The 136,784-nt window shown below is 50.3% G+C and overlaps 9 protein-coding genes across 17 annotated transcripts; 2 read left to right on the top strand and 7 right to left on the bottom strand.

Annotated features, from left to right (window-relative positions):
* Positions 1-40,751: 40,751 nt before the first annotated feature.
* On the bottom strand, positions 40,752-44,441 carry PTS (6-pyruvoyltetrahydropterin synthase). Of its 3 annotated transcripts, none has more exons than XM_051638505.1 (7): positions 43,886-44,441; positions 43,696-43,855; positions 43,102-43,181; positions 42,890-42,912; positions 41,867-41,923; positions 41,624-41,694; positions 40,752-41,244 (listed from the first exon to the last, which is right to left on the bottom strand). In XM_051638505.1, exons 2-7 carry the CDS (start codon positions 43,767-43,769, stop codon positions 41,103-41,105), a joined length of 447 nt encoding a protein of 148 aa, XP_051494465.1. In that variant the 5' UTR covers positions 43,770-43,855; positions 43,886-44,441; the 3' UTR covers positions 40,752-41,102. The 3 variants fall into 3 exon arrangements, with proteins under 3 accessions (XP_051494465.1, XP_051494464.1, XP_051494466.1); XM_051638504.1 differs by having other exon boundaries at positions 43,696-43,795; positions 43,939-44,160; XM_051638506.1 differs by having other exon boundaries at positions 43,696-43,826; positions 43,939-44,025.
* A 1,426-nt stretch (positions 44,442-45,867) lies between these two features.
* On the bottom strand, positions 45,868-62,017 carry BCO2 (beta-carotene oxygenase 2). Of its 3 annotated transcripts, XM_051638500.1 has the most exons (12): positions 61,874-62,017; positions 57,501-57,705; positions 56,081-56,292; positions 54,022-54,137; positions 52,132-52,234; positions 50,833-50,961; positions 50,577-50,737; positions 49,875-50,042; positions 47,859-47,996; positions 47,013-47,195; positions 46,449-46,559; positions 45,868-46,092 (listed from the first exon to the last, which is right to left on the bottom strand). In XM_051638500.1, exons 1-12 carry the CDS (start codon positions 61,959-61,961, stop codon positions 45,979-45,981), a joined length of 1,728 nt encoding a protein of 575 aa, XP_051494460.1. In that variant the 5' UTR covers positions 61,962-62,017; the 3' UTR covers positions 45,868-45,978. The 3 variants fall into 3 exon arrangements, with proteins under 3 accessions (XP_051494460.1, XP_051494458.1, XP_051494459.1); XM_051638498.1 differs by lacking the exon at positions 46,449-46,559 and having other exon boundaries at positions 61,874-62,008; XM_051638499.1 differs by lacking the exon at positions 61,874-62,017 and having other exon boundaries at positions 57,511-57,521.
* A 4,377-nt stretch (positions 62,018-66,394) lies between these two features.
* Positions 66,395-68,103, bottom strand: TEX12 (testis expressed 12). The gene is made up of 5 exons (XM_051638313.1): positions 67,990-68,103; positions 67,550-67,669; positions 66,961-67,072; positions 66,800-66,851; positions 66,395-66,539 (listed from the first exon to the last, which is right to left on the bottom strand). Exons 1-5 carry the CDS (start codon positions 68,101-68,103, stop codon positions 66,395-66,397), a joined length of 543 nt encoding a protein of 180 aa, XP_051494273.1.
* Positions 68,104-71,413: 3,310 nt separating this feature from the next.
* IL18 (interleukin 18) lies at positions 71,414-75,109 on the top strand. The gene is made up of 5 exons (XM_051638503.1): positions 71,414-71,653; positions 71,880-72,010; positions 73,458-73,595; positions 74,567-74,712; positions 74,837-75,109. The coding sequence occupies exons 2-5, from the start codon at positions 71,887-71,889 to the stop codon at positions 75,050-75,052; spliced, it is 624 nt and encodes a 207-aa protein (XP_051494463.1). The 5' UTR covers positions 71,414-71,653; positions 71,880-71,886; the 3' UTR covers positions 75,053-75,109.
* Positions 75,110-77,420: 2,311 nt separating this feature from the next.
* SDHD (succinate dehydrogenase complex subunit D) lies at positions 77,421-81,946 on the bottom strand. Its single transcript, XM_051638509.1, has 4 exons — positions 81,837-81,946; positions 81,654-81,743; positions 80,024-80,168; positions 77,421-78,106 (listed from the first exon to the last, which is right to left on the bottom strand). Exons 1-4 carry the CDS (start codon positions 81,889-81,891, stop codon positions 77,941-77,943), a joined length of 456 nt encoding a protein of 151 aa, XP_051494469.1. The 5' UTR covers positions 81,892-81,946; the 3' UTR covers positions 77,421-77,940.
* Positions 81,947-83,740: 1,794 nt separating this feature from the next.
* On the bottom strand, positions 83,741-87,619 carry NKAPD1 (NKAP domain containing 1). The gene is made up of 5 exons (XM_051638502.1): positions 87,525-87,619; positions 86,495-86,595; positions 85,819-85,974; positions 85,232-85,285; positions 83,741-84,364 (listed from the first exon to the last, which is right to left on the bottom strand). Exons 1-5 carry the CDS (start codon positions 87,591-87,593, stop codon positions 83,842-83,844), a joined length of 903 nt encoding a protein of 300 aa, XP_051494462.1. The 5' UTR covers positions 87,594-87,619; the 3' UTR covers positions 83,741-83,841.
* Positions 87,620-88,054: 435 nt separating this feature from the next.
* PIH1D2 (PIH1 domain containing 2) lies at positions 88,055-90,221 on the top strand. Its single transcript, XM_051638501.1, has 5 exons — positions 88,055-88,225; positions 88,314-88,437; positions 88,838-89,083; positions 89,465-89,730; positions 89,845-90,221. Exons 1-5 carry the CDS (start codon positions 88,064-88,066, stop codon positions 89,989-89,991), a joined length of 945 nt encoding a protein of 314 aa, XP_051494461.1. The 5' UTR covers positions 88,055-88,063; the 3' UTR covers positions 89,992-90,221.
* A 681-nt stretch (positions 90,222-90,902) lies between these two features.
* Positions 90,903-99,470, bottom strand: DLAT (dihydrolipoamide S-acetyltransferase). The gene is made up of 14 exons (XM_051638496.1): positions 99,191-99,470; positions 98,849-98,950; positions 98,494-98,618; positions 98,258-98,414; positions 97,199-97,325; positions 96,681-96,865; positions 96,002-96,164; positions 95,749-95,816; positions 94,605-94,697; positions 94,404-94,511; positions 93,827-93,942; positions 93,400-93,562; positions 93,127-93,263; positions 90,903-92,369 (listed from the first exon to the last, which is right to left on the bottom strand). The coding sequence occupies exons 1-14, from the start codon at positions 99,419-99,421 to the stop codon at positions 92,240-92,242; spliced, it is 1,905 nt and encodes a 634-aa protein (XP_051494456.1). The 5' UTR covers positions 99,422-99,470; the 3' UTR covers positions 90,903-92,239.
* Positions 99,471-100,966: 1,496 nt separating this feature from the next.
* Positions 100,967-134,441, bottom strand: DIXDC1 (DIX domain containing 1). Of its 5 annotated transcripts, XM_051638490.1 has the most exons (20): positions 134,267-134,441; positions 122,666-122,795; positions 122,262-122,387; positions 121,798-122,047; positions 119,503-119,610; positions 114,845-114,957; positions 114,008-114,156; positions 111,531-111,620; positions 111,386-111,439; positions 110,490-110,540; positions 109,453-109,557; positions 108,898-108,951; positions 108,248-108,340; positions 108,088-108,159; positions 107,346-107,432; positions 106,753-106,914; positions 106,564-106,630; positions 105,439-105,547; positions 104,630-104,738; positions 100,967-103,778 (listed from the first exon to the last, which is right to left on the bottom strand). In XM_051638490.1, exons 1-20 carry the CDS (start codon positions 134,324-134,326, stop codon positions 103,698-103,700), a joined length of 2,070 nt encoding a protein of 689 aa, XP_051494450.1. In that variant the 5' UTR covers positions 134,327-134,441; the 3' UTR covers positions 100,967-103,697. The 5 variants fall into 5 exon arrangements, with proteins under 5 accessions (XP_051494450.1, XP_051494451.1, XP_051494455.1 ...); XM_051638491.1 differs by lacking the exon at positions 108,898-108,951; XM_051638494.1 differs by lacking the exons at positions 100,967-103,778; positions 104,630-104,738 and having other exon boundaries at positions 106,766-106,914.
* Between the last annotated feature and the right edge of the window lie 2,343 nt (positions 134,442-136,784).

Genomic DNA, 136,784 nt, shown 5'->3' with positions numbered 1-136,784 from the left:
TATCACAGATGGATTTATTGCCAGTGAACTGCTGGCATGAGGGAGTTCAGTTCAGTGAGTGAGGCTGTGGGTGGCTGGTCTGGAACTTTGTGGAAGAATGATCACCTGGGAGATATTTTCCTCTCAAAGTTAATTAAAAAAAAAATATGATTGTAATGAAAATTAATGACTAAATATCATCTGCCATAAAAACTGGCAGAAGTAGTGGTGAAAAACTCTGGTTTTGGGGAAGGAAACTCAAAACTCCCAAACACCACAGCAGCACTTCAAAGGAAAGACAACATTTCTGACAGGTATCAGCAGGAGACTGAGCTCCTGAACCTGAGCAGCCCCAAGCACTGTGTCTTTCCAGGCCTTGTTCCTCCACCTGAAGACTCAGGGTAGAAATGCCAACAAAACAAAGCACCTGGTGAAACTTACGGCCTGACTGGGGTGGAAATACCCACATCCTGCAGGACCTACCCAGCAGCACAGGTTCTCCTCACACGTGGGACACAGGGCATGAACTTCACCACTTCTGCTGAAAAAAAAGAGAGTGGGAGCCTGTCCTCTGCTTGGCCTGGAGAGCAGATATCAGCTCTCACTGTTCTAGGTTTGACCTAAAAGTGCAGCCTTTGCTTGGAGTCGGTCCGTGGCCTCCTCAGAGGAGAGTCTGAGGCAATGGCTGAGACTTTAGCTGAATAAATTCCTTGACTTGAAGAGAAAATTGGGTTATCTGTGGACAGCCCCAACTATCTGGAGCCAGTCCTGAGCTGAAGAGGGAAAGGGATTTGCTGGCAGGCAGGGAGGAGAAGCAGCAGGAGCAGCGGGGGCTCTGACTTGCAGCCCTGCCACGCACCCCTGCAGCTGAGCTAGGCAGCCTTTTGCCTTGAGCTCCTTTTCCTGGGACATAAAAGGGGTTGGATTTTTTGCTGGATTCCATCCCTTACAACTCCGGGGCATTGTGGGCAGAGGATGGGACCTTCTCCACCCTGTCCTTCAGGGCTGGCTTAGTGGGAGCTCCAGGAGTGCTCACACCAGCAGCACAACTCACTGCCTCGTCCCTCCTCAGAGCCCAGGCTGATTTATTCCCAGGGCTGTCAGGACTGTGGCCTCACTGAACAGAAACCTGCCTAAGGGAAGGAATTTGCTGCTGGCTCAGCACTCCCAGGTGACAAAGTGAAGGATGCCTCAGCAGGACAAGACCTGGGGGATGCTGCAGAGCAGTGTGTTTGGGACACACACTTCCCCCTTCCCACCCTCTCTCCAGAGATTCCTGCTTCTCCACCAGGGCTGCTCTGTGACGCCTGGTGATGAACTGGAAGTGTCCTGCCGAGAGGTTTGATGGATGAGAAGGCATTTAATGAGCTATAGGTTAAGTTCATTGAGAAAGACATCGGGGAACTGCTTTGCAGGTGCTGACTGAGTTGGTTCTAGCCTTTGCCCAGGAAAATCACTGGGTGCATTTCCCAGGCTCACCAGCACCTTGCACCCCCAGCTCACACTGACAGTGTCTGCCCTGTTGAACTTCAGCAGCTTTTCCTGGTGTCCCAGCCTGATGCTGTGCTTGTCTGCTCAGCTCTTTAAACACCCACAAGTTGCCCCAGCCCCAGAGCAGGGGGTTCCCTGCTTGAGGCTTCTCAAGGGGACAGAAGGCAGCAGGGCTGGGCTGCCCACACAACAGCAACAGCTCCTGCTCCAAACCCAACCCTGCCAGTTTTCCCTCTGCCAGCCCAGGGGGGACTTTGGGCAGGGAGGGGAAGCAGCTCCAGCAGGTGAGAGCAGGGGATGGTTGCTGCTAGATAACCACGTTGCTTAGCAACCTCTGCACCTACAGCTCGTTTAATTATGCTGCTTCTGAGCCTCTGATGAGCTTGAAAGGGCTTCTGCTGGCAGGGAGGGACCAGGCAGTGGCCGAGCTCAGACAGCAGCTCTGCCCCATCAGCTTCAGGCTGCCCAGGCAGAGGTGAAGCAGCAGAGGGACCAGCACACAGCTCCACTGCCCAACTCTGGGCTCACACAGGAGCAAAACCTCATGTCCCTGGGGCTGAGACAGCAGCCAAGGCTGTTCATCACTGCTTCCTGCTCAGCTCCACATCTGGGGAACCACATCAGGCTTTTTCTTTTCCCTGGAGGGCAATTAATACTCTCAACCACAGAGCTAACTTGCCACAATGACTTTTAAAGCAAAATAAAATCCAGGAGATATTCTAAACCCAGCCAGCAAATCTGGCTGGTTAAACCAGCCCTATTGACCAGTGTTGAGCAGGTTTGGGGATCCCCGTGGTGGCTGTGGCTGCAGGATCCACATCCCTATCTCTGCACATCTGCACTCCCAACAAACATGCTCGTTTCTCCCACAGCCCCATCAAGCACTCCAGATGGAGAGTTAGTCAGTCCTGCTCCTCAGGAATGATCCAGATTACTCTTCCCTTCTGGGTTTAATACTTAATCCCAAACATTTATCATATTCTACTCCAAGCCTCCTACTTCTGTGCATGTTCATTCCCTCCTGAAAGCTGCTTTTTCTTTAAAATCTCTTTAATTATCCCTTCCACGGTAGCATCTCCAGCTGGTACCTTCTGTTATGTTATCCTGTGCATTCCTCCTTGTAAAAGGATTAGATCTCTGGAGCAGGAACTCTCCCCTTCCTGGTGCAGTGAGAAAGAATAATTATGACATCCTCTAAAGCACAATTGAGCTGCATTCTGGCAGGTACCACATTTCCAAAAGATGCAAAGGAGACTTCTCTGTCCCAAGCATGTGAGGGAGCTTGTCGTGTGAAGAGCTGATTTAGCAACCCACCTTAGACCCCAACCAAATTTGCAGACTGGAGACCAGAAAAGGGCAGCTCTGCTGGGACAGCCACACAGGGCTTCACATTTTGTGCTGGTTCAGGAAAACCACGTTTTGACATCAATCCCATCTCTGATTTTCCTCACTTTCTTTTGGAGTTTGCCTTTTCCCCGGGAGAAGGGGAAGAATCTGAGAGACTAGAGGGTATTTATTGCTGACAGTTCCAATTGCTCTGGCCCTGCAGGAGCAGCTACAACCTTCTCAGCCTTCTTGCTTCTCTTTCCTTCACCAGGAATAGCACCACAATGAATTTGCTGCTTTGCTTACAGGACAACACAGCCCCATGTAGCTGCTGCCTGGTTGGGTTCCCAGCAGGTTCAGTGCTGTTCCAGCCAGGGCCCCTCAAAGCAAAGGCTCCCAGTTGGGAAAGCAGTGAAACCCAACCCTTTTGCAAAGCAACCACTGCAGGAAATGCACAGTCTTAGGAACCCAAGTGAACCCACAGGATCCTGGAAGAGATTTGGGCTGCTGAGACCATTCTTGCCCTGGTGAGAGAAGCCCCCAGTGTTCCTATTGCATTTTCTATCCGAAGGAAAGGTCTGTACAAGGTGCTTCTCTGGGAGTTGCTATGGTTACAGCTCAGTGTTGCATAGCAACCAGCTAAGCTGAGCAGCACCACGGTGGTTTTTCCTTTCTAAATTCCTTCCCCTTGTGTATTCATCCAAATGACTTAGATTTATCTCCAGCCCCAGCATAAACACACAGCAGGGAACATCTACCTATTGATTTTGTGGTGGGACCGTCTCTGCCAGCAGCGAGACAGGAGGAGGGGGCTGGGTCTGCCCCTCTGCTCACACCAGGCTGGGGGCAGAAGCTGCCACAGCCTCAGGGGGTTTCCTGGGGAGGTGCAGGTTGGAGATGCTGCCTGCAGCCCCGGGTGGTAGCAGAGCCAGGTCCCAGCTGAAGGACCACAGTGACCCCTCCAAGGAAACCTAAAATCATAGAATCATAGAACCATTCAGGTTGGAAGGGACCTTCAAGATCATCCAGTTCCAACCCCCCTGCCATGAGCAGGGAACCCTCCCACCAGACCAGGCTGCACAAAACCTCATCCAACCTGGCCTTAAAAACCTCCAGGGATGGGGCATCAACAACCTCCCTGGGCAGCCCATCCCAGCTCCTCACCACCCTTAGAGTGAAGAATTTCTTCCTAACATCTCACCTAAATCCTTCCTCTCAGTTTAAAACCATCACCCCTTCTCCTGTCACTGTCTCCTCTGATGAAAAGCCCTTCCCCAGCTTTCCTGGAGCCCCTTCAGGCACTGGAAGGTGCTCTGAGGTCTTCCCAGAGCTTTGGGGTTTTTATTCCATTCTCCTATTATGAATCCTCCATTCTCCTATATCTCCATCCTCCTTGGGTGGGGGGCAGTCTATCCAGATACAACTCAAGAATAATGGTGAGCCCAGCATTTCCAGAGATGATTCCCTTTCCCATCCAAGAGCTCACCCCTGTTGACCACCACCCCTCTGGCCTCAACCAGAGATATGCTCCAGTTTCCCTGGAGCAGGAAGGCTGAAGGATCCTACTGAAAGTGAGTGAAAGTCACACGGGGGTGTGTTTTTGTCAAGTATTCAGGGCTTTAGAAGTGAAAGATTCAGGTGTTGAGTCAGGTCAGGTCTCTCACTCACCCTCACATCCTGAGTTCCCAGCCAGGCACAGGATAACACACCAGGCACCACCAGAGTCAGTTACAATCCAGGTGAATATTCATACCAACACCTTCCTCCAGCTCCTGCTGCAAGGCCAGGCAGGCTGCTCACCAGCCCACAGACGCCAGGGAGGGCTGATCTCATCCGTGTGGGCACCTCTGTGCCCACAATTATTCCATGACTCAGCTGAGTTGGGCTGTTTCTCATTCCTGCTCCCCTGCTGTGACTCCTGAGAGACCTGGATCTCTGCACGAGGTGCTGTACAGATCCACAGCCAAACAACAGTCCCTGAGGAAGGGATGAGTGGGGTAAGGGCATCCCGGGTGGCACCAAAGCAACTGCAAGCAGCAGGACTTGCTGTGGCTGCAAGCCCATGGGTGAATTTCACCAGCACTTCTGCCAGGGGAGAGGGACAGTTTGGAAAATCCAGCCTGGCTTCCTTTGCAAAGCCCGGGGGGATCCTCGGCAGCACAACCTGCTGCCTGAGCAGTGGGAACAATTACTGCAATACGAGCTGTCCTCCTGCAGCAGGCACGGCTGTACGAGACCCAACACTCGTGGCTCCTGGTGTTATTTTTAATATGTATTCCCCCCCTGCCTGCTTTTGTTGTGTGACAGCTCCTGCCAGAGCTGGGCTCTGCTGCACTGAGCCAGCAGGCAGGAATCACATCTCCCTGGAAGGTGGCTGGAAGAGCAGCCTAATGAATAGAGTCACCAGATCTGGCTCTCTTAGGTGCTGAGCCAGGGCCAGCTGCAGCATGTGCTCCTCCCTCTGTCCCACTGCAGTGTCCCTGGCATGTCTGAGGGCTTTCCACAGAGGACAGGAGCATGTCAGGAGAGTTGAACAACATCCATGTCAGCTGTGCCTGTGCAGGGCTCTTCCCATCTCTGCCGCTGCCACTCTAGTTGTTCCACCTTCAGAGGATCCAGCTGGGGCTCTGTGCAAGATGCCAAGGGCACCTCCATTGCTGGACAGAGAGAACCACCCCAAAACTCAAGCCAAAACTCAGCACCTGAGACAACAGGGTTTGCATCACGCTTGCCCCAACAGATCATTTTCTATATTTAAAAAGCAAGGAACACAAACTGTGACAATCCAACAAACAGGTGGCAAGGGAAGAGCTTGCATGAAACGCTTACTTATAACTCAGTGAATCTCCTGGGATTAGGGCTGTTCTTGCCAACAGAAGTTTATCTGTAATTTTCCACCCTCACAGGGAGTGAGCTGCATTAAGGCTGAACTACACCTATTGTTTAGCTCCTCCAGTGCCCCATATTCAGATGAAATCACAGCCTCCAGGAGCCAGCAGTGCCTGTCCCCCACAATGACACCCATGAGCTGAGATTTTTAAGGCAATGCACAAAGCTCTGTGATTACATGGGAGCCCTTGGTTACACGTGGATCCAGGGGGCTGTCCACGAAGCTCCAGCCAAGCACAGCTACTTGAGCAAGGCAAACAAACCACCGAGCAATTCAGTGACAGCAGATTGCACAAGCAGCAGAGAAGGGCAGGCAAAAAAAGGAGCAAAAAAACAAGCTGTCTTTTTCTGAGGGCTGTGGTAGAACTCCAGGCTGAGTAACCCAGCACAATCACTGCCTGTGCCACAGCGAGTGGGACTTTGGGGAAGAGTTCAGAGTTCATTTTAAGGGGCTGCCCACAGCAGGGGGCCACATCTCTAGCTTGAAGAGTAAGGTAGTGCCACTCACTGTGAGCCTTCCCTCAGGAAGGGGTGGAAATGAGACTCAGTTTGGGGGCTGTCCTCTCACCTTCATGACAAGAAGGGGCTGGGGAAGGAGGGAGAGGGATGATAAAGCCAGAACCATCCTTATCTGCTCACTCACCCAGTGACAGCCACCTTCCCTCCATTGCTAAAGATGCTAAATAGCTGCTGTCTTTTTAACTTCAGGTTTCACAACTGATCTAAAACCTGATGCATGATCCCCAGAGCTGAGCAGGGTCTGTGAGCCTGCAGGGTGCCACACAAACCCCAAGCTCTGGGGCCGATGACTGCAAGTCCGTTTTGCAGGAAGGAACTGTTTGTTACAGAACACACCACAGAGCAGATGTCTCAGCAGTTCCTGCACCAGAAACTACTGCACTCTGAGAGGCTCAAAAATCATTCTTGGATTATGGTAATAAATTATGAGAAGAGAGAGATGAGAGAGTTCAGTCCCAGTCAGAGCAACGTTTCTGTTCTGTTCCACACATTAAGAGGCAGTGCTCGTCCAGGGAGCAACTGGCACAGCTTTCCCTGCCTGCTGTACTGGACTAGAAACACTTGAGACAAAGGCTTGGCTGAGGTGGAGCTCAGACAACCAGCCCCAGGGCTCTGAGAGGTGTTTGTCTTCACCAAACAGGGTGTTTCCTGGAGACCACGCTCTCCTGGCCCTGGTCACTTCATCCCTCAGGCTCCCACTGCACAGGGAGGGACAGGGAGCAAGGGACAAAGTCACTTGGCAGCTGAGAGCCAAGGTGCAGAAAAGCAAACATGCAGAAGAGCTGGTGACATTTTCCTTCAAATTCACATGCTCCAGCTCCTTAATAACATATGCATCTGCACACCAAGTGTGCCTTTAATTAGCAAGCGAGAGCAAATTAACAGTAACTGGTAGATGAGAACAAGCCATTGGCAAATCCTCCCTAAACAATTCCCTCATGGACTGGAGTGTCCTTTGCTTGGATTTCCACACCTCCTTGGGTAGTCCTGGAGGGACTCCTGTCCTGCAGACCTTCCCAGGACTGCACTTGGCTGCTCTGAGTTCCCAGCACCACTTCCCCACAGACAGAGTTCCCCCAGGCCCTTCCAGTTTCAGCTGCTCCTGCATCTCAGCTTCTCTTCTCCTCCTCCTGCAGACACTGAAATTCAGCTCCTTTCCCCTGCCTCTGCCCTTGGAGGGAGGGTGAGGGCAGCTTCACAAATCAGAAACAGATGAAGGAGCCAGGAACTCTCTTTCACTCCCCATATAATGCTGGGTTATTTACTTCAATCAGGACAAACTTTTGCAGAGAAATTACTTGGGGTGGTTTGGGGGGGTTTCTTTGTGGATTGGTTTCATTTTGGTGTGGGTTTGTTTTTGTTTTTTTTTTTTTTAATGAAAATATGTTTTTATCAAATTCAACCTGAATTTTATCTCCAGTTTTCTGGGAATTCTAAAGGAGAAGGCAGAGGGAGCACAAAGCACCTTCTGACATTCTTCAAGGTCAGAAGAATCCAGAAAGGAAGAAGGGAATATCTCCATTGTGGACTGATATCAACTGAGTTCACATTTAAGTCACCCAAGTGACTGGCCTAAATCTGGAGTCTCTTGTGGTGTTCCAGGGAGGAGAAGCAATTGGCACAGAGGTCAGATTTCTTAAATGCAGCCTTTCTGACCAACACTGAGAGGATCTGCTGGCCCTCATCTCCATGTCTCCACGCATCCAACCCCCAATATCCTTTGCCAAGCTTTTTCCACACCCCATCCCAAGCCTCTGGGGAAGCCTGGTTTGGAACACCTACCTTTCCCAGGAATCCATCTCCCTGCTCCTCTCTCCAACCCTGCCTGAAATGCAGAATGCAGCAGAGCCCCTGGCTGGCAAGATTCACTCCTAACATCTCTGAGGTTCATACCCCTGTGTGCTCAGACTGAGCCTCCAGGGATGAGATCTTTTGTTCCTTGTCCCTCTGTGCCAGTCCCTTCCCTGTCCATCCCAGGAGCGGCCAGAGCAGGTTTTCAGCTCAGCTTACCTGGCCTGGCTCTTCTATCTATGGGTTAAGCCATGGAAGGACAAAACAAATAAAAAATCAGACTCTTAATCACTGCTTCGTGCTCAGCACCACAGAACAGTCATTATGGCTGGATTTTCCACTTCCTTCCACATAGTGGAGATCAGCATTTTAATAAACTTCAGGCTGCCCACAGAGGGAAATTTGAAGGAGCACAATTGTATGCCTGGATGTCAGCAGCCTGCCTCAGTGATGGCTTCTGCTGCATCTTCATCTCAACAAATGGAGAATGTGACATCAAAACACAAGCCAAACAAGCCTGGATAACTGTTCTCCTAGGCCTGATGAGCCGTGGGTCCTCTGGGAGAGAGAAGGGCCTGTCATCACTGGAATTCAGAGAATGAATTCAGTCCTGCAGTGAAGTGAACAAATGCAGGCAGCAGTGATGTGTGTTGATACCCAGGGATTCCTGTCTCCCCCCACATCACTCTCCTGGCTGGTTTCTCCTGCCAATTTTCAGTCTCACTTCTTTCTTGCTCTGGGGTAAAACAAAGACAGCTTTCCTCAGGCTGCTCCCATCAGAGAGAGCTCCCAGCTCTGACACACACACACTTACACTGCTCTGCAGGGAGATGGAGCCAGCTGGAGCCATGGCACAGTCGTCTCCCCAGTCTCCCCACCAGATATGTAGGGCAGAAACCCAGAAGTCCAAACAAAACTCCACCAATGAACTCCTGATCACCTCAGATACTGGCTCTGGCAGCACCTGCAGTGCCACTAATAATCAAGTTGCTGATTTCAGTGAACTAGGCTTTTAGGAGCCAGCAGCTACAATAAGGGCTTCGTTCTTTCAGATCTGAATGGCCTCCCATGAGCCTGGAATTCCCCCCACTATTAAGGTGGTTCCTGTTCACCCTGCAGACAGTGATCAGGTTCTGGGGCCAGTTTAGCTTTTACTGACTGAGGGTTGAGCTTCCACACCTTTGTTACCCCTGCACACCTGCCTCTGGGGCCTCACCTGGGGAGCCAGACCAGAACCAACCCACCTTCCAAGATGCAGCTGCTCCAGAAGGGCCATGGCTCTGCTGGGAACCCTGCAGGATGAGGCAGCCCTGGGCTGCACCCCAGGACTGCTCTGCAAACATCAGGCAGGTCCTGTTCTACAAGCTGGAAGCCTTTCATCAGCAATGACACCAACGTGACATTTATGCTTCGTATTCTTGTTATTTACACTGAGATCTCACACTCAGGCAAACGCTCTCTCCTGTTTCTGTTTCAGATCTTTTCCTGCTCCTCAGACCCAGGGGAGCTGGGCTCCATCCTGGCTTAGCAGGGACAAGAGAGAAACCCCCACTCTCTGCATTGCCTTGCTTTGCTCCCGTATTACGTTCCCAGTCCCCCATTCCCAAGCCCAACAAGCACCCACATGAGACAGACGGCAGGGCAGGGGAGACATTCCATTCCAAAATTCCCCAACTCCCCACCCAAGGTGCTGTGGCCACAGCACCCTGGGAACTGCCCCATACCCTGACCTCCTGCCTTGCACCCCTGCAGAGCTCAGCTCCTTGCCCTGCTCCAGCTCTTTGCTTCCCTTTGGCTAAGGAAGGAGCAGGAGAACAGCCCAAATCCTCCACCACCTTCATCTAATTTGGGTGGGTTTGTGGCATCTATTGCTCTTGCACAGCAGCTGCTCCATTACCAGTGTTGACCCGGGCTATTTTTGTCTATATTTTATTGAAAGGAAGCTAAAGGAGGCAGCTGTCTTCATTACAGCCTCAAGAACAATTCCCAGACATTAGCCATTGTCTACATCCACTCTTTTATTAATTTGAGTGTAGTGTTCAGACCAGGGAATATAAATGCATGCACTCTTAGGCTTCATGCTCTCCTCAGCTTAGTTAGATCCATTTAATTACCTTCATTAATAAGCAATAAGGCTCTTAAGAGCAACAATTTCCTTCTGCTGATCACTTCTCAGGCTCCAAGACCAAAAAAAAATATCTTTCAACTGGTAGGACTGAGGAAGTAAAGAAGCTTTCCAAAGCTGTGGAGCATGGAGGAAATTGCAAGCAGCTTTAATGACTAGGGTATTTTTAATGCAAATTCTGATGCAGTTTGCTGTTTTAATTGCATTGGTTGCTCACAAGAAATTTACATAAATAAACTCCCAGCCTGTTAGGTAGGGAAAGGGTGAGGAAGGAAACAAACATCACCAGGGCATTCGTGACAGGAGTTCATCCTGACAGAGCAGAAAAAGGTACAGAGAGAGGATCTGTGGGGCTGACAGAGAAGCCTCCCCAAAGCACAGGTCAGACTTGGTGACAAGTTCCTCCCGAGCCAATTTCAAGGAGATGTAGCTCTGAAAATCCCTGTCAAACGTGTCTCCACCAGCAAGGCAGAAACAGCTTCACAGGGACACGACCAAAGGCTCTTTCCTCCCACACACACGCTCAGCTTTCAGCCTTTTGTTGCTGCCATTTCATTTTTGTTTGCCCAGCCTGGAGGCAGAGTTCTGTGCTGATAGAGGGGACTAACCTGGCTGCCACCCTGGCTGATGAGGGGAGCCCCACGGGCAGCATCAAAACCTGAACCAGCCCCTCACCTGCCAGCTCAGAGCTGGGCCAGGCACCCTCAGACCCAGCAGGCAGGTTTCCCTGGCTCCCCAGCAATAAATGCTCACAGATCCTATCACTTCCAGCTGAGGAAAGGCTTGCTTTTGATGATGAAGGGTTTCAGCTGCTTTGAGGTCAATCTTTGATACCACTTTTTGTTGTTGGTGGTTGGTGTGTTGTTTGTTTTTTTTTTAAAAAAAAAAGACCTTCCCATGCTTGTTTCATCAGGAAAAACAAACAAGCAAATTAAAAAAGGCAGGTTTGGGGGATTTTTTTAGATGTCATGCTAAGTGAGCTCTCTGGAGGCCAAGCTATGCATGTGATTTGAAATGCAGGTGTGTTGACAGGACAGAGGTGCAGGGATGCACAGCCAGTGCTGGCAGCAAGGGGCTTCCTCCCAGCTGCTGCCATGCCTCTGTACTCCTAAGGGTTTAAGGTCCTTAGGGTCAGAATCACTGACAACATTTCAGATTTCTTACTTTTTCCTACTTTTCTGCTGCTGCTGGCTCGTTCTGTGCCACTTGCCTGCACCCTCCTCTCCCAGAGGCCTTGAATGAGAGCTGAGTGCCTTTGCTACCCTTCTGATGCCTGTTAAGAAAGATCCCACTTCAGCACTTCCATGCACAGTGATCAAAGTCTGAGCCCAATGTCTGGCACACATCACAGCAATACCCCAGGAGATTCTATCCACAGTAGAACCAAAATTCATAATGCTACTGAAAATGCTTTGTAAGGGAAACCTGGCAACATAAAAATCCCAAACCTGGACAGCCTAGTCCTTAGAGGATGCTTGTCAGAAGGAAGTTAACCAAGACATTTGCAATTACTCAATAACTACTTGCTTTTAAATTAGAATGGTACCAGAAATGGTTGATCTGCAGCCTGGGCATTCTCTGGGAAGTGTTTTTAATGGAATGACACAAGAAATGTTTCAAGGTGTTCGTGTAAAATTCATTAGTATTTTTGAGACAGAGGCTGAGCAAAAAGAAGAGAGTCCAATGGATTTTGAGTCACTTTGCAAACATCCTGCTTTTGATAGCAAGAAAGGAGTTCCTGGCATGGAAGCTGCAGCAAAGCCTCACTCTCTGTGATGGAGGCCACTTTAAATAGGACAGTAGAAATCTAGAGAAGCCAGAAATTAAAATGGTCATATTAGGAAAAGGCACAATTCATCCTTCTCCTGAAGCCAGGGAAACACAAACCATTGCAGTCCGTTACATTTCTAGGACACGTTCTTGTTCAGACAAAAAAAAAAAAAAAGCAGTTAGTGCTGCTTCTGCTGTACCTGAATAACCTCCAGGGATCTCAGACTCCTGCTCACAAGCACCCACTACCAGTACAAACATCTGTTAAGAAACTGGAGTCTCCTGTGTGACCCTGAAAACCCATCAGTGCTCTTGGACGTGTGAGTTTTCCTGGCAGAAAAGCTGCAGAGCCTGCCTTGCTGATCCATTCCCAAGGAGAAGTGGTAAAGGCAATGCTCTCCTGTTCCTGGAAAGCCCTGGAATTCCAAAGCTGTGCCTGTGGAGAGCTGGGCTCCCAGCCCCACCGGTGCCAGCAAACCCAGAGGAGCTGCCAGCAGAAGGAAGACCCCTCTTCTTCAAGTAAGATTTCTTTTTCAGAGACAAAACAACTGCAAGGCTCAGGACTCTGCACAGGTGGGGAAATGCAGGTGCATGCCAGGGACTGGGAAGATCCACGCTGGGCTGCCAAGAGTTCATCAAGAGCCACTGAAGCGATTGCTGCTGGATTTGTTGCCCTGTGTCTTCATTTAGTTTTCCCAACAAGAGCAGCACCGAGTATCGGAGTCACTGGCCCATGAAGAAGCAGCAAGGAAGGGAAGCAGAAGACATTCCCCAGCTGCTGAGCTGGGCAGGCCCAAGCTGTGCACGGCAAAGGAGGGACAGTGTGAGAGGGAATCTCGTCCCTCGTGTCACTGAGCAGGGGTTGCTCCTCTGCCCTGCAGGCAGAAAATGGACAAAAATCAGCCTCAGGCTGAGGGATCCCACCAAGTCCAGGTGGGAAGTCTGTGTCAGAGCAAGGATGGGCTGAAATTCCCGCATTTCCCAGCACACCACCAATCCCCCCTTTTCCTGGCTGCCTGGATGGAAGCTGATTTATACAGGCAGAAAGTTTGCTCTGATATCTGCTGGCAACCTGTCACTTTATTTTCCATCTTCCCCATTTACTGATCTCAGTTCTGTCCCTTTAAGCCTCCTGCCCGCAGCAGAAGAGAAAAAAAATAAATAAATAAAATAGAAAAATAACAGCATTTCCTCCCTTCCTATTAAAATTTCAAAGCCAACTGACTTGGAATCACTGCAGCAAAGCTGTAAATTATGCATGGCAGACAAGCCTTGCAGCCCAGCCCCGACCCCAGCAGGAGGAGGAGCAGGGCTGTGCCGGTGCTGCTCAGAACTCCTGCTGCTCCTGCCAGGTCCAGCCACACCAAGAAACATCCCCCCGCACCTCTCAGAGCCCTCTTTCCACTTCTCACTCCGTGGGGACCCACCAAATCCTTGGCTCAGAAGCTGCTTGAAGCTCCAGCTGTTGGATCTGGGTTGTCGTATCATAGGATCACAGGATGGTTTGGGTTGGAAGGGACCTTAAGGATCACCTAGATCCAACCCCCCTGCATGGGCAGGGACACCTCCCACCAGCCCAGGTTGCTCGGAGCCCCATCCAACCTCGGGCAAGGATTGCCATCTGCTGGCTCGGAGAGGAAAGCCTGTCGCCCTCCGTGCCAGCAGGAGAAGACACCCAGCCCTGGAAGCAGAGCTGGGAGAGGTGACAGAACCATCAAGCAGCTGGAGTTGGCACAGCCACCTGCAGAGCTCATCTCTTTGCCCCCCCCCCCCCCAAAAGATGGAGCCCCCAGCGCAGTGCTGGGGTGGCAGGAGAACCTCCAACTCTCTAGGCATGTTCCTGCACCCCAGCCTGCTCTCACAGCCTGGCACTGCTGCTTTTTTTATTTCCCGGGTGCCAATCCTTTGCACCAGGTCTCTCTAGGACCGTCAGAGCAGCAGTAATTAACGGTGCACACCCCAGAGAGGAAAGACCAAATTGCTGGCTGAGTGCGGCTGGAATTTAAGCACAAACAGAGCAGGAGAGAAGTCGAGGAGGAAACGTGCCCTGCAAAGCCTTTCAGCCACAGCCCAGGGAGAGGTTTCTGTCGGTCTCTCTCCTGCAAGGTGCCCAAGGAATGGAGAAGCTACAGCTGATCATCACTTGCTGCCCTGTCAGGTGGTTGGTGCCTTCAGCTGAAGGCTCTGCAGCTCCTTCCCCTCCAGAGGTTGTTCCCCAGCCCGCACACTCAGCTCCCTGTCCCCCCCGGGGCTCCACAGGACACACAAACTTCTCTCTCCTTTGCTTTAGCAACTTTCTCTGGCTTTCCTCCCTCCAGCAACATTGCTGCACTTCCCTGGCCACGCAGGGCCAAGCAGAAGCCCTCTCTGTGCCCAAGAGCCTTTGCTGAAATCAGCCAACTCTCAGGGCCTGTGCTTCCTTTGGGAGGAGGAATTGGAGGGTGCTGAGCTCACTCAGGATCAGTCCCATCCAGGACAGTGGAGGGAGAGATGTAAACCAGTTCTCCTCTCTACACGTGGACCCCCAAAGCCCTGGAGACGTCTGAGGGAGTCAGGGTCACCTCTGTTGTACACAAGGAGGGACTCAAGCCCCAGGTGAGGCTCATCTGGGAGGTGGGGTTGGACCTTGGGGCTGCTCCCAGCTCAAAATCATAGCAGCAAGGTCCCAGTGCTCCTCACTCCTCACCCTGCAGACCGCTCAGCAGGAGGGCAGGGGCAGCCCGGGCTGCCCCCAGGCACTGCCTGTGAACCACCAGACCCAAGGACACCCTCAATGTGCATGGTCATCTCGGCAAGCAAGTTGCCATGGTGATCCTTGGAGGACGTGGCACAGGCGGGCAGGGAAAATGGCTGTAATTAATTTAAGGCATTAAGAACAATTAGCGTGCGCGAAGCGCAGTTCATGGCGAGGAGCACAAAGCCAGCGAGCCGGGTTCTGAACCCACAACGTGATTAAATGTTCCTCCTAATGTAAATAATGCTCAGTGGAGCAAACAGTCCACGGGAAGGTTAAGCTGTGCTACACATGCCAACAGCAGATCTCACTCCTCAGCACAACCATCCATCACCTGTTCATCTGCCATGGAGAACAGGGCCTCTTCGTGCACTTCACTCAGAACAAGCCTTTGCTGGTTGCAGATGAGGTGCTTTGGTTTAAGGCCAGGAAGCAAAGCTCACTGTGGTCAGGAGTGACAGAGCATGAGCAAGGAGCAGAAATCCAGCTGTCATCCCAGCAGTAGCTGCTAAAGGGAAGGGGCTGGAGGTGCCACCCAGCAGAGGAGGTCCTTAGGACACCAGCAGTCTGACAGCAGCACCATATCCACCCTAAATTAATTCACCTCTAAATATTCACCCCTGGTATTGCCAAAACCAGGGCAGGGATTCTAAGCATTGTCTCTCCATCCCCTGCCTTTATCATAGAGTGGTTTGGGTTGGAAGGGACCTTTGAGATCATCTAGATCCACCCCTGCATGGGCAGGGACACCTCCCAGCAGCCCAGGCTGCTCCAAGCCCCATCCAACCTGCCCTTCAACAATTCCAACAGCATCAGTTCTCTGCATAAGCTGTGATAATTAAATGTGTGCCCTGCTCACTCCCAGTGGGATTCTCAGCCTCCTGGTGCTGCAAGCACTTGGAATGGCTCCTGGCTAAACATGCTAGTGACCTGTGCAAAGGGAAGGCCCAGCAGCCAGACCTGCTCTGCAGGAATCACGACCTGCCCATCAAACATCACACCTCAACCCAAAGCTAGAGCTGGAGTGGCTCCTCCTCACTGCACAGACATGATGGGTACCAAACCCACAGCCCCTGCTGAGCCAGAGCAGCAGACACGTCACAGGAAAGGGCTGCACTTCACACTGCAGTAAAATGCTAATTTTACTGATTACACTTCAGTAAAATACCCAGCTAAAATGCAGCTTCTTTGGAGCATTTCCCAGTGGACACATTTTTGCAGCTGCTCCCAGCAAGTAAAGGCCCTCAATGTACAATGGGCAAGAAACCATCTCTGTAACACTTTTCAAAAGATTTGTCCTGCTTTATTCCCCCATTTCTCTTCCCAGGGCCTCCCTGGGCTCCCCAAGGTCACTGACAAGCACGGGGATATTTCCCCACTACTGTGATGCCACAAAAGCAGCAATCTGAGTGTCCAGTCCCAGAATGGGATGGTTTCAGCTGGAATTTAATTAGGCCACTCCCAAGATACATTAAACACAGATGTCCAGATTCAGGAGATTTCAGATGTATTCAGCACTGATTAAATGAAAAATCAACCAAGAGCAAGGAGAGGCACAGCTCACTGCTGCAGCCATTTGCCAGCTCTCCCAGAGGGCATCCCAGCCAGGCTATAATTAATATTACACACTCCTGACAGGCAAGATAAAAGTTCTGGCCAGGCTAGCATGTAATTTAGCATCTATTTATTCTCCAGCATAATTTATTAACTTGAACAAACACAGTGCAGGGAGATTTGTAGCCAATACATGATGATTTCTCTGTAAATGGTGTCAGGAGAGCACTAGGCATGCTGCTGTCCTCCTCCCCAAGGCATGGCAGAAAGCTCCACCACAAACAAACAGCCTCCAGCTGAAAATCCTGGTCCACAGAGAACTCCTCAAGCAGAGCTGCCAACTGTCCTGTGGGGACAGGGAACACTGGTTCATGGCACTGCCATCCCATCAGACCCTGGGGAGTGACAGCAACACCAAGCACACCCCTGCAGCAGCAAACCTGGGCCCTGCTGCTAAAAGAAATGCTTGAGCAAAGCCCTGCACCCACTCCCTTGGGTCAGTGCCTGCTGTTAACACTGTCAGTGACAGGCAGTTCTGGCTCCAATTAAATCAATGGCAAAAGTCCCATCAACTCCAAGGAGCCAGAACCCCAGCCTGGTCCCCATAACCTCGTGCTGCAGCACCCACAGCTCTGTCCAGAAGCAGGTGTGTTGATCTCAGGGCAGCCTTTGTGGAGCACAATCCAGCATGACCACGGGCTCCAGAGGCTGGCCCTGCAGAGCTGCTAGGAATAACCAGGACACCTCAGCACGGCTGTGCAGGAAGAAAGCAGCAATTTCTAGCCAGCTTTCAGGTTCCAGCATCCAGCTGCCCTCTAGGTTTGAGACACATCCTGTTGTTTCTCCTGTGGCGTTTGCTCAGCTCCCAGCATTCCAGAGGCAGGAACAAGTCTGAGTCCTGCAATGACTGACAAGTGCTTTGAAAAACAATTATAAGCTAGTGATGCACCTTCCTTGGGATTCCCAGCTGCCCACTTCTGCTGGGTCACTATTTGCTCCTGAAGGAAGCCAGGTAGGGCTTTATCAGAGGAGATGGAGGGGTTTTCTTTCCATTTAAATTAGGATTAGTTCTTTCTCCTCACTCCAAAGACATTACCAAAAATGGAGATAGCTGTGGAGGGAGCTGTAAGGAGATTAAATTAGTGAAAAGAAAGAAAAAAATGAGGACTGGCATGGCCTGTGCCTGTCTGCAACAGCCAGACAGTATTTCAGTGGCAGCATCCACTCCAAAGCAGTGCTGGACTAATGTGGTTAATGGAGATGAAACACCTCGAGACCAGGAAGAGGCCAAGGAGGCACATTTCTGATTAATTGGTATCATATGAGCAAGTGATAAGTCACAGGAAGCTTGTGGCTGGCAGCAGCTCTCTTATCCCAGATGAAGCAGATGGAAAAATCTAGATTAGTTCTGCCAAAGAGAGGAGAAGGCAGTTTCTCTGGGGAGATCGAGGGGTGAAAACGTCCACTGGGCAAGTAAAAAACCTGAGATTTGGGTGCTATTTCTGACAACTAGCATCTCCCCTTTCTTTACAGCAGAAAGATAAGTCTCAAGAATTCCATTCTCCTGGCAAGAGGCAGAGTAGGCTGGCAAAAACCCCTAAAGCTAATGTCTGCTTTGCTTTTATTTTCTTAAAACAATACCTTACCCATTCCCACATCGCTACAAAAATAGAATCATAGAATCACAGACTGGTTTGGGTTTGAAGGGACCTCAAAGATCATCCAGATCCAAACCCCTGCACGGGCAGGGACACCTCCCACCAGCCCAAGTTGCTCCAAGCCCCATCCAACCTGCCCTTCAACACTGCCAGGGATGGGGCAGCCACAGCTTCCCTGGGCAACCTGGGCCAGGCTCTCCCCACCCTCACACTCCAGAATTCCCTCCTCATGTCTCACCTCAATCTCCCTCCTCCAGTTTTCATCCCTTCCCCCTTGTCCTCTCCCTCCCTGCCCTTGTCCCAAGTCCCTCCCCAGCTTTCCTGGAGCCCCTTCAGGCACTGGAAGGCTGCTATTATTTATTATATTATATATTATAATACCCTCTCCTTTCAGAGCCTCAGCTGAGGCCCAGACTGCAGCAGCCCCTGCCCTGGGTTGATCAGATGGTTTGTTCCCATTGTCATTGACAAGACTGTCTATAATCCCATTAATCAGGCTGTAAGCCATGCCAGGGGACAGAGCAACTCTATTTGCTCTGTGTCTGTGCAAAGGTAGCACCAGCTCACACAGAATACTGATTGTGAGCAGCTTCTGATCTCCCAGTTGAAATTGCCTCATGAACTTGATGAGTACAGTAAAGCCAAACTTTAAAGCACTGGTCTTTATATTTCCCCCTTTCCATGGCTCTGCACTAAAAATGCTTCCTACAAAGCAGACGTGGAGCTGCTCTTAAATAAACCCTGTCCAGTGTCTTAAAATCTAATTAATCCCAACTGGAACAGAACAAGACCCATGTCTCAGCCCCTCAGAGCAATCAGCTCCAGGTCAGACCCTCCTCTAGCATCCTGGGGACTGCAGCACAACAGGACCTGATGAAACCCCTTGGGTTTGCTGTTGAACATCACAGCTGGACAGCTGTTGGCTTTGCACTTCCTGCTGTTGGTGCTTATCCAGCTCATAATTAATATTCCTGAAAATGCAATTATCTCTGGCAAAACTTTACATGCTTTAATATAAAACAACAAAAAAAAAAACCCAAAACAACAACAAAAAAGAGAAGAGCCTCCCACGAGCCCTGTAGAATAAGTCCTGGGTTTTTCTTCTCCCTTTGTTTGCTTGATTTCACTACATGTGTATCTATTCCCACACCCCGGGAGTTCTGTGCTGCCTGAAATCTGGGTCAGCTGCTTGCACGTTTTTCCTGGTGATGGGGAAAGTCTTTGGATCTGGGCTCTACATTTACATCAAATCCTTCCTCCAGTTTGTCTTTGATCTCCTCTATTGTTTTGTTCTTCAGTGCTGTCAGCAAGATCTGTATCCCTCCCCATCACTCACTCCAGACTGTAGTTTCTGGCTCCCTGGGGTTTGATTCCTCCATTCATTGCAGTGAGATTCAAGAAGAGATGTGGAGCAGCCAACCCTGTGGCTGTTGCACTGATTTTGCCCACTGGTGCAGCAGCCACAGAAGAACCCTCTTTGTGCCAAAACCTTCCTCAGGAAAGTAACTTTCTATTAAAATAATAATAATAATAATAATAAAGTTCACATAAGCCATCAGAAACTTCAGGTATTTTGACCCATTTGTGCTCCTAATCTTCTGCACTTAGTCCTTACATTCTGCAATCACAAAAAGCCACTGACATCGTGGTACTTCACTGACAGGAAAAAGCCATCACCTTCCCTCTGCTCCTTACTCCAGCCTGAAATGACAACAGGCTGATGTGCCCAGGTTTTTGAAGCTGCACATGGATTTGGCAGGAGCCTGAGCTGGTTGTGAAACTCCTTGATGACCAGAGGATCTTGAAGCCTTGCTCCTGTTCCTTCAAACAGCAGCACAGACACTGTTCCTCCCAGCACTGCCCACCCTGTGTGCCCACTGCAGCCCATCCAGCATCCCTTGCATCCCAGCAACAGCCTCAGGCAAGGAACAAATGCCCAGACAAAAGCATTTACCAACCCTGCTGAAGCCAGGCTGGCTTTTTGCTGCTGGAATGTGACAGGTTTCAATGTCACACCAGGGTTTTGCTTCTCTCCAATAAATACTTTGTCTGAAACACCTGCTGAATGGCCAGGCCTGTGCTCTGGGTAATAAGGGGATCTCAGTGTTACTCCTTTGAAGCTCTCAGTTCACCTCTGCTCCTTTCTACAGGTGTTTAGCTCTCAGAGCTGCCCTCAGCCAGGAAGCAGAGGCAGCCTCTCCTGCATCTTTCCTTCCTCACTATGAGGTTTCCTCAGCCAAAAAGCAATATCATCTGCCTGAAAATCTGAGAAACCCTTCTGATGCCAGTTACTACAATAGATACATTTCCAGGAAAACCTTCTAGCACATCAAATTGATATTTACCAACAAAGCCAGTTAGGGCTGAAAAAAATCCCCAAATGATTCTGGTCCCTCTCTGGTCTTTCTAAGCTCAGGTTTTCCTGATCTCGTGGGGAAGTTACTGTATAAAACTACCACAGAGAGGATCTGTTTGAAGAAAGGATGTTTGCTTTGCCTTTGGAACAAAAAGATATGTTTTCCAGGCATGATGAAAGCACCTGTCAGCAACCCCCTGACCTGAGAAGAGGGTAAAGGTGCCTCCACACCCCAGCACCATGGGAACAGGCAGGCAGTGCCCGTGCTTGGCAGGAGCACAAGGCACACAGTTAGTCAGAGCAGCCCAAGAGAGGGGACCTGACAGAGCAGCAGTGTTTTGACATCCCCCCCCTTCAGCCTTCCCACTGCTCCCACCAGCTGAGCTGAACTGGTCCTTTTTCTCCCACTGACTGGGGGGAGCAGCCTTGTGCCTTTGCATCAGGCTGTGTCTGGGCAGCTCAGCTGCCAGCTCCATGTGCTTCACTGCTGTAGACCTGTTAATAACTACAAACACCACCATTTATGAGGTCTTTGCATTTTCAGAGCCCTTCAGAGCCAGTAACTAGTTAACACCCTTGAAACCTTTGTTTAATTTAGAGCACCTTTAGAGGGAGGTCATTCCTCCAGCACACAACTAACGTGAGATGTCTCTGAAAGATTTGATCTATATGCATGTGTTCCCACATTTTGGGAGAGAGGGGAAGAAGAAAAGTGGCAAAAAAACTTCAAGAGCAGCTCAGATGAGACTATACTCTGCCTTTTTATTTTTCCTGTTGCCTCCTCCAGTGTTCCACACTCCCTGAACCATTCAGGTTCTTCCAGAGTAGATGAATGAATTTGCAATGGATTTGTCTGAAGAAATCTCCAAAAATCTTCCTCTTGAAGCTGGACCAAGAAGCTAAACCAGGCTGTTGGGTTGCAAGTGATGAGAATCATCTCCATTTCAGCCCAGATGTCCAATGGAGAACCATTTGGGTGGGACCAGCCTTTTTTTGGACAAAACCCAGGGTATTTCATGCCTTGTTTTCCTCCTGGTCAGGCACCAGGCCAGATATTCCCTTCCACACACATTCTCCCCTTTCTCTGTCCTGCATGATTTATATGGCATTTAAATAATACATTGCATGGATGCTGTGGAATTTATAGCACTCAGAAGTAGGCCATTAAATAAGTTGCTGTATGATTCATCTAAATGAACCTGGTTCTTGCAGTGGGAGGATTTCATTGGGGGAGAAAAAAAATCAATCCAGAGAGTTTATAAAATAAAAGGATTGTCAGGGATTTGCAACATTGAGAGGAAGAATAGGAGAGTGATTTATGTAGGATGCCACCTTGGTTTGCACTGCTCAGCTGGACATCTCCAGCTCTGTCCCCCAGCCTGGCCTCTAAAGGGATGTGGGGAAACCATTGCCCCCCAGGGAAACAAAAACTTTCTCCCTGGGGGAGCCAAAACCAACAGGAAAGAAATCCTGGGACAAGGGAAGCTCTTTACTTTCCTCTAGGACATGACAGCAAGTCAGGAAGATTTGCACCCCAGGGAACCAACAGGATTCAGTCCCTGTGCACTGAACAAGCAGGCTTAACTAATGCCCTTCATGCTATATTAATATAACTCTGGGTATATAATTAACTCCAGTCCCTCTTCACCTTTGATAAATGGAGCACTGGTGCCCACATGTGCTCTCTGAATAGCACCATCCATTAGTTTGTCATTCCTGGATGCTGCTGGTTCAGAGGAGATGCTAAATCTTATGCACAGGCTGAAGGATTAGGCACAGCCAGCTCCAACTGGCCAGGGCTGCTGAGCTGGAGCAGGGAAACAGATCACACTGTGCCAAGCAGGAGACAGAATGGGTCCAGTCTCCAAGCTGGAGGATCCCACAGCCCCCAGATCAATGGAAGGCAAGAGCCCCTTTCCTAATTCTTCACCAGGTCCAAAGTGACAGGAATCACAGAATCATGAAGGTTGGAAGGGACCTTCAAGATCATCCAGTTCCAACCCCCTGCCATGAGCAGGGCACCCTCCCACCAGACCAGGCTGCACAAAACCTGATCCAACCTGGCCTTAAAAACCTCCAGGGATGGGGCATCAACAGCCTCCCTGGGCAGCCCATTCCAGCTCCTCACCACCCTGAGAGTGAAGAATTGCTTCCTAACATCTCACCTCAATCTCCCCTCTCTCAGTTTAAAACCATCACCCCTTGTCCTGTCACTGTCTTCTCTGGTGAAAAGTCCCTCCCCAGCTTTCCTGGAGCCCCTTCAGGCACTGGAAGGTGCTCTAAGGTCTCCCTGGAGCCTTCTCTCCTCCAGGCTGAACACCCCAACTCTCCCAGCCTGTCTCCAGAGCAGAGCTGCTCCAGCCCTTGGATCATCAATGTCCTTCTCTTCTGCAGAATATGGAGGTATTTGTTTATTTGCTTTATGCTCTGTTGCTCTTCTTGAGCCAGATCTCCCTCTTCCTCATGGTTAGCACTGAGGTTAGTTGCCAGCTGCCTTTGGTGTGCTTAAAGTTGCTCAGAGCTTAGCTGGGACCTGGCTGTGCAACTACAGCACAGGACTGGGAATTAGGAAGCAATTCTTGGCTTGGAATTGTCCCTCTTTATGGCCATGGCACGTCACTTCATCCATCTGCCCCGTGCTCTCCCCTCTGCAGAAGGCTGAGAATACACATTTTCTCCTCATCTGCTTGGAAGCACTTAAAGAAAAAGACAAACCTTATTTCTCCCAGGACACTGACTAACACAAAGACTTCAGGAGAGACTTCTCATATTAACCACACAAATACAAGTAGGTGATGACAAAGGGCAAAGCCAAGTGGCTTCATTGTCCCTGCTCAGGATGAGGCAGCTGCTCTGTCTGTTCCCTCAGTTTGTGCTGGCACTGGCACAACTCTGGCCATTTGCAGAGCTCACAGAGCAGAATATATTGATCTGGTGGGGGCTCTTGAATTAAAGGAAGAGCTTCTCCATGAGCATGGACATCCACAGAACCCCCCAAAGCCACCTTCTCGGAGTCTGCACCAACTTAAGGGACATTACATGGAAGAGTTAAACCTAAATCCCACTTTTGGAGCAGTGCACCCAGCCCTGCAGGATGTCTCACAAGGGGTTCCCTTCACAAGGGTCACGTTCATGCTGGGCATTGGTTGATTATAGAGCCAGGAAGTTTTAGTTCTGATCTCCTTGGAGGTCTAGGATCCTGTCCTCACCAGGTCAGCCCAGAGGGAATCCTGCAGATACAACTCCTGTTCACACCGTATGGAGAAAGGGATGTACATTCTCACATCAAGCAGCAGGGCAAGCCTGGGAGTGCAGGAGCCCCTGAAGTGCTACACAGACCTGGGTGTCTTTATCCCACCCATTTCAGAAGGCATTTTCCTGGCCATGCCAGCCTGCCCTGCTGGCCCTGCTGCCTTCCCTGGGGCTGAGGTCCTCCTCACTCTGAAGGTCCCAGCTATTTGACTGCCTTGAATTCATTTGTTTAATGAACCTCAGGGGGCCACTGCACTAAAGCATTCCCAAACAAGTTCAGAGCTTTGCAGCTTCTCCACTAATGAGGGATTCCTTTGGGGCTGAACAAGAGGCTCTGCTGCCGTGTTTCAGCAAGCCAGGGCACTGCTGAATCTGCAACTCCAGGGAAACGTTTGTCATATTTTTCCCCTCCCCTACTTTTTCTCCTCCCCAGTCAGGGCAAATTTGCCAGCAACAGACACAAATGACTCAGGCTGAGGTGCTCTGAGACAGAGAGAAGCATTTTATTGAAGTGTGGATAAACCAGGCAAGCTCTGCAGTGCCTTTTTTCTTATTCTCTTTTTTGCACGTGTCCATTTCTCTCAGCACACATTTCACAGCCCTCTCTCCTCCACAAGCCCTTTCCTCAGTGCCCATTAACCTACTTACTCACTATTAAAGGCTCCCAGCAGTTAAAACTCCAGATCACGTTGCTCATTAGTCCCTCTCCAGAAACACCCCAACTTGCAAGGCCAGAGCACAGCCCAGGAGCCCAAGCTCCTGCAGCCTCACCTCACATTCCTCACAGGGGCTTAGGGGAGGAAAACAGGGGGAAAACCCCTTCCTGAAGTGCCTCAAGGATGTGGGAGGGTCACAGCTGAGAAATGCAAAGCAAAATCCACTCACAGCAGCTTTTCCTAATGCAAGAGCTTTCCCTTCCCTCTTCTGCAGTGCCTGAGCCTTTCCCATCTTGCCCACCAAAAGGTGGAAGGCACCTGTGCTCCTTTAAAACAAAAAATAAGGATTCACCCTTGTCAGAGCAAGCCAGGAAAGAAATGTGTATATTTTGCAATTCATTACAGCAGCTTTATGACTCCTAAAAGTAAGAAAGGTCAGAATCCACTCTGCAGTGCTCAGGGCACCCAGGGTACTGCAGAATTAATTGCCAGGCACATTAACTGCTGATTGAATAGGAAATGCCCAAATACAATTAGGGAGTGATGAGAAAACATGTACCATGGGCACATCCTCTCCCCCTTCCAGTCTCACTGTAAGTCACCTTCCTACTTACAAGGTTCAGAAGAGCAAATATATAGTAAGAGGCTGCAGTGGCAAATAAAAATAGTCTCACCAGAGAGCTGGAAACCACCTTCCTGGGATAAAGTTGCAGAAGACACTTTACCCCGGGCCCCACAGACCAGCTGGAGCCCCTGGAGGAAGGTCCCCCAGCCCCCATCTCCCAGGCTGGAGAGAGAGCAAGCCCAGGGAGCTGCCAGGGTGGATGGACTGTGCTCCTCACAGCTCTCACAAGAGGTCACTGCTGTCGAGTTGAAGCCACCAGCGCAGCCCTGCCGCTAAATCCAGACTCAAAACAGCCTCCCAGACACAGCCTGCAAGCCCTTGGACCAATCTTGGGTCCTGTGTCATTTCCAGGGCTGGCAAAGCACACTCTGACCCTTCCTTTCCTCGCCCAGAAACAGCCTCTTTCAACAGGAACATGCCAGACCAGCCCAGTTTCCTACATCACCCCATCTCCAGGTGCACACCCTTCTTTGTTCCCTCCACCTGAGGTCTGAGCACCAGGGAAGTGAATACACTTGGGAATGCACCCCGGGGAGGCAGGATGGGACCACAGTGCCCAGCAGGGATACCCTCCTCCCCAGCCCTCAATGGCAAAGCTGGTTATGGCAGGAATTGGGAAACCAGCCAGGCCAGTTCCAGCCCAAGCCCCCAGACCAGCACAGCTTCATATTTAAAGCCCCTCTGGCTTCCTCCCTTTTCCTTCAGACCAGATGTCCCCCCTACCTTTCTCAGGAGACAGCACTTCCAGCTCTGCTGCTGGCAGAGCCCAGCTCTGCCCCAGCCCCACTTATACCCAGTAGCACCCACACCTGTGGGGTTCAGCCCCAGCCTCTTAACCCTTCCAGCCCCTCACCCAACAGCAGCACCCTTCAGAGCCTGCAATTCTGCAGCAGAATCCCCCCTTTCCCAGCTGCACCCTGCTCAGCACCCCAGGCACTGGTGTGGGAATGGGAGGGAAGGAAGGATGTGAGGGCTCTGGGCTGCCCAAAGGAGGAGGAAGGTGCAGGAGCAGCAGAGCTGGCTGAAGAAACATCCTCTCTTGTCCCCTCTTCTCCACCCCGAGGTGTCTGTGTGCAGCCCTGGCTGGGCTCAGCACAATCCCTGCCTCCTCCTGCCTTGCTCCTGCCACCGCCTGACAGTGACACTCAGGACACAAGGTGACAGTGGCTTTCCAGGAGGTGGGAAGCAACAGGGCTGGGTCACAGCCATCATGCGTGGCTCCCTGCAGCTTGCCCTGCTCCCCACTCTCTGCCAACACCCCAGCTCCCCCTGCCAGGGGACAGAGAGCAGGGAGAGCATGGGGAGAACCTTGGGGGGCATTGCCCACCCCCCCCTGCCTGAGCTGCAGCACAGACTCACTGCTGGGGCTGCTGTTGGACTCACCAAGCCATGGGGGGGTTCCCACACAGCCACCCAGGACAGCAGCTGGTTTCTGTCACCCAGCTGATCCCCCAGAGGACAGTGTGGCCCCGTTGCCAGAGGTGCTGGGCTGGCTGCTGAGCCCCTCTGCAGTGGGGCAGGTAGAGGGAGGGCAGGTTTTATTTGTGCCAGCACAAGCCAACCCAGGCGAGCTGCTGGAAAGCTGCTGCCATCTCCTGGGCAGCCCGTCTCCATCTGGCACCCTTTTCCCATCAGCTGCTTTCCCCCAAGGGTTCCTGCTCCCTCCTGCCCCAAATCCCAACCCCTGGGGGCGACCAGCCTCCCTCTGCAGCCCACCCCCTTCCCCTGGCAGCTGCCTGTGGCTCCTGCAAACAGGGCTGTACCCTCTGCACTGGGTGATAATGCTGCTGTACAAACACTCTTCCTCCCAAAGGCAAATAAACCCTGTGCCACGGTGACAGGCTGCCAGCTGAGCTGCTGCTCTGCTCTGCTGGGATGTGCAGGGCTTGGTGTCACCCTGCACGCCCAGGGTGGGTTTGTGGGTGGTTTTTTGGTGTCACAAGTCAGTGCTGACATCTGTCCTTGCACCAGAGCTGCTGGAGGCTGCCCCAAAACACCTGCACTGCTCTGAGGAGATTTCTCTCCCTTTCCCATGGACAGGTCTGGGGACAGAAGGAACCCCCAGGGAACCATCCTAATAGTGAAACAGGGAGGAATGCAGTTGTGGGCAGCAGGGCAGTCAACAAGGCTTTCTTTCCAGAAAGGCTCAGCAGACATCAAAAGAGGACAGAAATACCTGTGGTCCAGAGAGGTCTGCAGGTGACAGCAGAGACCTTGTCTCCATTCTGGGGAGAGAGGAGGCAGAGGAGGCAGGTACAGCCAGTCCCTGTCCTGCAGACCTTCAAGTCACCCAGAAAAAGCAAACTCCTGGCTGCTGTTCCTCTCTCTTGTCATCAAGGATCATTTGGGGGGGATCAGACTTCTTGGGGTGCCCAGAGTGCAAAGCAAGAGATGTGCAGTGACCTGCCAGGAGAGCTCCTGCACCTGGGCTGCCTCCCCTTTCTGCTCTGAGCACACAGGGCCCCCATTTGCATAAAGGATGCATAACTAATTGCTCCAGAAGGCCCAGGCTGCATTCACCCAAGTGCCACACATACCCTTCAGCAACAGCCCTGCCTCCCAGCACCATGGATGGAACCTCCTGCATGGTTTGTCTCCTCAGTTAAGACATACTAAGGTCTGCCTGCCCTTCCCCACCCTGTGGCATCACACAGCCTCTCAAAGGAAGGAATTCATGGGTTCAGGGCAGGAGCTGGCTGAGAAAGTGGCCAGGCTGGCAGGTCAACATGACAAGAAGCTGTACCTGTAAAACCCACTGGAGGAAAGGACAAAAGGCTAAAAGTTTCTATGAGGAAGTACAAGGGAGCCATGAAGGCCAAGGAGGACGATTTCCTCGTTAAACTGCTCGCTTGAGGGAAGTGCCCTTTTGCAAAATGTTTGTCCTTCAAACCAGATTTGTCCCTTGCAAACTGGCAGAGCAAACCTGCCCTCCCCCTCCCTGCAGCCACAGCCCTGCTGATGTAGATAACAAGGAGGTTTTTAGGACCTTATCCCTCAGATGCAAATGCAGAGAACAATCCACCCTTTCTTACTCCAGCCCAGATAAAGCCCCTCCAGGGCTAACAGACCAGGAGCAAGTCCCTTCACTCTGAAGGTCCCTTCTGCTGCTTGTCTGTGGGAAATCCCATGCCAGGGGCAGCCTGGCTGGCAGAGGAGCAGGACTGAGGAGTTTCCCTGGGACACTGGGGGGTCCAGGCAGCCTCCCAGCTCCCTCCTGATGCAAAGTGCTTTCTTCACCTGGTCTGCAGCTCCAGCGAGCCCCAAAGCCCTGCCTGCCCTGCTCCCTCCCTCTCTCCCTCTCCTCTCCTGGATGGAGGCAGGAGATGGTGGGTGGCAGGGCCCTTCATCTGCTTCCAGAGAACTGCTGTGACACTGGTGGCTTCAAAGCCCCAGCACAGACCAGAGGTGCAGAGCCCACCCCAGCAAGGATGGACTTGCCACGAGCAGCAGGACAAGGAATCTTCTAAAGGCAGCCCAGCAGGTCAAGCAGCAAGAAACATCCTACGTTGACAGAACACACTGTTTGCAAAACAGGCCTGTAAATCTCAACTGCCTGGAGTCCTTCTCCAAGAGGAAATTGTCCAACAGACCCATCTAGAGGAGCTCAGGGCCCTGAGCTGGGCAGAGCCCTCTTCTGCCATGCAGGGCCAGCAGCCAGGTGGGAAGGATGCCCGGGGGGCAGGAGGGAGTGATGTGCTGGGACACAGAGCCTGACAGAGCTCTCTGGTTCTACCTCCTCCCAAAGGCAGGCTTCAGCTCCCACCTGCCTTCCCATGGCAAGTTCAACCTCTCCAAGAGCCAGTGAGGAACAAAACTGGAAAGACCCACTGAGTGTACATCATGTAATAAACATTGTCACTTCCATCATCACCTACAAAGATGTCCTTTGCCTTGGATGAGGTTTTGTCTCCCTTGTTGCAGACGTGGTACGATCCCATCCAGCCTTTCCTTTCCCCAAATTAATTCTCTCTGTGAGCCCAACAGATCTCTTTGCATCTCTGTTTGTTCCGGTGATGTAATATTGAGTCATCAACCCCCACTGAAAGGTGGGACAGAGCTTTTGCAAGGAGCCTTCAGGTGAAACTGCCCCAGGGCAAACGGCTTCAGCAGCGAAGCTGTGCTTGCAGAGTCCTCTGCTTCCATTTTTATTGGCTTTTTCCACGTTCCACTGGCTCCCCTTTTGCTGGTTTACCTTCTGTGCTCCTTAACGTGCTTGCAGGAAAGGTTGTGCCACAAGCTGGGGGAGAACAGTTCCCATTCTCAGGGCACTTGCAGCCCTGTGGTCCCTTTGGAACATGCTCCCCTGCTTCCCTGCACTGGGGGAGGGCTCTGCTTGTCCTGAGCTCACCTGTGCTTCTTCTTGCACTTGCCCCTTTCCTCCCACTTCTCTCCAACTTCTTTTGAAACGTGTAACACGAAAGCTTCTGCCTAAATCTGTGGGGCACTGGTGGGGTGGGGAGGGCTGCCTGGGTGAGGTGCTTTGGGGCTGGAAAAAGGGAAGATGAGCAGAAGGAGGGAAGTCCAGCCCTCCCACTGGCTCAGCCACACGAGTGACTCAGCAGAGCCTGGGGCCAAGCAGACGAGGTGGGTTTAGAAAAACTACAGCATGAAGGCATCAAAAATGGTTCCAGGGGCTTCCTGTGGGCTGGCAGTGACGTGTCTGCGAGCGTGAGGCAGAGAGGGGGAAAGGAAGGGTGTTGGTGTTCCCTTCTTGAGGCTCCAGCTCATGCAGAGCACCTGTGCATTCAAGTATTGCTCAGTGGGATCGCTGGGAATAACTGTCCTCAGCGGAATTACCCCTGGGAACGGGCTCTGGAGCCATCCCAGTTTCAAGGAGCTGACTCAGGATCACACCATCTCATTACTGGGTGTCACGCTCCGGGTTTCGCTCGGGACTGAACCCGCTGCTGTTTCCCAAGCAGGCAGAGCCCTTCCTGCCCCAGGGAAGGGGCAGTGCTCCCTTCTCCCCCGTGCTGCCAGCACCCTGCCTGCCTCACCTGTGTCCCCGTGGCTGAAAGGAAGAGACCTTCCAAAATCAGCTTCTGAAAACCCTTCCCTGCCCAGCGGGGGAGAGCGGGGAAGTCCAGGGAAGGAGTGAGATGAGAAACTCCACCTTTTTTGACATATCATTTCATCTGAAGGGTACAGCCCAAACCCCCCTGTCCTGACACCACTTGAGAAGAAGCACAGAGGTGATGTGCCCTCTGACAAGATGCACTGAAGTGCTGTGAGAGGGGGATACGGTCCAGGGTCAGAGGGACCATGTGTCCACAGGCTCTTGGTCCTCCACTATCCAAACCAGAGCAGAGGTTTTATGTGAACAAGGTTGTGCCCTTGCTGAGTTTTGGAATTGTTTGGCCTTTAGGAAACGACTGGACCAGAGCTGGAAGCAGGACTGCAGATGCTCCTCTACATTTCCCAAATGTGGGCTTCTGCAGGAGGTTACGGGGACCACGAGCAAGCACACAGCACAGTGCTCACCATGCAAGGCAGCTCGAGGGGTCCAGGCTTGCAGAGACTCCATTTCCACCCTGTGGGTCCTGGAGTGACATGCACCCTCTCCATTTTAATCTCTTTCAGCTACTCACCCCTTTCTTTTAATTAGTTCACTCAGAGGCTAGGCAGGTAGAAGGAAGTAATCTCTAAAAGCTCAGAGTGAAACCTCCCATGGGGGTGTGTTCTGTGAGCTGGATGGGGAGGAGGAAATATTTGCATTTATCTCATCCAAAACAGAGTATAAATAGGCTGGAAAGCACAAAGCTTCCTCAGCCCCCAGGTGTGTGAAGCAGAGACATCCAGGTGGATCATGGCAACTTTCCTCTTGCTGCAGCTGCTCTTCCTTGGGACACTAATGGTCCCAGCACACACAGAGGGATGTACATCCTTCCAGAATGCAACTCGCAGCAATTTCTCTGTCAAGGTGACACCTGAGGACTACAAGGCAAACACAACCTACCAAGGTAAGCCAGCTCTGTCTAGATCTCAGAATCTTCACACTGCACAGAAATCCATCTCCGGCTTGTTTCTTGAGCCTTGTGGTGTTCCTGGCTGTGTTTACAATCTGTGAGGTGTGATGCCTTTTTCATATATATTTTTTTTTTTCCTTTGGGGCAGGAGATAGAGAAATGGCACTTGTTACCTCCTTGTTCCCATCTCATGCTTACGTCTAAAGGGTCACTCCTAAACTCTCCTTCCTGAGGATGTTTTTTCTCCCTTAACCTTTCTGCCTAAACTCACACAGAAGGACTTGAATGCTCTTGGAAGCAGAGAATTTTTTTGGGGGGTGGAAGCTGTTTTGTGGATTTGTTCCCTTCTTCCTGAGAATTTGCCCTTCTCAGTGGCAATGGCTGTGAAGACCAGAGGGAAGAGGTGGCTCCAGTGCTGACAGATACTCAGTGCCACTCCTAGAAAATGGCTTTTAATGCTGCAAAGAACTTAGCTGCAGAGTAAACAGCAGCCTGCCCTTACTTCCCAGACCTGACAACAAACCTCTCTTGGCTTTGAGGTTCAGCAAAACCCAAATGCTGAGAAAATAGTGGAGGAGAGACATCCTGATCCCTTCCTGCAAGGGGGGAGGAAATCTGCTGGTGGAAACTTGGCACAAGTGCCTTCAGATCTCACCCAAGGAGCACCCCCTGCAGCTGGCGGGGTTTTTAAGAGAAGGCTGTTCTGTTCACTGCTGATATTTCAATTTTTGAGCCCAGAATTCTGATTTGGTGCTAGCTACTGTCTCACCTCAGCTCCTGCAGCTTCTGAGGGTCTTGGCAGCTTTCATTTGAAACAGTCCCGAGCTGAAGGGTGCTGAGGGCCAAGAGGGAAACACCAACCTGGGCTGGGAGGCCCAGCTGGGGAGTCACTTGCTCCTTGGCAAGCAGATCCTCTTGCCTCATCGGCTTCTTGTCCAACTTCTGCTTGCAGCAAAGCATGACACACAGGAACACAGCACAGATTAAGTCACAGATGGGCAACAGCAACCCAGAGATGTGGGGGAGAAAGAGTGGGATCTGGCACACTCAGCCAGGGGGTTAAGGGAGGAAATGATTGCCCAAAAGCTTGTCCCCTTTAGCTTTTCCACCCCTGCTGTTCTCGTGGGATCCAGAAGAGATTTACTTGCCAGCAGCTCTGGTTTGGCTTACAGAGGGGGAACCCACAAGGGCAGGGGCTGAACCCGGTGGCTGAGGAGTTCCTCCCAGTCTATTGCCTAACTGGGGAGGGGAGAGATAAAGGGGGTTCTTCTTCCTGTGGTTGGGGGAGGACTCTAGTACATCACCTCTTTGCAGGCTCCTGGTGCACTCGTGTCACACAGAGAGCAAACCCCTCCTGGGCTGAAAGCCCCAAGGGCACGGATGGAGTCTGGAGGTGACAGACAATTTACCTGTGCCTGATATGCTCTGTTTCCAGTTACAATAAGTGACACCAGCAACCACACTAACAGCAAGAATGTGACCCAGTATTTCCTGCAAGCCTTATCCCCACATAACACCTCCGTGGGGGAATGGAACGTGACAGAGAGTGAGAACTGCAGCTCTACTCAGACAGTAGCACTAGCTGCCAACCAAACAACAGCAAGCTGGACATCTCCAGACAGCAACATAACCTCTGTGGTAATCAGGTAAGATTATACTTTAAGTGCTCAGCTGGGACAGTTGGCAACTCTTGGCAATGCCCAGAATCAAGAGCTCACCTGCAGAGCAGAGGCTGAAGCAAACCTCTTGAGCCTTCTCCTGATTTTCTCTTGAAAACAGCAAGGAAACACTTTTCTGCAAAGCCATGCCCAGAGGTCAGCCCAGGGACAGCCCTGCAGCTCAGGGACAGATCACTTCTGTGGACGGAATGGACTGAACTGGTTTCCATTACCACTGATGGGGTTGCACCAGGGGGAAATGTTTGCCAACGGAAACCAGAGCCATTAGTCTGACTGGCCTTATCTGCAGGCAGGAAGAATGCAATAAATAGCTTATGACAAGACTGATTCCAATCTCAAGAAGCAGATGGTCACAGCCAACTGCCACCCTGTCACAAGGCACCCCTGTCCCTTCCAGAGAAGGGCAGCAAAGCAGCCAAAGGGGAATGAAGAAAGCGTTTCAGGTGTTAAAAAGTAAGAATTTAACAGTGCAAGGTGGCTGGAGGGCAGGATCAGTGAGCTCAGCAGGACTTCACAGCTCCTGCTTCTTCTGCTGCTCTTATGTCCCCCGTACATCCTCTTTCTTCTCTCCCCCACAGGGCATATATTGTCTTCATTGACAACCACACCGAGTTCACCACCACAGCTCTGGACAAAGGTAAATAAGCTCCAGCTGGGCAGCTCCAACAGCACGGGGAGCACAGCAAGCACGGGCTGCAGTTGTACCCTGTGTTTTGGGGAGAGATGGACTCTGTACCTCTCCATCTGGAGAGGATCTCATCTCTCCAACAGCCGGGAGGCAAGGAAAAGACACCAGAGTGCTAGAGCTACAGGTTCAGGTTATGATCATAGAATCACAGAGCTATTCATGTTGGAAAAGCCCCTTGGGATCACCCAGTCCAACCATCAGCCCTGCTCTGCAAACTTCTCCCCTAAACCAGCTCCACCAACACCACATCCAAACGACTCTTCAACACACCCAGGGATGGTGACTCCACCACCTCCCTGGGCAGCCTGTTCCAGGGTCTGACCACTCTCTCTGTGAAATAATTGTTCCTAATGTCCAGTCTGACCCTGCCCTGTCACAGCTTGAAGCCCTTCCCTCCTGTTCTGTCACTGATCACCTGTGAGAAGAGACCAGCACCAACCTCTCACAATGACCTTTCAGGTAGCTGTAGGGACTGATGAGGTCTCCCCTCAGCCTCCTCTTCCTCAGACTAAACATTCCCAGCTCTTCCAAGCCTTCTTCATCAGATGGATTCTCCAGGCCCTTCCCCAGCTTCCCTGCCCTCCTCTGTCCTCGCTCCAGCACCTCGAGATCTCTCTGGAATTGAGGTGCCCAAAACTGGGCACAACACTCCAGGTGTGGCCTCACCAGGGCTGAGCACAGGGGGACAATCCCCTCTGCTGCTGCTGGTCACACCATTTCTAAGACAAGCCAGGATGCCACTGGCTTTCTTGGCCACCTGGGCACACACTGGCTCATATCATCAGAACCCCCAGGTCCTTTCCTGCCAGACCCTTTCCAGCCACACTTCCCCAAGCCTGGAGCTTTGCCTGGGGTTGCTGTGGCCCAAGTGCAGGACCAGGCACTTGGCCTTGGTGAAGCCCAGACCATTGACATTAGCCCAACGATCCAGTCTATCCCAAGTCTCTGTGCTTCAAACCTCTTCATCCTTCCTTTCTGCTTCCAGGATCATTAAGCAGCCACAAAGGAGGGGCCAGGCTTATTTCTGGGGGAACTGGCACTGGCTTCACCCCCCTGTTCACTCTGTCATGCAGACACACAGTGGCAAAGGTGGCTTTGCCATCAGAGATAATGTGTCTGGTGCTTCAGAGTCCCCTGCCACCCCAGAACCCTGAGGACACGCTGCTGATCCTCCACTGATGTCAGTGGATCTATTCAGACATCCCCCTCCCACGGGTTTGACACCTCATGTCTGATAACCCAAGAGCTAAATGTAGCCTCTGGGAGGAGGTCTGTAGTTCAGATGGACATCTCATCAGCCCTGGCTTTCTCCTTCCATTGCAGAATCCCGAACAACCACAGCTCCACCACGCACCACCCCCAACTCTGTCTCCACGGTCCAGGGCAGCTGCTTCTTCACAGCTGCCTCCCAGCTGCTGCTGCTCCTTGCCACAAGCAAACTGCTCTCCTAGAAGCCAGGAGGAGGAGATGACCCAGCTGTGCTGCACCTTTCCTGCTCGGGAGGGTGGGCAGCTGATCTGCTCAGGAAAACTACTCACTTCTGTCTATTAGGATGGCATCTGCACTTCTACAATAAAGGTCTGTTTGAACCACAGAGCTGATCCTCCCCTCACTCCTCTTGCCCAGGGCCAGCAGTCTTGGTGAGATGACATGTTCCACAGCAAGTCAGGAACCCCTGTTCTAGCTTTTCAGCTAGAAAAGCATCACACAGCCAAGAGCAGACCCCAGGAATGCTGCACGAGCTCATTCCTTCCCCACCACCTGGTGGGGCCTGGGAAGCACCAAAAAACCAAACAGCAGGAAAAATGCTCGAGAGGGAAAAGGCCCTTTTCTCAGCAGGGCACCAGGGTCTGCTGAGAAGCTGAGGGTCTGTGTGCCCAGACCCCCCCCAGGGTATTCACCAAAACTGCTGGATGCAGGATTGAGACTGGGAGGGGAAAGGACAGGTTCAGGAATCCCAGGGCTCAGCCAGTTTAAAACCTCCAGTGCCAGCACAGAGAAAATAATTATGCCCACCAACCTGCACCTGGTCACCAGGACAAGCTGGAGATCCTGCTGGCAGGCTACCCCTCCATAAAGACCCAGGCCTTGGGAATTTATGCCCCCTACATGTTGTTATTTCAGTGGATGCCATATACAGTTTCTCTGGTTTTCTTCTGGCTTTCTGGAATGGCAGGGTGGGTATTTTTTATTCTCATTTTTTAATCAACAAGTGATTTTGCTGTAGGGCATGTTTGTGTGGCCCATGGAATGCCTTGATTTTATTAGTATTGTTTGTATTTTTATATGGGGTTTATTTGGGAGTTTTAAAATGTCTGGAAAGTAATTTTGTCTCGAACGAATCTAAATAAACGAAGGAATGAAAGTTGCCTCTTGCCCCTCACATTATTTCCTGGCTTTCTTGTGGTGTGGTTGGGGGTTGCAAGGATTCTGAATACCTTGAACTATTTGGCTTTGACCCCACAGATGAGCACAAAAAGGCACAAAGAAAGGTGAGGTCTGTACCCTGCAGTCCTCCTCCATGCCAAGGTGGCTTTGCTTTTAAGTGGGAGCACCTGACCTGACTCTGTTGCTTATTCAGACTTTATCCACCTCAAAAAGCCAGAGTTTGCACCAAAGAAAGGATGTTCCTCCTCCCACACCCGCAGGTTTCTCAGTGCAAGTGGAAACTTTTGCTGGCTTCATGCTAATTTCCACTCGTTTCCCTGTTTCCTGGTGGTTTGTAGAGTGGGGCTGTAAAGTCCCAAGTACAATTCCACAGATGGAATTTCACCCACCTGGTGCCTGGAGTGAAGCACTGAGGGAACGTTCCTGCAGAATTCAGTACAAATCAAGTTGCATGGACCAGCTAATTAAAACTGGCCCCTGTTTCACAGGCAGGGCAATTAGCAGAGCTCTGGGTACATCCCATCTCTGCTGCTGCAGTGCATGGCACTCCATAAAATCCTCATCCCTGCAGGAAACTACTGCTCAGGTTTAATCTTGCTGTTGATAAGTCTATCTGCTAAGATTACAGCTCTTTGCCTCGGATAACACGTATGGAATTGTGTTCAAGTCTCCTTGGGGCAGCTCCCACTCCCCAGATTCCCCCCAGGCACAGGGCATTCCCAGCAATTCACCTCCAGAGAGGTGAACATCCCGAGAGGTGAACTCCTGTTCCTCAGGACACATCCACAAAATCCTGAGTTCACCATGAGTGACCATCTGCTACCGCAAGTATTTAGCTTTATAATACTGATTAATCATTAACAGAGTGATTACAGCAAAGAGATAAAAGCCACGTTACAAAACTTCCTACCCTTCCACTGCCATCCTGTGGTTCCTGAACTTTGCATCAGCTGTTGTGCCCCCCAGGTGATGCACAATGCCTCCAAAAGATCAGCAGAGCAACCCCAGCTTCTGGGACTAGAGAGTTCCCTTCTCATTCCTCTCCCTTACCCTGGGTAGGGCAGGAGGAAGGGCATCGCTCCCCCTGGGACTCACCCAAAAATCAGGATTAAACACTGGTTTTAAAACCTGACACCACTCCCAAATCCCACCGTTGCAGAACGAGATGCAGTTTAGGCCCTGGGTCTCCTCTGGGCTGCACCCATCCCTTTCTGGGGGAAACAGGGCAATGTTTACTCTCTTAGCAGCCCGCTGGGGAGAGGAGAGTCAGGAGAGAGCTGCAGGTCTGGAGCAGGAACCCTTGGCTCGGGGGTGCCTCGATTGTTCCATCCTTTGCCACATCCAGACATTTCTAAGCAAATTTTAGAGCAGCCATTGGGGTTTGTTTTTTTTTCAAAGCTAGTGCTCCAGGAGTGTTTGAATAAACAAACAGTATCCCTGGTGCAGTAAAAGCCTGCTTTCCCTCCCAGCCTCAAGGCCACATTGTAGTCACCCACACCCACACCAATAAAAGGGATACTGGAGTGGGCAAAGCACGCAAACCCCTGAGGACACCCCAGCTGTGGCTTTGCCATGAGCCAGCTCCCCTTGTAGGGACCTGGTGTGACCACAGGCTCTTCCCCCAGCCCCTGGGTGCTCCCTGAGCACACAGCACACACAAATCCCATTGCAGGGGGAGAACCACAACCCGCCCCCCCCTCACTTCTCACTAGCACCACTTCCCCTGTAGCCTCCTGCTCTGCTTCCAGTTGGCCTCCCCACTGCACCGAGGGAAACTGCTGGTGTGCAGAGCCAGGGATGGAGCAACCACCCTGCTGGGCTTGGAGGTGCAGTTTAGAAACATTCCTGGATAGCCCAGACCATGACTGCCTGCAGGGAGGGAGCCGTGTTCCCATCTCTGCCCTGTGTCCCTGCAGACACCCACCCCAGGCAGGGTCCCTGGGAAAGGAGGAACCTGCAGCCAGGAACATGTTGGCCAGCAAGTCAGTCCTTGGGCTGCCAGGTGGGAGCTCTGGGGCAGAGCCAGGGATGGGCCCTCCCTCTCTCAGCAGCAGCTCCAGAGATCTCTTCCAACCTGAACAATTCCATGACAGCCCACAGCTCTGCTCCCAGTGCCCTTCCCAGCCTTTTTCCAGGACAAAGCTGGGGGCTCCCTGAGCCTCTCATTCCCTCATAAGCCTTGGGCACTGCAGCAGAGGCTCCATGGACACCCTGCAGCCTGCACTGCCCTGCACACTCCACAGAAGCACATCACAGGGCCAGTCCTCAGCTCAGGAACAGCAGGCACTGCAGCTTGTCTGAACCCAGAGGCACAGGAGCCCAGAGCTCCTGGTGGGGGCTCCACATCCCACACATAGTTCCTCATCACAAGCAATGCCTGGATTATTTATTAACTTGGTCATTGTTGGGGCTACAATGAACTATAAATAACAGTTCAGGAAGTGGCAGGACTTGGCTCAGTCCCAGCTGCTCTGTCTCACTTAGCTTACCCTCAGAGTTGGTGTCCCTTTTCCCTGGACACCAGGGGAAAATGATCAATTCCCACTCCCCAAACAGCTAAATCTAGGGCTGAACCCTCAGTCCTCCTGTGGTTGCTGTGTTTCAAGCACAGAAAAAAGACTTTTTCTCCTGGCAGGGAGGCAGAATGGGAAAATGTTCCTGAGAAATAATGAATTTAAAAAAAAAAATAAAATACAAAGAAGAGCTGCTCCTGAACAGCTTTCCCTTGAAACTGTGCAGCCTCAAATTCTGCTCTGCTTCTAGATGGCAGAACCAAATGGTCACAACATGAGCAGAAGTGCAGAGCAGCTGCACCAGCTGCTTGCCCAGAGTCCCCAGTCACTCAAGTCTCTCCCCTGGCAAAACTCCTCTTTGACATAACCTGAGGATTTACCTCCAGGTGACAAGAAAGCAGAACTGGGTCTTCCCTCCCAAGCCCAGCACACTGCTGGTTCTGCTGCCATTAAATTGCAATTTAAATGGAATGTGCACTGCAGGTGAAAGTCTTGCTCCTGCAGTAGCTCTCCTGGGATCAGCTTTGACCCTTTAACATCTGCCTGAGCAGTTCTCCTTCCAACAAATTCATCACTCAGTAACTAAGTTACAGCACAGAGATGCTTAATGTTTAATTATGTGTGTTAATTCTCTCCTCATGTGACTCTAACCTGTGAATTTGGAGGCTGATTCCTACAGACACTTCTGTAGATGGAGCTCACAAATTCCTGCAAAGACCAAGACCCCTCCCAGCAGGGTAAGGGACAGAAAACACTCTGATTTCTTGGGCACTGACAATTCCAGCCCTGATAATGGCAACTCATCCAAGCCTTTACCCAGTCAACCAGTTTATTTCCATCTCCCCAGATCTGTTGCCACCTAAAACTGGAGAGAGCAGAATGAAAGATACTCATACATCTCCAATATGCAACACAGCAATAAATAAAAATGCTATTGTGGGACTTTGTCACAGCTATTTTTGTGCTGCAGTAAAAGATCAGGAATTTGGGCTGGGGTTTTTTCTGGCCTAGCACCTGGCTTCATGCTAACAGTAACAATGAGCTGTGCTATATAGATATAACCATTTATTTGCTTGTTTTGTGTCAACTGCTAAATTACTCTTCTGATAAAGACACCACATGATACGTTTCAGTCTCCATGACTCACTGAAGACACCGAATGCTTTATGAATCATCAACAGCAGCTATTACCCTGTATGATGTACATCATTTTAGCCAACCAGAATGGTCTATCACACCAGTGAACCACAGACCAGCAGGAACATTCAGAGAAGCTGCAAAACCTCCCTGGCCAGAACCCACACTGAAAAAAAAACCTGCCTGGTTCCACATCTGGGGGGACAAAAAAAAGGGGAAGAAGGGAAAAACTACTTTTAAGAGGGGGAAAAACCCCCAATGCCAGAGCTCCCATGGTAGAGGTTTTGCTCTGTGAAAGAGGGATGATTAGAATATCCCTCAGCTCCTGCCTTTTCTTACTATTCCCTTTCAGAAGCTCATCCAGCAAAGGTCAAGGCAGGAGACAGAACAGAATTCCTCCTGTAAAGCAATCACAGCTTAAAAAAAGCAGCCAAAGTAATTTTTGGAGCTGTAAAACCTGTTATCTAGGAGAACAGGTAACTGCAGGAGGATACTTCACCCTCAGCCTGCAGTGGAGTGCAGCCAAGGACAATTAGGCAAGCTTCATTAAACCTTTCTAAACAGTGCTGTCTGGCACCATTATTCAGGTGCATACTTTCCTTGTAAAGCAAGGGAACTACTACCCTGCATATCACTTTTTATATTACATGCATTAAGTAATTCTTCATGGCCATACCTAATTACCTAAAAACTATTACAGGATGTTGCTGATGTGATAAGGAGTCACTTCTGCCTCTGGAGAGACAGGCTGATCTCATGGCTGCCAACCACAGCAATTGTACAGAACTAGCTGGTTCCCTAACTGGTTTTACACATATTCCTCTTCAAGAACTTCACTTTTCCATCATACCTACAATTTCAGGAATCAGAATTAAGTGTTCATGTAGGCTCATCTCACAGCCTCATCCTTCTGTAACAACCTGGGCTGAACAGTGTTGCTCCTCCTAACCCACAAGCAACAGCAGGAGCTGCAGCCCTGGTGACTGAGCCATCCCAACTGCTTCTTCTGTCTCCAAGGCCTTCCCAGCGTGGGAATCTGAGGGTGAAAACACCACACGACTGCTGATCCTGGCAGCAGGAAGACAAGCTGACTGTTTTCTCCAGGAAAAGGAGAGTCTGATCCTCTTCTCACGATCCTCTTCTACAGAACTCTCAAAAACAGAAACAAAACCAGACCACCACCCTTTGGCTGGCTGCTTCAGCCAACCAGGCTTCAGGGTTGGGTTTTTCCCCTCAGATGAACAGCATTCCATCAGCAAAACTTCAAAAGAGTGGCAAACCTGGGACACCAGCTGGAAAACCAGTATGTAAGGTTTATTCTTGCCTGCTTCCACTCTCCCCCACGCGTCAGGACGCCCTGGCACCACCTGGGGCTGCCATGTTCCAGCTCTGCAGCTTCCTCAGATTCCCACGGTGATTCCCCACAACAAACTGCTCTCTTTAGCTCTGCAGTTTGGCTAAGGAATTGCTCTGGAAACAACCACACTGTTCACTGTGCCTGCTCCTTAACAGAGAAAGACCTGCAGGCCACAGGAAGAAACGAGCCTGCAGCTCAGTGGGGGGAAAAACCAACCACCAAGGTAACCATGTAGTTCCCATTCTCAAGAATATTTCTCTATTTGCTCAGGAGGCAAAAAAAAGCACCAAAGCCCAGGTTACTACTAATCATAAATTAATTCAATGTTTAATTAGAGAAGAATCAAAAGACTTCTGTGACTGGACAGGACACACATTTTGCCAGGCTGCCTCCTCTCTAGAAAGCTGCTTGGTTGAACACGGCACGACTTCCCAGCAGCTTGGTGGGCTGGGTTTGCACAACAGGAATGTCTTGAGCAAAAAAGCAGGTAGGTCAACAAATTCTGTGAAGCCCAGTTGGTAGATTGCTGCAAGAACTCTTGTGAGACACACGTATCTGTCCTTATGTAAGGCACAACCACTGTCCAATGAAGTAATCCACTGATCTGATTATGCAGCAGAGCTCCTGACCAACCGACCTCCAGCCCATGTCACTTCTCAGAGATTGTCTCTTCTCCTTTATAAACAACAACGTTCTGGTCTGTTTCATACACTTTGACCTTATAAAGGGTTCCCACAGGCAGGAGCTTCTTGAGGTTTTCCCAGATGAACACTGCAACATTCTCTGTGGTGCTGAGGGTGAAAACATGAGCAGGTTCAGAAGTGACAGCAACGATATCTGAGGGAGCTGTGCCCAGAGTGGGCCAGGGGGGTGCTAAGGGCCACAGGGAGCCATGGGGGCAGCTTCCACATGGTGACACCCTGAATACAAGTGGGGCTTGAGTCACTAGCAGCAAACATGGATTAAACAAGGTCTAATTAACATCCTATCTGCCTCCCCAAGCTGTCCACGGAGCAGCGAATGGCTCCTCTGTGCAGGACACCTGACACACAGGTGTGTGTCCCTGGGCTGTGGCACACACAGGTACCTGCTCTTTCAGATTTAGGACTGAGCCCTGAAAACTCTTCCTTGAGCCTGCAGCCAAGGCCACGAGGAGCCTCCACCACCCACCTCACCACCTCAGCAAAGTAGGGCACATCCTTATCCAGGTTTTTGTGGTCGAGCGGCTCCATGATCGCCTCCTGCAGAGAGAGAACAGTGACCAGCTTCTCCTGGTTGCACAGGCTCATTATTGCCAGGCACATGGGACTGGAGCAAGGCAACAGTGCATTAAAAAAGGGTAAGAGCCCAACATCCACCCATTTACTTAACAAACTGCAAAGCTCTAACCAGTTCTCCCAGGGGATTTGTTACCTGCATATATTCTTTCAGGTCTGTCAGGTTCATAACCATTCCTGAAACAGGGTCAATCTGCAGGGAAAACAAGAGGGAGAGTAGCAGCCTGGCCAGACATCCTTACTGCCAAGGCTGCCCTGAGTCTGCACAAATCAAACTGTGAGTATCTGTGTGCTCAGAACATCTGAGTCATGAGGAAAACCTCTCCATCTTCACCCGGGGAGCTCCAGAGCTACTCCTGTGATGCTCCCACAGGCCACACACATCATACAAACAGCTCCAGCGGTTCCACTCCCTCATAAAAGCTGGCACCAGGGGAAGGAAACTCACTGCAACACTCGAGCATCAATCTAGCATGACCATCAGCAACAAAACAGGCACTGAAATGCCGAGTTGAACAAGCAGGGACACAACAGAGACCAGCCTGAGCTCTGGGCATCCTCCCATCTGGAGAAGGCACAGCTCCAGGAACCCAATCCAGTCATGTAGCTCACAGCATGTTTGGGGAATGGAGAAAGAAGAGGCTTCAGGATTTTAGTGTCAGATCTGAATAGAAACCCTGAACTGAAAATCCTCAGAAAGTCATTTGGAAAACATCCAAACCAAAGGGCCAACTAAAGCACTCACTCTGCAGAACACGCAGACCAAGGACAGGGTGAAGGGTGAAAAACAACTGCAAAGGAACCATTTCCTTTTGTATTGATACACAGCAAAACACCTTGACAAAAGGGCAGAGAAAATCAGTTGCTGGAAGTGCTGAGCCTGCCTGTGGCTCAGTGATCACCCAGAGGTGCTCCACAGATCTCAGCAGAACCTACACAATATATTGTTACATATCCTGGACACTGGACTTCAATGGGGTCACCTTGTTAGGGGCAAAGCGACTGGAAGAGTGATTATGGAAAACTTCCTTCTGGAGTGCTGTGAACAGAGCTTCCACAAACCCCCTGGGAAACCCTTTGAGCTGGAACTCCAGCACTGTGGAAGGCACAGACCCATCTATCCTGAGGAATGGAAAAATAAAACGTTGATGGCACTCACCTCTCCACAGACAGTGACTATAACTGAAAAAAATAAGAAAACAGCAGGTGACAACAAAGTGACATCTCGAGACAGCTTTTTATCACCCATTTAACTTGGCAGGTTGCAACCCTTTGGTCCAGCAGCCGCTGCTGAGGCAAGACCAGCCCTCCCGGGAACGGCTCCACACCCCAACCAACCCCTCCCCGTGCAGGTGGGGGGTCCCTCCTCACCTTTATAGTTGTGCCCGTGGCCGTTCGGGTTGTTGCATTTCCCAAAAACCTTCCGGTTCTCCTCCTCGCTCAGTGATTTGCTGCGAGGAGCACAGGACCCGTTCCAGGACCCGTTCCCGGACCCGTTCCAGGACCCGCTGCTGCTTCACCCCAGCGGGGATTTCCTCCTCCCTCTCCCAAATCCCTTCGCCTTCCCCAGCTCAACCCACTAACCCTTCCTCCCCCGGGAGGCACGACGAGAAACCCTTTGGGGCTCGCTCCGCTGCCGACGGGGCGGGCTGGGTTTCGGTTTCTGCTCCCACGTCCCGGTTCCCCAGCCCAGCCGCCCCGCCGCGCCAACACAAACCGAGCCCCGGGGGCTGCGGGGAGGCAGCAAAACGTGCGGGTTATCGGTTGTTATCCGCTAGCCAAGCTCAGGAAGCTTCTCCCGCAGGGGAAAAGGACGCGGAGCGGCTGGGCGGCCAGCAGGCCCCGCGGCGCTGCGGGGTGTTTGCGGGGCTTCGGGGCCTCGCACCGCGGCCGGACCCCGGGAATGCGGGGGACCCCGGGAATGCCGGGGGTGCCGGGAATGCCGGGGGTGCCGGGGCCGCTCACCTGTGCAGCCGGTGGCAGGCGCTGAAGGTGACGGAGCGGGAGAGCCGGGCGCGGGGCGCGGCGGGAGGCGCCATGGCGGGCGGGGCGGGATCTGCGGGATCTGCGGGAACAGCGGGATCTGCGGGTCCGATCTGCGGGAACAGCGGGTTCAGGGTCCGACCTGCGGGACCACCGGGGTCCAGGGTCCGACCTGCGGGACCAGCGGGGCTCGGGGTGCGATTTACGGGACCACCGGGGTCCGACCTGCGGGACCCCCCGGGTTCCGACCCGCCCCCGGAGCTGCCGCAGCCTCTTTTCTCTCGTCTCTCCCGTGAAAAATAACGGGCTCCCGAGGGAGGAGGCTGAGGAACGAGACGCTGCTGCCGGCGGCGGGTGCTCGCGGCATCGAGCCCGGGCGGGGAGGTTGTTTGTGTGTTTATCCGCAGTGCTGCCTGGGGGGGCTGGAGGCGGCTGCAGCGCTGCGTGCCCGGCGTTCCTGGAAATTCCTGGTGCTCCGGAGTGTATCTGGCGGCTGGACAGGGCGGAAAAGGCCGAGCCTGAGGGCAGGAGCAGCGCAGGAGCAGAGGCAGGAGCAGAACAGGAGCAGAGGCAGGAGCAGAGGCAGGAGCAGAGGCAGGAGCAGAACAAGAGCAGCACAGGAGCAGAGGCAAGAGCAGAGGCAGGAGCAGAACAAGAGCAGCACAGGAGCAGAGGCAGGAGCAGCACAGGAGCAGAGGCAGGAGCAGCACAGGAGCAGAGGCAGGAGCAGGACAGCTCTGTCAGCACTGCTGGGCACCCTCCTGCCCCTGCAGCCCGATCCACGGCTCTGCCGGGCTCAGAGCGATTCACACAGGGCTGCACAACAACTTGGGACGCTGCCTTTCCCCTTCCCACCTCAGCGAGAAAAAGAAATGCTTCAACAAGAGCAGCGGTGGTGGCAGAGCTCTACCCGCTGTCGTTAAGCGCTTCCTTAGCATCGTTCAGCTTCCAGACCTGGGGTTATTCCCTCCTGCTGGGGGTGGCGGGAGGGGAATCCCGGGGGCTGACATGGCAATTTACACTCTGGGAACTGGCTGCAGCAGGGGAGGAGCCGCCTGGCAGGGCTGGGACACCAGCAACGGGAGGTTTTTGCCATCTAGTGGTGTTGAGAGAGCAGCTTTGGCGTGAGCCCTGCTGCGAGATCCTTATTTCTTTCCCATCCCTTTTCCCAGGACCTGTAAGGAAGGTGAGGAAAGGTCCGAGAGGAGAGAAAGGTGGTTATCTGGTAGAGTGAGTCAGCTCCGATTTGGTTCTGTTCTGTCTGAGCTGGCCTCCAGACCAGGAGTGAAAAGAAAACAACAAACCACAAAGCAAGTTTGCAGATAGGAAGCAAGGGCTTTCCTTCAAACCCTAGGGAACATTTTTTGCTCAAGGAATTGGTCCAAAAACATTCTCCAGGCTTCTCACAACAAAGCAATATTAAAAGTCCTGAAGCCAGGAGGGGAATCCATTCCCCTGGATGCCTTCACTTCTCTGTGTCCCTAAAGACAGAGCCTGCAAGTGGAGTCCTGCAGAGGGCTTCCCTGACCTGCCCTTCAGAGCTCAAGAGCTGTAGGAGCCTGGAGGAGGAGGCAAGCACAGAAAAGGGTGTTTGAGTTTGATCTGCTGAAGAGCAAAGGGATATCAAGGTCACCATGGAGTGCTAGATGTCTCCTACTTGTTGCATGAGGAGGAGGGCAGGAACTGTTAGCCATCAGAGCTGTGTCCAGCTGTGCTGTTCAAGCAGGAGCACTGTGGAGACATGCTGTGCATGTCTACAAGACCATGGAACATCCTAAGGTGTGTGTCAGGGGTGCAGCTGGTTCATCTTGGTCTGGTGAGAGCAAGGAAAGAAAGGAAGAGACTTCACGAGCTTTTATTGGAGGGTACCATGAGTGTACAGAAAAAAGCACTAGGAGTACAGCTTCTGTGAGGGGCTGCATCTACTTTCTGGAGTTCACAGAAGGCAATCTTTGTAAAGTGAAGGTGAAATTACATCCCTTCATTGGGCCCGGTTGGTTTTACTCCCCTCTTCTACTTTGCACATTTCAGCCAAAGTCACTGCTCCAAGCACCAATATCCTCTTCCCTTCAGAGTGGATTGTTTTCAGGGGAAGTTCATGGTTGTCTTGGTTTCCGTTTTCTCCCTTGCCAGCCTTTTGCACGGCAGCCCTTGTGAACTGCTGGTAACTGCTTGTGTGCTGCAGAGGTGGGAGGGAAAAGAAAGCAGAAGCTTTGTTCAGAGCCTGACCTGGTCCTGAGTTACTTGAGGTGACAAGATCTTCACTCAGTGGGATGTGAAGATGCCATGGAATCCATAAGGCATTTGCACTGGGACTTCTGCTCGCCCCAGTTCTCTGAAGGTCTCTGCATCCAAGACGAGCAGGAAAGCACTTTGATTCTGCAGGATGAGAAGGAAGCCAGAATGAATGCCCATGCTGGAATTCATCCCTCTGTCCAACCCTCCTACATCTGTCACACGCAGGGGAGCCCACATGTACAACCAGGCCATGCAGACTAAACCTGTAAGACAGTTGGCCAGGAGCACTGATAGACACTGACACCCCTCAGAAACCCTGACACCCCAAGGCACACTCCCACTTGAAGCTCTCCTAGCTGTGCTTGGCAGCTGCAGAAGCACAAACCTGGGGGAACGTGGGCTAGAAATGTCTGCCAAAGAGCCTCAAATGCAGTTTTGGGGTTTAGAAAGTGTGTCTAACATTATGTGACTTTGACAAACCAGCAGCAAGAAGTTACCTCAGTGGGGGAGACCACAGCAGACAAGATGACTCCACTGTCTTCTGCCGTGGCATTAGGCACTGGCACAAACACAGGCTCTGATGGGTAGCATCCATCCTCCTCCCAAACCTAGCAAGCACAGTTACATACGGATGGGGTTCATTTCATTAAAGCTGGTTTACTACAGCTAGCAGAGTTACAAGTTGTTGTGCTTCCCACAAAGATACCCTGGGCTGGTGGGAGGTGTCCCTGCCCATGCAGAGGGTTGGATCTAGGTGACCTGGAAGGTCCCTTCCAACCCAAACCATTCTATGATTCTGTAGTTCAACCTTTTAATTCTTTTGATTCCAGTAGTGTGATGGTGTCACTGCTGTGCCAGGCACATGCAAACAGGCAGGAAAAGGGTTGCTAGGACTCCCTGTGTCCAACAGTTTGCACTGGCACAGAAACCACCACCGTCCTAGTAGGCACAGCCACCTTTTGAAGAAGACCCCTAAAGTGTCTAGTAAATGACGTATCTTCAAGGCCAGTTCAGTGGAATGACTCCCATGACTGAAAAGAGATAATCTCACTTCACCTCACCTTGAAATTCTTGGTCTCTACATCCACCTTGATCAGGGAATCTCCCACCAAATGCCGAAAGCCGCATCCGTAGAAGTAGCGGTACCTCCTGCCATTGTACCCAGAGTAGTTGATCTGGGGGAACTCCAAGCCCCCAAACTGCTCAAAGCCCTCAGAGTACAGATTTTCATGTGTGCACCAGACCTAGAAGAAGTAGGCATTACGGGAGTGTCAGTTTAGCTTTAGCTGGGCAGAAGACCTGACTTGTCCCACCAAACCACTGCACAACCATTGTGGGAAGGAGATGCTTAAAGATGAGCCTGAGGTTGGACTGAGGCAGGTGGAAGCACCAATCCTGTCTCCCTCATCTGTTTCACTCAAAGAACTTGGAAGCTTCAAGAATCAGTCTCATGTGAAAAACAAGGAGCAAGTCCATGTGTTTATTCCTGTACTGCTGGCTCAGAAAATCCCAGGTCCAGCACTCAGGAATCTGAGGTACAAGTACACACAGATATGACTCCTCTCAAGGTGGACAACACATGTTCTAACACCACCAAATGCCACTCTGCAGGGCTGTTCAGAGCTGGAAAGAGCAGTTCTGTACCCAAGTGAGAGCAGGAAGGATTCTGTTACTGAAGAAGCTGAAGTTTGTTGCAGGGGCCACTTCTGGCAAGTCACAGTCTGTGCTTCCTCTCTCATTCAAAGCCACGTGGCTTTGTGCTGAAACACTCAAGTCCCAGCTTAGTAAGGACCAAACCTTGCTTGCTTGGTGGGCAAGATCTGAGAAGACAACAGCACAGGATGATAACTGGTGCAGGCAGTCTCACCCCAGCCATAAAAGCAGCCACCTCAGCCTGCAGTTCCTACCTTGCCATCTGCATCCTTCACAGCCCTCGCTGATGTGTAGGACAGTGGGTTCAGGTTCTTCCCCACGGGTGTGTCTGAGTTCAGGTCCAGAGGGAGAACAAAGCGACGCGGGAAAGCTCGTGATATTGAGGCATAAACCTATTGCGGAGACACAAAGTTATGGTGACAGCTTAAAATGCCACTCTCCTCTCTCCAAGTGCCCCTTTTGGGGCACAATTCTGAAGTTTCAGACATTCCTGCCACCCCTGAAACCATCTTCTTTCTGTTGTGTGTTTTACCAAGTTCTGGTTAAGGGCTCTGCTTGTTCTGGTGCTTCACAAAGTACTGGGAAAACAAAACGACAGTTAAATGGGTCAGCATTGCTTTCACAGTAATTAATGCTGGGCTGGATATGCAAATCACTCAGTTATCCTCCAAACTGGGGCACTGCTGCACTGTATTTTATTCAGTTAGGACAGACTTACATTGATCCTTTTTACTTCAGTGCCAGGAGTTAGATAATCAATGCCTTGATTGTCTTCTTTCCATTCGCAGCTACAGATGGACTTAAAGTTTGGGGAGTCTAGGGTATTGGTGGGTTTGTTTGGGGAGCAAAGGAGGGAGCAAACCAGCAGCCCTCATGGTGGCAGGCATTCAGCAGGCTGCATAAGAGGAAGAATTCCACTATTGCCAGTTCAAGCCAAGTTCAAAATGCATAATACTTCCAAATATCGAGCCTTCTAAATAATACAGGTGGCAAGGATCATGTTTTTTTCAGTTACTTCAACCTACAACTCACAAGCTCAACCCGAAACTTCACTTTAACCACATGTGTTAATCTTGAAACCCTGTTTTCAGAACTTCTGTTTAATATAGGCACAGCAGATCGATTCTTTGAGGAGCTTTGCCAGACAAAATATGGTTTACTCAGCAAGCAAGGGCACTAAAGATGATTGGGGGAAAACAACCAAATCATGCCCAGGCATGTCCTGGCCTTTCAGTGCAGCCTAAATTTAAGATTCTGTTCTGAAATTACTTGCACTCGTGTGTGTGGTTTAATGCCTCTACTGCTTTTCAGTGAAACAACGTGGATGTTGGAAACACTTGCCTAATGTTGACCTGAGGACACCTTCAGGCTGATGAAATGACAGCTCTTTTGTGCTCAGAGAAGGCTGAACAAAAGCTAGAACCAGTTTGCAGATCATATGGTCATATTAACACTGTGGTATACTTGAACTAACCTTGAACCAGCAAAGGAGAGCAGAACAAATTACCCTACAGGGACACAGCTACATTCTTGTCAGAGCAGAGTTGCTTCTAGACAGCTCAGAACATAGACTGGGGAAGTTCAGATGTGCCTGGACATGTTTTGTAGAAACACAGCCCTTCACCCACCATATGGTGTTTCCAATAAACATCTGCAGTACCAGAAGGGGAAAGCACCCCCACTTTTCCAAGGTCTGAGCTATGCAAAATGATGCCTCTTACAGGGCTTTAAATAGTGCTTTTGAGAGAGCCAGGCATAAAAAATGGTTTATGTTGCTGGGGTGAGGTGAAAGTGAGCAACTATGTAGCAGCTCCCGTGATGTTTGTGTTCCTGGAATTTACATAATAAAGGCTGGTTTTCGGAAGTAAGGCCTTTAAACAACAGGGTTTCTCTTTGTTTTGCCCTTTAGAAGTCATGCAAAAGCTTATTTTGCATACTGACTTGTGGGGGGACATGGAAAATGAGCATCATTAAAAATGAGATTTTAGAGCAGGCTGTTCTGCCAGGCTGATGGAGACATGTCACACACCAGTTTTACAGGTTTCAAGGAAATGTTCCATGGAGATTATCTACTAAGAGATTTTAAAGGAAAGAAATATACCAGCATATCAATAAATTGTAATTTTAGTTTTTTCCATGCAGTTGTGGTTCCTTTCCCCAGGTTTTCCATAGTGCTCTCTATGCTACTAACCCACACCTTGCTTCAGGAAAGAACTCCAGCAGCATGGGTTCCCATCAGACCCTATGGAACAAAACTAGAGAGGTCTTACCTGATCCAGACCTTCCCCACTCCTCCTCAGGTTCTGGAGTTTGTAAGTAGCCAGGGTTGTCCCATCATCCTGGCAGCACAGATCCAGCACCACGCAGCCATGATCCTCAAAGGCATTGATTTGATGGAAACTAGCAAAGGGCTTAGTGCACCACTGCCCTGGCAGCACCTGCCAGCACCATAGAAGAGGGTAAATTTCCTCTCTAAAGATCCTAGCCACACCTCAGAGAGTTTTCTCTTCTCTCCCCCGTTTCATTCCCCACTCATCCTCGGGTATTTGTCCTGTGTCCTTGTCTCACTATGGAACGGCTGCTTTAAGCCAGTGAGTTGGCAAAACGAGGTGAAGAAAAGCCACCATGAAAAGCAGCCCTGGATAGACCCCTTTCTGCCACGACTCCATCCCTACAGCATCATTCCCAGGCTATGACTGACCTCTTTATACTCCCTAGGACTTGGGAACTGTGCTGCAGTCCCAGAAACCCCAAACTGCTCATTTCTGCCTGTTCTTTTAGGGCTGGAAAAGAAAATACTCAATAAAGAGGAAAATGCACAATCACATTTCTAACAAGCCTACACCCATGTTTACAAAGCTTATGTTGGAGGAACTGCTGGGTGGATTCACACAGCTATCTGTGGCTGCTACCCAGCACTCTTCTCTTGGAATTCCAGCTAGAGCTGCTGGAAAGGCCAGAGATCCACCTACCTCCCCAGTGTGCTTATTCACCACGTGGAAGTAAGTATTGTACTGAGGCTCCCAGTTTATCCCATCAAGAATGGTTTTCCCACGGAGTTTGGAAGTGATAATCTGCAGGAGATTCAGCTTGATGGGCTGCTCAATGAAAATGATGTAGTTCTCACTCATTCCTGAAAAGAGAAGGAAGGAGGTATCATCTGAGTATTAGGCAAGTAACAGCCCTTTCTGTGTTAAATCCAGAGCCTGAGCTAGCAAGCATTCTCACCAAAGCTGTGGTAGTAGGAGGGTTTCATCCTGTCCCTTGGAGCAATGGAGCACAGCACTTTTGCTCCTTCTAAGGTGTCACTGCAGTCTGACTTTTGTGGAGGAACCTGGATGATATTATAGCTGGACCCTTGAAAGGAGAAAGAGTGTTTAGCACCACTGAGAGGTGAGATTGTTCACAAACCAAAGGCAGGCTCTGTTCCTTTCTGTTTCTCTAGAATCCTAGGAATTGCAGTCATAGCCAAACTGAGCAGAAAACAGGCAGTTCCCAAGTCAATAAAACAATGAACAGAGGATTACCCAGCAAAAAAAAAAGAAGGATCTTCTCTGGTCTGGTTGACTGCCATTTAATTCCACTGCCTACAGTGCATTCCTTATCTTCACTCTGAGTACCCTATAACCACAGGATCAGGAAGAAAACAAAGTTTGTGGCTTGTGTATCAAGGGAAATGAAAACTGAGCCTCAGTGATGACTGATGCCCCCTTAATAAACCTGAGCACATGAGCAGGCAAGAATGGCACGTTATAATAAGAAGCTGCAGTTTGGTGTCTCCAGCTGAAAACAACATGTGCTGCAAAGCTGGGTATTGCTTAAGCCAAAAGGAAATGAAAACAGCAAGGATGAAAATCATCAAAACTGGGCAACTGTTCAGTGACCTGGAACCAGCCTGGGGTGTCATCAGAAAGGGCAGGGGCTGTTTCCACAGGCCTCAGGCAACAGAAAAAGAAGGTTTTCATGTATCTCCTGGGGAATTCTTAGGTCTGAGCAGCCCCATCGATGGAACTAGATCCCAACTAGATGTAATGCTCATAGTCTTGGAGACGAGAAAAATATCCCAGGAAAATCAGCTTTGCTGTAAGGTAGCCAAGGTCACTATAATAAATTCCGCCTTCTCTCCTGTATAAACCCTTATGGTTCTTGTCTAAAGCAAATCATTGTGAGTGGAAAATGTGTGGCCAGTTGTCAAAATTCTTAGGATGAGGCTTCAAGACTCAATGGGGTTTTAAAAAACTCATTCACCTGTTTTCTATCAAAGTTTGGGAACGGAAGAGGGACATCTGTTGGATGTTCACAGACCAAAGTCAGAAGCATCTGAAAGCAATTCCTGAGAGAAGCCATTTTTATGGGACAAACTGTCATGCTGAGAAAAGGACTAACCCAGTTCGATGTCACGTTGACTCAAAAAAAAAAACCCAGCACATCCCAGATCTCTTTGGAGTTGCTTCACCACCTGCTCCTTGCAGCAAGCAGCAGCCTGCCCACCCTGCCCCAGCCAGGCCTGGCCATGCCCAGTCTCACCATGTTTCCCATAGGAATTGCCCATGTTGTATGTTGTCCCATCAGGGTCATAGTGAGGATGAGCAGTGGCCCCGTTCACTGCAATGAACTTGCTCCAGTCCACCTGCAAATGCCAAAGGTTTCCAGTCAGGGAAGGAGCTGCCTTTGCTCTGCAGCAAACCACAGCCTTTCCAAATGGGGGTTTCATGGAAGTCTGAGGAAGAATAACTTGATAATTACAGCCCTACTGTGTGGAGTCTGGACTTAAGCCTTCATTGTGCCTGCAATCTTCCTGAAATCCTTGACAATTAACCACCTTCCTCTCTGTGTTAGTCCTACCAGTACAAATGGGACTGACAGCACTAGTTACTGGTCTGGGATACATGAGCACTACTAATGGCACAGTGGGAATGTTGCTCCTCTGAGCATTTTAGCTGGGATCCCGTGTAATAACCACAGACAGGTGTGTGAAGACACAGTCACTGCCCCCCAAAAATTTATGTATTCCTAACATCTATTCCTAGTTCCTGGGTCAGGGTATGGTTTGTGCTCGGGCAGCTGGAGGGATGTGTTGGGAAGAAAGTCTGAAGGAAAATTCTGGAGGAAGATAATCCATGCAATCCAAGCACAGAAGATATGCTGCTTTTCCAGAAGTTTATAAAAATAGCCTTCAAGTATCCCACCCTTTGGAAGGGCCCAGCAGAAAAGTGTGTCACACCACTGAGAGCTCAGGAAACCACGTCTTTTTCAGGCATCTCAAATCAGAGAGTTTAAACTGAAGTCATCTCTTCCATTTCTTCACTTAGCCAAAACAAAAACCAACCAACCAAAACCAATCTGCATCTAAAAAGCAGCGTAGGGGGATTTCTTTTTAATGCCAAGATGGCTCAACAGAGCCAAACATTCAAAATAAAAATACCCACACGTGTTTTCATCACTGCAATGTGGTTTATGAAACAGATAAACTGCCAAATGGTCCAGCTGTCCATTTCAATAAGCCAGTAACATCTGCACTTAGAACCAGAGCTTCTTCATCACTTAACAACTGATCCTGTAAGGAGGGAGGGACTCCTGGAATGCCTCCCTCCAGACCTGGGTTTTTTGTGGCAATCAACGGTCCATGGTGACATACAGGCACAGCAGTTAATGTTGGGAATGGCAGAATCCTTCCTCAGCCCTTCTCACAGTTGTCCAGCCCAGCAAAAATACCCAAATCCCCTCTGAGGTTGCAGGCAGGGGGACATTCAGCTTATACTGCCATTTCACAAGTCATCCTTCCCTCCAACCCAGCCAGAGCCTGCGAGATGCTGCACAGCACACACAGCAAGGCTGCTGCTCTGACGTCTTCCCCATTTGCTAGCACAGGAGAAAATAAGTGGCAGCTGCACTTTGGCTTGACTTTACATGGACTTCAGCACCCGTTTGCAACAGAGGTTTTGGTCAAGGCTTTGAAAGGCTGTTTTGGAGCGTTTAAAGCTGGGAGTGTAAGAAGGAGGTAGAGGGAGCAGACAGGAAGGATGAAGAGACACAGCAAGAACATAGATCTGAGATCAGTGATGGTAACTTCTTCCTGTGTGCACTTTTAGTCTTCACACACTGGTAGGTACAGACAAGTCCAGACAAGTAGCAAGGGCAGAGGAAGAATGCCAGCTGTACCCTAAAGGAAATGACTGTGTCTGTCTCTCCCCTGCCTTGCTACAGTGGGCAGTGGCTGAATCCTCACTCAGGAGAGCTGCCTCACTGCTGAGCAGCTTTTCCAGGGACCAGAGCACACCATGAGGAGATGCTTATGGCTCTGGCCCAGAGCTGCACTGCCCATTTCTTTGGGAATCTCAGTTCTTGTCTCTTAGAGACAGCAAGGAGTGATTCTCCTGTACCACCAGCTAACCTCCTTATCCCACCTGCCCACACCTTTTCCTTCGTTTCCAGCGTTTCTGGGTCCATCTTGTACATGAAGATGTTCTCACTGCTGACATAATAGTCTCCTTTATACACCACGTAGTTGACATTAACATTGTCACTGGGTTCTGAAACGAAAGCCTGGGGTCATTCACAGCTGGGCTGAAGCTGGGGTCACATTATAGCAAGTTAGACATGTTTAAACAAATAAACCTATTTGCCACGACACTAATGCCTCTGGATTTATTAGAAATACCTCACTAATCTACAAAGGCACTCAGGAAACTGGCTGCACAGGTGAGGTCAGGATAAAAGGACAAGGATTAGTTCCTGTGGAAATCCCTGGAGGCAACCTGCACACTTCCACATACCCTTTGTTCCTGACCTCTTCTTCATATCCCTCTCCCTTTCCTCACCGGCTTAAGTCCTCTCCTCTGGCAGCCCCATGAAGAATCCATGTTTGATTTACAGCATTGGAAACAAGAGGCAAGGCTTGAAGCTACAAAACTCAGGCTGAAGGGAGGGACACTGGTTTTGTGACAGGGAGTCCTGCTTCTTCCCTGTTCTCTTTGAAACTGAGTCAGGGAGATGCTTTTTAAGTTACAAACAACAGCCAGAGCTTATTCTGTAGGGAGCTGAGACTCATTAGCCAGGTGGCTGAGAACAGCTGTGGAAAAAAGCAGTTCCCCAGCTGAATGCTGTGTGTGCTGAACACATCCTGCAGTTCCTGCAGTGAGGAACTACTCTCCTGCCTGTGTGTAAAGAGTGAAACGGGCAAGGGTGGGCAGGAACAGCCTGCTGGGGCTTGGAAGGGAAGATGGGGGATGTAGGTTGTTCTGAAATGCACTGAGAGAGCTGGGATGGGGAGTTGGGGAGCTAGGAAGAGCAGTGAGTGAAGGTATGAGCACCTTTAAGAGATGACATGGCAGGAGAGGATCCATCTCCTCAGGAAAGGTAAGAAACAGATGATGGTGACACAGATGAGCAACAAGTTGCACTCTTCAGGTCTGTTCTGGTTTGAATGGAAAGTACTGTGCTTGCATTTAAGCCTGTTTCTTCCCTGACACCCAGAATCCTGCAGGTAATGGCGCTTCCTTTCCTGGGCAATCCCATCCCTCACCCTGTTCATGTCTCCTGAACCCTCATACAGGAAGGGATGGATTAGCCCACTTAACCTACAAGCTTAGCAAGGCAGGGTGTTCTAAGGGCAAAGCTGTGCCTCAGGTAGAAGGGCAGAGTGCAATGCTCATTATCAGGACTCCCAGGATGTTCTTTGGGGAAATGTTTCTGCTGGGAATTTGCAACAAACTCTGGAACTGAGTGAGCTGAAGTGGCACCAAAACATTTGATAGAATGTGCCTCTCCCAGCTGAGCTCGACACCAACGTGTGGTGGTGTTGTGGTGCCAAGGGGTCACCTTCTGAGAACAACACAGGCTCAGAAGGGGCATCACAGAATCTTAGGGGTTGGAAGGGACCTGGAAAGATCCAACCCCCCTGCCAGAGCAGGGTCACCCAGAGCACATCACACAGGAACGTGTCCAGGGGGGTTTGAAAGTCTCCAGAGAAGGAGCCTCCACAGCCTCTCTGGGCAGCCTGTCCCAGGGCTCTGTCACTCACAGGAAAGAAGTTCTTCCTGATATTCACATGGAACCTCCCATGCTCCAGTTTGCACCCCTTGTCCTGTCACTGGACATCACTGAACAAAGCCTGGCTCTGCCCTCCTGACACTGCCCTGAACGTGTTTGTAACCATGGATGAGGTTGCCCCTCAGTCTCCTCCAAGCTCAAGAGACCCAGCTCCCTCAGCCTTTCCTCATCAGGGAGATGTTCCCCTCCCTTCATCACCTTGGTGGCTCTGCTCTGGACTCTCTCAAGCAGTTCCCTGTCCTTCTGGAACTGAGGGGCCCAGAACTGGACACAACATTCCAGATGTGGCCTCACCAAGGCAGAACAGAGAGGGAGAAGAACCTCCCTTGACCTACTAACCAAACTTCCTCACACCTCCCTTTCAACCCCACCACAAGTTGCCCGAGACAACCTCAGGACTTGTACTTCTCAGCTCCCTCCTTACGTGGCATCTGGAAGCGGGACAGGAAGCGCCCAAAGACGCTCTTGCAGGGGTCTGGCATGGCCAGGGTCCCCAGCTCCGAGGCCACGATGCGGTTCTGCTGGAGGTTGCTCAGGTAGGAACTGCTCTGCAGGAACCTGCTCCGGTAGCTCACTGTGCCATTCTGCAGCTGGAACTGGTGCAACAAGGCCATGCCATCAAACCAGTGGTTGAATCTTCAAGAGAAAGAAGAGAAGGAGAGTAAGGCACTACCTGATGTTCTGCTGGACTGTTCCCTCTTGCCTTTATTTATTGTTGTCTGTCAAAAGCCCAGCTCCCCAGGGCAGTGGTCACAGCACCAGGCCTGCCTCAGTTCACAAAGCATTTGGATGATGCTCTCGGGTACATGGGGTGATTCTTGGGGTGCCCTACACAGGGACAGGAGTTGGACTGGATGATCCTGATGAGTCCACTTCCAGCTCAGCATGTTCTGTGAACACTTGAACCTGCACAGCCCTGGGAAGAGTCTGGGAAAACATTGACATGGAGTGAAACAGATCGGGTGCATTTGCAGCTGTGGGACCTGAAGTTGGACACTGACCTTCAGGGAAACGTGGGCTCCCTATACTGTTTTTGAAAATGGAGCTCAGGGACCTCTCTGTATAAGCTTTTGGGGGTAATAACCTCTAGTGGCAAACCAATCACTCTGCAGACCTCTGCACAGGGAGTGGAAATTGGGCTTTACTCTACAGGAAGAATAAATTACTGAAGGAGCCTCTAGCTCTCAGCTGTTTGCAGGATGCTACTCTCTAGGAAACAAGAAATCTCTCAGACTTTGGGAAAACCTTGTGTTTACCTCTGGAAACGTGATGAGATGATGACCTTTGGCCAGCTGCTGCCATCAGCTTTGTGGGAGGAACAGCCAGGTTTGTCAATCAGCTTAGAACAGCTGCTCCATGGCAGCAGTTGCCTTGAAATATTTTAATATCTTGGTTCTTAAAATGAGCTGGATTTCCTTCTAAAGCAACTCACACAATTTAGTGCAATCAACCTTACAAATCCTGCCCTGGATTTCTAAGTGCTCATGGGATGGACTTTTGTTAATGACAAAGGACTAGGAGGGTGGATGCTTTAATCCCCATTAAGGGGGGGATTCCCCCCTCATCAGGTCATTCTCAGTAGGTCACAGCCTCTGTGACTCAGCTTCTCCAACCTTAGTAAGTTCACCATGGTCCTATTTTCACAGAGTCCCCCGAGAGTTTCCAGATGAGGGAGCAACTGTTCTTAAAAGCATGATATCAGAGACATTTCTTCCTTGCCTTACTTAAACAGAAACTACAAGGTGCTCCCAACAGTGGTGAGACATTTGGGGGGGATGTCCTTTAGGTTTTTAGGCAGAGCTCAGGCCAGAACCATGTGACAAACTCACCAAACCTGGACTTACTTCTCCTCACCAAACTCAAACTTCCCAGGACCATTCCTCAGGAGGTTGCCATTAATCCATTTGGGAATATGCCCTTTGATCTTCGCTGGGATGGGCTGAGGGTTCTCCTCCACTGTCTGCACCAAGGGTGAGATGCACTGCAGCCCCCTCAGGCTGTGGAAGGTGATTTGCTCTTTGGATGGGCTGGGCAAGACATTATTTAAACCTGCAAGTAAAGCAGTGAGAACAAAAAGCAGGTAACTAAGATTTTCACTGGAATAAACAGACAGAGCTTGAGCTGGGATGTCTAGGAGAGCAGCATCCAGGCAGTCTGCAGGGGTTATTCACACCTTAGGTTCCCAAAATACCCCACACATCCACAGGGAGCTGAAATCCAGTAGATTTAACTGCTGTAATTAATCCAGCAGAGACACCTGTTCTGCAGTCCTAAAGAGGTAACCAAATGTGATAAGAAAGAAGAGATTTATTTTTTTTTTCTAATTAAAGAAACTTATAGTTGGAATTTATTTCAATAAAGGAAGTGAGAGCAAGTAACTTGTGGGTATTAGGAAGAAATTCCTGAGTGTGAGGGTGGGGAGACCCTGGCCCAGGCTGCCCAGGGAAGCTGTGGCTGCCCCATCCCTGGCAGTGTTGAAGGGCAGGTTGGATGGGGCTTGGAGCAGCCTGGGCTGCTGGGAGGTGTCCCTGCCCATGCAGGGGGTTGGAACTAGGTGATCTTGAAGGTCCCTTCTAACCCAAACCAGTCTGTGATTTTACAGTTTACTATAAGAAATCTTTTCCAAGTTGGGATGATACAGAGTAATGTCCTAGTGACTTCTGACAAGCAGTCTGCTGAGCAAAGCCAGAAGGGAGCTCTTCTCACTGCTGCAGACCACAGCCACCAGCAGGAAGATGCAGGGAGGCACCTCACAAAGCAGTGCCTGCATCTGACCAGCCATCACCCAAGCAGCTTCCCAACAGAAAAAGCAGTGTGCAGAAAAACAACCCAGAACACTCCAGAAAGAAATCCATCACAGAATCCTAGGGTGCCAGGTGGGAAGGGACCTCCAGGACCATCTGGTCCAACCTAAGTACTACTATAGTTTAGATGAGAAATCATTATTATCAAGCAGGTTATGCTGCTGGCTTTTTCACTTTTGCATCTTTCTACTGTTTAGTCACTAGTGTTTGGCTTTACATCTTTATAATCATATTTTAGTGATTCTTCTGTAGACCCAGATTTTCTCCCTTTTTATTTGCAAAGTAAGACTTTGGTTTGTTTTTTTTTTAAGTCCTTGACTGCAAAAGCTTTGGCAGTAAAGCATACACAGGAAAGACAAATCAATGCAGCAAAGAGCAAGCTGAACACAGAACAGGGCCAAGCACCATTCATTGCTTTGAGGTCTGGGCACTGCAATTAAAGATAATTAAACATTCATAAAATCATTAAACTATCCAGGTTGGAAAAGCCCCTTGGGGTCACCGAGTCCAATCATCAGCCCTACTCTACAAAGTTCTCCCCTAAACCAGATCCACCAACACCACATCCAAACAACCCTAAATGAACCCCAGTTCATTTAAACCTGTGCTCTCATCTTCCTCTACTGAATTAAACAACAACAGCCACCACCACCAGTTTTTTCTGCCCGTAATACAAAGGATCATCTAGAAAAAAGATGGGGGGGGCCCAAAAAGCAGCTCATTAAGAACATCCCACAGAGCAGCCCAGAGAATTTCCAGTGGACTGCTCCAAATCCAGACAAGCCATAAGCTGCTACACACACAATGTTAAAGAACCCAAAGTCTTGGAATACGTTTCCTCTGCACTGCACCTCGAGGACTCTGCATGAACTGAAGAGCAGCAAACCACAAGTTCACAGGCTTCTGAAAGGTGTACAGGTCAGTTCTGAAACTCACCAGCATGACCTGATTTCAGAAGCTCCAAAAGGCAACTGCTGGCTTTTCCCCTGGCACAAAAAAGAAACAAACCCAAGCCAAAAACAACTGCACCCCCAAAAGAACACGGAAGTCAGGAAGAACACAAATGAAACTGAACTGCAATACAGGCCAGGACACAAATGGATTATCAAGATTTACCTGGTAAGCAATAGCAGAGAAGGGTAATTTCTGATGGAGCCTTTTGTGTGAATGCAATACCCACCTCATTAGGCATAGGTGTAGGACAACAGGACCAGGGAGGCATGAACTGACTGGAATGCTGTGCTGGCACAGGGAGCTCCAGGCTCCAGCAGCCTGGCTTGCAAAGCCTCAGCAGCACGAGGTGCAGGGCGTTGCAGCAATCCCCTTAACTGCAGAGGCAGAGTTACCAGAGAAGCACACGGGGTGTTTGTTGCCTCCATCTTCAGTCAGACTGAACTCAACAACTGATGAAGACTTGGGTGCAAGTGAGACAGTGCTGGGAAGGCCAGGGTGGCACAGAGAAACCCATTCCTGACCCAGGCCTGGCACAGGCAAGACAAGACACTAAAAATAATCCAGACTGATGCTGAACTTCCTTCTGATGTTGTAATGCAGCAATTTGTTCTGGTTAGACCAGTTATACAGGTTCACCATTGCCCAAGCTCTTTAATCCAGGTGATTAAGTGAAGCTGGTGCAAAACTCACCCTGTGCCTCTGAAACCAGGTTGTCACACCTGCAGAGGAAATCGGCCACTTCAGGCAGGAGAAAAGTTGCAATGAACTGAGTTGGGAGCACTTCCCTAAGCTTGCTGCTTTAGAACAGCCACAGGCTGTTAGGCACCCAGGAAAGTAAATTACAACATTCCTTCAAGGTAGTTCTCTGGTTTGCCAATCTCAGATGTCTAATATGGTAAGTCAGCCAGATAAAGAATATATATATATATATTCCAAAAAACACCTGTAGAAATAGATTCTAGTCTTCAGGGGTGGTGGGGGGGTTTTGCTGACATGAAGAAAACTTAATTTCTTTAATTCCTGTGAGGGGATCCTGCTCTGGCAGGGGGGTTGGACTAGATGATCTTTTGAGGTCCCTTCCAACCCCTAAGATTCTGTGAAATATTGATTTACACAATCAAGTCCTTGCTACACTTCTCCTAGAAAGGCACTAAAAGCAGCTGGTGAGCTAGAAAAATGTTGCCAGTATCACAGGAAACTTATCAGAGGGAATAAATTTGATTCACACTTTTTTATTATCACAGTTTCACTCAAATGCCTGAACAAATAATAGAGGTGTCTCTTTTTTGACATTCTCACCCCTTAGCTAAATTGAGACAATTCTATATAAACAAGCTTTTTCAAGAAGACCTTAGTAAAAGTCAGAGAAAATCCTTAATTTTCAAGAAAATACAGAAATGGAGACAAGGAAATCTGGAGTCTTTTCATGTCACTCAGGTAATCAAACCTAGAAACATAGTTCTTTGTGTTCCTACACAGTTCAGCTTCAGAGGACAATGGAAGAGGCAGAGTGCACATTAATTTAAATTTAGCAGAGATTAAACAAGATTATACAGTTGTTCAAATCTGCTGGCAGATCAAAAGGGCATAAATTTATTAGTATAGGGTTTGCATTTTTTCCCCAGAAGGAAAGTACTTTCTCGTACCCTGAAATGCAAATGCCATGGGTTGTTTTATGTAATGTTCCTCGTGCTAGACTTAACAGTGGGTCATTTAGATCACATGAAGTGCCTCTGAACCTTCTGTCTGCCCTCTCTCAGATGCAGCTGGTGACACATGCCTTACAGCAGCTTAGCAGCATGTGCAGTAAAAAAGAAACCTCCTGGAGTATTCCTAACTATGCATCCATGGATGTGTTCTGGTGGCACAACAAGGCAGGTTTGAGAACCTTGCAGATCCTTGGATGCCCCAGAAGCAATCCTTTGATTCTAAAGGGGAGGAAAACACCACCACCAAAGAACAGAGATTTTGGTGAATTAACTCATGATCTTCATTGGTTCCGATCTTGTGGTAACAGATCTCACACCCTTAGGCCCCCCCCAAAAAGACAGCTCAAGGTGTGCAATGATGGTACAAAGTGCAGAGCTCAGTGGTGATACAAAACCCCACTTCAGCTGAAAGCTTCACTCGTGTCCCTGCTCTGAAAACCCTCTCCCTTCCACAGCTGCTTAGACAGAGAAATCTGCTGCTGCTGCTTCTTCTCCAGCCCTAAACCATCCCTACCTGCCAGCAATCCCAGGCAAGCTGTGCAATGCACTCGCCTCTCCTGATTATCTTCCCAATAAATAACCCATTTTCCAGCTTCTAACAAACACTGATTGCTTAGTTTGTAACGTGTGATCAATAGGAAGGAGGCAGCTCTACCGACCTGTGTCAGCAGCAGCTCAAAACAGCAACAGGAAAAAAAAAAAATCCTTTCCCAGAGGATGGAACAGAAGGGTTTGTTTATGGATTTTTACCTGGAATGAATTGCATCAAAGAGCCGAGGAAATGCCGAAAATTAGCAAGCAGGAGGCTGAGGGCAGACAGCAGGATTTTGGAAAACATCTTTCTCTCGGGAAAAAAAGCCAGCGGGTCGGAGATGGTGCGGCAGAGGAGGCGGGTGCGGGCAGCGCAGGGATGGAGCCGCTGCCGGGCGCGGCCAGATATCCTCGTGTCACAATAAAAGCTGGGAACGAGCGTCCCGGCAGGGCAGGCAGGAGGAGGGAGCCTGCCAGACTGTCCTCCTGCCCCCCGGGACCTGCAGCTCCACAGCCGCTGAAGGGCCGGAGCAGCAAAACACTCACCCCTCGGTTGCTGTTTGCCAGGTGTGGCTGGAGGAACTGGAAAAAAGGGGAGAAGGAGATGGATGGATCCATGGAGTGAGGTAGCTGGGCTTCAAGGCAATTCTTTCACTAACTCTTGTCTTCTCTTTTTCACCTGTCAAAAATACTGCATGTTGTGTGAAACTCTGATTCACCCTGGAGAACCTCAGTGGTTTAGGAAGGTTGGCTGCCACACCAGCTGAGACCATCAAAACAGACAGGGAAGGACCAGTGCCCATCCTCTGCTGTTCCAAGCAACATTAGGCAGACCCTTTCCTTCAGGATGCCCAGAGAAGGCTCCAACACTTCACAAACACGATGGATCCATCACTGCGATGGGTAGATTTGTTACATCTTATTAAGCAGCTCTTAGAAGTTGCCCTGAGAGCAAGGCAGCACACCCAGCCTTCTGGGCAGCCCCTTCCACTGCCCTTAAAATGGGAGAGATGATTGCTCACCCTGAATCTTCTGCTGCAAATTAAGCCAATTTCTCCTTGTCCTTTCTACAAGTTACAGGGGACACCTAACTAATGTCCTTGTCTAAACTCAACTGCTGTGACCTTTCCTCACAGATGTTCTCTTCACCCTTTATTTTTCCTGTTTCGCACTCTGTTTTGAAGAGGCAGACCCATCCTCCAGCTCAGACCAAACTAGCACAGAGCAAAGAACATGTGGTTTTGTCTTATCTGCTATCCTGTAGCCAACACTTCTCAGCTCTGTTCTCTTCCTCACACAATAACATCACACCAGCCCTGCTTGTTGTTCTGATTCATTGGTAACCCCCAACTCCCCTTGCTAAACAGTGGTTTGCTTTTGTTATTTTATAAATATCTTGATTTCAGGTGGACTTTTCATCCTATTGTGATTATTTAAATGTTGATGCATGTTCTTGGTAATATTCCAACACCACCTAGCTTGCTGCAGTTTGAAAAATGAACTATATCCCCTCATCTCCTCCTCCTGCATCATTCAGGGTAACATGGAACAAGTGAGGCTTGAAGCAGATCACTATGGGATGCCACCTAGGCTGACCTTCCAGAAAAATAGTAGTATAATTAGCATTCCTTTCATTGATTTTTTAACTCAGTCATGTAGCCCCTACTTCCTGATTGCTCGTTTTTATGTATATCATACAGGACAGAGTCAATTATCTTAAAATGCCCCATCTGTCATTTTATTCACATTAAGTCAGCTACAGTGAGAGATTAATTCTGTTTTTATTATTTATTGTTGCCAAGTTGATGATAAAGTCACTGTTAAGACATTTACTTCAGACTCTCTGCAGGATGGGAAACATGCTGGTTGATCCCGACTTCTTTGCCCTCCTCCCTTCTGGCTCTTCACCCTGATGATATAACACACCCACTCTGCTCCTTTTCACCTGCCACCTTCATCATCAGGCTTCCAGAGACAAAACAAAGAGTCTACAATCAGCAGAACTGAATTCTGATGGTTCTAGACAGAATGTCATTAGCCTTAAACCTGAGTCAGTGTTTTTCTAGAATGACCCACATTCCTATGAGCCCAGATCCCCACCTATGCTGAGAGGCAGTTTCATTTTAAGTGAACAATCATAATTTGCACTTCTCAGGGAAGAATTCTCCTGCTGAATCCCTGAGCTGTCTCTGCATTACCCACCATTTCCCATCTTTAGCTTTTAGGTAGCAGAAGAGCAAGGAGGGAAACTGAAGATGAGTTTTTCCATCACTCACACTTTCCAGAGCATGGAGGTACTCCCAGCAAGCTCAGAAAGGCAACGGACTCAGTCAAAAAAAGCCCTTGACTTCAAGAGGGACAGAACTTGGTCTAAGGTGTTTCTACATTTTAAAAAAAGCAAACACATTTATATTCTGTCACTGATCTGTCATCTTAGATATTCGTGTTAATTTACTAAGGCCCTGCAGCTTAAACTACAGGAGGAGAAGCTTAAAGAAAGCACAGTTACCAGCTGAGCTTTGCTGATCAGATTTGGCAGCTTTAAAGCCAATTAATTTTCTGTTCAAACCAGTAGAAAAAGCTGGAAAGCTGATAGTGACAGGCCAGGTGCCAGCTGGATTTCCTGGGCTGGTTCCTCAGAGACAGAAGGAGGTTTTCATTCAGTTTCACATCAGAAGAGAGTAAAAAAAAAATATTGGTTTGTTTCTCCCTATAAATATCAGAAGAGATGGGAGAGGCAAGCAGTGCAGAAACATCATTAGCTGGGTAGACAAACAAGAAAACACTACAATTTTATTCTCTAATGGTTTAAAAGAAAATGTGCAAGTTCTCCTCTTCTAAAAAGTACAGTCTTAGTAAATGTTCTGGGGTTTTATGAAGTTTTAAATGGAGCAAGTTGCTGCAACAGTAACACAACGGGGTCTGTGCTCTCCCCAAGAGAAGAAACTTAGATTATGTGATCCAATAATTTTCTGCTTCCCAATAATGCTTAAAAGGGTTGCAACTTAGATATACCAGCCACCCAAGCTAAATCTAGATTATCTAAATCCAGGTGATCCCAAAAATTGCATAATCTTCACAGCTGAAATGCAGCAAGCTTCTGACTCTGGGAACAGGCAGATACTGAACAGTAATGAAATACATAACTATGGGAAAACTGAATTCAGACACTTCAGAGACAACAGTTTAAAACTCTGCTTGTTGTCACCATTATGGACCATCACAGATTTTTAGAAGCATTTAGCACAAGACTCTAGAAAATTTAACTTCCAAAATCATCTCTTTCTCCCACTGCCTTCTGTTCAAGCATTCCCAGGACTGGCTGCAAAATGAGATGTGGTTATTTGGAAAAAATAAGAGACTAGTAAAATATGATGTAGACTAGTGGCAAGATTTTTTCTGGAAGCTTCTTGATGCCAAAGATGCAAATAGACACCTTAGGGGATTTTCAAAAATTCTTAAGCATGTAAAGTGCTTACATGCTTAGGGACTTTGAAAATCCTGCTAAGTACATATCTGAATCTTTAGGCATCTAAATACCTTGGGAAGTCTTGCCCAGAATGTCCAGCTTCTCCCGTGATTTGTTTTAAATAGTATCAGTTTGATAGGGAGCATCTTTGCTTGTGACATCTAATTAAAGGGGGAAAGGAGGACTGGAGAGGACTGAAAGGATTAAAAGACAAAATTAATACACAGTAGAGGGGTAAAGATATAAAAGTATCTTGACCAGCAGCAGGATTATCCAGCACTTTTATTACTTTAGCCTCACCATTTGTAAAAATGTTGCTCTGTACCTTTTATATTTGCTTGTTTGTTGTTTTTTTTTAACAGAGTTGAATGACAAGAAAAAGTGCTCAAAAAAAACTCCAGAAGCATCATGAAATAAACTGAATATACAAACACTACTGATGTATCTAAATCTTAAAAAGAGCTGTGTAATTCTAGTTTATGTCTACATTATCTAGTATCTAGACACTACCAGCAACATATTGATGGTGTGCTTTGCTGTTTGTATCAAAATGGCCTTGGTTTAATTTGAAAAGCTGTAGGAGCATTAAAATATATTTTCAAATTAAGACTCTATCTCTCTTCATACATTTCCCACAGCAGCATTAATTAACTCTCCTATTTCTAAGCTGACCTTTTCAATCTATTTATGTTAGGAGGCAAAATGGAAATAAGATTACAAGTACATTCAAATCAGATTTTAGCAAAACATTTTCCAAAATACGATAAAAAAATAAATTGTCCTTTTCCACTTGCACTGCAGACAGAAATGTTTCTGTACTGTGTTCTAGAGTGAAAGCCTGGTTGTGACAATAAAATATCAACCATCCTTAGCAGTGACATGAGAAACAGCTGGGCTGCTTCAGAATCCAGAGGTATTGAACTTCCTTAGCCAGGCAGTGCAAAATTACTTCTATTTTCTTTTTCAAATGCTTCAAATATTTTCCAGGGATGGGGACAACTTAAGCCATGAGTCAACAATAAACGTGTTAATGTTAGGCACCCTTGGAGCTATAGGATTTCAAATGGATATTAAGTATTGGTTTTTTTACTAAGTACCACTACCCTATGTGTTGTATCTACTTCTTTAAAGCTGCTGTTCAAGTTGTTGAAAGCTTCCTGAACTGCTAGAAATATTTACAGGAGACACTTACAAAACATTCATGGTACCACTCATCATAGTTTACATTTTAATACATAAAATACACTACAAGTTTTGCTCTGCATTTCCATCTAACCTTGCAGAGTGTTTGCAAGCACAGCAAACCTCTGTTTCAGACTCTCCTTCTTCTGTTTTAAGTTGTTTTCTAGGGTCCTCGCTTCTTTTAAGATTCCATCAAGTTCTCGGACATAAGAAGCATCCGTCGTTGCTCTCTCACTTAATTGAAAAAATCTGTAGTTAAAATCAATACTCATGCCATTAACTCTCTCACTACTTAGACAACACACTTTTAGGAAAAAGCATAGACATTCTATCAATAAACTGACCAAGTTAGTTCTCTGTTGGAACAGAAAACCGCATTTTATCTCAAGGTGTTTGATCATTATTAGTGCCCGTTTGTCTCCACTGCGGCCACAGAAACCCACCCTCCCCAGAGGAGCTAGAAAGGTGCTGTACAAATAGGAAGTGAAACTTGCCTTAAAATCTGAGCATATTTTGATAACAAGTTCATAATTTCTTTGTTCATCTCTGTCAAAAGAAAAAAAAAAAGCAGTGATTTTTTTTAAAACCTTTGGATGGATTTTCATCTCAATGTCAAAGTAGGGAACTAAGTAGTTACTTTCAGTGTGTTTCATACCATTTAAAACTTTGTCCAGGGGCTCAGGTTTGTAAGGGGACTGTGAACCCTCAGGAAAAGCCAGATCTGTTTTCTCAAGGCAAGACACCTCAGCACTTTCTGAAGCTTCGTTCTAATAAACAGAGCACATAAAAATACCATAAAAATACAAAGTTCTAGGACTTGAAGCCCGCTCAGCACAGAGAGAGTTTAACGGAAACAGATTTAAAGAGATCTGGAGAGGCTGGTTTCAGTGCAAGTGCTGCTGGCTTCACAGCACCAAGACCATCTGCTGGGAACAGGGACAGCAAAGGGTGGGGGAAGCACCAGCTTGAGATCTTTGTTTCTCTCAGAAAAGCTGGTGTATTTCAGAGGCTCGTTCTCAGGAAGCTGTACACAGACGTGACACCACACACAGCCAGTTTGGTCTTCCAACACCAAGAGAAATGTTCGTCTCCTCATGCAAGAAAGTCCCTCTGTGTTACCCCTAACCTCCACAGACCAGCTCCTGCCTTCTCTCCTCCACAGCAACGTCAGGGAAGGTTCTGGAAGTTCTCCCTGTCCCCGGGGACCAGAAGAAGGGCCCAGGGCCTCCCGCAGCCCCGCTCACCTCCATCTCCTTCCTACGTTTACTTCTGCTTTCCTCAGACTCCTGCCAGCTGCTGCTCGCCGCTGCCTGGCAAGAAGGAGCGGGCGTCACCGGCTCGTCTCCCGCCACGGGGAAGCGCAGCTAGACCCCCCCAGACACACGAGGCCTGCGGGCAGCCCCCGGGGCCAGCCCGAAGGGAACTGGGGGTGTGTGCCCCCCCAGAACAGCCCAGCTGTGCCCACGCACCCCCAGCTCCCCTGCCCTGCCGGGCATCGGGGCAGGGCCCTGGGCTGCCTCCCCTTCCCTGGGCCGCTCTCCTCAGGGCGTGGGCAGAGGCCGGAGGGCCCCAATTCCCAGATCCCAGCTCCCCAGATCCCAGCTCCTCAGATCCCAGCTCCCCAGACCCCAGCTCCCCAGACCCCAGACCCCCCACACCCCTCTCAGGGGCTGCGCTGCCCGACCAGCCCCAGCACGTGCCATTTTCCAAGCCCCTGGGACCCGTCCAGCCGCAGCCTGAGCGGCCAGACGGAGCCACCGCCGAAGCCACTCATGAGGAAACTCTGATTAACGACCATCATGAAAGCCAATAACACGGCTTTTTTGGTTTTTTAACCTCCCTAAACAAAAAGAAGACTGCGTTTTGCTTCGGTCGTGCCTCACTTCTCCAGGGAAAGCCCTCCCTGGAAAAGTCCATTGGGTGCCACTAGGAAACAGGGCGAGGAGCAGGACGAACCGACACGATTCGGGAGAGTTTTGTGGCTTCTGGCATCTTTAGTGTCTTTTTTTTTCCAGAGAGAGGAAAGGATCTCAACCCTCTATGTTATCCAAATAGCCTCCGAAAGTCAAAACTCAGGACAAGAAATGAAACTACTGAAAGAACAAGAACTAAATACTTCCCCAAAGTAGAAATGGCATTCATTCTGCTGCCCACTTCATTCCATTCTCAAAAAAAATAGATTTTTATCTTATTAGCAACACTATTTAAACATTAAGAAACACATGTGAAGGAATACATTAGGAAAATATTCCTAGTGTTTACCTAATTGAGTTACCATAACTATTTTAAAGGTATTTTTATTAACAGACCACCTCAATTAAAATAAACATCTGAATTGTTTTACAGCTTTCAGTACCTTATGGGTGTGACAGTCTATGGAGAAAGCTCAGACTAAAAAAAAAACTTGAAAAATATTTAAGCCATTACTGTAAAAGCAGTTCCACTTACTGTCAGATATTAAAATGCCAGGAGAAATTAAAGCTTAAAACTTACAACAAAAGCTATTTTTAATTTAAACCTTGGTCCTTATAAATGCAAATATGCACAGACTAAGGAAAAAAAAAATTATTTAATGTGCTAAATGCCTTGATTGATTTTTTTTAATCAAAGATTGACAATAAAGACAAAGTCCTCCTTCTTGATAGTTTTGTAGAGAGTGTCAATAAACCAAAAATATTTGTGCCAGCAGTTAATAAAAAGTCAGCTCTGTTGGCTGCCTGGAACTGCTTGTGGTGCTTTTGCACCAATTTTGGTACCAGCTGCAGTATTATTTAATATTTCACCAGTGGTCTGAGGGTAAATTTAAACTTACTGAGAAAAAAAAAAAAAAAGGCCGAATGATAAATAATTATTAATATATTAATGTTTTTAGCAGTGAAATTTAAAGTTAGGTCCTCGGGAACAAGGGATGCAAACAGAATCACCCCAGTGGGGAAACTCGCCAGAATAAAGTTCTGGTGCCCTGATGTTTAAAAAAAAAAAACAAACTACATTCAATTGGAATGAAGGAGACATTAATATTACTCTGAAGCTGAATAAAAGTATCCAGAGGTAGAAGCATAAAGGGCTGGAGCTGCTTATTTTGGTTCAAAATAAAAGACCAGGAGGCAATTTGATGGTTCTTCACAGAAAGGAACTGTTACGAAACTGCTCCAGGCAAACATGCAGAAACTGGTGACCAGAAGCCAGTCAAATTTAGGAAGGTACATGTATTTTTATTTTTTTCCCTAGAAGGACCGACTGTTCCAAGAAAGTACCCAGAAGGGGAGAACTGCAGTTGTTGCCCGTAGAAATCTAGAAGTTTCGATCAAATTGGGACCTCTCCAAACAAAACAGGAATTCGAAGAGGGATGACTTAATGTAGCAGCTGGTTGGAATGCAATCAGGGCACATGGAGTGTCTGTAAATACACATCTACACCTCTTACCTGAAAGCTCTGGCACACTAAAAACGTGGGTTTTGTCTGTCAGAAACAGGATTGACTTTGCTGCTGAATTCTGCTTTTTTAAATACTTGTGAGTCAATTTCATTAGCTTCTTTCAACAGCTTCAGGAAAGATACATTTCTGTAGCACCCTAGTTTTTGTTTGCCTTAACAGGTCAGTGAAATTGATCACTCTCTGCGAGCAGAAAAGTCAAAATCCTTGGTTGTTAGTAAAATGAACAGCATTCTTATTTTTAGGATTATTATTTCAGGCGAGATTGAAAATCTTGCCTTTAACCTCCAAATTGCCCTCCCTAGTTTTAAGACACAGATATTAAAGCATTCTTTACAGACACACACTGTGCTTTTGGGTTGTTTCTCTTCCTCCAAGAGCAGCAACAGGCATGTGGGGACACGAGGGAACGTGCCAGGGACTTTTCTCCATTATCTTAGGCTTTGGTTGGGGGTTTTGTGAGGTCTGGGGGTTTTGCTGTGGGTTTTTTCCCCAGTGCTAGGACTAGAGCCTCTTCATTTTAGCCCCTGAGCTGCACAGCTGAGTAGAGCATCATTAGCAGAAAACCAAGGCATGGATATTGCAGCCAGCACTACCAAGCTCTAACAACAATTCAACATATTGGCTAATGATTCATTTCCAAGTTCACTTCCCTGTTTGTTGTTTTTTTTTTTTTCAAAGCCCTAGCTGTCCCATCACCACACAAAACTTTCCATCACAGTTACAGCAACAGTTGTCACACGAAGCACCCCACAAGCACCCAAAGCTGCACTTACCTCCTGAGAAACATCCCCCCTCGTGGGGCTGCAGCAGGCAGGGATGACCCGTGGCTGCCACTATTTGATTGATTTGCAATTAACACACACCCGGGGAAACAATTCACAGCTGGCCAACCAGGAGCTACCCGTTAATCTGGCTCCAAGTGCTTGCCACAATTTCCAGCTCTTTCACAGAATTGTCATGCTTGGAAAAGACCTCCAAGATCACCACGTCCAAGTGTCAACCCCGCAAAAAAAAAACAAAATTAAAATTAAAATGAAATTGCCCACTAGATCACGTCCTGCAGTGGTTTTTTTAAACACCTCCAGGGGTGGGGACTCTACCAGCAGCCCAGGCAGGCTGTGCCAGGGCCTGACCACTCCCTCAGCAAATCAGTTCTTCCTAATATCCAGTCTAAACCTCCCCTGGTGCAACTTCAGGCCGTTTCCTCCACTTCCATCATTCTTTACACCATCGTTACATGATGGGAGAAGGGGCCAACACCCACCTCCCTGCAAAACTCCTTTCAGGGAGCTGCAGAGATGAGCTCCCTGACAGGAGCCTCAATTCCCCTTCCCTGAAGCTCCTGGTGTCCAAAAGGGTGGAAGAGGACTGGAAGGGATGCTCACTGTAAAGAACCGGGTGCGATGTGTTTTCAGCTGCCTCCCCTCCCAAGGCAGGCACGACGCTTTTTTTTGGGGTGGAGAAGGGGGAAATCCGCTCTGGCGGCTGGTACCTGTTTCAAAACTGCTACTTGAGGTTTTCTGGATCCGAGCAACTCAGAGAGAAACGTGCGGGAATCGGGACGCGTGGTCTGACGACATCGGGGCGAGATGCGGGGGGAGTCGCAAGAAAAAAACTTCCTTCCTAACCTCAGATTTGCATTCTCTGCTTTCTCCACTGGGGAGGGGAAGTAAGTGCCACCAGGATAAACTGCTGGCGTCAGCAGATCGCCTTGGGGAAAAGTCCCGGTTTCTTCTGCACGGGGTTCAGACTCTTTCATTCCGTCGGGGAGGCTGGAGAGGAAAACGAGATCAAACCAAAGCAAGACACGCGCCCTTCCCTCCCGGCTCACCGGGTCGCATGAGGGTGAGGGTGCCACAACAGCTCTGGGGACAGCCCCATCGGCACCTGAAGGCTTTTGGCTCCCCAGGTACGTGGCGGGGGGGAAAGGGTGGGCTCTGCTTGTGGGACCAGGGACCCCCCAAGACCCTCCGACGGGCGCCGGGAGGCTGGAACATCCCGGGAGGCTGGAACATCCCGGGAGGCTGGAACATCCCGGCGCCCGTCGGAGGGTCTTGGGGGATCCCCTGTGAGGTTGTTTTTTTAATTCCGAATCCTCTGCATGTGTTGGTTTTGTTTTTTTTTCCCTGCGGCAGAGGGAAGATGAGTTACCAAGAGTTCCCGGTGTGTCCCGTGCAACCGGCTAGCAACCCCCTCCTCCGCTTTGAAGGTCGTTCCTCCCCGGAGATGCCCCCGGGGGCTGCTTTCTGCACAGATCAAAAGCCTGGTGGGCAATTCCTGCTTTTCCTCCGGGCTGGCATCCTTGGCGTTTTGTGCAATCCTGCTTTTTTATTCTTCCCCCCCCTCCCCTCCCCCGGCCATGCTACTTCAAACCCCCAGAGCCGTCCCCACCCATGTAGATAAACGAGTTGTTAACGCACAAAGAGCCGGAGCGTGGACAAGCCAGCACAGTATCCTTGCCAAACCCCGCCAGCATTTAACGCAATCTTCTATTTGAATACTGACTAAACCAAATTCATTTATCCCTCTGATTTTTCCTGGGTTTTTTCCCCCGCTAAGCTCCATGTTGAGCTGTTATTAGCCAAGTCAGTGGGATATTTGTTGCTTCATACAGTGCATTCCTGTGAAGAACCTTCCGAGGGGCTGTAGCACTTTGGGGTGGAGCTGAAAGGAGTAACTTCCAACCTGACAGGATGTAGTTAGAAAACTCTCTTCTTTAGCATCAATTTGCAATGACTCCTTCTTGTCCCTTGCTCACTTAGATAATGAAAACAAACCCTTGCCTGCCATTTATTCTTGGGTTGCAGACTCGTATCAACCTGAGCTGCTCACTCACCAGTAACCCTAAAGCTTTTTGCACCCTCGGTGGGGTGGTAAGTGCAGCTCTCAGATGACTGGTGGTTTCACCTTTCGGTTGAGGCTGTTGGGCTCTCAAGACACACTCTGTAGCCCGACCAGCTCGACTTGGAGAGCTAGTGCAACTGCAGATGCAGAGGTGGCTGCCTGGCTGGCTTCCAACCTTGCAGAAAAATAAAAGTAGGTGGAAAAGCGGTTTATGGGGGCAGAGCTTAATGTTGTGTTTTCTTTCTTTCTTTCTTTCTTTTTTTTTTTTTTTTTTGGTTTGTTGGTTTGGTTTGTTTGTTTTGCTTCTGGTTTTTATACACTGCTCACTCGGAACCAAGACGACGATGGTAAGCCTCATCCTTTCTTCATTAGCCATTGAGCAGAGCTAACCTTAATTGGAAAGCTCCCCCTTTTCTTAATTACCCGGTTTAGCAGACCTGCTCACTCTTACCAACCCAGAAATGCTTTGTGTGCCTTGAGAGACCAGATCTCCAACCTGTTAATGGCAACTATAAAAAAGAGAGCTAGAGCTCACCTTCTCCTTCTGAGGTCCAGGGCTGTGGCTGCCCTGACAGAAAGACCCTTTAATGCAATTCTAACTGTTGGGCAAAAGAGAGAACTGTTGCCTCTGAGCTCTCATTAACAGATGCAGAAACTTCCCTTGCTCACTTGCACCGACTGCTGGGAAATCCTCTGCCTTGCCTGGAAAGCCAGGGGTGGAAAGGATGACAGTTTTGTCTGAGATGGCCAGTCTAGGAACTTATTTCATGGGGTATCCGTAGTGACAAGATGAAGCCGGCAGGGAACTGTTACCCCCTGAGGAGAGGACAGCTAAAATATCTGACCCTCTTTGCTTAATATTTCCACAGGGCTGGAATGTGATGCCCTTTGTAGGGAAAAAGTTCTCCACCAAGTCCTGCGAAACGTCAATAGCCAATTGCTCGTGGTGAGACCGGATTTAAACATTGCAGCTTTTGAAGATGTGACAGATCAGGAGATGAAATCTGGTACACAGCTTCTCAAACCCCATAAGACCACTGCATTTTTCCTTTATTCCTGTCGTGCTTTTGTTCTTTGCAATCACTGACTCTTAAGTGGTGAGACTGACAGTTCAGACTTGTTTCCTGGGTGAGGCTGATTTCTGCAGGATGGGCCATGCAGGGAAAGGCTGCAAAGACTTGTGCTTAGCTCTGATCACAAACTAAGTTTTTAATCCTTCGTGTGTGTGTGTGTTGGATTACAAAAATCATTTTTAGGTGTAAACAGGCCAAGTATTTAGCACTAAAAGCTCTTACTTTCTTCTAACAGCAGCAGTAACCAGTGTACGTGTGGTTTTGGGCTTTGAATTTTGGTGACGGTCTCAGCAATCAATTCTGACCTGTATTTGTTTTCTATAGAATCATGGGATGGTTTGGGTTGGAAGGGACCTGAAAGATCATCCAGTTCCAACCCCCTGCATGGGCAGGGACACCTCCCACCAGCCCAGGCTGCTCCAAGCCCCATCCAACCTGCCCTTCAACACTGCCAGGGATGGGGCAGCCACAGCTTCCCTGGGCAACCTGGGCCAGGGTCTCCCCACCCTCACACTCCAGAATTCCCTCCTCATGTCTCACCTCCATCTCCCTCCTTCAACGAGTGTGTAGAACATATTCCATTACAGTCACATACACACAGCATCACCTGATTTACAGAGGGCTGTTTACCAGCCCAGCTCTCACTTTACACACAGAAGGCTTTGAACTCCCAACCCAAACCAACTGCTACCTTCACATGTTTTCTTGCAAATTCAAAATCTTGGTCACTGAGCAGTGGCAGAAAGTAAAATCTGTGCCACCAGCAATCATATCCATTCAAGTCCTGGCTTTCCTGTCAGGAAGTGTCCCGGGAAGGCAGGGGTTGCCAGGGGGGTGGTGACACACAAGGGGGTGAAGCTGTCGCAGCTCTCCCAGACTGTTAACAACGAGCAATTGCTGTTTAGGCAACGGAATGCACTTCAGCGTTCACTGCTACAAAACCACCACCCCCTCAGCAGGGCTGCCTGTCGCGTTCAGTGTCCTGGTGGAAGACAAGAGCTACTACATGTGTTGTGAGGAAGAACGTGGGAAGATGACAGTTCGATTTAAGGTACGTGTCAGCTTCCCATCCCTCCTGGACGCAGCAGCAGGGGGCAAACCTGAGCATTCCAACACCTGTGAGCTGGAAGAAAACTGCTCAGGACTAATCCATTCCCTTTTTTTTTTTTCCCCAGGAAGGAGAAGTTCCCGCAGAATTTCCTGGTGAAAGTAACATCATCTTTTTCAAAACGGCTTTTACACGTAGTTGCTCCAGAGCATTTAAGTTTGAATACTCGCTAAAACAGGGGATGTTTTTGGCCTTTGAGCAAGAAGGTGGCTTAAGAAAATTAATTCTAAAGAAAGTGTCAAGAGGTGAAGTGGATGAGACCGTGAAGATATATCCAGCTTAAGAAAGAATGAAAGTCACAGCATGTCCCGTGTTTCACATTTTAAAATAAAATTTGGGGTTTTTTATGAATGAAATCTTCTTATTTCTTTATCCGAGGCAAGTCAGTTTTATGTTTTTAGCTACAATGAGCCAGGACAAAACTGAGCATCTTACAAAGGAAAATAAATTCAAATTCTTGGCAAAAAGAAGCAGGAGAATGTTTTCCAGTCAGACAGAGGAGTTACACTATGAAAAACCAGGAATGTGATGCCTACACTGTTCCAGGTAGTTTGATCCCTACAATCTTTACTGGCTGTTGATCAAACAGCTTCTGAGTTAGGTGTCTTACAGGTGAATATATCTATTTTGGGGAGGGGATAAAACTGCTTAAAATAGATGTCATAAGCAGACCATGCACCTAGCCAATAACCACTCTGAGATTAATTTATTTGCATCATTTCCTGAGCATCCTCATCAATCTCAGTGACACCTTCAACTGAAGTAGAAACAGCAGAAGATTTTTAACTTACTGGAAATCTTTGCTCAGAAAACCACAAACTTACCTGAACAGCTAAAGTTCTAATAAAGCTGTTTGTCCTCAGAGGGCCCAAAAGAAAAAAAAAAAAAAAAAAAAGAATGAATTACGGTTTTATGTGAAAGTTTTTAAAAGTTAACAGTAGATTATAGATTAGTGATGAAATGAAACAGACATTTGTCCTCCTGGGAACAAATGTAGGTATGGCTGGTTCCCATCAGGACCCTTTTATTCTGTGTGTGTGACAATGCAGCACTCCCTGGGCTCAGGCTGTGAACTCCATGTTCAGAGTGGAGCAAGAACTGGATTTCACCAAAATCCAAATGATTGTCATGCATTCTGAACGCCTGATCTTGAGGAAATGGATGTGGCATGTCTTTCTGTTTTCTCCTACCTACCATCTAGGTGTTGGTTTTCCTCCTCTGTTCCACCTCCAACCAAGATGACAACTGGGGCCCTGGGCTTTCCCCTTCCCATGCAGAAGAGAATAGAGAAAAAAGGCCTCACCCTGGCATGAAATGGAGGGAAATCCTCAGACTTGCAGACAAGTCTCAACACTGTTTTTTGGTAAAAAAATCCCACTGTAATTTCAGGGGCTTCAAAATAAAAAACAAAACAGAGAAGCATAAAAAGGAGTTTTATATCCCAGCTGAATGTTCAAAAATGGGGCTAGACCAACTGCTTCCAGCCACAAGAACCCAGAACTGAAGTTAGTGGTGATTACAGGAGCTGATTCCCTTCCAACAGGGCTGAGGAACACACACAATCCAGGCAAAGCTGTGGTCACTCCCTGCCCCAAAGCACACGGAGCTGCTCTCAGCGAGCAGCCCGAAACATGCCAGCAGAGTTCTTAGATAAAACTCATTTCTGACACAAAATACCTGAAACAAATACCACACACACGTGCCCCTTGGGTTTGGTCTCAACAGAGGAAATGTCCAGCCCTGTGACACATGTTCAGCTTGTTCAGAGGTTCTCACCAGAGAAGTTCACACGCATCTTCCTCATCTTGAGCACATCACCAGTGTTACTGGTATCTCAACCAGGCCACACCAGGAAGAAGCCACCAGCTCAGTTCTGACCACAAGACTGAGCAAAAGTGGCCAGCAACGTGGCATGAATAAATAAATGAATAAATAAACATTCTAATCCAGATTTAGGAAAAAAACAAAGGAAATAAAATCAGAAAGTCCCATAATAGCAACTTATTTGCTCCACTTATTGCAAAATCAGACTGATGGTAACACAGAACCCTCTTCCTCTTCCTCTCAATAGCACCACAGAAATACCATTAGAATATGGAAGCAGCTCATCACTTCTTACTACAATGAAAGTCAGAGAAGATAAAGCAGAGTAGAAAGTCAAAAAGCAGAACTCCCCCCTGTAAAAGGCTCAGAATCTGCAGACATAAGGAGCCCTGCCCGAGTCTCATCTCCAGCTGTGACAGAAAGGACATGTTTGCTGTCTCTGCAGGCACACAGGACAATGTGCACCCCAGTGTATTTCAACAACAACACTCCCCAAGTGCTGCAGATGAACATACAGGTTCCAGGGAAACCATGAAATGCCATTTACAGCTCCTAAAATGTATCTGCATCAGGGTTTTTCTTCTAAGTCAATTATTTTCTAATGGATGAACTGCATTAAGTCTAAGACCCCACTTTAAATATTAAGGACAACACATACTCCTGTTTTGTTTTATAACACATCAATGAAGCAATGCAGAGTGATGGTATGAACAGGAACACAGCACTAGGATTTAGTATTTGAACTTGAATTTCAGGACAAAAAATCCTATTTGCAAACATTTCAAGTAACCCAAAAGTCATAACAAAAAGTTCAGAAGCAAACACAGTTTCTGTAAATTCTTTATTGCGTGGATTAAGAAAAAAAGTTATTCCCTTTTCTACATCAAGTCTCAGGGTCCAAAGAGTGACAAGGTGTGCCTTACATAGAGCTGCTGTGATGCCAGAAATAACTGGTCAATTTCCTGCGAGTCAAGTTGGTTTTACAAAAGAAGAAACCAAACAACAGTTATTTTAGAAAAAAACATTCATTAAAGCTGCCTTTACCAGGAAAGTTACCTTCAGCTATTGGAGTCTGCTGTCAATGTCATTAATTCCTCCCAAGTTACAGTGGCAGCTTAAATCAACTCAACTCTCACCTGGACACCACCCCATTTTTAAATCTGCTTTTTCTTTTCCTAACATTTTTACTGGTATTTCTTTCCAAAAGACTAGCTCTGACCTTGCTGCAGGAGACAGGCAGCACGGACCATTGGTTACTGATTCGTTTTGCATGAAACATGTTGGTGAAAACACGATGGAGCAGAGGCAGCAGAGAACAATCGTGCTGGTCAGGGCCTGGGAGGCATCTCAGAGGCTCCACAGCATGGCCACAGCCTTGCAGATGCCAACATCAGAGTAATTAAAGTAGCAGAGGCCAGCAAAGGTGACAGCTGACAGCACGTAGAGACCTGAGTTGGCCACCTTGATGGCTGTGTCTCCATGGACGTAGTCAGTTATCACCTGGCCCAGACCCCTAAGGAGTAAGAAAAACAAGGTGAAATCAGCAAGGAGCATTCCTGTCCATCCAGGTGATGGGAGCATTCTAGTAAGATGTGGTCACATCATCAGCCCTCCCTAAAGAATGCCCAGTTCCCACGCAAAAAGAAGCAGCATCTATTACAAAAAAATCAATGACAACAAAACCAAAACATGAAACAAACTAGAAGGAAACAAAACATTCTACAAATGGTATCAAAACAATAAACAGTCAAGAGTTTTCTTAAGGGTACTGAGGAAACAAGGTGCTGAGCACAGGCCCTTCAAACAACAGAATCATGGAATGGTTGGAAGGGACCTGAAAGCTCATCTAGATCCAACCTGCATGGGCAGGGACACCTCCCACCATTCCAGGCTGCTCCAAGCCCCATCCAACCTGCCCTTCAACACTGCCAGGGATGGGGCAGCCACAGCTTCCCTGGGCAGCCTGGGCCAGGGTCTCCCCACCCTCACAACAAAGAATTCCCTCCTCATGTCTCACCTCAATCTCCCTCTTCCAGTTTTCACCCATTCCCCCTTGTCCCACCCCTACAAGCCCTTAATAGAAGCTGTGGGATGTGCCTCCAAGAAACCATGGGCAGCTGAGCTGACTTGCAAAGAAAGCAAGAGGAACAGCCTTGCTGGAACACCAAGCTGTGGCTGTGGGACCAGCTACTGTCACAAACACACACAAGAGACTCCAGAATGTGCCTTTAGGTTACAAAATAGTGGGCACCAAAAAATTTCCAAATCTGTCAGACTAGACATGAACTCTTTAGGTTTTTAAGAGGATGTTTTGCAAGGTAAGAGTTTTAATACTGGAATGACTTCCCAGCCAAAAAAAGAGAACAAAAAACCCACACGAGTGGGGGAGGAATTAGCTGTGGTGAAAGTTACCAGCAGAGCTGCAGACAAGCAGCAAGATATTTATCTGTCAGGGGAAGTCCCCACACTGCTTATGGAAAATGGATTTCTAGATGAAACATCCTGACACTTAAGAGACAGTCACTAAAGAATCCACATGCCTGGACACAAAATGCCACCCAGAGAACCTGCTTCAGCACATCCACCTGCACCAACCTGTTGTTCCACTGCCTGGAATTTGCCCACATGGTCACAACTAGTGTGCACCAACACCCACAGGGAAGAAATGCCCCTGGTCAAACTGAGATTTAAGAAAACCTGGCATCCCAAAGTACCATGAAGTTGCTTATCTGCTTTATCCCTGTGCAAGGAGTTCCAGACCAGTATCTCCTCAAGAATGTAAAAGCTGCCAGTTAGGCCAGGCAGCTGGTGCACTCCTAACTAGACCTGTCTACCCTACTCAGATTGAAGATCCCAGCAGATCTACCCTTTGAAGAAGATGATCAAGCATCCAGTTCCTGGGAATCCAGAAAAGAATGATCAAGGTCTCAGCTTCTTCACTGGAACATTTGCTCTGGAGTTTGATTGTGCAGAATCTGATCACCACTGAGATGGGCAAAGCCAGAACCTCAGAAGAACAACTTGTTTCATATAGAACTGCCCTGTTCCCTCTCTTCATACAAGATTTGATTCTTCTGCAAGATCAAAATGCCCAAGGTTCTACACAGCCAGTGACAAAGGAAGCTCTCCTGAGGCAAGAGCCTGTGTAGAAGAAGACTAGAGACTGTGAATGGATTCCTTAACAGTAATAAGTGTCCTGCCCTCTGAGGGAACAGTGTGACAAAGGGAGACCAAGGTGCAAACAGTCAAAGATCACAACTGCCACAGAACTTGGAGAGTAAGGACTTGGCCTGCACCTCTTTCCAGGTGTTTTACACTAGATCAGGACATCAGGCAGCAGATTTACTGCCAGGCAGAGATTTCAGACCTCAGCCTTGGAGCCCACCCTGCCAGGCTTCACTCTGGATCCTGAGGGCCCTGCTGTGCTTACCAGTGGCCGTGGAGGGTGAGGGCTGCAGCCAGGGAATAGTCCATGGCTGGTCCAGGGTACAGATAGGCTGCAGGAAGGAGGCCCAGCAGGAGGACACTGACAGCTCTCTCACCTGTCCAGTGCAAAGATGCAGCCTTGGAACTCCCTGCAGGAGAAGGAGAAGGATTTTTCAGTGCAAAGTTCCTGCTCAAAAAACCAGACACTCCACCCTGATCAGCACCACACACCACATGTTTGCTCTGACCCAACTCCTGGGCTTTCATCCAAGCAAAACCTAGAGGCCTCTGAATTCCTGCTGTAGAATATGCACCTATTTTACAGTGCCTAAAAGGTTTATTTTAAATACCCTTCTCTTGGCTGCTGCCAAGAGGGAGAAGCTTCTTTTACTAGAAAGAAAAAGAAGCTTCACAGGTAAAGTCAAAACAAACACCAGTCCTACTTTCACATGAAGAGGAAGGGCTTGGACATCCAGATGGACCCAACTCCAAGTTCCAGGGAATCACACAGTAACTCTGCCCAGGAACAGGTATGCTTATTTTTAACTGTAAATAGCAGGTTAAACTGCTGGGACTATCACACTCATATATGGCCTAAAAGCAGCCTAAAGGCCAAAAGTTTTCAGTCCTTCACTGATGCTCAGCTGGGTACAACCTGAACCACACAGCAGATGGCTCTACAAAGAAAAATAAGAGTTAGGGAGCTCTGTAACCAAATCTTACTTTTTCTAAGCATGAAAATGCTATTAGAGGGGGGGGGGGGGGCGGGGGAGGAAGGAAAAACCACCCAACATCTAGAAGGTTCTGGAGCAAACCAAAGCAATACTTGGAAGCAGGATGTCTGCAGCAGCCCAGGCTAAAAACATCAAGAACTCACCCTGTGAAATGCCCTTTGTAACACACTGGCCCCCAAAGTCACCCAACACAGGGATAGTACCCATCCATCTCAACCAAAAGGCAGGTTTTTTTGGTTGTTTTTTTGCAAGAATGCAATTTAGAGAAGTGACAAGGAAAGCAAAGGACCTGAACTAAGCCACGAAAGGGACCTAAGCTGTGGACTCCTAACTAACCTGTCCCTGTGGAAATCCCTGAGCAAGGACACCCAGCAGCACAAGCACCAAGTGTGTTGTTAATATGAAGCTCAGAACAGGAAGGAGGGCAATGGCTCGGGCTGGTTTTAAGCCCGTTCATTTTGCAGGTGCTTCTTCACCCCTTCTGCTTCTGACCTGCCTCCCTGGAGGCCACAAACCCCCCTTCACCTCGGGCCACCCCACCTCGGATGCTGCCCTCGGCCGGGGTGTGGGTCTCACATCACCCCTCCGGGATCCTGCCCCCCGGGGAGGGGAAAAGCCACCTAAGGAAGGCCCGGGGAACCTCTGCCAGCCTGCAGCTCAAGGAAGCAGCCCCAGCCTCGGCGTTTTCAGGCTGCTCCTGAAGCTGAGGAAGTGCTGAAGCTTCTTCCTGGTGTATTTAGGTGCTTCCAGCCTCATTCCCGCACTGGGAAAGCCTGCAGGGACCTGTGCTCGTCACCCTGGGGGGGCTGGATGACCCTGAGGGTCCGCTCTTCCAACCCGAGCCAGGGAATGTGGGGCTGACAAGGAGCTGAACCCCCCCCCGCCCCAGGGAACACGTACCCTGCGGGGCGGAGCTGTGTCCGCGCCGGGCCGGGAGGCTGCGATCGGCGGCGGCCAGAGCGGGAGCGCGGAGCAGGGCCGGGCCCAGAGCTGCGGAGAGAAGGGCGGGTCAGGGCGGGCCGGGCAGGGCAGGGCAGGGCAGGGTGGGCAGGGTGGGCAGGGTGGGCCGGGCCGGGCACTCACCCCGGGAGGCCCCGCGGGGGCCCAGCAGCGCGGCCCGCAGCAGCGGCGCCGCCATCGTCCGGGCAGCACAAGGGCACCGAGCGGAAGGGCGGGCCCCGCTTCCGCTTCCGGTCCCGGGCGGGACGTGCCCGCGGGTGCGGCTGGAACGGACGTGAGATGGTCTGGAGCTTCCGGCACGGGCAGGGACACCTGCTGCAGGGGCAGGGACACCTCCCACCAGCCCAGGTTGCTCCAAGCCCCATCCAACCTGCCCTTCAACACTGCCAGGGATGGGGCAGCCACAGCTTCCCTGGGCAACCTGGGCCAGGCTCTCACCACCCTCACACTCCAGAATTCCCCCCTCATGTCTCACCTCAATCTCCCTCTTCCAGTTTTCACCCATCCCCCTCATCCTTTCACTACAGCCAGGAAAGCTGGGGAGGGGCTTTTCACCATGGGGACAGGACAAGGGGTGATGGTTTTAAACTGAGAGATTGAGGTGAGATGTTAGGAAGAAACTCTTCACTCTAAAGGTGGTGAGGAGCTGGGATGGGTTGCCCAGGGAGGCTGTTGATGCCCCATCCATCCCTGGAGGTTTTTAAGGCCAGTTTGGATGAGGTTTTGTGCAGCCTGGTCTGGTGGGAGGGTTCCCTGCTCATGGCAGGGGGTTGGAACTTGCTGATCTTTGAGGTCCCTTCCAACCTGAATGATTCTGTGAAGTCTCTCCCTCACGGAGATGGACAAAGCAGCAGAGGCACCACCCAACGTTCAAGCTTCGGGCTGCGGCTTCGGGGTCACGTTCAGGACAAGGAGGGCAGCTCTAAAAATGAGCAATCCCTGCAGAGTCACTGCCTGGCTGAGCAGCAGAGACCTGGCTGGGGTCAGTGTGAGCAGATGAGGGGCAGCTGGCTCTGAGGAAGGGCTTTTTCCAAACCTTCTGCATTGGAAGGGAAAACAGGGACAGTCAGCAGGACTTGGAAGGAGAACCTTGACACTGCTTTGTGGCTGTTGAGTGACAGATCACACTCCCCACTGCTGCCTCCTTCACTCCATCTCCTCCAAACCCTCCACAGCCCCCTGGGCTGGTCAGGCAGGAACACACAGCCCAGGGACAACACCAGGACCACCTGGAGTGCTCAGGCCTGTGCTCTGTCCCTGGGCTTCACCCCAAAACCACGACAAAAGCATCAGACACATCTGGATGTCTTTATTTTGTTAAAAGGCTTGGCTGTTCAGCTGCAGGGAGAGCAGCCCCAGTACCAGTTCCTCCAGCAACACGCTGGGCAGACCAGAGACAGAACACAGCACCCAACCAAGGCTCCTCTGCCAGCACCAATGGTTTCAGCATCCCTCCAGAGAGAGTGAAGGAACAGGAGACACAATGGCCAGCCCAAGGCAGGATCTGGAGAGAGGTCTAGAAGGAGCAAATGCACTGGTGTGTCTTCTTCATCATGCTGGAAGGAGTCACAGCACCTCCAGCTGCAATCAGAGGAATTCCTTCCTGCTCCTTCCTGTGTGCACATCACCACACAGGTCTGCTTCTGCTGGAGGATGGGAAGACAGAGCTTCCATAGGGTTAAATCCAGTGACATTTCCTGTGTTATCACACTTCTGGTCTCTCCAATCTCCTATTGCAAGTCTGGGCCATTGGTCTGGTAACCCCAACAAGAGCAACCTGTTAAAACTGACTTTAAAAAAAAAATAAAATAATACAAATGGTGCAAACATTGTTTTCCCCCTGCAGGCAGCCTGTCCTGTTTTCCTGCATCAACCTGGTCACAGAGAAAGAATCTGAAGTTGACAGGACTAGCCAAGCTGTGAGACAAGTAACTGCTCCCCAGGTTTTCTGGAGGTCAGGTCAGTGAAGGGGGCTTCTGCAGGCTGCCAAAGCTCAGCTTCTCTCCTGGGGGCTGGCAGGATGTGTGTAAACCACAGTGTTGGAACAAGTTGTACCATGGGGCAGTGCTGAAAGAGAAATACCTGCCTCTGTCCTCTGCCTTATAGTTTGAGCTGCAGCCCAGACTGGTCAGTCCTCATCTGAGCTATCCTCTGATTTCTCATCAGTGGCCACTTTCCAGTTCTTCCTCTTGCTCCTCTTCTCTGGCACCTCATTCTGCCTCTCTGACACGGAATTGTGACGTTTCTTCCTCTTTTTTGGGAGCCGTTTCTCTTTCCTCTCCTCAGATTCACTGTCCTCAGAGCTGCTGGTGCTTGAGCTGCTTGCATGAGAAAAGTCACTTTCCTGCCCAGAAGAAGAGGTAGGTTCCCTGGCAGGCACTTTCCTGGTCTTTTTCTTACGCTTGTGTTTCCCTCTCCGGGTGCTCGCAGTCTCCTCCCCCGAGCACTCGCTCTCCCGGGAAGAATCTGATGATGTTCTCCCCTGCTCCTTTTTCTTTTTCTTCCTCTTTTTGTGTGATCTCTTTTTCTGCTTCTTCTTGTGGGATCTCTTGGTTTTTTTCCTCCTGTGTGACTGGCGGGCAGGCTGCTTCCCCAGGTGAGACTTCTTCTTCCCATTGACAGCCTTCTGTTCCTCTGCTCCTTGCTGGTCACTGTGAAGAGAAGAAGGATGAGCCAGAGGCAGCAGAGGCAGCTCAGCCTCTCCTGTCTCAGTGCTTTCCCCAAGCCCACCCATTCCTTTGGCTGCAGCAAGGACCAGCTGTTTTGACAGACATGGTAGCTGCATTTTAGTTTCAAGTGCTTATCAACACTCTGGGCCCACCCTTTACTAACACCCCTGCTTAAGATAGTGAAGCCAGAGCCAAGCAGAATGTGTCTTGGAAGCCACTGGGTGATGGAAACTCATCTAGAGCAGGTTACTTCAAATCTGAAAGCCTGACAGATCACAGAACCACCACAGACTGGTTTGGGTTGGAAGGGACCTTAAAGATCATCTAAATCCAACCCCCCACTAGTTCCACCTCCCACTAGACCAGGTTGCTCTTTGTACTTGATGTTGTCCTTGATGGTTCCTGGGTGTAGTTTAAGCACACCTCCTTCTAAGACCTTGCAGCACAGCTAATCTCTGCAAGGATTTATATCCTCCAAATGAGGAGAATCACAGGAAATACAGGTGCAGTGTAATGGAAAGGAGAAGCTGGAGCTGAGAGGGTGCACACTGAGCTGATTTGGATTCATCCTACTGCTCTGTTGGCCCAGACAGACCTTCCAGATTCACAGCATTTTAGTAACTCAGGCAAAAGCTGAATGTCTCATCTCTGCAAAAGGTACAAGACTCAGACAAGGGGGAACAACATCAACGGGCTGGGTCCTTCTCTGTTGTTTGTCTGTAACTAAACAGGGCTGCTTTATACTCAAGGCTGATCTGTATTCAAAACTTTAAACTCAAGTCTGTAGAATTCCCTGCAGAACCTGGCAGAGTTCAGTTCCTGGATACACAGCAAGCATGCCTGCCTTACCTGTCTGTATCAAATTCCTCAGGGTACAACTCTTTATAGCCACTGTGACCCCATCTGTAAGAAAGAACCATCTATTAGAAACAAAGTCTTTAAGGAATGACTGTAATTCTGAACAGACAGAGCCACAGAGTGACCATGAGCAAAGGGCTGTCAGAGCCTTCCCAACACAGAAAGGAATAAGACTGATTTGGTTGGTATTGTTTATTTAAACACATCTCATGTCCTCAGCCTCTTTTTCATTTCTAAGAAGGGAAAACTACAACTCCAATTTCTTAAAAATAACCCTGGAGAAGAGCCCTAACTTGTATTCCTTGAGGGGTTTTTTGAGTCCCTTGGGCAAAGCAATAAATGCCAAGCTTAGGGCTGAGCTTTTGCTGCTCCCTGTGACTACAGATAAACTCATACCAGGTCTTCTGTGATACTGCAAGAATGTGTGCATGTTATTTATTCCTTCCCAAACTGAGATCAAGCAGATAAAATAGTATATACACACCAAAAAAAATAATGCACTTTTTGGTGCAGGACTTCAAGAGAGTGTTTTAATCAGAGTTCTCATCAGAGAACATTCATTCCCTCCCCCTACAGACCTGTCTGGCATGTTGGCTTCACATTCGTAGAGCTTTTTATTCCAGGATCGGGCCCTGAGGAGATCATCTTCATCTGGGTCAAGAAACTGGGAGTTCCTGGTTTTCCAGTCAGCCCTGGGACCCTCCTCGTCGAAGCCGTCGCTGCGCATCCGGCTGCTGCAGGGAGACAACACCAGCCCTTCAGCTGCCCCCTCTGAGGGGGGAACTTCCTGCTTAGTCCAGCCAGAAGGGCAAAAAAATCCAGCAGGTCCATCTATGCAAGGAGAGCAGCCATGGTTTGGAGCAGCAGCCACCACCAGCAGCTCTCACAAAACCAGCTGAGGAGCCACAAACGTTTCCCCGACTGAGCAAGGCAGAGTTGGAGGGAGGGGTTGTCCTGCCTGGCACCACAAGAGCAGCTCCCATGGGATGGTTTGGGATCACCCAGATCCAAGCCATCCACTCCCCACCAGGCCAGGCTGCTCAGTGGTGTGTTTCCTACACATCTGGATGAAGAGATAAAAGGTCAGGCTTCAGGACTTTTATCCAGGGACCCAAGCGAGGGGAGAACAAACGTCTCCAGAGTCTGTGCAGGCTCCATTGAACAGTCACCCCAGGATGCTCCCACATTGTTGGAACACAAAAGGTTCAACAACTAAGTCCAGAAAATCACCTCCTCCCCACAGCTAAAACCCACCTGGAGGTGTCTGACAGCATTCTGCTCTGCCTTTTCCAGTAAGTCTCTTCTGTCTGCTTCTCCCACTCCCTGATTTTCCACATTTCTGTCTCTTCCTGAAGCTGAAAGTCACAGAAAGGAAACAAGTGTAACAGGTCCCAGTCCAGCACTCCTGCTGACCAGCTTCAGAGCAAGCTTCCCTGCCACCTTCAGGCAGGTTACTGTGTCCAGCTCTAACCAAGGTGACCAAAAAGAGAGTCCCTTGGTGGCCATACCCTAACAAAGCACAGCATGGCACCAGAAATGGTGGGTTTGCCTGATTTTGCTGCCTCAGCTGTTCTGCCTTGTCATCCCCCCCCCCTTCAAACACAGGGGCTGTTAAGAGAACTCAGGACACAAATGAAATCTGGAAGGACCAAGCCAAGAGGGGAAGTTCCAGCACAGCACGGGAACACACAGTGTGCACACACCGAGTGGGCTGGCACAGATTTACCTCTGTGGACCCTGAGTGTGAAGGACTGACATGCCAAACACACGAGATAAACGTGTTGGAGCTGCTGAGCTGTGCCTGGAACAGTTTAGTTTGCTAAAGTTACCGGGGTTTTGTTGCTTGTTGGTGTGAAACCTGCCCCCCCGCCCTGCCCGTGGGCCTCCACACGGAGCCCAAGCCCTGTGGTGAGTTAAAAGCACACACCCCGCGGGGAGGAGGGGGAAAAAAACCCCAACAAGGAACGAAACCAACCAGCGGATCATGAATTCGCCGCTTTCCACAAGGCAAACCCGTCACGTTCCCGGCAGCCCCGAGGAGCAGAAGCTTCGCCCAGGGCCGAACCCGCTGGGGACAAACCCCCGTGCCCGCGGGTAAAACACCCACGCCCGGACCTCACCCAGCGGCCCCACAACTGGGGAACAGAACCGGGCGGGAGCGCAGGGGAGCCCGAGGGCGGCCCAGCCGCTTTCCAGCCGCTTTCCAGCCCTGCCCTGACCCCCCGGGGGCTGCTCGGGGCCCTCCCGGCGGGACGGGAGGACAAAGAGGCCGCGCCGGCCCTACCTTGTTGTGCGCGCCCGTGTGCCGGATGACGTTCCGCAGCAGCACCTTCCCCACCGGCACCCGGGACATCCTCCGGCCCCCCCAGCCCCGCACCGCCCCCCCCGAGCCCCGCACCGCCCCCCCCGAGCCCCGCACAGCCCTCCGAGCCCGCCCGGGGGTCGCTGCCGGGGCCAGGCCGGGCCGGGCCTGCGCTGCGCTCCGCGCCGGAACGGGTCCCTCCCCGAACTGCCTCCCCCCCCCCCCCCCAAAACCACACACACCACACCCCCCCCGGGGGGCAGCGCGGGCCGGCGAGCTGCGGTCACGGCGGGGATGAAGAACCTGCCGGCGGCTCCTGCGGGATCCCGAGGGCAGCCTGAGGGCGGTAGGAGGGCGCGGGGGATGCGGGAAGGGGATACGGGGGGGGGGGGGTCAGGGCGCGGAACGCGGGGCCGAGCGCGGAACGCGGGGGACGGGACAGGCCGGCGCACCCGCGGCGCTTCCGCCGGGCGTTGCCAGGCAACCGGCGCCGCCGCGGGGAGGCCGGGATGGCGGCCGGGATGGCGGCCGGGCCGCAGGCCGCGCAGCTCTGGGCGCTGCTGGACGAGCTGGCGGAGAACGACCCGCGGGCCTACGAGCGGCTCCTGCGGCAGCAGCGCGCCCGGGCCGCGCGGCTCCTCGCCCCGCCGCGGCCTCACCTGTGCCTGCGGGCGCGGTGCGGGGTGCGGGTGCGGGGAAAAGGGGGGGTGGGGGGGTGGGACACACACACACGCAGGGCGCGGGTGAAGCGCTGAGCTCGGTGTCTTGCAGGGCGTCGCCGGGAGGCCGGTGTTCATCAATATCTGCAGCTGGGAAAGGGTCCCGGCGCCGCGCAGCCGCTGCGGCCCCGCGCCCGCCAGCGCGGGGCGGCTGGAGGAGGGCTCGGCGGGAGGAGGTAGGGCCGGGGGCTGCGGCGGGACCCTCGGGAGGGGCGGCGAGGCCGGGATGCTGGCGAGCCCGGCTCCGCGGGGACTCGACGCGAGCCCCTTCCGTTTGGAAACAAACAAACCAACCAACCAACCAAACCCAACCGCGGTGGGAACACAAACGTTGCGTCTAAATCCTGAGGAGGACTCGGGAATCTCGGTGGACACGGCCAGGCAGGCAGGATGGGCTGGTGTTCCCGTCCTGCTCTGGACACTGATCAGCACGGGGAGAGGTGGCATCTCTGGGCAAGGCTGATGGAAGCAGCTCAGCCCGCAGCCACAAACTCGTTCCCTTTGCCTGTAAACCAAGTGATGATAAAGAAACCCCTCACCCTGTAGCGACAACTGACACCTCACTTGCCTTTCCAGACCTTTACAGCGTTATAGATGTTGCCTATAACCCAGATGTTCTCCAGAGGGGAGAAGAAAACCCAGAGAAAATGGAACACTTGATCCGTTTGACTCTCAGGTTCGTGGAGGAAAGGTGCAACCTTCCCCTGTCTCACCTGTACACCAGGGAGCCCTTCAGACTGAAAGGGAGCCTGGAGGCCATGCAGGCACGGCTGGAAGGAAGGCAGCTGCCACCTCCCCCCTCCAATCAGGACACAAAGCAGGGTATGTAGAGAAGATCTGCAGCCCCTTTTGTGCACCCATCTCTGGTGTTGGACAGCTGGGAAGCTGTGGTGACACTGGAACAGCAAATTCCCTCTTTCCTGTCACCTGCTGGCCATGGGAACTCTGCTGGGGTTTGACCTTTGGAGGTGGCAGGGTTCTCCTGCCCCAGCTCGAGTCAAAAAAGGTGGCTGCAGGGATCAGTATTCCAAAAAGAACTTTTAACCCGTTGGCAATAAATCCCAACTCGTGGGGGAGAGAGAAAGTGGCAGGAAGTCTTCAGCTGACAAAACTGCCAATTAGAGTTAATTGTCTTATTTGCCAAGTGGTGTGACAGGACAGCTCTTAGTGATACCTGTGCAAAACCTTCCTTTTTCTTGAAAGAACTGACACTGGAGGAGCTGCTGCACTGTCTGGGAGCTGAGGAGTGCAGCAGAGCTCCTGTGCTGCTGAGGGAGGAGCGGGAGCCTCGGGCTGAGGTGCCTCTGATCCAGGAGGTCAGCAGGGCTGGGAGAGCAGAGCAGCCCAGAGCTCCTGCCCACGAGGTGATCACTGTGAAGGATGCAAACCAGAAACCCCTCCGAGTTGAACTCAGGATCAAACTGCCCCAGCTCAGCTCTGTTGCTGAGTGTGATCTGAGAGTTTCAAAGGTGAGGCAGCAGGAAGATTCACCCGGAGTTTTTCTTGGCCGGTATCCAGGAAAATGCTCCCTTTGCTGCCAAATAGTTAACCAAGTATTTCATTTTTATTTTTTCTTGGTTTAGGATGATTTGATCATCGAAGTTCCTGAAAAATACAAACTGCACTTAGATCTGCCAGAGCTGGTGGATGAGGAAAGAACTACAGCAACATTTCACAAGGGAAAAGGGGAATTGTTGGTCTCAGCACCAGTGCCAGGGGCAGATCCTTAAAGGCTGCCTTAAGCTCATGGGCAAGATGACAACAGAACAGAATTCCAGAAGGAGAATCCCAGCTTTTAGCTAGTGATGAGGTTTTTTGAATGAGTTTCTCATCTTCAGGGGGGAATACCCCAAATGCCTGTAGAAGATGCACGTAGGAAAGGAAGTCTGGGTGAATCACCCAACTTAGGGAAAAAAGTAAGATTGTAAATATTAAAGGAGAACTTGATTCAAGAGCCATGAATGGACACAGTCTTGTCATAGAGTCATGGAATGGTTTGGGTTGGAAGGGACCTGAAAGATCATCCAGATCCAACCCCCTGCATGGGCAGGGACACCTCCCACCAGCCCAGGTTGCTCCAAGCCCCATCCAACCTGCCCTTCAACACTGCCAGGGATGGGGCAGCCACAGCTTCCCTGGGCAACCTGGGCCAGGCTCTCACCACCCTCACACTCCAGAATTCCCTCCTCATGTCTCACCTCAATCTCCCTCTTCCAGTTTTCATCCATCCCCCCTTGTCCTCTCCCTCCCTGCCCTTGTCTCAAGTCCCTCCCCAGCTTTCCTGGAGCCCCCACTGCAGCAAGGAAGCCAGGATGATTATTAAAGTTCACCACAGCAATAAAGCAGGGATTAGTCTGGAACATTTGTGATGACAACTGAAGGTTAATGGGGTGAATTTCACAACCTGAACAGCTCTGCCTGTGCCCAAGCAGTGAAGCCACACACGAGTGAAGAGAAAAAGCACTGGAACATGTTTTAGTAGTTGTCAATTCCAAACATTTAATAGGACAAAGGTTCACCAGAGACGAGTCTGGAACCAAGAGATTTTTAGATCATTAAAGAAAACAACCCAAAACTTTAATGCACTTATTTTTCTTAAGCCAGGCATGAGAACCAGGTACCACAGCAATCAGACATTAAATAGTTCCCACAAAAATATTTAATTCCCACAGTCTTTTCTTTCAACATCTTTAGAGTTTTGTAGAACTTTACAGGAGACAGTATTTAATGCAATATACAGAATTAACAGATCAGCTGTTCTCTTTTAACTCCTTCCCCCCTATTTCATCCTCCTGGTCACTTGATAATAACTGCACAGTCGTCCTTTTTACATGAGCATTTCCATGTGGAAAGTGGAATTTCAGAATGTTCAGCACTGCACCCCTTTGAGGGTACAATGGCTGGGGTAGCTGGACACCAGCCCAACAAACCACTGAAGCTTTTTACATACAACACACACATGGACAGCACATTCTGCAGCCCACTGAGGCTGGGATAACATGGACAATTCAGGGAAGAACCACACTACCAGGGACTAACTTGGAGTTTCCTATGTTAGAATGGCTGGAAAAAAACCCACACAAAATTCCAAACATTCAAGTCATCACATGATTAACATTTGCCTATATTTGGGTTCCAACACCCAGATTCTCCTGAACATCCTGCAAAACAGTGACTTCCTTGGCATCAGAGTCTGGTGGGAACTTAGCAAGAGGAACAGCAAAGTTGAGTGAATGTCCAGGAGAAGGCACCACATTCCCTGTGGGATCTGAGAGCTGTGACCCCACAGGTACCCGTGCTCTTTCACCTCACTTTAAAGTGCTCAAAAGGGATCACAGAGCTGAGAAGGTCCAGCCCAGTGCCAAATTCCAAGGCAGATTTGGAATGCTAACACTTGGCATCTGAGAAACCCTTCCCAGGTGCTTCAGTCCCTCAGTGCATCCGGGATACTCACCCACCCCAGCAGGAGAGCAGGATAATAAGGGAATTCACCACCTCCTAACTTGCACATTTCAGTTCATCTGAACTCCTGTGAAGAGATGTTTTGTCACTTGAATTTCTGAGAACACTGAGGTCATTCAACTGCTCTGTATGCACCCCCTGCTCACCCTAGTTCAGCAGCAGCCTGCACACTGCCTGGATCACCTGTAAATCTGGGATGCTGAACTCTTGTTTTGGAGGAGTTTGCAAGTTAACCAACTGTATAAAAATACAGTATAGCTGTAATATTGCTCTGAAAAGCACTTTTGCAAACTTTTTTTAACTTTTTTTTTTTGGTTTTTTTGTTATTCTGTACAGACTGGTAATAACATTACCAGATAATATAATACATATTTAAAATTAAAAAAAAAAAAAAAAAGGAGGGGGGGGAAAAAAAAAAAAAGGAACTCTTTTAATAAGTCTGAACACTAAAGTCTAAATAGCTTGTTTCAAACAAAAACAGTGTGACCCAGGAAAATCTTGCTGGCATGGTTGAGATTATAGCAGCATGGTTACAGGCTTCTCAAGGAAACTCTTGAATTCAGCAAGCCACTGGGCTCCAACTGCTCCATCCACAACACGATGGTCACAGCTGAGTGTCACAGACATCACACTGGCCACATCAAATCTGAAAGAAGGAGACAAAAAAGGGTAAACCATCCTCTGCAAGTCACTGGGGAAGCAGAAAAAAAACTTCTGGCAGAGAACTAGCAATAGCAGCTGATGCTTGATGATAGGTATTTGTCCCTGTGGGCTTCTAAATAAAATATCTTGTAGAGCAGATCATGATCCTTCCTTTTCTACAATTATGAAACATATTTGGATGCTCCTTTTAGGACATAAAGCTCAGCTTTCCTTCCAGCACCAGAACAGCTCTACATGGTCACAGAAGAGCTATTTTACCCAGTTTACTGCAGTTTCCCCACGTGTCACTGAGATACCCAGAGTGTGGACAAGTTTAACTAACCCAAACATTCCCCTGCCAGCTCCAGCCCCAAGCAAGGTGACACTATAGACAGGAGTTCTGATCCACCCCTCATGCTTTCCTTAAACACAAATATAAGCCAGTAGTTAAAAAGGAACAGGTGTCTAAACTGTTCTGGATCCCAGACTCTTTTCCACAGCTTCACTCTCCCCCTCAAAGAAGGAAACAGCCTCTCCTTCACTTGCAAAGATTTTTCAGGGATAAATGTATGGCAGATCACTCACCACTCACTGCATTTCTCTTTCATGTCTGCATGACCCTTTTATACAGGATCTCACTGCACAGCAGTGTGTCAACAATTCCATATATTTGTTTTAAATTACACTCTCATGGAAAACAGCCATTATTTCAAAGTCTGAATTCAGAAGTTCAGTAGCTGCCCAGTCAGATGGACACTTACCCCTTCTCATTATCAGCTGGCACCAGCCTCTTCTCTGAGGAACCAACTGCAAGGATGCAGGCTTGAGGTGGGTTGATGATGGCAGAGAAATTCTTAATCCCATACATTCCCAAATTGGAAATGGTGAAAGTCCCACCCTGCAAGAAAAACACATTCATAAAAGCTGCCTGGGAATATTAAAGTGTGGAATGTTACTGAACGTGGCTGAAACATCCCAAAATGGGCTCTGCTCCTTCTGAGCAGAAGTCAAGGGCAGCAACCCCAGTGTCCCACCTGGAATTCATGAGGCTGCAGTTTGCCCTCCCGAGCTTTAGCTGCCAAAGAAGCCACATCCTTGCTGATGGAAGCCAGGCCCTTGATGTGTGCATTAAACACGATGGGAGTGATGAGCCCAGCAGGGGTACTGACTGCAACACTGACATCCACCACGTGGTTTCTGCAGGACACAAAGGACAGGCCAGTTACTCCAGGAAAAAAACAAACCAACCCTTCAGAACTCTTCAGACAACTCTCCATTAACGTTGCAGCAGTTATTTCACCTCACACACCTCAGACACAAGGTTCTTAACGCTGTCAATGCCTCTCTGCATTATACCTGTTCCCCTCACTCCCCAAAGCCCCAGCAAAAGGGCTGATATTTTGCCATGAGCTCTTTACTGAACAAAGAAAGTTTCTGGCTTCGACCGTACCATAAACTTACTGCCTAATAACTGTGTCCATCCACGAGGAATTTGCCTCAGGCACCTTCAAGCAGGCCAGAGCAGAAGCTTTAATGATGAAGTCATTGACAGAAAGCTTAATGCTATCCGAGACCACCTGAAAATAAAGGGATTTGAGGCATCAGTTTGTCCCTTGGGCATTATGTTTTGAAGAACATGTTAGAAAACAATGACACAACAGCATCAGTATTTGAAGAGCCAAGGTCATTTAGGAGGTGAACACATCCTCATTAATTTAAGAAGGTAACCTCTTTTGAACATGTTTTTCCCTAAACTTCGAATTACTGTTTTGCTTAAACTTTCCACCCTTTTTACTCTTAAGATTTCCAGCTGGAAGAGCTGACCACCACCAACCAGAGCACAAACCAGCCCTGCTGGGAAGTCAGAAATCAGTGCAGGGCACCTGGGTGAAGTCTCATTCACAGACAGCCCAGAACTGATCCACAACAGCTAGAAGAAGGCACTGAAAAGGCTCTTTTTTCCCCAAGCCCAAACAACACGACCACCACCATGCAGGGAAGGCAGCTCTCCCTGCAGCCTCTCACCAGGCTCCTTTACCTGATTGAGTTCTTTCCTTAGCACCAGCACTTCTCCCATATTTACATCAATGGAAAGGTAGTAGTGAGGTATTGTTTGTTTGGACTGCATCAGCCTCTGGGCAATGACCTGCAGGGAGACAACAGGAGGGAGGGAAATGCATCCATCTGGGAAATCTGTGACTGCAAATCACCTTGGGCAGGGGTAACACCACCTTCTTACCCTCCGGATGTTGCTGATGGGGATATCTGTGAAGGTCCCCACTGGTGCTGCTGCAACAGCAGCAGCTGCAGGAGCTGCCTCTGGTGCTGGGGCCTGCAAGCAGAGAAAGGGACATCATTCCCAGTGCTTCCCAGTACCAGGGTGATTTGGAACGTGGGACAAGTGGGTGCCTCTTGCTTCAGAGCAGCAGATCATAGAATCATGGAACGGTTTGGGTTGGAAGGGACCTTAAAGATCATCTAGATCCCACCCCCTGCATGGGCAGGGACACCTCCCACCAGCCCAGGTTGCTCCAAGCCCCATCCAACCTGCCCTTCAACACTGCCAGGGATGGGGCAGCCACAGCTTCCCTGGGCAGCCTGGGCCAGGGTCTCACCACACTCACAGCAAAGAATTTCTCCCTCGCATCTCATCTCCAGCTGGAAACCCTTCCCCCTCATCCCATCCCTCCCTGCCCTTGTCCCAAGTCCCTCCCCAGCTTTCCTGGAGCCCCTTCAGGCACTGGAAGGTGCTCTAAGGTGTCCCTGGAGCCTTCTCTTCTCCAGGCTGAGCACCCCAACTCTCCCAGCACATTTCCATAGGATATTTCTGCTCTCTAGCCTCACCTCTCCAGTACCCACTAGGTTCTTTGTAAACCCTAGATCTGATTATTCAATGTGGCACTTGAGTGATTTAGAAATGCAACTTAGAAAAGCTCCTAGAAGAACAAGTCCTGCTTGGATTGACACTTCTCAGCAGAGAGGTGTGCTAGGGGGCACCTTCAAACTGCACTCAGGTACACACAAAACACAAGCCATGAAGAGATTTGTGGCAACAATGACAGCAGGCTGTTGGTTCCCAAGTTTGGCTTTCATGGTAAGTGCCTCTTCCCAGCACTGCTGGATGAGCTGCACTGAGCTCACCTCAACCCATAACCATGGAGGAACCAAGTGAAGGGCTGGGAGCACACAACTATTTTTTCCTCAGTGAAAATACCCAAAGGGACAAACAATGGAAGAAAACTCTGTGTTTCTGACAGGTAAAGCTTTACAACCCAGCCAGCCACCAGGGCCCACCCGTGGTCAGAACCCAGTTCCACAGAGTAACTGCATTTCCACCACAATCATCAGATGTCCCTTCTTACAGATCTCAAGCCCATACTCACTGGAGCGACCTTTGGTGGCACAAATGACTCCACATCCTTCTTTGTGATTCTACCATCTGGTCCAGTTCCTAAAAGGTTCAAAGGGAAAAAGAAAAACAATATAAAAAGACCTAAATCATTTGCAACGGGGCATTGCTTCTAGAGGTACTAGTTTTATCCAACAGAGAGGTCACTCAACCCCAGGACACAGCCAGGAGGTTCCTGGAGGTGCAGACACTGGGCAGTGAGAGCAAGGAAGGGAAGGACAACCCACCTTTCACTTGGGCAAGGTCAATTCCTTTCTCTGCTGCTAACTTCTTTGCCAGGGGACTAACCAGGATCCTTCCTTTCTGGGCAGGTGGCCCAGCTGTGGGGACTGCTGGAGTGGAAGGAACAGCAGGCTGGGGAGGAGGAGGAGCAGCTGGAGTTGCCACCACCTTAAACAGAGGAATCAAAGCCATTAGCTTCAGGATTATTCATCAAATGCCTTGAAGGCACAGAGAGAAAACAGCAACGTGGAATCACCAGGCAAGAAAATAGCAAAAATAGTCACTAATCTGAAAGAACTTGCAGGTTCAGGTTAGCTTCCCAGTGCCAGAAATTAAATGAGAGACTTCCTGGGAAGGAGGCAAATGAAGCTGCTGAACTACACACCAAAACCAGGTGAAATCAACAACTTCTACTCCCAGTTTTGAAGGATGAGGCACTAGTCCTGGCACCAGCAACAGGCTGGAGAAGAGATCACCATGAATTAGGACCTGCTCCAGGTTTTGGAGGGCAAACTAGTGATCCTTCCCAGGTCACCTGCCACCAACATGTGCTGGCCCTGCATTCACCAAACCATAACCATGATTGTTGGAGCCAGGGCTCCACTGTCAAACCAGGAGAGCAGCTCAGCTCAGAGCTCTGACTGGTCTCCATAACTTCCCTCCCACTCTAAGAATGGTCCTTACTGGTGGTGGTGGAGGAGGAGGTTGTGCCTTGATGTCAGTTACCACAGTGGCCTGGTAGTCAGCAAAGGCTGGAATATCAGACTCCTTCTCCACAATGATGCAGAGAGCTGTTCCTAGTGGCACATCTCTTGTTCCTTCAGGCACCAAGATTTTAGCCAAGTAGCCTTCTTCCTGCACTTCAAAGCCTGAAAGGTAATGAAACAGAGTTTGTTTTGTGCCTGATGCACCTGAAGGGTTCCTCTAAATGCTGCTTCTGAGGACTGTGGTAGCTCCAGCTCTCTCCTGTGTTGAGGAAGTAGAAGAATCCTTTTCATTGCAACTGGTAGAAAAACATCTCTGGGCCCTGCATGTTCCTGAGGATTGATGGAGACACAGAAATCTCTGTAGGAATTCCAGTGTCTACAGCCCTCCAGTGGGATGAGAAGTTAACCAAACCTACAGCTTCACAGCCTGAGCAGCCTCTGGATCCTCCCCTTTCAAGGGCACCTCACCCACTCTTGGCTTTGGAGCTGACTCACCTATTGTGGCCTTATCTGTCTCGATCTCTGCCAGTAAATCTCCCTCATTCAGCTTCTCCCCGACCTTCTTCTCCCACCTCTGCACTGTGCCCATTGTCATGGTGGGTGACAGGGCAGGGAGTGTGATCTGTGAAGCCAGAAAAGAGAAGAGAACCAGATTCTGGCAATCCCAAAGGTAGAGAAACACAGTTTTAACTCCTGACTGAAGGATGCCAACCCAGAGGGGCAGCCAGGCTTTAGTGCCCTCCTAAATCTGGCTCCACTACAGCTCAGTGCTGGGCCATGTTGCCACCCTGACTTCTTTTCACAAGAAAGCAAGCCAAAAGAAGCAAGAAATCTGGATCTCAAAGTAATTATTCCCATCCTCACATGAGGAGTGTCTCGCTAAAACAAATGCCAGACTAAGAAGCCTCCAATTCATCATTTGTTCAATTACCAACTTGGTCTCAAGACAAATCAGTCCCCACATGTATCACCTGTGGAATGAGGGGTAGTATTCCAGATGTTCTTAGTATGCCAGATGTTCTTCTTCAAAGGGATGTCACAGAAACCCCCTGCTACAAAGCACTTAAATGCAACAGTGGATGTCCACTCCAGTATCTCAGTGAGGTAAAAATATCACCCCCAAACACAGCTCATTATTAGTCCCCCACAGATGCATCTGGTGTGTTGATCAGAGCAGCACAGAGCTCTGCTCTGAGATGCAGGCAGGGCCCTCAGAACTTACTCCCACTTAACACAAGGTCTTTTTCTACCAGAACTGCCCCAAATCATGCCAATGCAGCAGGTTTTTCTGAACTGCATAACAAGCCTGGAGGTGCAAGTCTCTCCTCTACTCACAGCTGGGATGCTACAATCATTTCCTGGAATAAAAAAGACTCTGGGACCTCCCCTGACACCTGCTTGAAGGATGAAAACTCAAGTGCCACCCACCCCTGCAATTACAGCTAATGACTTCCCAATCCAGAGAGTATTTCTGAGAAAACACCCCAGGGCTAGCAATGCTAAAGAAAGCAAAAGAGTCCAACAAGCCTTTACCCATCAGCAGTGCTCTCTTACCTGCATGTGGGGAGGGTAAGAGCTGCCAGGAGCCTGAGGAGAAGGCTGAGCTGGTGGGGAGGGAGCTGAAGCTTGAGGGGGAGGCACTGAGGCTGCAGGGGGGGCTGAGGCTGCAGCATCCAGAGTGTAATTTTTAAAGGCATCAACATGCTCAGGCCTAGGAGAAGACCACAAAACCCATCACACAAGGCACCCCAGGAGAGAAAACCCAACTCGACGGGCAGCAAAATACATACTTTTCCACTGTGATACATATTATGGCCCCAATAGGAACGTCCCGTGTTCCTTCTGGCACCAGGATCTTGGCCAAGTAGCACTCCTCCAGGCTCTCAAAGCCAACTGTTGCTTTGTCTGTCTCCACCTTTGAGAGAGAGCAGGATATCAGTGCAGCAACACCCCTGGAAGAGGCCAGTGAGCTCAGAGCCTTCGGTTCTGGAAAAATCTCCCCGTGGCACCAGCTCTAGGAAGGGATTCCCTGAAGCAACCAGCTCCCAGGGGCTGAACGAGCCACCCGCTGCCCGCAGCACCTCCTGGGGACCTGCTCTCTGAACCCAGGACGAGGCAGCACGGGAGAAGGGGGGCTGCGGGTACCTCTGCGATCAGCTCCCCTTCGCCGATCTTGTCGCCCTCCTTCTTCTCCCAGCGCGCGATGGTGCCCATCTGCATGGTGGGGGACAGCGCCGGCAGGGCCACCTGCGGGGCAGGGCAGGGTCACAGCGCCGGGGGGGCACAGGGCAGGGCCCTGCAGGGCCGGGGCAGCCTGCGGGGCGGGGAGGGAGGGCCGGGGGGGGCAGAAGCGGCGGGAGAAGCGTCTCTGGGAGCGGGGGCCCAGCGGCGGGGCCCGGGGTGAGGGGGAAGAGAAGGGCAGGGGAAGGGCGAGGAGAGCGCAGCTCCGCGGAGGGCAGGCGGGGCGGGGGGAGGCCCGGCTCTCACCTTCTGGTGCGCCGGCAGGCTGCAGCGGCGCCGCGGGACCAGGCGCGGCCAGGCGGGCCCGGGCGGCAGCGCGCCGGGCCGGGGAGCGGGGCCGAGGCCCAACGGCCCAGCCCCGCAACCCCGCGCCGCCCCGCGCCCGGGCCCGGCCCCGCTGAGCCGGCGGCAGCCCCGCAGCCCCCCGGCAGCCCCCGCCGCGGCGCGGGCCGCCCGCGCAGCCACCACCCGCCACATGGAGCCGGAGGAGCCGCCGCAGCCGCTCGGTCACCTCCGGGCGCCGCACGACGGCAGCGCGCGGCAGCCGTCAGGCGCGGCGGGGGCGGGGGCGCCGCCTGCCGGCCGGAGGGAGCGCTGCTGCGGCTGAGCGCGGCGGGGCGCTGCTGGTTAGTGCTGCTGGTTAGTGCTGGTGATTAGTGCTGGTTAGTGCTGGTTAGTGCTGCTGGTTAGTGCTGGTTAGTGCTGGTTAGTGCTGGTTAGTGCTGCTGGTTAGTGCTGGTTAGTAGTGCTGGTTAGTGCTGCTGGTTAGTGCTGGGGGGGATTAGTGCTGCTGGTTAGTGCTGGGGGGGATTAGTGCTGGTGATTAGTGCTGCTGGTTAGTGCTGCTGGTTAGTGCTGGGGGTGATTAGTGCTGGTGATTAGTGCTGCTGGTTAGTGCTGCTGGTTAGTGCTGGGGGTGATTACTGCTGGTGATTAGTGCTGCTGGTTAGTGCTGGTTAGTGCTGCTGGTTAGTGCTGCTGGTTAGTGCTGGTTAGTGCTGGGGATTAGTGCTGGTGATTAGTGCTGCTGGTTAGTGCTAGTGGTGATTAGTGCTGGTTAGTGCTGGTTAGTGCTGGTGAGTGCTGGTGGTGATTAGTGCTGGTGATTAGTGCTGGGGAGTGCTGCTGGTTAGTGCTGCTGGTTAGTGGTGCTGGTTAGTGCTGCTGGTTAGTGCTGGTGGTTAGTGCTGGGGAGTGCTGGTGGTGATTAGTGCTGGTTAGTGCTGCTGAGTGCTGGTGGTGAGTGCTCGTGGTTAGTGCTGGTGAGTGCTGGTGATTAGTGGTGGGGATTAGTGCTGATGATTAGTGCTAGTGAGTGCTGGTGAGTGCTGCTGGTGGTTAGTGCTGGTTAGTGCTGCTGAGTGCTGCTGGTGGTGATTAGTGCTGCTGGTGAGTGCTGGTTATTGCTGCTGGTTAGTACCCAAACGGGCGCCCGGTGCGTCCGGCAGGTGGAGCAGCCAGGGGGGAGTTTCCACCAGACACAGAACTGAAAAGGCAGGTCCCGGAGCCGGAGGGCACCGGGATGGTCTGAGCGATGGAGCCAGGCTGGGAGAGCTGGGGGGTTCAGCCTGGAGAGGAGAAGGCTCCAGGGAGACCTTAGAGCACCTTCCAGTGCCTGAAGGGGCTCCAGGAAAGCTGGGGAGGGGCTTGGGACAAGGGCAGGGAGGGATGGGAGCAGGGGGATGGATTAAAGTTGCAAGAAACTTTCTCCTGTTCTTGTCACTGTCACACAGCCCAGACCTCAGCCAGGCTGCTTGTGTCAGGCTGGCACGTTTCACACCAGTTTTAAGTCAATGTGATTTTTAGCAACGCTGAGCCTGCTGCTCAGTGCATGTGATTCCAAACCTGCTCAACCCACAAGTCTTGGGAACACGTGTTTCCTAAAAAGCTGTGGAAGAGTGATAGAAAACTTCCCTCCCCGAGCCACAGGAATAACTCCAAGCACTGCAGCTGATTTCTGCCCTGGACCCCTCCTTCCAAAGCCCTCCCAAGCACTGCACAGACTCAGTTTGCAAACCCTGTTTTATTAAAACTGCTTTGTACACTAATCCAAGGCTCATCCCAATAAAGCTCCACTTTTCCTAGAGAACAGGCTTTGGAATAACTGCCCTTTCTAAGTGATGAATGCAAACATGAGTTCCTATGAAAATATAACTTTACACAGAGCATGTATGTTACACAAGCAAGTCACACTTACAGGAAGGGGAAAGTAACTTGGAAGAAAGTTGGGCATAAAGATACAAGTGCTGGGCATGAGGTTAAGAGCACATCCCTCAGAATAAATCCATGGAAGTCACTGTTCTAGCAGTGCCAAACTGTTTTAACAGCACCACCTTCTATTAGACACAGCTGGCCACTGGTTTTCCCACCTGATAACCTCATTCCCCTGCCTCAGATTCCTCATGTCCTCCCCTTTCTGTCAGCTCCTGCCCAGGTAGGAAGTCTGGAGAAGGCTGAGGTGTCAATACAGGAATAAAACTGGATGTGCACGGGACACAGCTCAACAGAGCAGCAGTTGGACAGCAATTCCACCTTTCCTGTCACAGAGGGGAGCTGCAGGCAGGAATCCAGGGTGTCCTTTGTCCTGGCTTACATGGGATGCCAGCATGGATGACAGCTCCATGTCCCCATGTTGGGTTCAGTCCTTGGCTCTCCGGTGGCACTGAAGGTGACCAGGAGTAGTTAACTGATCTAACAAGAAGGACAAGCTGTCTCCTAACCAGTCACCATCTGTTTTCTTCATGGAAACACGGGAGATCCATGGGCAAGGCTGAAGAACTCTCCCTGAGAGGCTCTGATCAACAGCCTCCCACCTCTTCAGTGCTCCAACCCCAAACTGCAGAGAGGCTACTGAACTGGCAACCACAGACCTGAAACTCCCTGGAGTTTCTCCAGGAATTCCCAGCCTAGCTGCAAGGCTCTTGCTGGAATAATATGGATGGGAGTAAAACCTGAACACAACACTTGAGAAAAACATTTGCCATTCAAACAGAGTTGATTTCAGTATCTCTTTACCAGCCCACCAGAGATCATGCAACAGAGAAACTGTTTCCAGGGAGGCAGGAAGTTGTTTCTTTTCCAAAGGAGAGGTAATTCCCCACCGTGCAGCCCCCTGATAAGCCTGCTCAATGGATGAACTCTCCTGCTGCTGCCTGGAAGGAGAAAGTCACCATAAATGGCCCAGAACAGGAAGCACGTTGTGTTGTGCCAATGTGGCACAGAGCCCCAGAAGAGCCTTGAGCTACTTGCTGGACAGTGAAGCAGTGAGAAAATAAATAGTATCCTTGCTGCCTGTTGGAGCTGGCAAAAAGAATATAAACCCCAGTAGAAACTAGTTGGATTTCCATAGTAAAACGACATTATGAGCCCAGTGTTGTGTTGACAGGTGATACAAAACATCTCAGCATCCACTAGAGAGTGAGCAAAACACAGTATAATGCGTGCAGGAACAGACAGAGAGCACTTGCACTGGTATAAAAATATCCACAGTCCTCAGACAAATGTAAACAGGTACAAAATCATTCCAAGAACAGGAACGTGTTTACAAAAGGACAAGTTAATATAAAAAGAGTAAAAGCAGGTTCACCCCCTCCCCACCTCATGCACAGTCACACAGGTAAGTCCATGGTAGGACCACACAGACATGAGCAAAGCCTTGACTTGGCACTCGACCTTCTGAGCCAGGCAAGACAGGCAAAGCAGAAATAAAGACCAACAAGAAAACCCCAGCCTCAGGGTTTTTAGGGCTTGGGTCTTTTTCCCAGTCCTCGATTTCCTGGCATCCCAGGAGCAGGCACACCAGGGAGCTGGTGGTGTAACTGGTGGAGTTTATCCTGCTGGGGTGGGTAAGTGTGTGGTGGCCCTGGTGAGGGTTGGGCAGCAGCACACAGTGATGCCTGGCACAGGAGGCGACCAACTGTCTTGCTGAAAGAGGAGTGCAGGGGAAGAGGCTCAGCAAGGAAAGGGGTTTAAGTGCTTCAGGGAAGCTCTTAAGGGAAGCTTCCAGCTCCCCCACAAATTAAATCCTTCAGCAAATAAGCACCGAGGTCCCACAGTCCCCATGGCAACAAGGCATCCCCAGAAGTGAGGGCAGCTTTGGAGAGCAAGTGGGAAAAGCAGAGAGAGGAAAGGGAAGCTGGAGTTCAGGAGAATGGGAGCTTTGCCAAGCTAGTGATCTTTGCTTCAGCCCACACATAAAACCTCTTCCCTCCCCAGGTCAGACTTTAGTCTTCTCTAATGTCCAGAAAGTTCACTCTGCTCCTGCAGCACATGCAAGTCCAGGACCAAAGCTGATCAAACCTTCAGCTCACAACCTTGTAGCTTCTTCTGACTCCAAGCTTCAGGGTTCTGCTGCCAGTGCAGCTCAGTGAAACACCATGTACAAGAAACCAGAGAGGAAATGCCCAGCCCCTAGGGTGCAGTGCACAGGGCAGGAGTGGGGAAGCAGGGCGAGGGAACAGTTCATCATTAAGGCCTTCAGGGTGTAGTCGACAGGACAAAACAAGGTGTCCCCTTCCCACAGACCTGTCTCTTCAGGCTCAGAGCACACTCTGCATTTGGCCACGGACAGCCAGGTGCCAGGTGTCCACCCACACAACGTGCATGGCCCCTGGTGTGCAGAGAAAGCCTCTGTTTTGCTGTGTTTGGGTTTTTTTGGCAGCTTGGACTCCCTCCAGCAGACGTGCTTCCCGGTCCTTCTTTGAGCTCAGCAGCCAGGAACAGGTTTCCATAGCAACAAGATGTAGGAGTTTGGTTAATTCTCCCCGTGGTCTTCTTCCACCCAGGCCACAATTTTCCCCTCCCAACCAGGAATGATGTCATCATCATGGAACACCTACATACCCAAATAAAAAAAGGGAGGCGAGTCATGTCTGGAGTCTGGAAGCCACTCCTGTGGAGTGGGAGCAGCATAAAAGAGGCAGCAAATCACAGATCCTAGCTCAGATTTCACTACCCAGCCCAGGGAACACGCACCTCATCCATCTTCCACAGGTCTGATTAATATTTACAGGTTAAAAGCCCTTCATCCAGTAATTTTCAAGATTAGCATGGGCATGTTTTTGACAGAAAAGGGAAAATAAAGGCAGAAAGCATGCCTTTTCTGAGCCAGCCTGCAGCTGCTCCTGCAGAGTGGCTACCCAGCCAGCTGAAAGTCCCCAGAGAGGGCAAATCTTTGCCCTTATTAATTTCTTAATCAGGACCTATCCTGATAACCTTTAATGAATCCAACCCACACCAACACCAGCCTGAGCCCAAGGCAGCAATGCAGTACACAAAGGAAAAGATGCCACACACTTATCACTGAGAAACATTTAAAAGGAAGTAGGATCATGGTTTGTTGGTTTTTTTTAATAAACCCCATTTCCCTAAAGTGTGTCTCATTGCAATAAGGTTGTCTAAAGCCTCCTGTGACCTGGAAGTGTAGTCAGGGTTGTTGCCCAGTCAGACTGTTCCTTAATAACCAGCTCCTGGCCCAAGGGGCTCTGCAGTGCCCGGGCAATTTCACATCCATGAAAACACCCCAACTTCAGCTCCTTGCAAGAGCAGCTTCACCTCCAGTGGTGACAATAAACAGTCTGTTCAGGGGCAAGTCCAAAGATTCCATTAGTTTGGAAGTGGTGTGAGCAGGGTCTGTGTGTGGAAGCACTGGATCCAAAGCCACTGGCAGCTCAATTCCACACTCACCTCCTCCTTGACTGTGCCAAACTCTGGATCCAGGGCTTTGAAGTGGTACCGGTGGGTCCCTTCACGATCAATGGCCACCTTGAAATCCTTCAGGGTCACCTCCCCTAACCTGCAAGGGAAGGGTTTGGCACTGCCCCACCAGCCAGCCCTGCAGGCTCCAGCCCAACCAAGCAGGCAGAGCCACAGCACCACAGCCAGGTGCTGAGTGTGCCCCTCCAGGAACAGCCCCCCCATCCCAAGGTCCTCTCCAGAGGGAAGAATTGTCTCCTGGTTTCTTAAGGACCACCCCAAAACTTGTCTTTTTCACTGTCCCTTTGGCACAGTTGCTTTGGCAGGAGCATCCTGCCCTATGTGCCACCACAGAACTGCCTGGCTGCTTCCTCTTGCCTTTGGAAATAATAATAATAATAATAATAATAATAATAATAATAATAATAATAATAATAATAAATGTTACACATTATTATTTATTGTATATTAATAACAATATTTAAAATATAATATGTTATTGTATAATTTATTATATATTATATATGATATATTAATAATATTTAATAATTTTTGTTATTGTTATTGTTTATTATTATTACTACTACTACTAAAATACATTAATTCCTTCTGGCTGTAAAACAAATCAACTACAGGACTGCTCTAGACAATTCTCCCCAGAGGATGGTGTGGAATCCAATGCCCCAGTCAATGCACAGGGACCCTGTGCTAGTGGTGACCATGGCCAGAAGCCATCAGGCTGTTTCTTTCAGGAGGAAAACGAGCCCCTCTGCACATCAGGAGGCAGAGCCAGACCTCACCTCTTTGGTATGTTGACCATGAAGGGTGTGAGGGAGCGGTCAGTGAAGTACAACACTTTGGTGCAGGCACTGGTGCTCATCACGGGGGTGCTGTGGGAGTGGGGCAGCTCTGCAGAGAAAAGAGCACAAGCCTGGGGAGCTGCCACAGCAGCAGGGAACAGGGGATCTGGCACCACAGCAGAGAATCTGCTGATGGGAGGAGATTTTTACATATTTTTTTGGAGGGTGGCTAATCCTCCCTGCCAGGAATTCCCCTGCTTGCTGGAGAATTTTATGGTAGGGTCACCATCTGCTGTGTTGATAGCACGGAAACTGTGCCCAGCACTGCCCTCCAGGATTGTTGTCCCATCCACAGAGGGACTTGGTGCCACCACCTACATCACAGACCCTCCATTCACTACCCTCAGCAGTGACAGGAGAACCTTTCTGGAAGAGAAAGTGACATTATCACTTGCAGTCAGATAGAACAGGATGAAGTGACTGATCCTTCAAGACAAAAAGGTTCTGTCCCCTCCCCACCTTCCCATTCTCCTTGGCCAGGATGGGTGTTTCTGCCTGGATTTTTCTTTCCTCCTTTGTGTTTCCCCTCTCTGGCTTGTTTCCTGCTTCCCCTGCACCATCCCAAAAGCTGGAGCAGAGGGAGGTTCAGGGAAGTGACTCCATAGTTCTAAGATCCCCAGCATGATGGTTACATCCAACACTGGGGGAAAAAAACCCCAAGCAAAAGGTGGAGCTGCTGGAGTCAGGAAACTTGGTGTCAGAACAGGAAAAGAGCTAAAGACTGTGGAGAGAACCTGGGAAGGATGAGGACACCGTGCAGTTCTGTGCCCACAGATGGGGCAAACCAGCAGGAAAGCTGGAATTGCATCCCATTTCCCCTTCATCCCTGGGGTGATTCAGGATTGGTCGCTGCTACAGACACTGCAGAACTGTCCCAGGGACTCAGACTGGACAGTGAGGTCCAAATCTGTGCAGCAGATGGCTCAGGGGAGGAAAGTGAGCTCCAGGAAGAACAAGAAGCTGGAGGTGGAGGATTCCCAAGGGAATGCTGTGCCCTTGGAGGCCAACCAGGAAACCTGAGCAACGAATTCAGCAGTGGGAGTGCAGGAGCTGAGAGGCACTTACTGGACTTGGGAGGCCAGGAGTCTCTACACTCATCTGTTGCTCTGCTTGCTGGTGGTTTCCCCTGGATCTAGGGAGCGAAGCCGAGAGGATGGGAAGAAAGTGTCACTCCCCAGGCAGAGCCCTCGTGGCTGCTCAGCCCAGGGCTGTGTGCCAGGGGTGGGAGGGCCAAGTGCCCTGGGGAACTTTTACCCTTCTCTCTTGCCTCTTCTGCGTTTCCACGCGGTGCAGCCGCTCCATCAGGCTGGAGATGCCCTGCTCCAGGCTGTCGATGGTGTGGTGCTGCGGGTCGTGGCCACTGAAACTGTTCCTCAGGCTACGAAGCGCATCACGGACCAGCTGCAAGTCACTTGTCTGCCCAGGAGACACAAAGCAGAGCAGCTCCAGGCTGCTTGCTTCCCAGCTAAACCCACATCTCTGCAAGGGGAAGTCTCTCCTAACAAGATCAGAGCTCCAAGGATATTCTCAAGGGCTTGCAGTGAGAGGACAAGGGGGGATGGATGAAAACTGGGAGAGGGAGATTGAGGTGAGACATGAGGAGGGAATTCTGGAGTGTGAGGGTGGGGAGAGCCTGGCCCAGGCTGCCCAGGGAAGCTGTGGCTGCCCCATCCCTGGCAGTGTTGAAGGGCAGGTTGGATGGGGCTTGGAGCAGCCTGGGCTGGTGGGAGGTGTCCCTGCCCACGCAGGGGGGTTGGATCTAGATGGTCTTGAAGGTCCCTTCCAACCCAAACCATTCCATGATTCTATGACATCTGGCTGGGAAAATACCCCTCAGGTGCACTTACCCCCCGGTGGGCTGTGGGAGCAGCTCCTTTCCCTGCTGTCTGGAGGAAGCCATTGCTCTGGGCACTGTGGCTGCTGTAAGCCAGCACCTGGGCAGGGGCAGGAAGATACGTGTGCCAACAGAAATAGGACAGGACCTCCCCAAAGATCCCCATTGGCCAGCTTCACAATGGTGAGAGGGCATCCAGACTTTCTGCAGTGGTAACTCCCCTCTCCTGCCATGTAAGCACAGTAGGAAGGGTGCAGGCAGCCTCCAGCTCAGGGCACAAACATGATTCTTCACATATGGATGGAGAAAAAGAGAGGAGGGGCTTTGCAGCTGCACCAGAGGGCCCTGCAAGCTCCAGGGAACAGTGTTCACTGGCACCGTGCAGCTGCAGATATCGGGGCTGGCACTCTTCCCACCAAGACAGTTCCCAGTGCTCAACAGCAGGGTCAGGAGGAAGAGGAGGAGATAAGAAGTTAAGCCCTGGTCTGGCCATTAGGCAGTGTCAGAGCTGAAGGTAGAAGCCAAGAGCCTTTGGCTTCCCCTCCTTCCCTGTAGGATTTGGACATGAGAAGCCAAGGCAGTGCTGAGAGGGGGATGCTCGGATGCCTCTGGGAGTCTGGGAGTCTTGGGACTGATAGTGAGACTGCAGAGACAGCCCCCCCCGGGATGAAGGGGGTGATTTCTGGAGAGAAGCAGCTAGAGTGCTGGACAGAAGGGTCACTCCAGCAGCCTGTGCTGGCCAAGACCTCCCTCACCTCTTCAGCTTCCCTCTTCATGCAGTGAGCCAGCAGAGCCTGCCTGTGCTCCAGCTCCCGCTCCAAATCCACCTGTGAGGGGAGCCAAGAGTCAGCACAAGCTGAGCCCCCAGGGGAAGTGCCAGCTCCCAGGGCACCAGTGCAGCCCCCAGCTCCATACCTGCTGGTAACTGGCCTCAGAAAGCTGCCTCAGCATCTCATCCAGCTTGGTCTGGTGCTGCTGCAAGTGCCGATCCTTCTGGCCCAGCTCCTTCTGCAACAGAGTCATTGAGAGCATCAGCAGGACAGTGAGCAAGGCTCAGCATCCTCTTCCCATGGCAGGGAATGTTGTGTCATCTGCTAGAGCCAGACTCCTCCAGGCTGGCTTCCCCTATGTGTGCACTTCCAAGCTGGATGGTAGCAGTGAGTGTCAAAGCCTTTTTCTGACGTGATCAGTCAGGTTTCTGTTGCCTGGAGTCCCCCTGCCCAGCAAAGATCCACGACTCAGGCCAGACAAAGAGGTGCCTGAGGGATCGTTGGACAAACAGGTGACCCAACCTAACCTGACAGGCTTCTGCACAGGTGCTGGCTCCTCAGCAAGCCACCACAGCAAACCACGACAATCCAACACCCACTATAAAAAGCCGTGCACAGAAGACAAGGGACACACGATCCCTCCATCTCATTACAAATATCCCATGGCTACCACAGCTCATTCACAGTGCCACTCCCAGAGGTGACTGGGTGCCAGGCAGGCAGCAGTCACACCCACAACACCAAAAAGCCACCAGGTGCTGCCCCCAAAGCCTCCAGTGAAGAGGTTTCTATTACTTTGTATTCTGCCAGCAGCCGGTTCCTCTCTTCAACCTTCCTCTGAAGGTCAACCTGCAGAAATAACACACAGGTGTGAGGCAGGTATTCCTGGAGAGGTAGTGACAACCTCTTTGTCCCTTGTGCTAAAGGATGACCTGAGACCAAGGATCTGCAGAGTGGAAGGGAGCTGGTGCCTAAGGGTGGCAGTTCCTTCCTTGCCCTTCCCTCTCCAGACACCGTCTGTGGCAGCTCCACCTGCCAAAGTGCCACTTGCTAATCCAGGAAGCACAATGAGGAAGGAAGAATGCAGCTGCACTGGAAACACCATGGGAAGCCCCTCTCTTTCAGCTGAAGATCTTGGGGGACAGGAAGTGGGAGTGAAAAAACAGGAAACTCCAGCAAGTCCCACAGCTGGCCAGGCTGGTTCACTCTCCAGAGACCTTTGGTCATTCACTATCCCACAACCCCAAGAGCTGTGGTGCAATCACCAACTCCACCCCTGTGGCTGCTGAAACCCCTTTTGGGCCACCAGTCTCCTAAGTTAACCTGACCCTCTCCACAGCAGTGACTCACATTCTGGTTGTGCAATTCCTCCTTGTCCATGTTGGCTCGCAGCAGCTCCTGCTTTAGCTGGAGAACTGAAGCATCCTGTTGGATCAGCCTTTGCTGTAAAGCATCCTAGGAAAAGATGTTATCTGTAGGAAGGTGCAAGGCAGGTGCAGACCCTTCCCTGGGAGGCGAGTGGCCCAAACCAGTGGCCACACTTGGGGATGAAGAGTTGCTAAGGGCCCAAGAGAGCAGGAGGTATTTAAACATCTGCCCAGTGGGCTCTCAGCCCTTCTGCCTTTTTCCCCTTACCCCAAAAGTGACCTTCCTGCCCACATTGCAGCCTTCTGGGACAGACATTTCTGTGATTCTACCCACTCTTACTGCTCCAAAGTGGCCTGACAGTTTGCTCTTGTAGAAGAGCAGAGCAGTGTCTTGGGAGGCTCTTTTCCGTGGCCTCCAGCTGGTGCCTCCAGCCACACATCTGCAGCATCCAGAGGGCAGGAAGAGGCCCGTGTCAGCCAAGGACACTTAAAGCTCTCAGAGTGACCCAGTTGTGCCCTGAAATCCTCTCTGAAGAGGCCAAAACGGGGGCTAATTCTGCACCTTTCACCCGGTGCTCAACCTTGGACAGTTCTTGCTGTTTGCTCCTTCACAGGAGCCCAACAGGCAGCTCTGGGAGTATCTCTGCTCAGGAGCTGATTACTGGAGTTCAGAGCCCCAGAGGGAGCAGCTGAGCAGAAAGGAGCCCAAGCTGTGAGAAATTCTGCAGCTGAAGGGGACCAGGATCCCCCCAGGCTCTCTCTGCTGTCAAGAATGAGTTCACTGGGCCAGCCCAAAGCCCAAGACAGAGGGAGGAAAAAAAAAATAAAGAGCCCTGAGAACCAAGCAGGCACCTTGCATGTCCCATCTTGTTTAGGGAAAACAGACAAGAGGGGCTATTTGAGCACAGCCCTACAGGCAGGAACAGAACCCAGGAGACCCAACTTGCTGTCCTAACTGCAACATCCCCCCAGAGCCAGACACTAAAGCTTTGCTGGTTGGTGAAGGGTCCCCCTCCTCACCTTTATTCCCTGTAGGTTTCGAGCTTCTTGTTTGTATTTCAGCAGCTCCTTCTGTGAAGGCAACACAGTTTTTGTGTTAATGATTAAGTGGTTTCCTGCCAGCCCTTCAGAGCCAGCCAGAGCCTGTGTTCTGTCCCCAGACACTCCCTTCAGAAGAAAGCAAATCCCACATTTTCCCACTGATCAGGGAGCCTGTCAGGCCCTGGAAATTGAGTTACAAACATGACAAGGGTTGAGCAGCTCCCTAAGCCCACTATTAAAGCCAGAAGGGGAAGAGAGGCTGCCTAGTCCCCCAAATCTCTCCTTCAGAGTCATGTCAGATACTTCTCCCAGCATCAGAACTGCTCCCAGAAGCAGCAGAAAGCTGAGCTAAGGCAGCCCTGCCAGGGCAGGTTCTTCTTGGCTGCATTGATTTCCTACTTGAAAACTTGTTTAGATTCAGACACAGCTAGAAACTTCACAGCTGTCCTGGAGAAAGTTTGGAGAAGCCAGTACAACCTGCATCTCTCCAAGAGCTCTTCAAGAGCATGCAGGGAAATAAACCTAATTCAGGGCTGATTTTAGCAGTTTTGCCTCAAGGGAAAGAAGGGAAACAGCATCTGTTTTTGTGGTGCTATCCCACAAACTTATGAACTGCTAATAGGGAAGCAACAAGCACTTCTCAGCCAACTACTGAGAGTGCTCTCTGGGTCAGTGTGTTATGATATTCAGGGATGGAGATCCTACCCAGCAGAACATGGGAACAGAGGTGGAGCACTAACACCACGTACCACCCACTCTGCTGTCCCTGCTCCATCACTCCCCTCAAAAAAAAAAAAAAAAAATCAAGTAAGACAGAGTCTGTAAAGATCCCTTGACCCAAAACCTCTTTCCCCCTTCATTTGTCTCCCTCTAACCTTGAGGTCTTGATTTTCTTCCACACTCTGGTCCAGGCGACTTCGAATTATGATCTGGGTGTAAAATACCAGGGTTTTAATTGTGCAGAACACCTGCCTGAGGCAGAGCTTGGCCAGGGACATGTGGGTACAGCAACGTGCTCACCAGCTGCTCCTCGGGGCAGGCTCCGTGTTCACAAAGTTCAAAGGACCCTTCCTGCTCATCCTCGGGTAAAGATCCATTGAGCAACAAAGCCTGGGAAGAGGAAGGAAAAAAAATCTCCTCTGGATGGGTTTCAGAGGAGAACAGGCTAGCTGCAGCTCTGGCTGACAGCCATCCATGCCAACAGCCTCTGCACCGGTTCATTTGCCATTTCTGCTGATTTATTCCCTCCAAAAGTGGGAAGAGTTTTTCAGGAATGAACAAAAAGGTTTACCCCCTGAAAAAGCTCTCCCAGAGGTATCCATCAGCCACCACTTCCCCACAGAAAGACACCCAGTGAGGACAACAGCTCAGAGGTTCAGGGGCTGAAGTCTGTCTCAGGCTCCAGCCTCAGGGCAGCCTTCAGCACCACAACAGATTTGAAGCCTAAAGCAAAGACTGGACTGGGTTTATGTCATCAAGCTTCTTCTCTGGAATGAGACCTACTGAAAGAAGCTGTTCTCCCAACCACAGCTACAAAAGACTTCAGAAACAGGATGTTCAGAGAAGCCTAATTCTGTTCTACAGACATTGAGAACCATTGTCCATGTCAGGAAAGAGCCCTCACCCACAAAGTGAACATCTTAAGCTGTGCCCTGTGCTTGAGGAAGGCCACTAGAAGCACAGAATTGATTCCTTCAGCAGCTCCAAGGCAGCCCAGATGCCTGCAGGAAGGAGCCAGTGGACTGACAAGCATTCCCTGCAGGAAATGTGACCAGCAGCACCAGCCCAGATCTCCAGCAGGGTATATCCCATACTGGTTTTCTCTACCTGATGGTTTTTATGTTGACCTTTCTCTAACTTCCAGGACTTGGGGCATTTGGCACATGTTGCATACAACTGGACACACTAGAAGGACTCATGCCTCTTGCTTTCAGTTAGCTTTATACTTGATTTCTGCTTGAACTCCACGCCAGAATAACAAAACACCCTGTTTGCAGCAATGCTCCAGTGCAGCCCCAAGGGACTTGCAGGCTGAGAGGTCAGGTTCTGTCTGCTGAAAGACTGTTCCACCCCAGAGCTGTGAACCAGCAAACAGCAGTCTGTACTCAGCTAATGCAAAAGCTCTCTGGAAAACTGCTTTCTGAGTGCATCCCAAAGTCTTCCCAGCAGGAATCACAGGAAGATAAAAATCTGCCACGTTTTTAGCAACTCATGGTGTATTTGTACAGCAGGTCCCTGATTCTTCCATCAAAACCCATGAGCTGGAGGCTCTTAAATGTTGAGCAAGGGGGGGGGGAAATCAATCAAATCCAAGGTCTTGGCTGGCAGCATCAGCTGCCTCTTCCTGCTCTCAGGGGATGAAGGGGCAGCAGCACCAGCTGCTCACCTCCCACCCTGAGGAACAGGCCAGGCCAGGTCCCTCCAGTGCCACCTCTCCCTGTCCCCAGTGGGCACACAAAGAACCAGATTTTAACACTGAACCAACCAATTCCTTTTTTTTTTTTCTTTTCCCCTTCTTTTTTTTTTTCCTTTTAAAGTCTTTTGTTTCCTGCCCATTGTCCCCAGGGCCTGCCCACCCACACCCCACCCTCTGCTCCTCACACAATCTCTGCTTTGTTTACTGGCACATAAATATTTACAATCCCAAGCCAGCAGTGCTTCCCAGCACAAACAGAAAGGGACACTCCTGAGAGAGTTCAGGGTCTTTACCATATGGATCAGGGGCTCTGCTCCCCAGGCAGAGTCAGACACGTTGGGCTGAGGGTCATTTGGTCAGGGAGGGACTGGAACAGGGCAGCAGGGAAAAGGCCCCACAAATAAATAGCTGTGCAGAGAACGTGCCAAATATTCACCCTGGCTCACAGAGGGTGATGCAAGCCTGTGTGACCCCTGGTAGTTCTGAGTCCTGACTGATGTCCTGACAGTCTCTCTGCATTACTTCTGATCACAGAGACTGCTCTGCTGTTCTCCCTGGCTGCTAACCAGCCCTTGAAGGCTGCTAACCAGCCCTTGAAGGCTGCTAACCAGCCCTGGTGAGAAGGAAGGGGAGTCCCAGCCCCAGCACATGGGAAAATACTTCTGTTTCCTTTACTATTTTGCACAGGAGCACCACGCAGGTGACAGCACACAGCACAGCATCTCAGGACAGGGCAGCAAGCCAGGGAACCCAGCTAGGATCTGGTGTCTGACCAAAAGACAACACAGACATCAACACCTTCCAAACACGGGCTTTGTTGTAGATTCTCCAGGGTGAGATCAGAAATGCTGCTTTATTCCTGAGAAACCCCTCCCTGAAGGGACTGATCCCACAGGGTGAGACACAGGGAACCAACTGTCTTCTTGCACAATCACCCCAAGAGATCTCACTGGACCAGAACACTTATTCCACTCTCTTAAGTCCAGTGTCCCAGCGCTAAGAAAACCTGTCTTCCAGGTACAGCTGGTGGGAGAGGAAATGCCTGTGGAAGGGAATGCTGGCTAAGAAGACAATCTGTTACCTGCAAACCTGAAATCATCTTCTTTGCTTCCTCCATTTCCTTTTCCAAATGGTCCTGCTGTTCCAAAAGCTGCTCCTCCCATGAATTCTCCAAATATGAACCAGGGTTCCCTGCTTGCCACTCAGGCTGGAAATGAGGTTGTGTCTCTTCTGGAAGAAAAAGCAGCTGAGTGTGATCATGAGAGGCAGGGGAGTCCAGGAGAGGCTTTCACCACCCAACACCTGCCTGCTGCCCACACCAGCTACCACTAACAAACCACAGAACAAAAATCACTTCAGAAGCTTCTTTTAAAACTTTTCCTTCAACCTACATGAAAATGTTAAATGCAAACTGAGCACATCCCAGGGCCCTTGTGGCAACAAGCCTCATTTCTCAGTGCAAACACCACAACAGCTCTACACAACTGCTGGATTCCTTGCAAAGCAACTCAACTTGGGTACAGATGTGCTGCCAAAACCAGACTGTTACACAAAATGATGCACCATGGGCTTGACAAGCTCTCACGGACTCTCTTTAGAGAATTTAAAATGTGATTTGTTGTTTTTTTTCCAATATGGCCCAAGGAGGCTGTGATGAAAGCATTCATGCTACAGCCAAAGTTATACATGATTCTTACTCCAGAGCTTTTTATTTCCCCAAGCATCATTTTGTTTTCTTCACAGACACTGCCACACCAGGGCATTACTGTAGTGCTAGAACTTCAGGGACTTCGTTTCACGTGAACTAACTCACATCACATTCTGTACATTCATTTCAGCCAGGGGGGAGCTTTTCAGCAGGTTTCTGATCCAAACAAATCCCCAGGGAAGTGGGAGCTGTAAAACACCTGCAAGGTACCTGGTTTGGTTTCTGTTTCTTCAGGGTGGCTGATCACAAGTCTTTCCCTCTCCTCGGATGGGGCTGCAGTGGATTCACTCTTGGCACTGTGGATAGGGCTGGGTGATGTGAGGCTGCAGAGGGAAGAAGAAACAGTTCTTTCTAGTGCTGACCAGTGTCATCCTCAGCTGAGATAAGTGAGTAGCAGGCAGGCTCAATGAAACAAGAAGGGGGACCACAGGAAAGCTGGGAAGGGGCTTTTCATCAGAGAGGGCAGCGGTAGGACAAGGGGTGATGGTTTTAAACTGAAAGAGGGGAGATTTAGGTGAGACATCAGGAAGAAATTCTCCACCATACAGGTAGAAAGGCACTGGAACAGGTTGTCCAGGGAGGTTGTTGATGCCCCATCCCTGGCAGTGTTGAAGGGCAGGTTGGATGGGGCTTGGAGCAGCCTGGGCTGGTGGGAGGTGTCCCTGCCCATGCAGGGGGTTGGATCTAGATGATCTTCAAGGTCCTTTCCAACCTTCACCATTCTGTGATTCTATGAATTATCTGCATCCTGGAGTAGCCATGAACACAAACGGGGCACGTGGCTCTGCCATCACCACACCAGTGGCATGGCAGGCTAACTGGTGAGTAGCACAACCTGCCTCTTCATTTTCCTTAGCAGGTTTGGGGCTGCTCACCATGGAACCCACACACTCACGGGAAGAGCACACTGCACTGAAGACCAGCTCCAAAACCATTCACAGGGAGCCTGGTGTTCACACTTCCAGCTGCACACCAAGCAGCCCAGGCATGCTGCATCTCCTGCTCCAGCTCCCAAAGGCAGCACTTCACTAACTTGGAATTCCAAGGGCTAAATATCTTCCAAAGTCAGGCACCACTCTCTGCCTTCACAGGGCAAAGAACTCCTCAGAGTACCAACATATTTTCACTGTAGCCATCTCAGCTGAATGCAAGGGTCAAGCAATTTATTTTTTTTCTTCCAAGAAATTCTTCCTAAATGCATCACCCAGACAACACCAAGAGGTGGCTGAAGCTCACTGACCCTTTCAATGTACCCCTGAAGTCGCAGGGACTAATCCTTGCAAGTGTGAGCAGGAGTTAATTTTTCATTCTCCCCAACACAGAAAACAAAGGACAGAGAACAAAAAGAAAACAGTGTGGAAATAATAGAATAGGCTTAGGAAAAGAAAAAAAAACAGTGGCTCTGACAGCTTGCCTTCCACATCTTCCCAGGGCTGCTGCTACATATTCCACAGCTCCCACAGACTCAGCAAAGCCTTGCAATAGATATGGAAATGACTTGCAGCTCCTGTCTGGTCCACTCCCACAGCCAGTGCTGGCCTACTTCTCATTTATATTGCAGACCCTCGAGCAGACTACATAGATTTCCACCACGTTCAAGGAAAAGATGAATGCAACCTGCTAAGTGAAAGAAATCTCCATCTTCCCATGTGGATCCCTAACAGCTCCAGTGCCTCTTCCTTCTTGCCCAAGCAGGGTGTGCAGGATTGTTACAGGGGTCCAGGCCACCTGGCTTGAATTTACCCTCAGGAAGACTTAACTCCATCCCAGCAGCCCCTCCTTGCACACTGTGTGCACAACACTTGTAACCAGCCCCCTGCCCCTGCTTGTCACTGAAGGAGTGCACAGCATTGCATTAAAAAAATCATTGCTTGGGAGCCTAGAGGGTACTTTGGGGTTTGCACTAAATAAGGGTCAGAGGAAAGGATGCAACTTTCCAACAGCACAGGGACAAAGAGCGAGCCCAGCTGATCTAACAGGTCCAGTAACTCAGAAGGATGTTACTTCCTGCTAGGAAGAGATCTCTAGACTCTCAGCTGATGCTCTGAATATGCCACCATCCTCACACGGCCACTGAGAAGTGCCCTGCTGGTCCTGACCCACACAGAAGATGAAAAAATAAATAAATGAGGTGTTCCAGAAAAACAGTATTAGCACATGCTGGGTGTGAAGGTGGTGAAATTGAGGGGTGGGCAAGAGCAGGGAACTGGAAAGAAGAAGGAGAAAAAAAAAAAATGGGGATACAGAGCCTGGAAATAACAGTCTCCTCCTCCAAAGTCTGCTCCTCTCAGCACTGGATCTACAGCCCAAAGCAAAGGCAAAAGATCCCAGCTAGGGCAGGGGCTAAACAGTCCCTGCAGGTCCCCACAACACAGACAGGCTTACAGATAATTACTTAGGCATTCCTGTGTCCACGGTCCCCTTTCCAGGCTGCTTCCCTATTTTAAAAAGGCAGTGGGTTCACATGGCATGACTGACATCATCTCCAGCATTGCAAGCAGTGAAAGAGCCACCGAGATGCACTCGGGTGAAGCAGCAGCACAGCTCAGGTTGCCTCACACATTATGCCATCAAATTAATGCTGGAAACATTTCTGTGGCTTTTCTCTCAGCCACCAAACCTGTCAGAGTACGGAATATCCACTGACCTAATTTGTCCTTTAAAGCACATAACAATTCCTGACCAAAACATGCAGAAAAAAAGCCCTGGGAAATTAAAGCTATTGAAGACGTTTACGATGCAAAACTGTTCCACTTTATTCCTTTCACCAGCTGATTTCCTAACCCACCTCCTTCCTCCACCGAGCCCCAGAGCTGCCAGTGCCTGCACAGCCAAGGTTTTAGGGCAGCAGCCCCCGGGATGGGCCCGAATTCCCACAGCTGGAACACACACGAATGACAACGGACACGGTCGCTCACCATTTGACCTGCTTCCCTCCCATGATCCCACTTCCAGCCTCACACAATCCTCTTCCCGGGCAGCCTCAGGATCCCGGCTACACACACACGTCCCTCCACATGCCCGGGATGCGCTGCAGAGGACGCCAGCTCCTCAGGAAAGATGTGCTTCCCACCAGCCGGGAGGGATCCGCAGCAGGAACAAACAAACAAACAAACAAAACAACCCCCGGGGTCCGTGCAAGGAGCCGTCGGGGGGCAGAGCAGCCCCCCCCACACACACACACAGGCGGATTCCAGAGTCAGGGAATTCGGCAGGAGCCACAGGCAGGCTGCAGGTTTTTCCTCCGGGCTTGTTTGTCTCCTCCCGCTGCATTTGGCTCAGCGGTGGTTGTCAGGGCCAGCCCTGCCAGCCGGGGATGCTCCTCAGCCCATCCTGCCCCCCCGGGCTGGCAGCACCTGCCGCAAGATGCCAGCCCCGCAACCGGGGAGGGGGAAAAACAAGCCGCTTGCTCTGCCGGCAGGAGATTCCCGGCTCTTCCCGGCTGGGATGCGGCTCTTCCCAGCCCCCGGCACGATTCCCCTCCAGCTCCCTCGCGATCTCCAGCTCCTCTCCCTGCCGGCTGTGCGAGGCAGAGCCTCTCCCGGAGAGGGGAGGGAATGCTGCTGGGAGGGGAGGGGAGAGGGAGGGGGATGCGGGGCTGGGAATCCGTCGGATTTGGGGCGAACGTTCCATCCGTCATTTCAGTTGCTTTTTGTCCCCGGGAATGCGGGGCACTTCAGGGAGTGGGTGCAGAAGGGAGGGGATGCTGGGCAGGGATGCTGCCCTGGGACGGGCAGCACCAGCAGGGGGGTGGGCACTTCAGAGCCACACCTCACTGATAAGAGTGCTAAGAATCAAAATATAGTGCAAAGAATCAAAATATAGTGCAAAGAATCAAAATATAGTGCAAAGAATCAAAATATAGTGCAAAGAATCAAAATATAGTGCAAAGAATCAAAATATAGTGCAAAGAATCAAAATATAGTGCAAAGAATCAAAAGGGTTTTTTTTCTCCCAGCCAGTTCTCCCAACTCAGCTCCTACATCCCCCTCTGGAAGGAAAGGGAAACAAGCATCTTGTTTTCACCAGCAGGCTGGAGGAGCTGGAGGCCAGCTTGCTCCTGGTTTGTGGAAGTGTTTAAAAGAAACGTAGATGTGGAGCTTAGTGACATGATTTAAGCACTGAGTGGGTAAATCAGGTTGTGGAAGGGGGGTTTAGCTTATGGTCTTGATAATCTTCAAGGCCCCCTTCCAACCAGGATGATTCTAGGATTCTTTGGGGAGACCAGTGATGGTTCACAGGAAGATTCTCACCATATGATGTCCTATCAGCAAGGAGATCATTGGTACCAAATGGCAAGATCATTCATGACATTGTGGGGAAAAGCAAAAAGACATCAGAGCCCACAGCAACGGTCTGGCAATCCAGTGTGGGGGAGAAGAGCACCCCAAAGCCTGCAGCTACCTAAACACCGAGGGGTGAGGGCAGGGGGCAGCAGGTTTCACTCGAAGCTGCAGTCCAAGGGTCGGCCCCCAAGCCCTGTGACATTCACCAGGAGATCCTGTTGCCAAGGCCAGATTTTTTACATCTCCCCCTGGAACGGCAGCTTCCGAAGTGCTCTCTCTGCTGACATCCTGTGGAGGCAGAGCTCCAGCACCGGCCCAGACGAGCTCCCACACTTCCAAACATGTGGGTTTGGATTCACAGACACAACCTCACAGCAAATTCTGGGGATAAGGACAAATTATCGCCTTTTTTTTTTTTTTCTTTTTTCCCTCCTCTGCTGGGCCAAGTGACCTGAATTCTCAGGTGCACCGAGGCTTGTTTGTCCTATGGAGCATCAAATTGGCCTGAGGAATCCTCTGGAGATACCCTGGCTGCTGAGAAACTGTCCTGAGGGGACACATCTTGGCAATAAAGCTCCTTACCTGGAAGAGTGGGGCTCCAGTGGCATGTTCTGCTGCCCTTCATACTGCTGCACCAGGGCCCGGACACTCCAGTAAGGGTTTTCAATCTCCTCATCCATGCTGCTGTTTCTGGAGATAATAATCATAAAATAAGGGAAGCCCCACCTGATAGGACCTCCTTGTCTCCAAGAGAGGAGGGAGGGAAGATAAGGAGGGCAGGTAGGGAGGAGGGGACGGCCAGAGAACTGCCAACTCAGACAATTCTCCCATCAGGGAGCTCCATCCCATCGTGGGGAGAGGGAAACACAGGCAAGCAGGGCCTGCCCTTTCACACCAGTCCCTAGTTCTGTGACTAGAAACCTCCAAAGGCTCTGGCAAGGCAGGGAGAAGAGGAGGATTTGCAAACAGCACAAGGTCTGGCTTTCCTGAAGAACTCCTGGCACGAGGTCTTTGCAGGAGAAACCTTTAACATTCGATTTTGCAACAAAATTCACCATTTCAACCTCATTTCCCAGCTGCTTCCCGGGCACTCCCTTCAGCCAAGATAATACTGGCAAAGGACCTTCAGCTGTGCAGACTAAACCCCCCATGGACCACCTGACTGCCAGTTAAAGGTCAGCACTATTATTATCACCCACACAGCACCTTTTGCAAGGGTGAAAGGTGCTTTTTGGAGCTGCACATCCCTTCTGTGTATGGATCATCTCCCCTCATGATGCCAGAGTTCTCCAGAGGGCTCCAGGGAGCCACTGGGCTGCCTCAGCTGATGAGCAAGCCTTATACTGGGGTGAACAGCAGGGCAGGAGACAAACTGGACTGATGCAACAGGCTCAGTGCCTCCATCCTGGAAGTCACTGCTCCTGGTTCTGGAACCAGCCCCTCTAGTTAAGAATTTATTCCTGCTTCAGCTGAAATGCCCACGTCTCCCAGGAGGCAGCACCAAGAAGGGGCACTGGGCCCAGCATGAAATCAGGAAAATGGGGCAGCAGAGTCTCCTCTGGCTTGGCCACAAAGAGCTGCTCTTTTCCAGTCAGATAAGAGGTCCAGCAGTTATTTTGCTGTAAAATCTGAAGAACCTGGGACACCTGCAGTCCCCAACACGAGGCAGCCAGACTAAGTCAGTGCTCCCCTTGGTTAGGGGGCAATATCCACTTATTTCATTTATCTATTATCTCTTTAGGCTTCCGAGAGGCAGCAGTGGGTTCTCTCCATCTGTTTGCACAACAGCAGAGCTTCCTTACACCAGGAATTGTCAGGGGAAAGAGAATCAGAGAATGCCAGGTTGGAAGGGACCTCAAGGATCATCTGACCCAACCTTTCTAGATAATAATGTATTTTAAATGACATCCCAGCACCCTGTCAAGCTGAGTCCTGAAACTGTCCAACGCAGGGGAATCCACCACTTCCCTTGGGAAGTTATTCCCACATCCCACTGTTCTCATGGTCCCTCAGGAGGTCATTCCCATCTCCCACTGTTCTCAGGGTCACTTGGAAGCTTATTCCCATGTCCCACTGTTCTCAGAGTCCCTCAGGAGGTTATTCCCATATTCCACTGTTCTCAGGGTCCCTCAGGAGGTCATTCCCACATCCCACTGTTCCCAGGGTCCCTCAGGAGGTCATTCCCACTGCTCTCATGGTCCCTCAGGAGGTCATTCCCACCTCCCAGTGTTCTCATAATCCCTCAGGAGGTCATTCCCATGTCCCACTGCTCCCAGGGTCCCTCAGGAGGTCATTCCCACATCCCACTGTTCCCAGGGTCCCTCAGGAGGTCATTCCCACATCCCACTGTTCCCAGGGTCCCTCAGGAGGTCATTCCCACATCCCACTGTTCCCAGGGTCCCTCAGGAGGTCATTCCCATCTCCCACTGTTCTCAGGGTCACTTGGAAGCTTATTCCCATGTCCCACTGTTCTCAGAGTCCCTCAGGAGGTTATTCCCATATTCCACTGCTCTCATGGTCCCTCAGGAGGTCATTCCCATCTCCCACTGTTCTCAGAGTCCCTCAGGAGGTCATTCCCATATTCCACTGTTCTCAGAGTCCCTCAGGAGGTCATTCCCATATTCCACTGTTCTCAGAGTCCCTCAGGAGGTCATTCCCACTGTTCCCAGGGTCCCTCAGGAGGTCATTCCCACTGTTCCCAGGGTCCCTCAGGAGGTCATTCCCACATCCCACTGTTCCCAGGGTCCCTCAGGAGGTCATTCCCACCTCCCCCCCATCTCTCAGGGTGACGAACTTTCAGCATCCGTTTTACAGGACCCCGTGTCCCCCCGCCGAGGTGCAGCAGCCGGGCTGGCAGCAGCAGGAGCAGCTCCTCACCTGTGCCTGAGCCTGAGCCCGTCCCGGCCGGAGCGCAGCGCGTCCCGCCGAGCCTCGGCCAGGGCTGCCACCGCTCCCTGCGCCGCCGCCGCCGCCGAGCGGGCTCCGCGCTGGCCAGGGCTTGCTGGGCAGCTCTTCCCCACCACTCCAGCAGGGCTGTGGCTCCCTGCTCTCCCCGAGCCCGGCTTGAAGTGGGCAGCCAAGGCCAGGATCAGCCTCATGATGGATTTCAAGTTCCCATCGACAATCTCTGCAAGACACAAGGGTGTCAGCGCGGGGCTCCACCACGGCCGCCTCCGACCCGCACGGGGAAGCCCCACAGGGTCAAGAGCACAGCATCATCCCGCCCCAAACCTGCTGCCAAACCACCAGAGGAAGAAACCCAGGCTCTCCCACAAACCTCATCTAAACGCCTTGCCTGTTTGCTACCGAACACGTTCAGAACCAGGCCTCCCACCACAGACCTTTCGCTGACGTCTGATGCATCCGGATCTTCTTGGATGCCACAAACTGCAAGACTTTATCCACATTTTCCCTCATCTCCTGCTGGCTGGTGGGGTTGACCTGAATGCCATTGAGCTTCTCCCCAGCTAAAAGGAGAGGAAAAAACACTTTACACTGGAGAAGAACTGCATTGATTCCAGCACCTCTGTTCTAAGTGCTAAAACTTCAAGAGAATTGCATTTATGATTTGCTTAATAACTGTTTTCTTTTCAAGTCACTCCTCCCCAACCCCCCCCCCCCCAAGCTCTGACACCATCACTAACATCTGCCAGGGTGGCTGACAGATGCCAGTGCCAAGGCCAGCCTCTTCTACACAAGATCTAAAGCTGCAGGATGAAAAATAGTGCCAGATGGCATTACTGACCTACAATCTCAATGAGCAAAGCCAGAACGACTCCATCTCGGAGATCTTGTCTCAGGTCCTGGACTGGCTTTGCTGTTGGCTTCTTCTTCAGCTGGGAATTCACCCAGGCCACATATGTCTGTAGCTGTTGCTGAAAATAGACAACAAAGTGCTTGCACGTCACTGCCCTTCCAGGGGGAAGCTGCACAGCTCTGATTCTGTGATTCTCTTTCATCTTCATTCAACTTCGTTGCCTTTTGCCCTTTGCAAACACCAGTGGGCTCAGCCCACAGCCTGCTGAGCACTGGCTGGCAGCCCTGCACCCTGGGCTGCTGCTCCCTCCATGCCAAGAGGAGCAAGCAGGCAGCAGGACAGGACCTTTATGTGGCTCCTAGCTCAGGGTGGTGCCAAACCCACGCTGGCATCCCCTCATTTTCAGTGCCAGAATTCACAGCTTTTGTTATCCCGTCCACACCGTTTTCTTCCAGGCATCAAGAAAGCAGAGAACTCACAATGCAGAAGAACCCCAGTGTGATTTCCCACTCAACTGTACCACCTACCAGAAGGAACAACCAGGATAGATCTCCTGGAAGAGACCACAGCTTCCCAGCACAGCTCATGTGTAACAAACAGCCCCTGGAGCAGGGAAGAGGCTCCCTGTTGTGCAGCCCCCTTCCTCCAGCTCCTTGGAGCTGCAGCAGCAGCATTTCTAGTGGCCCATTTTCTATTTCTGTACCTGTGGGAAGTTGGTTTGCTGCAGCATTTAACACCTGCAAGAGCTGAGAGCAAGGAGCACAGCCTGCCCAGCAGGTCCTGCTGGATGCTGCTCCATAGGCACGTGCACACCAGGGGAAGACCAAGGGAAGCTGAAGCTTCTGGGCAGCGTGAGGACCCATCTGGCACAAGTGACTGAAAGGCAAAGAGCATCTTCACATGACCTTCCCATCCCCCTCCCAGGAGCACTTCCAGGAGCACTGGTAACACTGCAACCCCTTTGGGCAGGGTTGGAATGGTACATGGAGGGGAAACAAACTGATCCAGTTACAGGATTACCTCTCTTTTCACTAAGCTTCCCATTATTCTGCCCATGCAGCAGGTTTTAAGTCTCCATTCCATATTATCTCAGCAGTGTCAGTCAGAGTTGATGTTTTTACAGCCCATCAGAGCCACAGTTTGATCACAGCTTCACTCTTAATGATCATGACACAGGAAATCCAACTTTAGTCCCACCACGGTGGGGTCTGCTGGCTCAGAAAGGTGCCTGGACCCATGTTCAGCCAGTTCTGCTCCCTCAGCAGAGCAGAGGAGCCCAGGGGGCTGCCTCATGGCTTTTGGGAAAGAAAAGGAAGCAGAAGTGGCAGATGTGATGCAGATTTCCTGGAGCAGCCCCAGCCTGCCAGGGGGTTGGATCTGCAAGCTCCTCTCTGGCTGCCTTGGCAATGTTGAGGGTCAGTTTTGCCTGCCCAGTTTCAGGGCTCTTTTCTACTTCATGCAACCAGGCACCATGGAGACTCAACAAGCCTTCACTTTACCCCTCTTGCCCAACCCAGTCACCCTGTGGCGATTTCCAGCAGAGCAGTGGGAACTCTTGCCAGCTGCAAATAGCACCCCCACCTCTTCCAGTTCTATTTTAACTGCTCACCTGCTCACCAAGGCTCAGTCCCAACAGCCCAGTGCCAGCACAGCCATGAACTTTCTACTGCACTGACTCAATAAACTTTAATTTCTTCAAACAAGTACCAGAGAGAAGAGGTAGGTTTGTTTACAGCAACCACTACAGGAAGATCTAGATTCAGAACTAAAGATCCACCAAATGGGCTTGCAGCATGAAAACCACAATCTGAAGTCATTCAGGGGAAATAATCTCATCCCAGTTGTGTTTACTACCTTGTTGTCATTTTTCCAATCACTTTGCAAAGGTCTAAATTATTACATTGCACTAATGCCAGCAGGGCACAGCCCCTCCCAGCCCACAGAAAATGTGCCATTTTTGTAAGAGTCTCTGTGGTTCTTCCATTCACTCCTGTTTTCACTCAAAAGAAAAAAAAAACAACAAAACACAGACCAGTTTGTTTTCTGTTTCTTGCCCCTGAACCCTCTTCATGCCTCACGAGAAAACATTTTTGGCAAACTTTTAGCTTCTATCTCTGAAAAGCCTAAGAATGTTTACATTGTTATTATTAGGGGGGGGAATCACTCCTAAATCCCAGTGCATTTACATTTTAAACCACGATTGTTAGAAGGGAGGATTTTGAGGCAGTGGAATGTGGATGTCACCATTATAAAGTGATTTCACACCAGTGGCACTGCAGGCTTATACTCCACTAGCAGATTTAGCTGTTTGGCTCATTGGTTTTGCCTTTTTTTTCCCCCCCCCCCCCTCCACTAAAGCATCAGATTTTCCTGCAGTTCAGACAGTTGGGCTGAGCAGCACTTCCTGATTTTGCATCCAAAAAAACTAGAAGTTCTGAGGACTGGGACTGCAGCAAAGCTGGAAACCCAGGGAGCAGGCTGGCTCTGCTGGCAGCTGAGGTGAGTGGGTGGCTGAACTTACCCAGAAAATTACAAGAGATAAAAGTTTAGTGACCTAAAAAAAAGGCAAAGCACTGTTAACTGCAGGAAGGAACAAAGCCTCTGAGCTGCTCAGCAGAAATCCCAACAGCATTTTTTTTTTTTTTTGAGCTAGAGAGTCAAAAATGCTTTGCTTCCCCCCTCTCTGACTTCCCCATCAGCTGATGGAAACTGAGCAATAATAAGGACACTGCAGGTCTTACCTTCAAGTCCTACACCCCCTTGATCAGCCCCAGGTTCAGTTTAATGAGGCAGAACTATATTTAAAAAAAAGGAAACCACTTATTTCAGTCCCTCAGAATGCCATTTGTTCAAAGCCCCAGACATGCCTCGATTCCAAGCAGAACAGCCCTAAGTACTCCCACACTTGCTGCTTGGAGACACATCATTCCTGGGAGGTACTCCAGGTACCCTCTTCCAGCACAGGGAGCACAAAGGTTTCCTAGGATGTATTCTGCCACAGGAACAGCAGCTCCACACAGCCTGGTCCACCCCACAAAAATACCCCCTTGCCTCTGCTTGTCACTTCCCCACAGAAATACACCCCAAACACATGTGCCATCAGCACTTCTGGCTGCTGGCACCACAGCTCCATGTGTGCCCCAGCCAGTCTCACATGGGTCTCAGCTCTTCTTAGTCAACAAGACTCCAAGGAGGAAAGAAAGGAGGTTGGGAACAACCCAGGAGGTAGAGGGGACATCTCAGCAGTGCTCCTCCTCTCCTTTTCCAAGACTGTCCCCACAGTGGTTTCACCCAGGACAGGACATTTTGTGCCTTCTACATAATTAACAGAGACACTAACCCCAGAGACAGAGCAAGGAGAACAAACCCAGAGGATGAAAGGAAGCAGAGTGAGCCTTTGTGCCAAGGAGGCTGGCCCCAGTATTCCCCCAAGCCTGCTCAGATCTTATGCTCCAACATCTGCTGACATTCCTAGCACTCCTCTCTGGTGTTCTGTTGAGGAGCAAGATCCCCTGGGACCTGTTCCACCACCCCCTGGGATGCTGCAGCTATGCTCCTTCAGCTTCTTCAGAAGCTCCAAGAGGTTGAACCCATCCCTAGAGCTTCCCTGGGTCAGTTTATAGCCTGGGATGGCTACACCCAAGAGCAGGGATATGGGCTCAGGCAGGGAGCAGCTTTTGCTGTTTGGTTTATCCTCCTCCTTCATAAGAGTTGGATAATTAGCTGAATAATTCATACATCAGCCACGCAGGAGTTTTCTGCTTCTCCCTGCATTTTTGTTTGAGCTTCTGTTCAGCCACATCTCAGACTCCCTGGGGCTCACACTGCTCTGCTCCTGCACCAACAGCTCTTTCAAAACCAGGATTTTCAGAAGAAAAACAAACCAGCCTGGTCTAAGATTCACCGCGCAGAGCACACATTACGAGGCTTACAGTGGGGTTAAGCTTAATCCTATTTATATTAGCACAGCTTTGTGTTCCAAAAAAAGGGCAGGTTTACCTGTGCCTTGCAGTGGGAAGAGCAGCTCCCTTACCTGGAAGGAGCTGGAGCCCAAGTTGCTTCAGCTCCCAGGCAGACCATTGCAGGGAGCTTCTCTCCAAGCCACTCTGGAAGCCTTAGAAGATTTTGCAGGGCAGGAGGTGGTTTTTTTAAGCAAGGTATTAGGGGCCACCTGCAGCTGGAAGGTGTTTCCCAACTTCTGCTGGCAAATGGCAGCTTAGCACCGCAGCAAAAGCAGCACAGCCCACAGCAGGAATTCACTCTGGCTCCCTTTTCCAGCAAGAAAGGGCCTCTGACCCACTGGCTGCAGGAAAACTGCTGCAGGGCTCAGGAGCATCTATATATCCTGGTGCCTCCAATTGCCAGGCAATGATACCCAGGAGGAAAACACCTTTTTCTCAGCAGCTTTAACCTCTTACTGATCACCACAATTAAGTGTCATTATCTAGTAATTTCCACAGGTGGAAGAAAAGCAGCAGCTCTGCTGCAAATCTCCTGCCAGTGTCCTTGCTATTCTCATGGCCCCAGTGCAATTCACCACCTGCTGCCCAGGGCTCACGTTTCCCCCTTCCCACCCACCCACCCAGCCACCCACCCAGCCAGCCCAGCTGACAGCAAATGCAGGCAGGTCCCACTGCCCTGAGGTGCTTCTCTCTTCTGTATCACCAGTGCACCTACTGGACAAGGTTTGTTTTCACCTCCTCTGAGCTTAGGCTCAGTTGCAAGTTTTGAAGTTGCTCAAGTCTCCATTCCTGGACAAAATCATTCCTGAGCAGGCAGATGCCCTCAGAGGGCCTGACCTTGCTCTGCTACAGGAGACTCCCATGGCCCTCTCTGCTCCTAGGAAGAGATTCCTTTTCTCCATTCATTTGATGAACTCGAATCTATCCTTATTGTTGCATTAATCAGCCTGGAAGAATAATTTTTCTCATCATCTTTGCTTTTCCTCCATGCCCTGTGGATTCTGCCCAAGCACCAGGACTAACAAGGTCAGGAACAAAAGCCCTCATGCTCTGAGGTTGGTCCCAGCATGAAAGGCATTAAGTGTCCTGTCTGTCCCCAGTGTCTGTGGCAGCAAAGCTCAAAGGCCACCCTAATTGCATCAGGATGTCATGGTTAAGGCCCTGTGTGATTTCTAAGCTTTCTGACATTACCTTAATTAGATGGGAGCTGTAATTTTCCATCCAGTGTTCCTCCAGTTCCATTTTTGAGAAAGAAAGACTGAGAAATCTCACTTGATTGTTTGAGAAGGCCTTTGTGGGAGCAGAAAATAAAAACTCACAAGCAAAGAAAACGTTGCTCTGCTCTCAGAGCCAGCAGAATTTGCCCCCCCCCCAAAAAAAAGAAACCCCTGCTCCTTAAATGTGATTCAGGCTGTGTAATGTATTGAGATTAACTCCTGATGCATCCAAGAGTGAAACCCACCCAATTATGACCAGGGTGATGCCAGAACAACCATTTGCACCCACAGGACTCCTCTTTCATAAAACTCTTCCTTTAAAGCAGGAGGTGTAATTTCATTCAAAATAACTTCTGCTCTGATCTGTATTTTCCCACTCTCCTATAAACAGCCTGTCTGAAGCACAGGAGATGACTCAGTACAGCAACCCAGTCTGGAAAAGGAGGCACCCATGCAATCCAGTGCACAGCAGGAGCCAGAAATAGTGTGTGAGCTGCAGACCAGGAGCTCCTTAACCCTTCTCCCTGGTCTCAGTGAAAATAGGGACATTTCCAACACTCTGACACGTCTGGACCAGGATTGTTCACTGCTTTTCTGAGACCCAGAAAGAAGGATTACCCTGAAGTCTGAATGGAATTGTAGCCAGCACATGTTTTTAAAACTTCTAAGATCAATTTCAAAGACTCAAAAGTGCAAACTTTGCCACAGGGGGGTGTTTTTGTGAGGGGCACCTACATTTTGCCAGTCACTTTCGTAACACCACACACAAGCATCCTCCCTGGAATGAACCTGTTTTCTACCTACACTTCCTTGACCTCCAGCCTCCTGTTTGCAGAAGTCCTGGGGTTACTCACCAGACCTTCCACAGCCACAGGGGCTGTTCTGTGCACCCTTTATGACCAGAAATCTGAAGAGGGAATCTGTTCCTTAGACAAATTCACTGTCACTGCAGGCAGCAGCTACTCCAGAAGTCTACCAGACAGAACAGAATGTAAAAGGACTCTTGGATGGATTCAAAGGATGGATTCCTTTGAATCACCTGTCAGATTTCCACACCCCAAACTGTCACTGCCATTCGAAGCCAAAGTTGCTGCTGTTAGGGATAATTTCTGACACTTCTGCAAGATCATAGAATCATGGAATGGTTTTGGTTGGAAGGGACCTGAAAAATCATCCAGTTCCAACCCCCTGCATGGGCAGGGACACCTCCCACCAGCCCAGGTTGCTCAGAGCCCCATCCAACCTGCCCTTCAACACTGCCAGGGAAAGATGTTTCAGTGTCTCTGCAGTTTCCCCAGTCTGGCATTTTGAGACCCTTTGCTCACACAGGCAAAAAGCTGAGCCACAAGAGATCTCTCACTGTAAATTGCCAGTAATTTGGAACACATGATTCACCCTGAATTTCCAAATGGTTCCACTACACCCAAACAAAGTCTAAGGTCTGTCAGAACAACTTGCACTGAGACATTCCCTGATGTTTCAGGGAAGAAAAGGAGCATTGTTCCTTCTTGAGCAGAGGGCAGTCAGCAGCCCTGCAGAGACAGGGAGAAGCAGCTTTGTGGAGAGCCTGAGCACACAGGGGGGGTGCTGAGCAGAGCTTGCTGCTCACTAGGACCTTTTGTATGAAGAAAACGGGAAGGGACACCCAGTGAGGTCGCCCAGGGCACTGAAGGCACAGTTAGGACACAGAGTCTGTTCCTGCAAGAGACTCCCTGGGAAGCTGGCAGCCTGCTCTGCCTCCCTGTGCCTCAGTTTCTAGCTCTAAAGCAGCTGCTCTGGTTGGTGAAACACTGTCCTGCCAACAAACCCGTGCCAGCTCCGGGACAGCCCTGCTCTGCAGCAGCTGAGCGCCCAGCGGAGGCACACGGTGAACCTTGGGCAGGGACTGAACCCTCACTGCTCAGCCCCTCATCCTACAGAGCAGCAAACACATCCCTCCCGGGCCAGCTCGTCCTGCTGCTGGCTAGGAAAAACAGGTAAGAAGTACCTCTCCTTGTGAGAGCTCCCAGCTGAGTTTCCTTGTGTCTGTACTTATGTCTGGACCTGCTCAGGCATGTTTTGTGTCTCTGCTTAGCAGGATGACCGTGCAGCAGCTGCCCAGTGTCTTGCAGACCAGACAGGCAACCTGGCAAGGTTCAGGTGGCCCTTCAGACCCCAGCCTGGCCAAGCCTTTCACCAGAGCTGCCTGACCATCCCCTGGCTGGAGCAGTGCAGAGCAGGTCTAACATCCTGGCGGGCTCATATACCAAAACCAAAGCTGATGTGAAATGAGGCTCACAAGACTGTGTGGAAACCAGGAGCATCCCTGAAGAGCTTCATGTCTTTTAGTGAAGCCTGGGGCTCTGAGGTGTTCAGATGGGCTGGTCCTAATGGGCTGAACTGGCTGAGGGAGACAAGCCAAACCAGCTCTCTGCATAGGGAATCCTATTAGCTGTAAATAGCACCCAGTGCAGGGAGATGGTGAGGGCAAGTTTCTTCTGCTAAGATCAGAGCAGCAGAGAGGTTTTCATCCCAGATCATGCATGTTACACCCAGGGGGACAGAGCGGCTGCCAGAAGAAGGCAGTAGCAAGTCCATCCTGGCAGCAAAATCATCTCAGCCAGAAAAGCAAACCAAAATCAAAGGCAGGTCATTCTCCCCAGCAACAACTTAGCTCTTACAGACAGGATCATGGAATCTTAGGGGTTGGAAGGGACCTGGAAAGATCCCCCAGCCCAACCCCCCTGCCAGAGCAGGGTCACCCAGAGCACATCACACAGGAACGTGTCCAGGTGGGTTTGAAAGTCTCCAGAGAAGGAGACTCCACAGCCTCTCTGGGCAGCCTGTCCCAGGGCTCTGTCACCCTCACAGGAAAGAAGTTGTTTCTGATATTCAGATGGAACCTCCTATGCTCCAGTTGGCACCCACTGCCCCCTGTCCTGTCACTGGACATCACTGAACAAAGCCTGCTCTGTCCTCCTGACACTGCCCTTAATGTATTTGTGAACATGGATGAGGTTGCCCCTCAATCTCCTCTTCTCCAAGCTCAAGAGACCCAGCTCCCTCAGCCTTTCCTCATCAGGGAGATGTTCCACTCCCTCCATCATCTCTGTGGCTCTGCTCTGGACTCTCTCAAGCAGTTCCCTGTCCTTCTTGATGCCATCTAACCATCTCAACTCCACCATCAGCAAACCTTGAAGAGCAAGGGAGAGAGGTTGTAGGTGTGGGAAAGCCAGGAACTGCCCATGGCAGGTGTCACTCAGCTGAGAACCCAGGGAAAATGGGACATGAAGCACTTGGGGAAGGGGCAGGAGCTTGAGAAGGAGAGGACAGGGAGCCCTGCCTGCCCTGCACCACCCCCTGCATGCACCCTGCTGGGAGCAGCAGCTCTCACACTGCAAAGCATCTGGGTGTTTCCCCAGGTAGATAGAGCCTTGTGTGGCAGCCTTGCCTCCCACTTTGCTTCTGCTGGGACACCCTGGTTCCAAAAACAAGCTCTGCCTGGGTTCTTAGAAGTTCACTGCCATTTCAATCCCTGGAGAGGAGCCAATCCTGACTGTACCTGTACCCTCAGAGGGGAAAGCCCAGCTATTTCAAATGACTCATTGCACACAAGCCACTACATAACTAAGATTGCCAGAGGAAATGATTTTCCAACTTGAACAACAGAAGGTGTATTATTGCTAAAATCCACACACATTAATGTCTCGGAGCTGTCAGGCCCATTTCTGACACGTTTCTGTGGACCCCATCTGTTGTAAAGGACAGAAGTGGGAGTGCATGTCTCAGATAAACTGCATTTTCCCCCAAAGGGTTGTCAGGCCCTGGTGCAGTCCCCATACCTGGAGGGATTTAAAAGACCTGTAGATGTGGTGCTGAGGGACAGGGACTAGCACTGGACCTGGCAGTGCTGGGTTAATGGTTGGATTCAATCATCTTAAAGGTCTTTTCCAACCTAAATTATTCTATGATTCTATTCTATGATCCTCAAGGAGACAGAACAAGGTGAGGCCACGTGGACACAGAGGAGACCCTGCCCTCCATAGTTTCCTTGCACTCTAAACTACTTATTTCAGCAGCCACCCGTTGCCATGCCCCATCCAGCTCTGGGACTGAATGGTTTGGCTTCCTCAGAGCTGGGGAAGCCTTAACAATCAGCAGGGAAGCATCTCCAAGGCAGGAGAATCCACTAAAGAGGGAGAGAGAGGAGCTGCCTGATGCCCTCAGGGGAGTTGGCTTCATTTCCACATCAGACAGGAGCCATCCTGCTTCAGGTGCCTGCAGGTGACACTGTCCACAACCTTCTTGGACTCTGAAAGAAAAGGGAAATGCACTGGCCTGACCCTGGAATTTCTTTGGCTCCTCTTAGTAGCGTGTGATGATGCTGGCCCTGGGGAAAGCACCAATCTACTGGGTGCTCTGTGAAGCAGAATGGCATGAGCTGCAGAGGGGACAACTCTGCTGCATTCCCCATGCCCACCCAGGAGATAATGAGGCATCATGATGGGGTGGCCCTCAGCCAGCAGCACGGATGGAGAGGGCACAGGAGGCAAAGCAACCGAAGAAACTTGCCCGTTGCATCGTGGCTGTGCTGGGTAACTCCTCAGGATTATTGACCAGAGGTGCAAGATTGAGACACACAATCAGTGACCTCAGAGAAACTGGGACTGGCTCTAGGTCCCAAGCATCCTTAGGGTTGCACCTGAGATTTGCACACACACCAGGAGCTTGCTGGCAACTTATGGACTTGTGGACATTCATGCAGAGATTTGGGAAGCGTGTCCTTGTGTTTCCAGGTATCTAAGCACCCAAAAAGCCACCTGGCTAGAAGAGATGCTCCATCCAAAGAGCAGACACTGAATCAGCAAGGCAACTCCTGCTGGTGTAGAATTCAGTCTGACTTTTTGAATCCATTTTTATACACCAACACGAGGCCCAGCAGCCACTCACTTCCAGCCTTCCAAGCCCAGAGCGTTGGGATCAGACACCTTGGGACACTCTTTCACATTCAGGGACTTCTGTAAATAAGAGATCCCAAGTGGGAGGTGTGAGAATGAATCAGTTTTTATGGTGGGACATTTTTTTTTCCCCACAGCTGAGCAATCTGTGCATAAAACCAGACAGTCAGGGCGGGGCTGGCACTGAATGGAAAACTGTTCTTTGCTGCCATTATTAATTATACTATTAATATGCAGGTTGCTGTTACTTCATGCCAGAGAAGGATCTACCCAGAAGCAGAGGAAGAGTATCCTGAAGCAAAGCAATATCTGTGCTAGCTGAAAATGAGACTGGGATACCCTGGGGAGGAGGGGCTGAGGGATTTACAGGGTTACACAGAGCAATCAAAGGAGACCTGTGGCTGGCATGAAGCTGAGAGGCTCAAGTTTCATCCCCAGTTTGTTTTCCCCGGGCTGGCTGGGCTGCTAAGCCCAGGAGGGATGTTCATCTTCTGTGAAGAATGGAGTATGGAGGCAGAACGGGGTGGGGGGGATGAGCTTTGCAAGGATGAGGAAGCACTAAACACAAACCAAACCAAGCTGTGTGCTGAAAACCCCACACCAAGAGACTCTCCTTGCCAGCAGGTGAGAAGGCAAACAGCAGCTTCTGCTTGGTTTCAGCACGAGCACCCTCAGCTTTCCTTCCTTCTCAGCTTGCAGACAGGAAATGATGCTCCATGGTCTGCAGGATGCACGGCCAGGCCGTGGCTGCCCTGGCATTCTGTGCTGAGTCCATGAGGGTCCAACAGAACTAATCCTCTCTCCACCCTAACGAGGGGAACCGACAGCAACTGGCACCCCCCACGCATCTCCAGGCTCCCAGTCTCTGGGATTTCTTAGTCCTTCTCACTCCTTGTTTCATCAGTCTCCCCAGCAGCAGAATAAGCAAGAAAAGAAGACTTTCCAAAGTCTGTTTTCCCAACCAAGGTGAATTTCTGTGCCCGGAAGATTCAACCTACAGAACACGAGGGGTAAAAAAACAAGCAGCCAGGCAGCTCTTTGTCAGCCTCTGCCAAGAATGTGTGTCCACAAAGCAGATTTGCAGGCTTCCCAACAGCCTGCAGACACACAGACTTCATCCACCCAGCAGAGGGGCCAGCTCTAGGAAATCAGCTCTGCTCCCCAGCCTCCTTGCCCTTTGTATTATTTACTGGTCCCAGGCGCTGGGAGGAGAAGGAAAACTCGGGAGCTAAGACCAGCAGCTGTGAAACAGCCAGAAACTCTTCAGAAAGCTGCGGGTGTGCAGAGGCAGCCCCGGCTGAGCCGCCCCGCCGGGAACCAGCAGCTCTCCCACCCTCTCGCTCGTCTCTCCCCTCCTCTGCCCCCCAGAGCCCTCCAAGAGCGGAGGGACGGAACCACTCCCGAGAGGTGCTGCCCCAAGCCAGGCTGCCTTGCCCTGGGCAGCCCTGCGAGAGGCACGGGACATGCAGTTACCTCCGTGAATCCTTCCTGGAGAATATCCAGCAAGTTCCCCCTGGCCAAACAGGCCAGCATGCTCCAGCAGCCCACCGGCGGGCGCGGGTCTCAGAGGGCACGGGGCAGCTCCTCCAGCTCCGGGCAAGACCTCTTGCTGCTCCTCCTCGCAAAGACAAAGGGTGGGAGCTGCTCAGGAACCGCTCTCATCGTCCCATCTGTGCAGCCCGTGGCTGCGCGGGGACAGCCCGAGCGCGGCGCGCACTGGGCATGCTCCGGGGGGAGCTGCTGGGGGAGCCGCAGCAGGGATGTCACCCGGTTCCTATGGAAACGCTGCAGCTTTACAAGATGCAGGCTCCAGGGCTGAGTTGGGGAAAACATCTGAAACCCATTTCCAGCACAAAACCTGCTGTGTGCCAGAGGTTGTTCGCCCCCGCCGCACACAGCCAGCCCTGTGTGGTGTGGTGTGGGGGCAGGGAAGGGGCTGGGGAGCAGCAGATGCTTGTTCTGCTGGGGAAGCAAAAGGGGAGACGGTGAGAGCTGCTGCTTTAGCTCCCAGCAACCCTCCTGCAGCCCCCAGAAACCGGCAGTGAGTGCTGTCAGAGACCTGGCAGAGCCAGGAAGCTGCAAACCAGGCAACACCACAGCCAGGAATTCACACTCGAGCTGCCCTGACTGCGAAGTCAAAAGAAGGAAAACAACTGAAAACTTTCAAACTAGAATTAAATACAAAGCCCAGCAAGTTTTCTAAACAAACAATGAGAGTGTTCATTTAAGAAATGAGGTTCAAATCTCTCCAGTCTCTCAATGTTCATCTCACCTTGCAGGGAATGCCCTGGAAAAGATGGTAGTGTCTACTGTACAGTAGTGTCATCCCTGAGACATGTAGAAATGAACCTCAGCTGAACCTCCTGGGGGGACTGTGCAGAAGCTGGTTTGGCCCAGAGAGGCTATTCCAGGGGATATTCACTCAGCAGCCCAACCTGCCTGCCTGTTTGGACCAACTAAGAAAAGCTGGGGCTGATACCTGCAATTCAGGTGGACACTTTCAGTCCTGTAACCCTGTTCCAGAGCTTCTACCTGCCAGAACACCAGCAGAGTGAGAGGCAAAATGTTCTCATTACATGTGGCAGGTGCAGCTCCAGGCCTGCTGGTCATTTATTTCCCACCAGAGATCCTGTTATCAAAGATTTGCTCCTACATGGGATCTCTTATCTTCGAATCAGAATCACACTTTGACAGTGTGAATTGTCAAACAGAGACTATTTCTGGTGGCTACATGGAAAGGCAGAGCATGCTGAGCCATTCTTCTGTTCATTGTGTGCATCTCAGGTACAGGTGTGTGCTGCAAATACCTGCCAAAAATTCATTTATAGCTCTCCCACCTTTGTGTTTTAAGTTTCAGGCTTGCTTCTTGTAGCAGGAATTCTGTTCCCCTTTCAGTTTCACAGCACCATAATAGATGCCTTTGAACGTGACCTTTGCAAGAAGCAAACCAACACAGCCTCTCACTCAAGCTGATGCTCCATCTGTCTTGCTGAGGATGATTCCAAAATCGAATATATCAATATCAAATCACTCTACCGCGTCAACTGCTGCTGGTGAGAGTCACTCACAACAAACGTGTAGGGTGGCAGTTTGCTGGGTGGCATTGCCCTCTCCTGGCCGGGTTCAGCACGGCCCCAACCCTGCTGAATTCCGGGAAAAATACCTGACAAAGCCCTTGTTCCTGCCCCTTTTCCTGCTGGTGAGACCATCTTGTCACCCGCAGCAACACACAAGCCTCCCTTCAAGCCTCCCATCCAAGGCTTTGACCAACTCCTTCTGTTTGCCCCCTGTTTTATCAGCTCTGCTTCACTTACCAGCCCTGGAGAAAGATCTGTGGCCACAGTTCAGCTCTTGCTAATAAATTTTATTTTGGTTGGGAAAACAGAAGCAAACGAGGCTGATTCAGAAAGGAAAGCTGTGAGATCAGTGAGGCCAGGGCTGCAGCAAGAGCAAACCGAGCTGCCTGCTGCAACCGAGGCCTTGGTGTCACTGAGTGTGTGTCCCCCCCCCAGCTTCCCCACCAACCATCCCAAACCAGAGGCCAGGCACAAAAAGGACTCCTGGAAAACTCACGGAGGAGGCAGCAGGCTGGGAGGTGTGTCTGGGCACTGTGGTCACCAGAGTTCCCATGCTGGAAGCCACAGCTCAGCTCCGCGCCGAGGGGGGTGCACCTGCAATAATCCCTCTCCCTGGAAGCCTGTTGGGGGGGGAGGGAAGAAGCAAATGTATTAAACATAAACAAAATAATTTTCTTCGAGGGAAAACACCAGCAAAGTGTCTGAATGTAACCAAACACAAGAGGGAAGTTGCCACCTTCTTGCCTTGCCTGCAGGACATGCATTTAAGGGCTGCGTTCTGGGGGAGAGTTACACGTTTTTGTGTTTTCTTCCACATGAAATTATGTGTGGGCTGGTTGGGGGGACCAGGTGCAGGGAATGGCAGGGGACTGGGATATTGGGAATGGGTCATGATGCCTGCGAGCAGGGTGGTC

Source organism: Apus apus, chromosome 22 (assembly GCF_020740795.1).
Source record: "Apus apus isolate bApuApu2 chromosome 22, bApuApu2.pri.cur, whole genome shotgun sequence".
Lineage (NCBI taxonomy): Eukaryota > Metazoa > Chordata > Aves > Apodiformes > Apodidae > Apus > Apus apus.
The sequence above is the reverse complement of the archived record's forward strand: the minus strand, read 5'-3'. Positions and strand labels throughout refer to the sequence as shown.

Excerpts from the sequence above, each read along its gene's own strand:
- BCO2 (XM_051638500.1), bottom strand. The coding sequence starts at position 61,961 with ATGTTTTCCAAAATCCTGCTGTCTGCCCTCAGCCTCCTGCTTGCTAAT. Across the intron at positions 56,293-57,500 it reads TTTGAGTTTGGTGAGGAGAA|ATTCAACCACTGGTTTGATG; the intron begins GTAAGTCCAGGT and ends TTTCTCTTGAAG. Across the intron at positions 54,138-56,080 it reads GTCCCGCTTCCAGATGCCAC|AACCCAGTGACAATGTTAAT; the intron begins GTAAGGAGGGAG and ends CTTTCGTTTCAG.
- DIXDC1 (XM_051638490.1), bottom strand. The coding sequence starts at position 134,326 with ATGCTGGCCTGTTTGGCCAGGGGGAACTTGCTGGATATTCTCCAGGAA. Across the intron at positions 119,611-121,797 it reads GGGCTCAGGCTCAGGCACAG|AAACAGCAGCATGGATGAGG; the intron begins GTGAGGAGCTGC and ends TATTATCTCCAG. Across the intron at positions 114,958-119,502 it reads CTGGAGCCCCACTCTTCCAG|CCTCACATCACCCAGCCCTA; the intron begins GTAAGGAGCTTT and ends TTCCCTCTGCAG.
- PTS (XM_051638504.1), bottom strand. The coding sequence starts at position 44,080 with ATGCCGCGAGCACCCGCCGCCGGCAGCAGCGTCTCGTTCCTCAGCCTC. Across the intron at positions 43,796-43,938 it reads GAACCCGGGGGGTCCCGCAG|ATCCCGCAGATCCCGCCCCG; the intron begins GTCGGACCCCGG and ends CTGTTCCCGCAG. Across the intron at positions 42,913-43,101 it reads CCACGGGCACAACTATAAAG|TTATAGTCACTGTCTGTGGA; the intron begins GTGAGGAGGGAC and ends TATTTTTTTCAG.
- NKAPD1 (XM_051638502.1), bottom strand. The coding sequence starts at position 87,593 with ATGTCCCGGGTGCCGGTGGGGAAGGTGCTGCTGCGGAACGTCATCCGG. Across the intron at positions 85,286-85,818 it reads GAAGCCAACATGCCAGACAG|ATGGGGTCACAGTGGCTATA; the intron begins GTCTGTAGGGGG and ends TCTTTCTTACAG. Across the intron at positions 84,365-85,231 it reads GAGGAATTTGATACAGACAG|TGACCAGCAAGGAGCAGAGG; the intron begins GTAAGGCAGGCA and ends TTCTCTTCACAG.
- IL18 (XM_051638503.1), top strand. The coding sequence starts at position 71,887 with ATGAGTTACCAAGAGTTCCCGGTGTGTCCCGTGCAACCGGCTAGCAAC. Across the intron at positions 73,596-74,566 it reads AGATCAGGAGATGAAATCTG|GCAACGGAATGCACTTCAGC; the intron begins GTACACAGCTTC and ends ATTGCTGTTTAG. Across the intron at positions 74,713-74,836 it reads AGATGACAGTTCGATTTAAG|GAAGGAGAAGTTCCCGCAGA; the intron begins GTACGTGTCAGC and ends TTTTTTCCCCAG.
- TEX12 (XM_051638313.1), bottom strand. The coding sequence starts at position 68,103 with ATGGTCGTTAATCAGAGTTTCCTCATGAGTGGCTTCGGCGGTGGCTCC. Across the intron at positions 67,670-67,989 it reads AATGGCACGTGCTGGGGCTG|CTGCGCTTCCCCGTGGCGGG; the intron begins GTCGGGCAGCGC and ends GGGGGGGTCTAG. Across the intron at positions 66,852-66,960 it reads CCTGGACAAAGTTTTAAATG|AGATGAACAAAGAAATTATG; the intron begins GTATGAAACACA and ends TTCTTTTGACAG.
- DLAT (XM_051638496.1), bottom strand. The coding sequence starts at position 99,421 with ATGTGGCGGGTGGTGGCTGCGCGGGCGGCCCGCGCCGCGGCGGGGGCT. Across the intron at positions 93,943-94,403 it reads TAAGGAAAGAACTCAATCAG|GTGGTCTCGGATAGCATTAA; the intron begins GTAAAGGAGCCT and ends CTTTATTTTCAG. Across the intron at positions 93,563-93,826 it reads ATGGACACAGTTATTAGGCA|AAACCACGTGGTGGATGTCA; the intron begins GTAAGTTTATGG and ends TGTGTCCTGCAG.
- PIH1D2 (XM_051638501.1), top strand. The coding sequence starts at position 88,064 with ATGGCGGCCGGGCCGCAGGCCGCGCAGCTCTGGGCGCTGCTGGACGAG. Across the intron at positions 89,084-89,464 it reads CAATCAGGACACAAAGCAGG|AACTGACACTGGAGGAGCTG; the intron begins GTATGTAGAGAA and ends TTTTCTTGAAAG. Across the intron at positions 89,731-89,844 it reads GTGATCTGAGAGTTTCAAAG|GATGATTTGATCATCGAAGT; the intron begins GTGAGGCAGCAG and ends TTCTTGGTTTAG.
- SDHD (XM_051638509.1), bottom strand. The coding sequence starts at position 81,891 with ATGGCGGCGCCGCTGCTGCGGGCCGCGCTGCTGGGCCCCCGCGGGGCC. Across the intron at positions 81,744-81,836 it reads CCCCCGCGGGGCCTCCCGGG|CTCTGGGCCCGGCCCTGCTC; the intron begins GTGAGTGCCCGG and ends TTCTCTCCGCAG. Across the intron at positions 78,107-80,023 it reads CTCACCCTCCACGGCCACTG|GGGTCTGGGCCAGGTGATAA; the intron begins GTAAGCACAGCA and ends CTTACTCCTTAG.